Source organism: Sarcophilus harrisii, chromosome X (genome assembly GCF_902635505.1).
Source record: "Sarcophilus harrisii chromosome X, mSarHar1.11, whole genome shotgun sequence".
NCBI lineage: Eukaryota > Metazoa > Chordata > Mammalia > Dasyuromorphia > Dasyuridae > Sarcophilus > Sarcophilus harrisii.
Genome location: NC_045432.1, coordinates 39,169,070 through 39,313,248, shown reverse-complemented (window position 1 = coordinate 39,313,248; position 144,179 = coordinate 39,169,070). Strand labels below are relative to the sequence as shown.

At 40.4% G+C, this 144,179-nt stretch overlaps 3 protein-coding genes, 1 non-coding gene and 1 pseudogene across 6 annotated transcripts; 3 read left to right on the top strand and 2 right to left on the bottom strand.

The window, feature by feature from the left end:
• The first annotated feature begins 26,602 nt into the window (after window positions 1-26,602).
• LOC116420357 (basic proline-rich protein-like) lies at window positions 26,603-27,669 on the top strand. Its single transcript, XM_031945059.1, has one exon. The coding sequence runs from the start codon at window positions 26,603-26,605 to the stop codon at window positions 27,659-27,661; it is 1,059 nt and encodes a 352-aa protein (XP_031800919.1). The 3' UTR covers window positions 27,662-27,669.
• A 57-nt stretch (window positions 27,670-27,726) lies between these two features.
• Window positions 27,727-29,794, top strand: LOC116420208 (skin secretory protein xP2-like). 2 transcript variants are annotated; one of them, XM_031944522.1, is made up of 6 exons: window positions 27,727-27,779; window positions 27,990-28,135; window positions 28,211-28,332; window positions 28,410-28,466; window positions 28,669-28,759; window positions 29,207-29,794. In XM_031944522.1, exons 1-6 carry the CDS (start codon window positions 27,739-27,741, stop codon window positions 29,695-29,697), a joined length of 948 nt encoding a protein of 315 aa, XP_031800382.1. In that variant the 5' UTR covers window positions 27,727-27,738; the 3' UTR covers window positions 29,698-29,794. The 2 variants fall into 2 exon arrangements, with proteins under 2 accessions (XP_031800382.1, XP_031800383.1); XM_031944523.1 differs by lacking the exons at window positions 27,727-27,779; window positions 27,990-28,135; window positions 28,211-28,332; window positions 28,410-28,466 and having other exon boundaries at window positions 28,669-28,824; window positions 29,358-29,794.
• An 11,761-nt stretch (window positions 29,795-41,555) lies between these two features.
• On the bottom strand, window positions 41,556-108,201 carry LOC100918333 (integrator complex subunit 6). Of its 2 annotated transcripts, XM_031944421.1 has the most exons (17): window positions 107,723-108,201; window positions 107,513-107,590; window positions 83,835-83,984; window positions 82,843-82,932; window positions 82,462-82,645; window positions 81,688-81,834; window positions 74,836-74,999; window positions 73,262-73,414; window positions 68,707-68,839; window positions 63,511-63,605; window positions 62,233-62,343; window positions 59,690-59,896; window positions 54,711-54,834; window positions 54,400-54,542; window positions 51,223-52,267; window positions 49,451-49,975; window positions 41,556-43,175 (listed from the first exon to the last, which is right to left on the bottom strand). In XM_031944421.1, the coding sequence occupies exons 1-17, from the start codon at window positions 107,831-107,833 to the stop codon at window positions 43,156-43,158; spliced, it is 3,480 nt and encodes a 1,159-aa protein (XP_031800281.1). In that variant the 5' UTR covers window positions 107,834-108,201; the 3' UTR covers window positions 41,556-43,155. The 2 variants fall into 2 exon arrangements, with proteins under 2 accessions (XP_031800281.1, XP_031800282.1); XM_031944422.1 differs by lacking the exon at window positions 49,451-49,975.
• Window positions 108,202-131,022: 22,821 nt separating this feature from the next.
• On the top strand, window positions 131,023-131,552 carry LOC111721633 (annotated as a pseudogene).
• A 442-nt stretch (window positions 131,553-131,994) lies between these two features.
• On the bottom strand, window positions 131,995-132,098 carry LOC111721635. The gene has a single exon (XR_002770729.1). It is a non-coding gene; the product is annotated as a U6 spliceosomal RNA (small nuclear RNA).
• Between the last annotated feature and the right edge of the window lie 12,081 nt (window positions 132,099-144,179).

Here is a 144,179-nt window from a genome sequence, read left to right as displayed (position 1 = left end):
CAGGGAGCTTACAGACTAGCCAGGCCTTTTATGTCCCAGCTTGGTCTTCCTCATACACATTATACTTTGGAATCAAGTCACTGACTCATGTTTTTTCCCTTTAACAAAGAGTCTATTAAAAATCACTGCAATGAAATTTTGTGTATATGTGAAATCTGAGTTTTCTATTTGTTTGAACAATTTAATACAACAAAATTTCCATGTTAGAAGAAAAAAAATGTCCTCAGGGAACAAGTTCAGGATAGTAGGAAGAAGGGTGGACAGAATAGGAGTTAGGAGCTTCTGCCTTTTAGTGCTGGCACTCCCACTTAGGAACTGTGTGACCAGAAGCAAATAGGTTCACCTTTCTAGGTCTTACTTTCCTCATCTATACAATGGGCATGTTTAAACTTTTTTGCTATGGAAGCTTACTGTATACAATTTGACTGTATGGTCAAGTCTTGTAATCTACAGTTTATTAGGATATATGAATATGTAGGAGAAGAAAAGAAAAGATGCCTCAGCACTACCGACCAGCTTCCAAAACTATCAGGACCCCATGGGGGTAGAAAAAAGCTTTTTCTAAGAAATATGCCCAGGCTAAATTCCTAGTTACATCCATGCCATTTATTACTAAAGATACAGGCTGACTTATAATTGAAGTAGGGGAAGAATTGCTATCTTCTTCCCTTCTTAGCTGTTAATTGTTAAGTGATATTTAAAATAAAATATATATGATGTTATATAGCTTATTGATAGCATGCTGTATGGTTTTCTCATTCACACTCTCCATTCCTGAATGCAAAGATGTGTTTAACCTTATTTCTGTTTTATGGTATAAACTCATTTTATTCCTTAAGAAAACTTGGCCAGATCACTGATCTGATCTTTAGGAAGCTTCTCATAGGCCACTTTTCTCTACCAGAATATCACTTTCACTGTAATTTATAGATCCAACTTAAAAGAGGGTGGCAACCATTGTGTAGTGTTACTCTAAATGATAAATAATAGTATATTTTGAATTGTAGCAAATCACAAAAATGATACCTCTCAAAATGGGTGGCAAGTTTACAGTTTTAGAGTATTTTCTTTTTTATTGAAGTTATTTGTTTTCAAAACATATGCAAGGATAATTTTTTCAATATTGACTTAGAGTATTTTCTTAGGTTTAAAACGATCACCACGAAACCCCAACTTTTCAACTTTGTCTAGGGGCATTGATCTTACTTGGAATATGAATCAGGAGAGAAATGTACTCTCATCTCAACAGAAGGAACTTACATGTGAAGTATGTGAACAAAACTGTGACTTTCAAATTATAGCAAAGAAATCACTTACACAGGTTACCGTGACCACTTCTACTTTCAATCGAGTGTCCTTCATTTTTCCTTGTTCTCATATGTCTGTTTCTCAAAAATGTTTAATGTTATGTGACAAAGAGGGAGAAATAACATCTTGGGGACTATTTTGACAATGAAAATCATGAGTTAGCTGTCAGTACCTTTTGAAAGTGTTCAGATGAGATCACTCCTTTTAGGCCAAAGTCTTGGGAAGATGACGCCCTTTCTCTCAAAATATCTTGTCTATTCTGCATGTTGGATACTTTTAAATTCCTTGTTTAATCAAGAATATCCCCCTAAAGATTTGGCAAAGTAATTGTCACAGACAAAAAGAATCGGAGGCAGGCTTAAGCTCCTGAATTTTTTTTTTATTTCCACAGTTGTGAAAATTAGTGTCTTCCAGAGGCTTGAAAATAGCAGGAGAATGGGGGCAGTGTGTCAAACTGAGTGAATATAAATGTCAATTTGAGGTGATACAAGCTAACCTGCTAATAGAGCTGTCCTAAATAAATAAAGCAATAAGATACAATTTAGAAGAGTAAGACTCCAGTACTATATGATTACTCAAAGAGCTGTAGAATGCCTGAAGGTAGTTAACAATTTCAGTGACATTTGGCAATGTCTATTTATTGTTTTCTCTAGACCTCTCTGGTACAGTATTACTTAACTTTTTTAAGAAAGTGGGGAAACAGTTTGATATACTGGGGGCTCCCAGAAGCCTACCAAATGTTTAAAAAACCCAAAGTACTATTCTAATTGGGGAACCGATATGCTGTCTCATTGGATGGCCTCGGTTTTTAGTTTCAGAACATCTATTTTGAAATATATGCCAACATAATTCTGGCTATATCTGTTCTCTTTGTTGGTATATTGAGCGATCTTCCTTTTGAACAGCCCTGGCTGTAGCACAAAGCTAACTAGGTTTGAGTTTTTTCCCCTTTTGTTAACTTTTCTTGCCATGGCCAATAGGAACTAAAATCCTTAACCTGCTCCAGAGAGTGTTTCCTTATCTCCTTTACAAGGCCCATGTCTTTAGAAACAGTGTAAAATGTTTTTTGTGGCAGTATTTCTTCTCGAGCATTAAAGATGCTTTCACTACATTCTATCCTGTTTCTTTTGCCTGACTTTCAGAATTTTAGAAATCAAGATAAGATAATTTCATGGACTCCCAGTAATATGTGACACAGGGAGGCACAATGGCATAGACAGATGGGTAAAAAGCCTTTATTTAACACTTCCTAGGAGCTAGGCACTGGTTGAGTGCTCTACAAATAAGCCATTTGAATCTTGGGAGGAATTCATCAACAAAAGAAGCAGGGCTGACTGTTGGAAGGATGCTCCACCCTGAGAATGAAGCTCAAGCATGGTCTCCAAGTCAGAAAAGTCAGATGCACTAGCCAGAAGAGGAATAAAGATTGGCTGATGTGGAACCCTCCCCAGTATGGAGGCTCCAGGAGGAACTCAACAGTGGGAGAAGGTGGTCGGCAAGGGGTAAAGATTTTGATGGTGAGACTAGCTGAAGCAAACTGTCTAAGTCCAGCAGCTCAGATGCAGAGCTAGGAGGGAATGTAGATTGACCACCTGGGCCCTTCCCCATAGTGGAGGGCTCCAGAGGAACTCACCAATGGGAAAAGAAGGCTGACATGAAAAAGGGAGGTTCCAAGGTGAGAATGCTATTGAGACAGTGTCCAGGTCCAAGAAGTCAGAAGCAGAACAAAGAAGGAAATGAAAGTTGGCTGGCCTGGGCTCCTTCCAAAATGGAGCACCCTTGACCCTTTTACTCAGTAGCTCACCATGGAGGAAAGGGAGCCTGCATGGGAGAGGGATGTTCCCAAGTGAGACTGCAGCAGAGACATGAAAATATAAAGCAGAGCCAAGAGGCCAATGTAGGTTGCTCAGTAAGTGGAGGCCTCAAAAGGAACTCGCCATTGGGAAGAGGAGAGTGGATCGGTAGAGAAATATTTCTGGGTGAGACTATATTTGAGGCACGATGCCCAAGTCTGGAAAGCAGAAGCAGAGCCAGGAAAATGATGAAGGGTGACTGTCTGGGACCCACCCCCAAAAAGACTCCAAGAAGGATTCACTAAGGAGAAACAGGCTCTGATATGGTGGAACTGAGGGTGCAGCTGAGGCATGGTGTCCAAGTCCAGAAATTCAGAAGCAGAGATGGCAGGGCAATGAATTTTAGTTGGCCTGGGAGTTACTTAAGAATGGAGGTCCTGCTAGGGATGCATCAAGGAGATACAAAGGCTCGAATGGTAGAGGGAAGTTCCCAGGTGAGATTGCTGCTGATTCATGGTCTCCAAATCTGGAAAGTTAAAAGCAGAGCCAGGAAAGGAATGCAGGTAAATAGGTCTGGGCTCCTCCACTAAATGGAGGCCATAAGAGGAACTCACCAATGGAAGCTGAGGACCAGGAGGGTTTCCCTCCTGGGAAGTTTCAGGGTGAGACTGCAGCAGAGGCATGGTGTTCAAATATGGAAAGTTGGAAGCAAAGCCAGGAAGGGAATGAAGGTTAGTAGGTCTGGGCTTCTCACCAAAATAGAGACCCCGAGAGGACTTCACCTCTGGGAGATGGAGGCCATTAGAGTGGAGGGACGTTCCAGAGCACAACAGAGACTGCAGCTGATGCATAGTGTCCAAGTCTAGAAATTCAGAAGTTGAGACAGAAGGACAACAAAAGTTGGCCAGACTGGGAATCTCCTCAAAATTGAGGTCCTGTGAGGAGCTCACCAGTGAAAAGCAAGGGCCAGGGTAGTGGAGAGAAGTTCCAGAGTGGGACTGCAGCCAAGGCATGTTGTCCATGTCCAGAAATTGAAAAGCAGAGCCAGGAAGGGAATGCAGATTGGCCTGTCTGGGCTCCTCCCCATAATGGAGACCCCCGGGGGAATTCACCGATGGGAGATGGTGACCAGCAACATGGAGGAATATTCCAGGGTACAGGTGAGATTGTGGCTGAGGCATGGGGAACAAGTCCGTTAAGGCAGAATCAGAGCCAAGAGAAAAATTATGGTTGACTGGCCTGGGCCCTTCCCTAAAATTGAGGCTCTGAGAGGAACTCACCAATGGAAGCTGAGGGTCAGGAAGGTGAAGGGATGTTCCAGGGTGAGACTGTAGCTGAGGCATGATGTTCAAATTTGGAAAGTCAGAAGCACACCCAGCAAGGGAATGAAGGTCGGTATACCTGGGCCTCTCACTGTAATAGAGGCCTTGAGAGAACTTCACCATTGGGAGATGGAGGCTTTTATGGTGGAGGGACATTCCAGAGCACAACTGAGACTGCAGCCAATGCACAGTGTCCAAGTCTAGAAACTCAGAAGCTGAGAGAGAAGGGCAACAAAAGTTGACTGGACTGGAAATCTCCCCCAAATTGAGGCCCTGTGAGGAACTTACCAGTGGGAGATGAGGGCTGGGGTAGTGAAGAGACGTTCCAGGGTAGGACTGCAGCCACGGCACATTGTCCACATCCAGAAATTGAAAAGCAGAACCAGGAAGGGAATGCAGGTTGACCTGCCTGGGCTCCTCCCCATAATGGAGACCCCTGTAAGGATTTACCAAGGGGAGATGGCAGCTATCATTATGAAGGGGTATCCCAGGGTACAGGTGAGACTGTAGTTAAGGCACAGTATCCAAATCCAGAAATTGAGAAGCAGAGCCAGGAAGGTAATGAAAGTGGGCCTGCCTGCTTCCATTCCCCAAACAGAGGCTCCCAGAGGAACTTGCTAAAAGGAGATGGGGGCTGGTATGATGGAGAGCTGTTCCTGGATGGAACTTCAGCTGAGGCATAGTATCCAAGTCCAGAAAGGCAGGAGCAGGGCCAGGAGGACAGTGGAAGTTGGCCAGCCTTAGTTCCTCCCCAAAATGGAGTTCCTGGCAAGAGCTTACCAATGGTAGAGCTGAAGTAGCATGATGGAAGGATGTTCCAGTATAAAAAGGCAGCTCAGAAATATTATTATCCAAGTCTAAAAGTTGGGATGCAGATCCGGGAATAGAATGAAGGGTAGCTGACCTGATTCCTTCTTGTAACTGGAGGCTCCTGGAGGAACTGGCTGATGGGAGAAGGAGGATGGGATGGGGGAGGAAGGTTCTCGAGTGAGATTGCAGCTGACTGTTCAATCCCAGAAATTCAGAGGAAGAGCCAGGAGGGAAAAAGAGGCTAGAATGGTAAAGGGCTGTTCCAAGGTGGGACTGAGGCATGCTCTCCACATCCAGAAAGTTAGAAACAGAGTCAAGGTTAGAAATAAAGCTGGCCGCTCTGGGACCCTGCTCCAAATGGAGGTCAAAGTGGTACTCACCAATGGGAGAAAGGGGTCAAAGTGGTGGAGGGATGTTCCAGGGTGATAATGCAGCTGAGATGTGATATCCAGGTCTGGAAATTCAGAAATACAGTCAGAAGGGAAATGGTTATCCATTCTGGGCCTCTCCCAAAAATGACAGCCTTGAAAACAACTCACCAGTGGGACAAAGGGGATGGAATGGTGGAGGGATGTTTCAGAGTGGGACTGCATCCGAAGCTTGGTATTCAAGTCCAAAAACTCAGAAGCAGAGACAGGAAGGATGGCCGAGCTGGTCCCCTCCTCAAAATGGAGGCCCTGGGAGGAACTCACCCACGGGAGACAGGGGTCAGCCTGGTAGATGCTGGCTATTCCACTCTGAGACGTCCACGGGGCCATATGATTGTTCCTAGGTGAGGAGGCCCCAGGTACTGAGGAAAATTCCAGGTTGAGACTGAGGCTACCTGGTAGCCCGAGTCCAGAAAGCAAGAAGTGGAGCCGGGAGGGAAGTGAAATCTGGTTGGCTTGAGTTCCCATCCTAAAATGGAGGTCTTGGGAAGACTTCACCGGTGCAAGAAGAGTGTCGGCATGATGGAGGCCGAGATGGAGCTCCAGGCTGAGAAGGCCCCATTCGCTGGTAGAAGTCCCTGGCTCTGTCTACAGCTGTCACATCATCTGCACAATCAGAAACGGAGCCAAGAGGATAATGATACAGGGAGCAGCCTATCTGATTTGAAGTCAGAAGAGCTGGCTTGAAATTTAAATTCTGGTACTATCCATGTGACCTCAGGAAGGGTCTTTCACCTCAGTGAACCTCGGTTCCTCCTCTGCAGAATGAGACGGCTGACAAATGGCCTCAGAGATCAGGCCACTCTATATCTAATCCTGGGATTAAGAATGCATCTCTGAGTAGCAGTGTCTAATTCGTCAATAGACCCATGTTACACAAGCTAATAAGCATGTATTAAGCTTCCATTAAGGTAAGTCGGTGTGCTACCGACTGGGCTACAGAGACAGAAGGAAAAGTTCCTGCATTTTATGAAATTAATGCATTCTGAAATGAAAAACATACTTCAGGGTGATTAGACTTTGCCCTCAATTATACAACAGGAAAAGGATGGTATAAACATGAGCCAGGTAGCCTAGCAACTAGAGCTCTTGAGGTCAGTACATTTGTTGTTACTTCAAACTTATATCGGCCCTGACCAAGCCAATCAAGGACACCCCAATGAAAATGAACAAATCAAGTGTGCTTTAGAAGTGATAGAATACTACAATACAGTGTTTTTCTTCCCTTTCTTGGTCAGGAAGAATCATTTTCCCTGCCATAAAGTATACCGCTTTGGACTTCTGGGAAGGTCAGTAAAATTCCACAAAGAAAAATAAGACCAATACCTTCTGATGTTCCTGAAAGTTAAAAAGATGCAAAAAAGGATGGCTTTACCCATTAGGAGATAAACCGACCTTATTATAGGTGGTTGGAAGTTGTATCTATAAATAAGCCATCTTCAGTATAGGTACATAGGCCTCCCTCGTGCTGGGCTTCTTAATTTGGGGTTCATTGTTCTTTTTGAAAAGATTTTAATTTTATATATTTCAAGTCAGGAAGTATTTCTTGAGTCCCCACAAAGTGCCAGGCACTGTGCTAACCGCTAGGGGAACAATGAAAGACAAAAAATAGTCTCTGACCTCAAAGGATTGAAGGAATCCTCTCTTAATGTAAGGGGGAGGAGAAAGGGGAGAGACAATATGCAAAAGTATACAAATAAGATATATGTGCATATGTATAAAAATTAAAAATATGACAAATTTGAGATATTCTTAGAAAGCAATAACGTTAAGGAATTTTATTTCAAGATACCTACTTTCTTAGGTAATCCCATGTTTTCTATTTTATACATTTTAAAACGTGATTCCAAGAAGGGGTATGTAGGTTTCACTGAATGGAAACCCCCTCAAAAAAAGTTGAAAACCCCTGCTGTAGCATATCTGTTGTTTCCCAAGCAGCCAAAAGCATTTTTAGATCAATTAGATTGACTATATTGACATTAATACTAAGCCTGACAGAGAAGGAGGAGAGTTTCCCAGCCCTCCTCATCCATCTCACCACAGTCACACATGGTCATGCCCTGGATCTTGCCATCACCCACAGATGCACAGCTTCCATGTTCGTGGGTTCTGAAATTGCCTAATGCATATCTTGAAATCGATCCCCCATTGACATTTTCAACTCAACATGTCCAAAACTGAACTCGCTGTCTTTTTCTCCCAAGCCCTCCCCTCTTCCTGCCTTTCTCACTCCTGCCAAGGACACCACCATCCTCACAGTTATATGGGCTAGGTGTCATAGATCACTTCTTACTCTCCCTCCCTCTCCCCTCACCCCTGCATTCCCTACATCCAATCTGTTGTAAAGTTCTATGATGTTTGTCTCTTGCATGTGACCCTTTCTCTCTTCTGACTGTACAACTGCCCAGGTACAGGCCCTCAGCACCTCAGGTCTGGGAGGACTACCACAACATCCTTTTGTTAGTTCTTCATGTCTCAAGTCCTTCTGCACTCCAGTCCACCCTCCACTCAGCCATTGTTGTTCAGTCTTTTTTCACTTGTGTCCAACTCTTCATGACCCCATTTGTGATTTTCTTGGCAGAGATTCTGTAGTGGTTTGCCATTTCCTTCTCCAGTTAATTTTTCAGAAGAGGAAACTGAGGCCAGGTTGAACTCAGGTCTTCTTGACCCCAGGTCTAAAGCTTTCTATCCACTGCAGCACCATCTAGTTGCCCCACTCAGCTACAGTCACAGTTTCTGGGTGGAGAGAAGCTCTTGGGTCATAAGTGATCAGAGGCTCTGAGGAGTAGTATTACTCATGATCCTGAGTGATATAGACAGAAGGATAAGATTCTATAGGCCTCGACCCTCAGTTTCCCTCCATGTCCATGGGGGAATTAGAGTACAATGAACTATTATTCACCCATGTTTTGCAGCTGCTGACTAACCCTGGGAACAAATATATCTTAAAGAACACCATCTGGGGGGATTCTGGCCAAATCCACCAACGACGTGTTTATATACTGGAAGTAGACACTCCAGGAGTAAAACTTCACTCTTGACACTCTGGCAGGACTGGCCTCTTGGATTCGCTCAAGAAAGTGAAGTCAGTATTGCTGGCATTTAGCCACCTTTGTTTCCTGGGCTATTTAAATCATGATACATCAATATCCAAATTGGAAGCTCACCCCAGGGAGAGGATGCTCTGCCTGGGACTCTACTGGTTGGGACTTGCAGGGCTGTAATCCAGGATTCCCCAGCCTGAGGTCTGCAAAGTTGGTGCTTCCCCGAATCAATGATGGATTCTTTCTTCTCTCCCTCTCTAGTCTATGTATCTCTTTGCATTGTACTAGTTATATTAATCATAGGATGCATTAAGTGCTTTTGCTATAAGAACTGCATTGTCAATGTTTTCCTTTTTTTTTTTTAGAATTCATTGTTATTATATTCATTGTTATTAAACATTTACATACAACCCGATATCTTAGGCCTTGTTGTGGGAGCGAGCCATTCTGTAGGAGCAAATCATAAATCTTAATCTAACAGATTCCAAGGAAATAGGGGCCTTACTTGGGTAAGGACCAGAGCATAGATCAGGAGAGCAGTGACCACACCTCTTTCCAGATCATATCACTTTTGAAATATCAAAAACTTATAAATCTCCAGAGCTAGCTCTGAAGATAGCAGTGTTGAAAAAATCTGAAGCTCAGGACAATGTCCTCCCCCTCCCCAGGAATGGAGTCCAACTTTAACATAAAGTTCAAAGTCAAGAAATGAATTGAAAAATAGCAAACAACCAAAAAAACCTGACCATAAAAAGATACCATAGTGACGAGGAAGATCAAACACAAACTTAGAGGAAGGCAACTGCATCAAAACAGCTATAAGCAAAGCCTCAAAGGAATTAAAATGTAAATTGTTCACAAGCCCAATTCCTGGAAAAGCTAAAAAGTGACTTTAAGAATGAAATAAGAGAGAGAGATGAAAAATTGGAAAAATAAATTATAGCAATGCAAGAAAATTATGAAAGGACAATTAACAACTTGGTTTTTTTTTTAGCACAAAAATACTGAAGAAAATAACACCTTAAAAAACAGAATTAGTAAATGATAAAAGAGGTACAACTTCATTGATGAAAATAATTCTTAATTAATATATCAGTTTACTTGCTATCTTGGGGAGAGGGGAGGTGAGGAAGGAAGGGAGAAAAATTTGGAACGCAAAGTTTTATGAAAATGAATATTGAAAACTATTTTACATGCTTTTGGAAAAATAAAATACTATTGAGAAAAAAATATTCTTAAAAATTAGAATTGGACAAGGTGAAGATATTGATTTCACAGGCCATCAAGACACAATAAAATCAAGTAAAAAAAGAAAAGAAAATGTGAAACATTTCAACAGAAAAACAACTGTTCTAAAGAACAAATCAGGGAGAGGCAATTTAAGATTAACGAATAGCCTGAAAGCCATGATCAAAAAAAGAACTCTGGTACCATATTTCAAGACGTTGCAAAAGAAAACTGCCCCGATATCCTAGAACTAGAGGGTGAAATAGAATGGAAAAAAATCTACTTCCTGAAAGAGATCCTAGGGCCGAATTCCAAAGCTCCTAAGTGAAAGAAAAAATATTGCAAGCAGCTAGAAAAAAGCCATTCAAATATTAAAAGACCATAAGCAGGATCACATAAGATTTAGCAGCTTCCACATTAAAGGAGAGGAGGGTTTGGAATATGATATTCTGGAAGACCCAAGAACTAGGATTACAACTAAGAATAAACAACCCAGAAAAACTGAATATAATCCTTCAGAGGGGAAATGGATATTTAATGAAATAGAAGACTTTGAAACCTTCCTGATAAAAAGACCAGGGCTGAATAGAAAATTTGACATTTAAACACAAGACCCAAAAGGAAGCATAAAAAGGTAAAGTTTAAAGAAATATCATAAGGGACTCAATAAGGTTACAGTTTTTACATTCTTACATGGGAAGATGATACATGTAACTCATAAAAATGTTATCATTATCAGGACATTTAGAAGGACTATATATATAGAAGGCATGAGAATGAGTCAATTATGTTGGCATGATCAAAAAAAAAAAAAAAAAGGATGGATGAGGCAGAGGATACACTGGGAGAAGGCAAAAGGAAGAAGAGGAATGGGGAAAATGATCTCACATAAAAGAGATGCACAAGGAAGAACAGAGACAGGGAAAATAGTGAGAAGTAGGCAACCCTGAACCTCGCTGTCATAAGAATAGGTTCAAAGAAGAGAGAATACATATATACACACTCAATTGAGTATTGAAATGTATCTTGCTCAACAGGAAAGTAGGAAGGGAATGAGATTAAGAGAAAGGAAGGAGATAATAAAAAAGAAGGCAGATTAAAGGAAGCAGCAGTCAGAAGCACTGCAGACTCCTGAGGAGGAACAAGGTAAAAAAACAGCGAGAGAAGGATAAATAGAAGAAAATAGGATAGAGAGAAATGCACTTGGTGATCACAAATGTGAATGTGAATGAGATAAATTCATCCAAAGAACAGAAGGGGATAGCATAATGGACTAGAAACCAGAATCTAACAATATATTGTTTACCTGAAACACACTTAAAACAGAGAGGTATATACAGAATTAAAAGGGGCTAAAGCAGAATCTATTGTGCTTGAGCTAGAGTAAAAAAGCAATTATGATCTTAAAACAAAAGCAAAAATAAACCTAATTAAAATAAACGGGGAAACTACATTTTGCTAAAAGGCATCACAATAAAGCAATATCAGTCCTATACATGTATGTATCAAATGGCATAACATCCAAACTTTTGGTCTTATTGTATTATATTTTTTCCAATTATATATAAAGATAGTTTTCAACATTCGTTTTTGTAAGATTTTGAGTTCCGAATTTTTCTCCCTCTCTCTCTTCCCTTCCTCCTCTCCAAGACAGAAAGCAATCTAATACATATGTCCATATTAGTCATATTGTGAAAGAAGAATCAGAGCAAAAGGGAAAAACTACAAGAAAGAGAAAACAAATTTTTTAAAAAGTGAAAATAGTATGCTTAGATCTGCATTCAGATGCCTTAATACTTTTTCTGGAAATGGATCATCCAAATTTTTAAAGGAAAATTTAAATGATGTAGCAGAGGAAATAGACAGTAAAACTATATTAATGGGGGACCTCAATTTTCTTGTCTCAGAGCTAGATAAATCGAGTTATAAAATAAATAAGAAAGAAATTAAGGAAATGAATAGAATTTTAGAAAAGTTAGATGTGATAGACTTATGGAGAAAATTGAATAGGAACAGTTGTAAATAACACCTTCACAAAACTGGCTATGTATTAGGGGCATCAAAACATCACAACTAAATGCTGAAATATTAGGTGAACACTTTTTGGAAAAGAATATAATTTTAGGGGCAGTTAGGTGGCACAGTAGATAGAGCACCAGCCCCGAAGTTAGGAGGACCTGAGTTCAAATCTGGTCTCAGACACTTTACACTGTCCAGCTGTGTGACTCTGGGCAAGTCACTTAACCCTAATTGCCTCAGCAAAAAAAAAAAAATATATATATATATATATATATATATATATATATATATATATATATATAAAATTTTAAAAAATACATTTAAAATAGATCAAGTATGCATAGATTTAATTTCCAATTAATAGGAAACTAAACAGGCTTATCCTAAGAATGAATGGGTCAAAGAACAAATCATAGGAAAAAATAAATAATTTCATTTAAAATAATGACAACAATGAGACATGCCAAAATTTGTAGGATTCAATCAAAGTAGTACTTATGGGGAAATTTATATCTCTAAAGCCATACTTGAATAAAATAAAACAAATCAATGAATTGTGTATGAAACCAAAAAAAAAAAAAAAAAACAAACCTAGAAAAAGAACAAATCAACCATCCTCAATTAAACAGCAAAATGAAAATCTTGAAAATCAAAGGAGAGATGAATAAAACTGAAAGTAAAAAACAATTAATAAAATATATAAACTAATAGTTTAATTAAAAAAAGAAGAAAACCAAATTACAAGTATCAAAAATTAGAGGGTAAATGCCCCACTAATGAAGATGCTATTAAAACAAAATGTAGGAGGTAGGTAGGTACTGGTATTATATACCAGTAAAATTAACAATCTAAGTTAAATGGACAAATATTATAAAAATATAAATTGCCCAGATGAACATAAGAGGAGGTAGAATACTTAAATAATCATATCTTAGAAAAATAAATTGAACAAGCTATAAATGAACTCCTTAAGAAAAAATTCCCCAAGACCATATGGATTTGCAAGTGAATTCTATCAAACATTTAAGTCAAATTAATCCCAGTCCTATATAGATAATTTTAAAAATAGGTAAAGGAGTCCTTTTTTGGTTTTGATATCTAAACCAGGGAGAACAAAAATGGAGAATGAAAACTATAAGCCAAATTCCCTAATGAATATTGTTGCAAAAATCTTGTGTTTTTTTTTTATTTTGTTAAGGATTTCCCAATTACATGTAAATTTTTAATAATTTTCAAAAAATTTGAGTTCCCAGTTATCTTCCTCCTTTGTGCTCATCCCCATCTTTGAGAAGGCGAGGAATTTGCTATGAATTCTACATGTGAAATCACACAAAACATATTTCCATATTAGCCATGTTGCCAAAAAACCCCAGAAACAAAATTAAAAATAAAAATAAGAATAGAAAAAAATAATGCTTTAATTTGCATTCAGAGTTCATTAGTTCTCTCTCCCTGGAAGTGGATAGCATTTTGCATCATGGATTCTTTGTAATTGTCTTGGATCTTTGTCTTGATCAGAGTAATTAAGCCTTTTCCAATTGGTTCTGCTTGCTTCGCTTTTCATTGGTTCATATGTCTTCCCAGGTTCTTCTTAAACTATCCTATTCATCATTTCTAATAACGCAATAGTGTTCCAATCACAATCATACCCCAACTGCTTCAGCTATTCCCCAGTTTTCAATTCTTTGCCACCCCCCAAAAAAGCTGCTATAAATATGTTGTACACATAAAAGTCTTTTCTCCTTTTCTTCAATTTCTTTGGGATACAGACCTAGTAGTGGTAGTGCTGGGTCAAAGGTATGCACAGTTTTATAGACATTAAGGTTAATTCCAAATAGTTCTCCAGAATAGTTAGACTAGTTCACAATTATCGCTCTCTGTAGATGATATGAAGGTATTCTTAGAGAACACTAGAAAATCAACTAAAAACTGGTAGAAACAATGAACAACTTTAACAAGGTTGCAGCATATAAAATAAACCCACATAAATCATCCAGACTTGTATACAGTACCAATAAAATCTAGCAGGAAGATAGAGAAATTCCATTCAAAATAACTGCAAGCATTTTACAATACTACTTGCCAAAGACAAACCCAGGAACTATACAAAAACATTTTTTCAAAAAGCTGTAATGGGCCAGAACTCTGGAGAAAGGTGTTAACTCAGTGGAGTTGATAAGATAATGGTTTTCTCGTTTAGCATGGTGATTAATAGTTCTCTAGTTGAGTATGATTGATTTAATCTTACAACAAATAATGGTTCCCTAGTGATATAATGATTGGCTTATACTCAGTATGAAGAATTGATTTAATTGTAATAGAGTATATAACTGGGGACAAACTCAGCCACAGAGAAGAGAAGACTTGACCAGCCTCTGGTGGCTCTCCTGCCTCCTGCATTCTTCCACTGAGAACAAGACCCATCTGAAGGTCCCCCAGAAAGTTAGCCCGGCCCCAGGTGAAGGAGACAGACTGTGAAGGAGATAACAAAGATTTTGGACTTTATTCCTGACTATTCTCATGATGATTATGCTGCTGAGACCAAGGCTGGTCCTGAGACCTCCGGAAAGCTAACCAGAACATTATACAAAGCAATTTAGATTTAAACAATTAGAAAAAATATTAATTGCTCATCGCTAGGCTGAGCTAACGTAGTAAAAATGACAATTCTACCTAAATTAATTTACTTATTCAGAGCCATATCAATTAAATTATCAAAGAATTATTTTATAAAGTTAGAAAAAAACAACCAAAATTCATCTGGAATAAAAAGAATATCAAGGGAATCAATGAAAATATGTGAACGAAGGCAGATTAATAGTACCAGATTTCCAATATATATTACAAGCTTACAAATGAAAAATTAAAAACAATTTAGTACTGGATAAGAAATAGAGTGATCGATCAATGGAAAAGATACACACAATACACAATAGTAAATAGCCACATTAATGTAGTGTTTGATCAACACAAAGATCCAAGCTCTTGCAGTAGTTATGAGATAAAAATTTCTGGGAAAACTGGAAAACAGTTTGGCAGAGGATAGGAATAGAACAATATCTCTCACCATATACCCAAAATGCAGATGAAATGAGTATATGGTCTAGGCATAAAGGGTGATATCATAAGTAACTTAGAGGAGCATGGATCTAGAATAAAGGAAGAGTTTATGATCAAACAAGAGATCTAGAGGATCACAAGAAGTAAAATGGATAATTCTGAAATTTTAAAAGTTATTACAGAATGTAGTCAAATTTAGAAGGAAAGTAGGAAACTGGTGAAAAATTTTTACATCAAGTTTCTGATAAAAACTCCATTTCTCAAATATAGGGAACTGAGCCAGATTTAAAAAAATAACTTAATTATTTAACTTATAATTAATTTATTTAATAATTTAATTATATATAATAATTAAATTTAATTTATAATTAATTTAATTATTTAAAAATAATTTTAAAAATAAGCGATTTGCAATTGATAAATGGTCAAAGGTTACCAACAGGCAGTTTTCAGAAGAAATTAAAATTCTCAATAGTCACATGAAAAAAAGCTTTAAATCACTACTAATTAGAGAAATGCACATTAAAACTACTTCTGAGATACCAGCTCACACCTACCAGATTGGCAATATGACAGAAAAGGAAACTGACAAATGATTGGGGTGTAAAGCAGGGACTTTTTGTAGAGATGTGAACTAATTTATTTTGTAGAACAATTTGGAATTAATAAGCAAAGGACTATAAAACTGTGCCTACCTTTGACCCAGTAATAGCACCACTAAGTATGTATCCCAATGAGGTTAAAGAAAAGAGAACAGGAATTATACATACAAAACATTTATAGCAGTCCTTTTTGTGGTGGCAAAGACTTGGAAACTGAAGGGATGCCCTTCAATTGTGGAATGGCTGAACAAGTTGGGGTATATGTTTATGATGTAATATTACTGTGCTATAAGAAATGACAAGTAGGATGCTTGTGAAAGGTTTAAGTTACTCTGACCAAGATGATGATTCAAGAAAATTACAAAGGACCCATGATGCAAAATGCTATCCACCGGCAGAGAGAGTACTGATGAACTCTGAGTATAGACTGAAATAGATATTTTTTTCGCTTTCTTTATGTTTCTTGTGAGTGTTTTTGCAACATAGATAATATGGAAATACGTTTTGCATGACTTTACATGTATAATTGACATTATATTTCTTGCCTTCTCAAAGGTGTGTGTGTGGGGGGAATGGGAAAGAGAATTTGGAACTAAAATATTTTTTAAAATTAATGTTAAAAATAAATAATTCATACTGTGAAAGGCATATGATCTGTTTTTCTTTTAATTTTTAAAAATAATTTGCCCTTTAATATTAAGTTCTTGGGGAGGATTCTGGGAAGATGGTAGAGTAGGCTGGTAAATTTCAAGCTCTCCAGATTTCCCCCACAAATAGGATAAATTTACACCTCAGGGTGAACCTAGACTGGTGAAAAAATCAAGAAGACTTGGAGCAGAACAGTCACATGAATGAACCCCCACAGAAATATACTATGGAAATAGGGAAGTCTTCAGAGGAGGACACTGAAGTAAAAAAAAAAAAAGCTTCTACCTCCCCAAAATACTGTGAAATGGCTCCCTGCCCAGAGAGAATTGATAGAACTCAAAAAAGAATTTAAAAATCAAATGAGAAACATTGAGGAAAAACTAAAAGTAAAACTAAAAACCATTCAAGAAAAAGAAGATGATGATATAAAAAAAGTTAACAAACTAGAAAAGGGGATACAGAGTCTCAAAGATGAAAATATCAAAAATTAGAATTGGGCAAGGGGAAGGCAGTGAAGCTATGAGAAACCAAGAAATAACAAAACAGATGATAAAGAATGAGAAAATAGAACAGAATGTGAAACATAAGAAAAATGACAGATCTGGAGAACAGATCAAGAAGAAAAAAAATATAAGAATAATTGGACTGCCTGAAAGTTATGACCAAGAAAAGAACCTTGACACAATAATGCAGGAAACAATCCAAGAAAATTGTCCTGGAGTGACAGAACATGAGGGGAAAGTAGGAAAAGGAAAAAATCCAACGATCATTACCTCAACAAGATCCTTTGTGGAAAACACACAGGAATATTAATGCCAAATTTTGAAAGCCCCACATCAAAGAGAAAATTTTGCAACAAAAAAGAAAAAACAATTCAAATATGCTGAAGATACAATTAGAATTGTACAGGATTTATCAGCAGCTATAATAAAAGACCACAAGTCCTGGAATCATATCTACCAGCAATCAAAAGAACTAGCCCTGTGGCCAAAATTTTCACATCGAGCAAAATTATCCATAATATTGAATGAAAAAAATGGACATTTCAACAAATTTGCAGATTTTCAAAACTTTCTCCCAACCAAACCTGAACTTAATAGAAAATTTAACATATAAGAGTCAATATCAAAGATCAATTTCAAGGAACTCAACATGGACAAATGGGTTTTTTTTGACATGGGAAATGTACACTATATGTTTAATATTCATATCAACAATAGGGTAGCTTAAAAGAAATATTGGCAGAGTTAAGGTAAAAATAGTAATTACATTATACGAATGAAATTCAGAGGAAGAATAGACACAGAAGCATTAGAGGAGGGAGGAGGGCTCATAGTTCTGAAAACCTATTCACATTGGGAATGGGTTTAATAGGCAACATTATATATACCATGAAGGGTATAGCACCCTCCAAAATCTATAAAGAAATAAGGGGGGAGAAATGGGCAGATTGGGGAATTAAAGGGGGTGAGAAGAGCACAAGGGAGGGATCTATGGGTGGGGGAAGGTTAAGTAATAACAAGGCAAACTAAGGAGCAGAATTAAAGCAAAGTCAACAGGGATAGGAAAGATATGTGGTATGTGTGTGTATCTCTATATACATATGTATACATTAAATATATTTTTTTCTTAACTATAGCTTGCTTGGGGATGGTGGGGGGATGAAAAAGGGAAAAAGAATAAAGTAAGTAAGGTGTTCAGCAGAGAACAAAAGAACAATTTACAAGGAAGTAAAGAAAAATAGACATTCATGAATATAATTTCTTCTACTAATATGCTAATATACTTTCTTGATCTGGTAATTTGTCGTTATGTATTTTGAATTCTCCCTGATCTTCTGCTGGGCACATGACAATCTTCTCTTTTGTTTTGTATTCCTTTTCTGTTTTTCTAGGGGGTTTTAAATTCTGTTTATTTTTTAAAATAAAATTTAAAAAAACCTACTGCTCTCCTATTCATTCTGCTGTGTAGCCAGTTTGCCTTAGTCATATCCTCCTCAATCTCCCATTTGCTGAGCATGTGCGCCTAATTATTAATATGATTGTAAATTCCTCTTTTTCCATAGTCTTTAGTATCTTAATGGGAAGCATTCTTATTTTCCATTATATAATATTTCTTTGTAATTGTCTAATTCCATAAAGAATTTATCATTCTTTTAATTAGTATTCATCCTATAGTTTAATTTATGAATTATTGTAGGAACTACTATATTAGCTTGTTCTAACCTGAAAATTCAACATCTCTCTAATTGTTTAACTTTTTAAAACAGTTCTTGCATTCACTTAGAATGTATGATAGAATACGAAGGTATTAGACTAAATCTAATTTCTGCCAGACTACTTTCCAGTTCTTACCAAATAGGGAGTTCTTTCCTAAGTAATTTATGTTTTCCAGTTTATCAAACACTGGGTTATTGACATTGCTTCTGATTCTCCTTTGTTTAGTCTCTTCTACTAATCTATTTCTCTATTTTTAACCAATACCAAATGGTATCATTGGCTGATGCATTATATTTATATTTTAATTTGAGGTCTAGAAGCGCTATTCTATATTCATCATTACCCCATTTCATTATTTTCTTCTATATTCTAGATCTTTTAATTCTGCCAACACTTTATCAAATTATATAAAATATCATTTTGATAGTTTAATTGTGATAGCATTAAAACTGTAAAGTAACCTTGGTAGTACTGTCATTTTTATTACACTGACACAGCCCAGTTTTGAACACTGAATATTCCTTTGGCTAATTGTCATTCTTTATTTCTTCAAGGAGCACTTTGTAATTGACTCTATGAAAGTCTTTCATGTGTTTTGAGAGATTGATACCAAATATTTTGTGCATTTTGTAATTTGGAATGGGATTTTTCTTTCTAGTATTGTCTCTTAGATTTTGTTCTAAATATCTAGAAGTACTGCTTAATTTTGAGAGTTGATTTTGTAATCTGCAATTTGGTTGAAGCTATTGTCTCATTTAATATCTTTGCTGATTCCCTAGGATTTTCTAAGTAAACCACCCTGTCATCAGCAAGTAGGGATAATTTCATTTCCTCTTTATCTATGGCTTTCATTTTTTGTTTTATTGCTATTGCTTAGCATTTGTAGAATTATATAAAAACATTGAGGAGAGTGGTCCTCTGGTATTTATTAGGAAAGGTTCTATCTAGTTTATCCCTATTGTATGTGATGTTTGTTTTTGGTTTTAGATAGATAGTTTTTAATGATATAAAAAATTTTTAAATGATAGTTAACATTCATATGGTATTTACTATGTGTAGCCATGTGCTAAGTGCTTTATAATTATTATCTTATTATGGAAACTGAGGCAGAGAAAAGTGAAATGACTTGCCCAATGTCACACAGCTTGTGTCTTCCTGAACCCAGGCTCAGAACTTTATTCACTGTGCTAACTGTCTCTTTCCCCAAAATACTTTTAGCTGTACTTTGTAGGGCCTTTTGTTTCATTTTGTTAACAGACCTTTTCTGCACTGAGATAATCACATAGTTTGGGATATTTGTTTTAATATATGCTGATTGTTTTTCTAATGTTGAACCATCTTTGCATCCTTGGTGTAAATCCAATCTGATCATAATGAATGATGTCTTAGATGAATTCTCTGTGGGACAGGATTTCATCTAAGTTTTTGAATCAATATTCATTAATACGTCGATATTTATATAGAGCTCCCCTTCTGGGCTTTGATCTTCCCTGATTTAGGCACCAGGATTATATTTATCTCAAAAGGAGTCTGGTATGGTTCTCTTTCCTGTTCTGAGAAAAAAAAATTATGTAGCATTGTTTTTCTAGTTATTTATTCATAAAATTATTAGAATGGAAGGTTCTTGAAAGCAGATTCCCTTGTGATCCAAGCATCCTCTAGGGCTTCCTTCAATTCTGTACCATTTCCTTGTACCCCACTCTCACTTCAGCTTTCAAGCCGCACAAAGCTGTCCCATGCATTCCCACTCCCACACTCCCACACCGGGACAATAAATGAGGCTGAATCCCTATGGACAATCATAACCTACTTGAAGTCCTTCCTCCATGAGAAACCTTCTCCTCTCATTCCCTCAACATCCCAGGGATGCTGCACCCCTGCTGCCATTGTTCAGAACTCTCATGGCCCAAGGACTGTTCCCCTCATCCTCAACTGAAAATTTTCCATTTTAAAAGCTTTCCACTTCTTCTGGGTGCTTCTGAAGGCCTGTTCCATAAGTAATATACTTGCTTTCATCTTAAACCTCTCCCTTTCTTATCCCTTCCATCTCTTCCACTCCCTGAGGCCTGGCTCCCTCCTGATGACACAGCCCTCCTGGCTCCCTTTTCCACTCTTTCACTCACACAGCCCGACTCACTCATGGAGGTGAGGAAATCAGAATGCCCCCCTCTCCCCACTGCCTCTTCCAGGCTCTCCCCGTATGGACCACCATCTCTCAGAAACTTTCCTCCATGAGATTCATTCAATCCATACTGACCAATCAAGATTCTAGGCACTGTTGTCTACTGAATTCTAGGACAATCCCCTTCCTTTGTCAACCATTTTAGTGCCTGACTCACAGTGTCTCTCCTCCTCCAACCCCTGCCCTCACATGAGGGGACTTCAGCATCCATAGTGAGAGTCCCTCCAAAACCCTAAACTCCCAGTTCCTCAACTTGCTCATAGCCCATGACCTCCTCCTCCACCTCACCGCAGTCACACATGGTCATGCCCTGGATCTTGCCATCACCCACAGATGCACGGCTTCCATGTTTGTGGGTTCTGAAATTGCCTTCCCCCATCATAGCTTGTGACCATACCACCTCTCCCTCTGCAGCTGGAACCCCAAACTCTGGTTTTTGTCCTTATGATGACTTCCAATCCCTCCATTCCCCTGCCCTTTGCCAGACCATTACTCCCACAGGGCTTCCGCTCTCCTCCCTTCCCCATTTTGGCCCCTGGGTGAACCGGCTCAGTTCCACACTATCTTCTTCTCGAGTTCCTTGCCTCTTTTTCTTGTCAAAGATCTCGCCCTGACAAGCCCCAACCTTGAATATGTCCACCATCTGCTGCCTTCACTCCTCCTCACATGCTGCTGAACCAAGCTAGAGAAGATCACGAGACCACGCTGGCCAGGTTCACTACAAATTGATGTTACATAAGCTCTACTGGGCCCCCCACTGGTGATCCTTTTATACCTTCCTAATAGATTCATTTGGCAGCGGGGCAGTGCTCCTGTGGATACAGTGTCAGACCTGGAGTCAGGAAGACTCCTCTTCCAGAGTTCAAATCTGGCCTCATTCACTGACTAGCTGGGAGACTCTGAGCAAGTCACTTCACCCTGTTTGCCTCAGTTTCCTCTTCTATAAAATGAGCTGGAGAAGAACATGGCAAACCACTCCACTATCTCTGCCAAGAAGACCCCAAATGGGGTCCCTAGGAACAATAGATTCACCATCCTGCTCACTGCAGCAGCTCTTCCAAACCTTTTCCTCCCTGCCTAAACCTCTGTGGGCTCCCTCTCCACTGTCCCTCTCAGCTGAGAACCTCCCCTTCTAATTCACTGGAAAAGTGAAACCATTTGCTCAGAGCTCCCTCTTCTCCCCTCCTCCTCATCTCCCATGAGTCAGATGTTTTCTGCCACTTTTTCATCCTTCACCTGTCTCACATGAAAAAAGGCCTTTCTCTTTGCCCAAGCAAAACCCTGCCCATGCCCGTGGTGATCCCTTTCTCTAGCAGCTTGGCCCCTCCGTCATCCCCCCTTTCACTTATCTTCAATCTCTCCCTTAAACTGACTGCTTCTCCCTCACCTACCAGTCTGCTCGTGTCACCTCCATCCTCATTAAGACTTGACTTGTTCCATCCATCCCTGTTCTCTATCAGCCTACATCTCTCCTCCCTTTTGTGGTCCAACTTTCTACAATCTCTGCCTCTGCTTCCTCTGCTCTTGCTCTCTTCTTAACGCTCTCCAGAGTGCCTTCTGACCCCACCATTCAACTGAAACTGTCCCTTCCAAAGTTTCCAGTGAGTTCTGAATTGCCCAGTTCAGTGGTCTTTTCTCAAGCTCATCCTCGAGCTTTCTGCACTCTTTGCCACCCCTACTGTCTCTCCCAACTTACAAAACTGAATCTTCACCTACCCATTAGACTGTACTACAAACCAATCATCATTAAAATATTTTGTACTACTTTCTTCTCGGCAGTTGATGGAACCTATACAAAAACTGACCATATATTAGGACATAAAGACCTCAAATTCAAATGCAGAAAGGCAGAAATAGTAAATGCACCCTTCTCAGGTCAGGATGCAATAAAAATTACATTCAATAAAAAGCCAGGGGAAAATAGACCAAAAAATAATTGGAAACTAAATAATCTCATCCTAAAGAATGAATGGGTGAAACAGCAAATCATAGACACCATTAATAATTTCACCCAAGAGAATGACAACAATGAGACAACATACCAAAATTTGTGGGATGCAGCCAAGGTGGTAATAAGGGGAAATTTTATATCTCCAGAGGACCTACTTACATAAAATAGAGAAAGAGAAGGTCAACAAATTGGGCTTGCAACTAAAAAACATATTTTGTACTGATTAAAAAGAAGAGAGGTTGATCAGTGGCTCAGATTAGGTAGACAAAATATAGAAGCAAAAAAAGCAGAGTAGAATAATATTTGATAAACCCAAAGATCCCAGTTACTGAAGGAAGGATTCACTATGTGACAAAAACTTCTGGGTAAACGAGAAAGCGATCTGACAGAAATTAGGATCATCATATCATATCCCAAAATAAGCTACAAATGGACACATGACAAATATCAAAAATAAAAAGTCACATCATAAATAAATTAGAGGTCAAGGAAGAGATTACCTTTTATATCTCTGGATAGATGAAGAGTTCATCAGTAAACCAAATGATAGAATCATACAAGATAAAATGTGCGATTTGGGGTATATAAAGTTCAAAAGGTGAAGTCCTGTATAGCAAAAAGGAGAAGAGAAACAGGCAATTGAGAAATATCTTTGAAGCAATTTTCATTCATGAGAGTCTCATTTCCAAGATTTATAAGGAACTGATTTATGACAAAGAACCATTCCCTAATAGACTAAGGGTCAAAGGCTACCAACAGGCAGTTTTCAATGGATGAAATCCAGGCTGCCAATAAGCATAGGAAAAAATTCTCTAAATCACTAGCAAGTAGGGAAATGCAAATTAAAGTAACCTCCCACCTATCAGATGGGCAAAAATAATACATATTGGAAGGCCAGTGGGAAAACAGGTACACCAATGCAGGGTTGTGAAACTGAATTGGTTCAGCCATTCTGGAAAGCAAGTTACCAAACTGGGAATACTCTTTGATCCAGCTATATATATATTCCAAAGAAATTAAAGAAGATGGAAGAGGATCTACACATACAAAAATACTTAGTGTCTCTTTTTGTGGTGGTCAAGAAATTGGAAATTAAGGCTGTCCTATTAGGGAATAGCTAAACAAACCGTGGGATGGCAATTAAGAAGTGGACAGTTCCAGAGGAAACTGTGAAGACCTCTTGGAACTGACGCAAATTGAAATGACTAGAACCAGGAAAACAATTTATACAATGACCACAGAATTATAGAGAAAAACAACTTTGAAGAATTTTAGAACTCTGATCAATGCAATGATAATTCCCAAGAGGAAGCATTTAATGAATTTAAAAGGAAAGAGAGGGGGAAGGAGCAATTTTTGTCAGAATCAATGGGGGACTTTTATTGTATTGGTTTGTTTTTTATAATTGCTCAATGGAGAGTTGATAGTGTTGTTAAGATATAGTAATTGAAAATACTTGTTACTACCTAGTCTTGGAACGTGTGATTCTCCAAAGAATCTGGGTCTATTACTAAGGAAGAGCCAGTCACTAAATCTGCTTTGGGTTCCCACCACTCACTCCCTAGCATCTACATCAGCAGCCAGTAAGTATCTTGATGGTAAATGAGATCCATGTTACTCTCAATGCTGACAATGACTGGCTTTTTGTTTGAAAAATTATTAAATACCTACTGTGCTGCAGGAAATGTTCCATAAAGACAAAAAAAAAAAAAAGAAACAATTTCTATTCCCTCTGAGCTTCAATTTCTTTTCTTAACTGCATCATCATCATCATCATCATTATTATACTTAATTCTAAAATTAACAATCATTTCCAAACTTAATTTGACCTTCCTGTTATCCCTCTCCCAGCACTAAGTAAAGAGAAATAGAAACCTGAAGAACAAATCCTTTGATAAATATCTATGTAGTCCAGGAAGAAAGATTCCCATATTGGCCCTGACTGAAAATATATTTTGTTTTAAGTTCATCACCAGTCAGAAGGTGTTGTGCATTTCACCTTCGTTCCTTTGCATTTGTGCTTTATCACTGCATTGATCAGAGTCTTTCAAAGTCATTTTTCTGCTTAGAAGTTTTAGAATGTCCTGTATAATGCTGTGATCAGACTGCATGAATTATTCTCCTGATTCTCCTTCCTTCCATTGATATCAGTTCATAGAGGACTTCCCAGTGGTCTCTAAAACTACCCCTTCATCATTTCTTCTGGTACAGTAATATTCCATGACATCCATATGCCGCAGTTTGTTTAATTATTCCCTAATAAGAGGACAGCCCCCTCCTTTCCAATTTCTGGCTACCACAAAAAGAGTTGCTCCAAGTATTTTCATATCTACGGATCCCTTCCCTTTTTTCTTTGATGTCTTTGAGGTCTAGGCCTGGTAATGACATAAATGGGACAAGAGGTACTTACAATTTGGTAACTTTCTGGGCATGGTTTCAAATGGCTTTTTTTTTTTCATTTTAAGAACCCAGTCTTCCCATCTTACTGAGGCTGAAAGTACAGAGAGTAAGGGGGGCTGGGCAGATGGTAATACTGATCAGCATTTCTGATCTCGGCCAGTTTGTCTTCCTCATCTCTCACCATATTGGTGCAAGATTTAGGGCTTTAATGGGGATCCCTTATTGATTTAGCCCTATTGTTTCTTAAATTTTTTCCATTTGCGGCTCCTTTCTCTCCCCTTCTCCACCCCAGAGAAATTTGTATGTGAACCTGGGTACAGAGTTATATAAGAGATATACAAAATAAACATAAAAAATCCTAAAATTTTATTTTAAAACAATTCTTTGGTGTATATATATATGTGGATATATAGAAAATCTTTCCATTTATTAAAGATGAAAGCAAATTTGCATGCTAATGAGATGGATGTGCTTGTTTTATTTTGCATCAAGAATTAAATCTTGGCAGCATGTTTGATCCTTTTTACTGTTACCAAATTGTTTCCAGCCACAGTTGAAGAAATTCTGGCTTAGCTTTACTGAACCTCTCATCTCCCAGGCTCAAGGAATCCATCAACCTCAGCCCCCCCAGACAGCAGGGATTGTAAAGGTGACCCCACCCTAACCAGCTCCAAATTACTTTCCAGAATGGCTGAAGCAAGTCAGTTGCACCAGCACCAAACTACCATACCGGAATTTTTTTCTTTGTAAATTTAGACCATTTTCCCCTTATCAATCTTAATATTTCCCCCCTAAGAACCCCCCTATTTTATCTGCTAATACAGCTTGTTTATACACAGTGATTTGTATGTTATCTCCCTCCTTTCCATTGGGACCCCCTTAATTAAGAGCAGGCTTGGTTTTGGTTTGGGGGTTTGGGTGGGATTGGTTTGGTTTTGCCTTCCTTTGTAACTCTGGTGATTAGCACGGTGCCTGGCACATAATAGGTACTTAATAAATGCTGGTGGACTGGCTGATTGTGGATTCCTTGGCTTTTTTGCCTTTGAAAAATGGCTGGATTTTCAAGACATTTTCAGTGTTCTTGGAGCTGAAGGGAGAACAAACTAATGGTATCAAATGTGCTCAGGTAATGCTGAGAGTAACTCATCCCTTTCTCCCCCTTTCCCATCCTAATGTCATTTTTTCCCTTAAATGTATAGGTTCAGAAAATAATTTCTATAAAGCAAAAGACATCATCCCTAAACGTAGTCATTTTTCCAAGAATCATTGCTCTGCCCCTTTTTTTTTTTTTTTTTTTCCCTCTTTTTGCCGCAGTTCTGTACTACGCAGCTGTAAGGTTTGCTGCAGTCTCTCTCTCTGGTCCCTAGGGACAGCATCTCCAAAATAAACAGGATTGGTCTCTAGAGCTGGCAGCATCCGTCCAGCGCTCTAGCAGGCTAGTCCGATGCTAGGGAAAGCTTAGGATGCGAAAATCTCTGGAGGGATCTTAGAGGGACTTAGGTCCCTTTTTTTCTTTCTAGGTAGGCACCTGTACAGCGCCCACATTGGGGTCGTCTAATTCTTCGCTGCTAGGTTCGTGGGGTCGGAGGATGTGGAGCGGGAACGCCAGCGCGCCGGAGAAGGCCGCCCAGGCCCCAGCCCCCGTCCGGGAGGTGGTCCAGCAGAAGCCGACCCCAGCCTCAGCGATGGAACCGACGGAACCGAAGATGACCCCCAATCCAGTCCGGTATGGGCTTCTGCATAAGGCGGGGTTGCCCCCGGTCCCCAACCGGAGCGGGGCCCCTCACGGGCCCGGCCCGGGCCCGGGCCCGGCCCCCGCCCCGCCCCGCCCAGCCCGGCCCCGCCCCAGCCCGGGAGGTGATGCTGCAGAAGGCAACCCTGGGCCCCGCCCCACCCCAGGATGGGATGCGGCAGAAAGCAATCCCGGGCCCGGCCCTGGGCCAAGCCTCGATCCCAGTCCCAGCCCCCGCACCCGGGGGGGGGCGGCCGAAAGCTACCCTGGGCCTGGCCCCGGCCCCCGCTCTGGCCTCGCCCCCGGCCCAACCCCCCGGGGGGATCCGACAGAAAGCGACCCCGGGCCCCGCCCCAGTCCAGGAGGGGGTTCGGCCGAAAGCAATCCCGGGCTCGGCCCCGGCCCCGCCCCTGGCTCCGGCTCCGGCCCCAGCCCCCGGGGGGGTCTGGCCGAAAACAACCCCGGGCCCGGCCCTGACTCCGGGTCTAGCTCCAGCCCCGGCTCCGGCCCCACCCCCAGGGGGGGTCTGGCTGAAAGCAATCCCGGGCCCGGCTCTGACTCCGGCCCTGGCTCCGCCATCCGCCCCGCATCGGCCCCCGCATCGGCCCCCGCATCGGCCCCGGGGGGGTTCCGGCCGAAAGCGACATCGGCCCCGGCCTTGACTCCGGCCATGGCTCCGCCCCCGGCCCCCGCACCGGCCCCCGGGGGGTTCCGGCCCAAAGCAACCCAGGCCCCCGTCCTGACTCCGGCGATGACTCCGCCCCCGGCCCCGGCACCAGCCCCCGGGGGGTTCCAGCCCAAAGCAACCCAGGCCCCGTCCTGGCTCCGGCGATGGCTCCGCCCCCGGCCCCGGCAGCAGCCCCCGGGGGGTTCCAGCCCAAAGCAACCCAGGCCCCAGTCCTGGCTCCGGCGATGACTCCGCCCCCGGCCCCGGCAGCAGCCCCCGGGGGGTTCCAGCCCAAAGCAACCCAGGCCCCAGTCCTGGCTCCGGCGATGACTCCGCCCCCGGCCCCAGCACCAGCCCCCGGGGGGTTCCGGCCAACCCCGGCCCCGGCCCTGACTCCGGCGATGACTCCGCCCCCGGCCCCGGCACCAGCCCCCGGGGGGTTCCAGCCAAAAGCAACCCCAGGCCGGCTCCGGTGATGACTCCGCCCCCGGCCCCAGTAAACCCCCCGGGGTCTGGAAAGCAGCCCGGCCCGGTCCACTCCGGCGTGACTCCGCCCCGGCCCCAGCACCCCCCGGGGCCGGCCTAAAACAACCCCGGCCCGGCCTGCTCCGGCCATGGTTCCTGCCCCGGCCCTGACTCCGGCCATGGTTCCGACCATGGTTCCGGCCATGGTTCTGGCCCCGGCTATGGCCCCGGCTATGGCTCCAGCCCCGGCCCCAGCACCCCGCTCCCGGGGTTCCCGGCCCGGCCCAGGCCCCGTCCTGGCTCCGGCGATGACTCCGCCCCCGGCCCCAGTACCAGCCCCCGGGGGGTTCCGACCCAAAGCAACCCCAGTCCCTGTTCTGACACCGGCGATGACTCCGCCCTCGGCCCCAGTACCAGCCCCTGGGGGGGTCTGGCCCAAAGCAGCCCCGGCCCCGGCCCCGGCCCCGCTCCGGCGATGACTCCGCCCCGGCCCCAGCACCAAGCGCCCGGGGTCGGCCCCGGCCCGGCCCCGGCCCCGGCCCCGGCCCAGACTCCGGCGATGACTCCGCCCCCGGCCCCAGCACCAGCCCCCGGGGGCCCCAAAGCAGCCCGGCCCGGCCCCGGCTCGGCGTGCTCCGCCCCCGGCCCCAGCACCAGCGCCCGGGGGAGGTTCGGCCCAAAGCAACCCCAGCCCCGGCCCAGACTCTTGGCTCCCCCCCGGCCCACCAGCGCCCGGGGGTCGGCCGCCCCCGGCCCGGCTCGGTTGGCTCCCCCCCGGCCCAGCACCAGCGCCCGGGGGGGTCCGGCCCAAAGCAGCCCCGGCCCCGGCCCAGACTCCGGTCATGGCTCCGCCCCCGGCCCCAGCACCAGCGCCCGGGGGGGGTCCGACCCAAAGCAGTCCCGAACCAGACTCCGGCGATGACTCCGCCCCCGGCCCCAGCACCAGTGCCCGGGGGACCGCGGCCCTCCGGCCCCAGCCCAGACTCCGACTCCGATCATGGCTCCGCCCCCGGCCCCAGCACCAGCGCCCGGGGTGTCCCGGCAGCCCCGGCCCAGACTCCGGTCATGGCTCCGCCCCCGGCCCCAGCACCAGCGCCCGGGGGTGTCCGGCCCAAAGCAGCCCCAGCCCAGACTCCGGTCATGGCTCCGCCCCGGCCCCAGCACCAGCGCCCGGGGGTGTCCGGCCCAGACCAGCCCCGGCCCAGACTCCGGCCATGGCTCCCCCCCGGCCCCAGCACCAGCGCCGGGGGGGTCCGGCCCAAGCAGCCCAAGCACCGGCGGCCAGGCCGCCGGCTCCGCCCCCGGCCCCAGCACCAGCGCCCGGGGGAGTCCGACCCAAAGCAGCCCAAGCACCGGCCCAGACTCAGGCCATGGGACCACCCCCGGCCCCAGCACCAGCGCCCGGGGGAGTCCGACCCAAAGCAGCCCAAGCACCGGCCCAGACTCAGGCCATGGGTCCACCCCCGGCCCCAGCACCAGCGCCCGGGGGGGTCCGGCCCAAAGCAACCCAGGCTATGGCTCCGCCCCCGGCCCCAGCACCAGCGCCCGGGGGGGTCCGGCCCAAAGCAACCCAGGCTATGGCTCCGCCCCCGGCCCCAGCACCAGCCCCAGGTGGGGTCCGGCCCAAAGTAACCCAGGCCCAGGCCCCAGCTCCAGCACCTGCCCCCGGGGGAGGCCGACCAAAGGCAGCCCCGGCCCAGGCCCAGGCCCCGGCCCAGGCCCAGGCCCAGGCCCAGGCCCAGGCCCCTGGGGGGGCCCGGCAGCAACTCCGGGCTCGGTTCCAGCTCCAGCCCCAGTCCCAGCTCGGGAGCCTAATCTAGTCAGGGTGAAGACCGAGCCTTGCCCAGTCCTGGACTTGACCCAGAACAAGGCCGCCCCAGACCCGGCCCAGGAGGAGAGGCGACTGCGTCGGCCAACGACGGCGCCGGCGGCGCGCGCTCGCGCAGCAGCAACGCGCCGCTCAGCGCAACACGCGCCAGCTACAGCGCCAGATGCAGCGTCAGATGCAGCGCCAGCAGCAGCAGCAGCAGCAGCGTCAGCAGCAGCGCCTGCAGCAGCGTCTGCAGCAGCGCCTGCAGCAGCAGCAGCAGCAGCGGCACTATCAGCGGCAGCAGCGGCGATTGCAGCAGCGACTACTTCAACAACAACAGCAGCAGCAGCAGCAGCAGCAGCAGCAGCAGCAGCAACAGCAGCAGCAGCAGCAGCAGCAGCAGCAGCAGCAGCAGCAGGCGGCTCAGCAGTCAGTCCGGCGCTTAACCCAGGGGGTGATTCGAGAGGAGCTGATCCCGGGCCCGAACCCAGTTCGGGTGGTGTTGCGTCGAAAGATAGGCCCGAACCCTCCCCAGGGGGTGGTCTGCTGGCAGAAGAGCGGCCCGACTTGGGTCCTCGAGGTGGTCCGGGAGAGGCCCGTAGTGGTCCCAGTTCCTGGGGTTGCTCCTCCTGCTCCTCCTGCTCCTCCTGCTCCTCCTGCTCCTCCTGCTCCTCCTGCTCTTCCTGCTCAGGCTCGGGAGCAGAGGCTGGAGGAGCAGAGGCTGCCGGGGAGGGCTGCGGGGGCAGGGCTGGCCAGCACACAAGGTCGGGGGCACGGGTCCGGCACGGTGGGGTCCGACCCGGGTGGGGTCCCGGCCGTGGGGTCCCGGCCGGTGGGGTCCCGGCCGGTGGGGTCCCGACCGGGGTCCCGGGGGGCCTTGGGAAGGCAGCAGTGAAAGTGGATACTCGAGCCCTAGACGTGGAGGCCTACCTAGAGAGGAAGGCCAAAAAGGAGAAGAGGAGGAGGGAGAAGGAGAAGAGGAAGAAGGAGAAGAAGGAGATAGAGGTAGTGAACTTGGTGGACGATGATGATGATGTGCAGGTGGTGGAGGTGAAGAAGGATGAGGATGATGATGTGCAGGTGGTGGAGGTGGTGGAGGTGAAAGATGATGATGATGATGTGCAGATAGTGGAGGTGGCGGACAATGAGGCAGTTGAGGTGGTGGATTTGTTGGATGACGATGATGACTTTAACTATGGGGTAGCCGGCCCGGCACCCAGGGACAACGAAGACGAACTGTGGTTCCAGCTTCTTCAGATAGAGGATTTTGGAGGGCCCTTGGGACCCTGCCTGCCTCTGTTTGAGGACTTAGAGGACTGGACCCATACTCGGGTCCGATCCGTCATCGCCGGCTGGGTGATGGATTATTTATGCATGAATATCTGCCACGCCTTCTGTGATGACCTCTTGGAGGAATTCAATCAGAACATCACTGCCATGGAGGCTGTTTCTTGTGGGGTCCACAATCGGTCGCTCCTTCAGCTAAAAACTGTGCATATTTGTCAGTTCTTAAAAAGAATCTGCAAAGGGAAATGCATAGACATGCGCTTTGATGGCAACACAGTCAGTACTCCCTTGGAGTCAGCACTGGCTATGTGGGTTAGATTGGGCTACTCAAAAGATGTGCGTTTTGAAGATATCTATGATTTACTTCGAATCCAGGCTGTAGCAATATGCCTGGAGAAAAAAGGTTTCCGAGAAGCAGAGGCAGTCTTTAGGAGAGTGTTTGGGGAAAATGACAGCAATAGGCCTCTGAAAAAGATCCTGTTCAGAGTAGTGGCTAAGAAAGATCCTAACCATACTTTTTTTAGCTACTTCAGCTATGACTGCCTGATAAGGAAAGTCAAAGCTTTCGTGCACCATGTGATAAATGAAAAATCTTCCAGCTTTCTGATTAAGAAAGCTACCAAAATAGTGAAAAATACTCCCGTGGCAGGTACAGTTGTCAGGGAGGCTGACGCAAATCCTAACCCCGACATCGATGAGGACTCTGCAGATGGCCCAAAATTTCTAGTCAAGTCTGACATGAATTACTTCTCTCTCACACAAATGAAAGGACGAAAAACAAAGCAGAGAGATGACACAGGCAGAGAAACAGGCCCTCAAAGGAAAAAGGCCAAGCAGAAATGCAAAAACATCGTCGTTGACGATGTGGAAACCATCGAAGATGACTACGAAGATGACAATGAAGCAGGCACCTCGGACAGACCCTCTGGTAAGAAAAGGAGATCCTGGACCTGGGAGGAAGACATGAAGCTGAGATCCGGGGTGAAAAAGTATGGAGAGGGCCAGTGGAAGAAAATCCTCTCACGCTATGGGTTCCAAGACCGAACCAACGTGATGTTAAAGGACAGATGGAGAACCATAAAGAAAGCCGAAGTACTCTCTTCAGACAGTGAAGACTGAGGAGTTAAGGTGAAAAAGGTAACTCAAAAGAGACAAAAACATCTCGATCAATGAGTTTCAAACTTAACCAGTCAATGTTGTGTTCTGAAGTTTTAAAAATGTTTCGGTGTGATAGTATATTTTCTCTGAAACTAAGTCATTTGACAGGCTTCTTCTTACTATTTTCTTAAGCCTTATACTCACAGGAAAAGTCAGATTTCTGAATTGTGCCACATACTTTCTTACATACACACATGAAGCCTAAAGAAGAAAACAATTCTGACCATTATTCTGTTCGGTTTACACGAAATAACCTGAAAAAGTCTTTTATCAAACCAAATTTGAATGTTCTGAGCCACTGCAGAATGTTGTCCCCTTAAACTAGGGGACAATGGCCTGGTTTTCTGGTCTTAGTATGTCATTTAAGTTTTAAGGCTCTCTGATAAAATCTCAAGTGTACAATGTTACTTCAGCATTATCTAGCTTCCCACGAGGGAGGTTGACGACATAAACGATATATCTACAACAAAACTTATACTCTTATTAAGTGACACAGCCCTGTCTGGGTTTGTAAATTTCTCTCCAAACAGAGATCCATCTTCTTTCTCTCCTCCCTCCTCCAAGTGAGAAAGCAAAAAAAAAAAAAACAAAAAAAAAAACAAAAAAAAAAACAAAAAAAAATTCAAAAATACAAAAATAAACAAAAAAAAAAAACAAAAAAAACAAGAATAAAATCCTTGTTATAAACATAAATGGTCATTCAAAGAAATTTCTGCTTTTGGCTATGTTTAAAAAAATGAAGTGTCAATCAGCCCTCTGAGTCTGTCATCTTTCTATCAAGAAATGGGTAACCTGTTTCATCATGATCTTCTTAAATTGTGATTGGTTATTGTGATCAGAGTTTCTAAGTCTTTCAAAGTTGATTGTCTTTACAATATTGTTGTTATTGTATAAATTGTTCTCCAACTTTGTTCCAATAGACATTTAACTTAAATGTTAGGCTAGACTTCTGTAGTACATGAAAAAAATGTACACCAAGTTCTATAATTTTGATGTTATTTAACATAACGCCAGCAAAGTGGTTGAATTGTACTGTGAACGCTTGAGACTTGATACCTCAATTAGCAATTTTAATATCACTCTGATTATTACTGCTTAGCTTAAGTGTGTTGTTCACTTCTCCAGGATTTTGTTCTTTACATGTCTTGGTCAAGGAATTATATAGAATGACTTATTAGTAGCTTTGAATGTACCAAATTAGCTAGAATGTGTTTCTTCCTTAAATTAGCAAATAGGAACAAATAACACCTGCCAATTTCATTTATGATAATTCTAGAGTTGCTTGGCCTCTGTTATACGTGGAAGTTTGTATATAGAATTTAAGAAAGTGTGTCTGTGTGTTCCTTCCATTTCCTATCAAATTCAGTCTTTAAAAAATAAACTTTTCTGTTTCAATGTTCCAAATCTTTCTCACGGATTCAATTATTTGTACGGCCGCAGCAGAGCCAAAGTAATTGGCTGTTCCAAATGAAAAGCCCCTGTCTGGCATCTTTTTTGCCTTTAAGAGGGGAGAGGGGGCAACGGGAGCAGAATCACCACGGGTTTTTCCTTTTTTCTTTAGAAATCTTTTGTTTTTAAAGAATCCAGTGGGGAAATAAGGGTTACTGTCATCTTTATGGGAATGTGTCTGTTCTGTAGAATAAGGAACAAACGCCCAGGCTTATCTTGCCAGTCTCCTCTGCTTATAAACCTCCTAAAGTTTCCTGTTGCTCATGCTGGTATTCTCAGTGTCCCACATTTCCCATCTTGATTTCACACTATTCCCTTTCACGAGCAAATTAGCCAGCAAGCTGTTTGCAGATCTCCTACTGCACCCTCCCTACTCCAAACCCCTCTTCTTTGAGGGAAGGTATGCTTTGCTGTAAACCCAGCTGCTAATGCCGATTCACATCAGCGGCCATGCTGATCTGGGCTGGACACGTGGCTGTGCAGAGCTTTGCTGCGATTCTTACAATGTGCCAGTAGAATCAAATGAGAAGACATACAGAAAGCCATTTTCCCACTTTAAGGTGCTATCTAAATGCTAGCTATGTTATGGCTGTTACTAGTAGTATTTTATGAGACAAATATCCTAATAGCCATACCAGCGAAGGCTGAAGCAAAATAAATTACGAAGCAGCATTATTAATGAATAGCAAATACATTTTTAAAATAAAATCCCAGGGGAAAAAACCTGCAGGAATTTGTTTTAAAACTCATTCACTATGATCAAGTTAGATTTATAATGAGGATGCACAGAGGTTCCAATATGACAAGAATAATTAATAAGCATATCCCCAAAAATATAACAAAACCACATTATATATTTAGATGCAGAAAAACCCTGACAGAGTACAGCTCATTTAAGCTAACAATCCTATATAACATAGTCATAGGAAGATCTTTTTAATATGATAAAGAAGTATTTAAAATCCAAAGCTAGCATTATGTGCAATTTTTTTCTTTTGCAATAGATCAGGTAAAGCAAAGATTGTCCCTTTCCCTCACGTTATTTGACATGGTTTAGAAATGTCAGTAATAGCAAAAAAAACCCAGACTTGAGAAATTAAATACATAAAAAGAGACAAAAGAGGAGAGTTATCCCTATTTGCTGGTGATTTACTTATAAAGCCCTGAGGAATCAGCAAAGGAAAAAAAAACAATGAATTGCTTCATTAAAGTAACCGATTTTTTTTTCAAAATATGCTCACAAAATCAATATTATTTCTTTATAGCAATAACAGAATCTAGGAGGAAATACTAGAAAGGGAAACCCTATTCAAAATAACTGGAAAATGAATGCAATATTTAGGAATCAATCTACCAAAGCACATTCAATAACTGTATAGATCCAGTTGCAAAATGATCCTTTAAGAAATAAAGAGGGCTATTCAATGCTTATGGCTAGTTCCAACGTGATAAAGATGACAATGCTGTCAAAATTAGCTTTATACCGACAGTGCCGTACTGCCGAACTACCAAAGGGGTACTTTACAAAGGGAGATAAAAATCAAAATAATTTGGAGGGGAAAAAAAATCTAGAATAAGGAAATAATGAAGGGAAAAAAAAGAACAAGGAAAGAATTAACAGTTCTAGACTTGACATTATTTTACAAAACAATACTCATCAAGTCTATTTGGCATGGGTTAAAAATTAGAAAAATAGATCAGTGGAAGAGACTAGACAAGAGAGAATCATAAATAACCGAACTTAGTAGCACAGCATTTGATAACTCTGAAAACATAAATTAATAAGGAAAGGACTCTCTACTTGACAAAAACTGCTGGAAAAATAGAAAGCAGTCTGTCAGAAGCTAGGTCAACATCTTACACTATACTCCCCCCCCAAATTTGAAAAGGGATATGCAAATTGAATGTTAAAAATACAATTTACAAGGGTGGGAGATCATATACCTTTCACAGCTGTGGGAGGCAGTGGATATTTTTTTTCTTTTTTTCACTTAATAGTATTTTTTTATTTTTTTCCAATTACATGGAAAGATAGTTTTCCAACATTCAGTTGTGAGATTTTGAGCTCCAGATTTTTTCCCTCCCTTTCCTCGTCCCCCCCAAGACAGTAAGCGATCCGATAGAAGTTATACATATACAATCCTGTTAAACACACTTTCATATAAGCCAAGTTGTCAAAGAATCAGAAAAAAGGAAAAAAAAAAACACATGAGAAAGAAAAATAAATTTAAAAAATGAAAATAGTATGCTTCAGTACATATTCAGTCTCCATAATTCTTTTTCTGGGTGTGGATGGCTCTTTCACGCCCAAGTCTTTTGAAATTGTCTTGGATCACTATATTGCTGAGAAGAGCTAAGTCTATCATAGTTCTACTGGTTCTACTCACTTTCCTCAGTGTCAGTTCATGGAAATATTTTCCATGTTTTTCCAAAATCTGCCTGATCATCATTTCTTATAGAGCAAGGATATTTCATTACATTCATATATCACATGTTATTCAGCTATTCCCCAATTTATGGGCATCTCCTTAACTTCCAATTCTTTTGGTGGCAGTGAGTTCTTAATTTTATCTATAAGATAAAACATCATTTTCATTAAATAAAATTGAAAATCTTTTGCATGGACATGTTGACGGGGAAAAAATCTCCGATAAAGGTTTAATAGTCAAGATATGCATGTAACTGGCAAACATATAAGACCAAAAGGCAATTCCTTGATAAGTAGACAAAGGATATGATCAGTTATCTAAAGAAAATTGCAAACTATTAACAGCCATGTAAAAGAATGTATCAAATCACTAATGACATGAGACATGAAAATCATAACGCTGAGGTTTTACTTCACATCCAGAAAATTGGCAAAGGAGACGAAAGATGGAACTAGAGGTGGTGGGACTGTAGAAAGATAGGTACACGAATGCACTGTTGGAAGAGTTGTGAATTGTTCCAACTACTTTGGAAAACACTTTAGAATTAGATGAATAAAATGCTTAAAATGTCCATTGTCTTTGATCCAGAGAATCTGCTGCATGGAACATACCCCACGGGGAGCAAAAACAAAAAAGAAAGGCCCCATGTACACCATATTATTTTTCAGAGACTTCACTCCTATAGGCAGCATGCAGCATGCAGCCTGTAACGCTCCCCAGTACGGCCCAAACCAGATTAAAATGTAATTGGGAAATATCTAATAAGATAAAAAATATAGTGAAGCACAGATAATATTACATTTTCAAACTATGTCAATATATGGCCTACAGGACCCTCATTAATAGTTTAGTGGCCCCCCCCCTTTTTTTGAGTTTGCCAGCACTGATTTATAATAGCACTTTTTGCAGTAACAAAAGCCAAAAACCAAAGTAGATGTCCGCAGATTGAGGATTGGCTAACCAAAGTGTGGTATATGAATGTCATGGGATATTATGACGCTATAAGAGAGAAAATGTGACTGGAGAAGCCATAGGTGGGTCAAAACGTATTTATTAAGAGCTGCTGTGTGCCAGACACTGGGCTAAGCACTGGTGATTCAAAAAGAAGGCAAAAAATACAATCCCTGCCCTGGAGAAGCTCACAGTCTAACAGGAAGACAAGAAAACAAGCTGTGGGGGGAGAGGGAGGGAAGGAACTAATAAAGAAAAGGAAGGCATTAGAATTAAAAGGTGTTGAGACAGGCTTCCTGGAGAAGATGAGAAGTCAATAGACAGAAAGGAGGAGGGAGGACATCTTAGATATGAGGGACAGCCAGAGAAAACGCCCAGAGCCAAGAGATGGGTGTTTTGTTCCTGGAACATCCAAGAAGTCAGTGTCTCTAGATGGAAGAGTAAGAAGACTGGAAAGGGCTATGAGAGGTTCAGGTTGGGAAGGGCTTTGCATGCCAAAGCATTCTGTATTTGCTTTTAGAGGTAATGGGGAGCCACTGGAGTTTATGGAGTAGGAGAGTAACGTGGTTGGACCTATGCTTTAAAGATCACTTGGGCGGCTGAATGAAGAATGGATCGGAAGTTGAGAGAGGCTTGGGGCAGGCAGACTTTCCAGCAGCTGCTGCGATAGTCCAGGTGGGAGGTGATGAAGGCCTGCACTAAAAGTGGTGACAGTTTCAGAGGAGAGAAGAGGGCATATTTAAGAGATGTTGCCAAGGTGAAACCAACGGGTCTTAGGTATGGGCGGGAAGGGAGAGAGGAAAGAGTCCAGCTTGCGAGCCTGAGGGATTGGGAGGATGGTGTTACTGTCAACAGTAAGAAGGGAGGTAGGAGTGGGGAGGGTTTACAGGGAAAGAGAATGTTCTGTTTGGGCCACAGTGAGTTTAAGACATCTATGGAACATCTCTCTTGTACAAGATTCTGAAAGGGCAGTTGGAGATTCGAGATTGAAGGTCGGCAGAGAGATTGGGGCAGGATATAGGGAGATTTGAGAGCTCTCAGTATGAGCTGACCAAGTAGTGTGTGTATGGAGAAGAGAAAAGGGCCTAGGACGGGACCCTGTGATACACCTATAGTTGGAGGATGTGATCTGGATGAGGTCCTAGAGATGGGGAAGGAACTATTGGCTAGGCAGGAGGAAAACGAGGAGAGATGGTGGCGTGGAAACCTAGAAAGAAGACAGTATGAAGGAGAAGAAGGTGCTCGAGTGTCAAAAGTTGCAGAGGTGGAGGCGAGGATTGAGAAAGAGCTGTTAGATTTGGCAAAGAAGTGAATACTGGTAACTTTGGAGAGAGCTAGTTCTTTCTCAATAGTGTTTTATTTTTCCAACTACAGTCTTTGACATTCATTTTTGGAAGATTTTGACTTCCAAATTTTTCTCCCTCCCTCCTTTCCTTACCCCCTCCCTAAGTCAGCAAGCAATCCAATCCAAATTAAACACGTGCTATCCTTCTGAACGTATTTCCATTATTTGTCCGATTTAGTGAGAAAAATCAGCCAAAAGGGAAAAGAAACATGAGAAAGAAAAAGCAAACAAACAAAAAAGGTGAAAATACAATGCTTTGATCTACATTCAGTCTCCATAGTTCTGAATGAGCAGCTTCAATGAAATGATGAGGTTGGAAGCCAGATTTTAAGGGGTTAAGAAGTGAAAGAAGAACCTATGGTACAGGGCCTTCAAAGAGCAGAGGAGATAAAAGGACAAGAGGAGGGGCGGGGGGGTTCTCGAAGATCGGAGAGATGTGAGCATTTTTGTGGACAATACAAACAAGGTGCTGGTACATAGGGAGAGATATAAATGATGGAGTGCAGTTGACAGAGAGGGCAATCTGGTGGAGGAGACGAGGTGGAAAAGGATCACTTGAGTACATCAAAGCTTCAGAGAGAGAGAAGGCAGTTAGGTGGTGCTGCAGGGCACAAAGTGCCCACCGAGTCAGGAACGCTCACCTTCCTGAGTTCCAAGCTGGCTTCAGACACTTACTAGCCGTGTGACCCTGGACAGGTCACTTTACCTGTCTTCCTCAGTTTCCTTATCTGTCAAATGAGCTGGAGTAGGAAATGGTGAATCGCTCCAGTATCTCTGCCGGGATATCCTTAATGGAGGTCACAGAGTCAGACAAAACTGAAAAACTACTGGACAACAAAGGATTAGGAAGCAAGGGAAGATATGTGAAATGATGCAAAGAGAAGAAGAACCAGGAAGACCATCCATATAGCACAAGTATAAAAAACAAAGAACAATCGAAACCAAATCCTGTGAAATCATAACAATCTAGCTCGAACCCAAAGAAATGAGAGGTACCTCTGCTTCACAGATGTGGAGGTCTATGGGTACAGAACACGGCATTTGCTTCTGACTTCCACTTCCCTTAATCAGCCCCTTTCATCTTCTCCTTCTGCCCTCCCTTCTCTCAATCTTCCCTCTTCCTTTTTCTTTCCCTTTACCCCATTTCCCTAGAGAGTAAAGATAAATTTCCATACCTATCAATGTCTATGTTATTCCCACTTTGAACCAAATCCAAAGAGATTAATCTTCAAACAACACTCACCCCTTCCCTTTCTCTCTACTGTAATAGGTCTTTTGTGGCTCTTCATGTGATGTAATTTGCCTCATTTTACCTCCCCTTCCTCTTCTCCCAGTACAATTCTTTTTCCAGCCCTTAATTTCTTTTTTACATCATCATATCAAAGTCAACTTCTACCCACTCCTTCTCCGTATACCCCTTCTAGCTTCCCCAACAAAGATACAATTCTTAAGAGTTCTAACTATCATATTTCCATGTAAGGATGTAAACAATTTAACCTTTAAATAATATATTTTTTCTCTCCTGGTTACCTTTTTGTGCTTCTCTTCAGTCTTGCATTTGAAGTCTTGCATCAAATTTTCTGTCCGGCTCTGATCTTTTCATCAGGAATGATTGAAAGTCCCCTCTTTTACTGAATGGCCACCTTCAGAATACTGCATTTAATGGCAAACTTTTTTTGATATGTTAAGTGTTGATGAACTTTTTCCTTCTTTTCAAAAAGTTTTTAATAAATGGCATTCCAGGAGCAGAGAGAGGGAGCATTACACTGGGAGATACTGTCATGCCACAAGTCTCCTTGAACTGCTCTACCTCAGTCATTCTGCCCCAAACCTCAAGCTATCATACCACCCTTCCCTCTTGATCATCAGAATAATTGATAAAGATAAAAGATCTTATATTTTAGAATATCAGATGCTTCTCCCCATCCCAATCTATCAGAATATCAGATACCTTTCCCCATCAGAATATCAGATAACCTTCCCATCTCCGGTGCTTCCCCATTATGTCATCCCTATCCGCTCCCCATTATGTCTTTGTTTCTGTCTCCCTATAAAGAATCTCTATACCCCACATTTGGGACTGGGTACTTGGAGACGAGAGTCTGATCCAGTCAATTGATTTACTCTCCAATAAATTAAATTATTATAACTCTCTAACCTCTATCTCACCTCGGTTTCTCTGGCATTACAATATAGGTATTATAAAAACAAAAGATCAAATACTTACTTAAAAGAAAGAAATGTGTATAAATTAAATATAATATAAATATACAATATATAAAAATATAAATAAATAAAATAAATGTAATATAAATATAATAAATAAATAAAAATAAATATAAATTAAAATAGTATTGAAAGTTTTCAGATGCCAGCTATGGACCTCTTGTCAGGGTCTCTACTCGATGTCTTCTCCATCATTCATCCCCCTCATTTTTACAACTGTTTGCTTTTGATCTACTCCTACTGAAACAGCTTCCTCAAAGGTCACTTTCTCAATCCTTACTTCACTCATGTCAACAAGCCCCTATTACACACCCACAATTGTACCAAGTATTGAGGATACCGAAAATTGGTTCCTCAAGTTCACACTCTCGGGGGAGACAACAACTATCTTTAAACGAGATTAATAGATATGAGAGACTCTCAGCAGGGAGGCTAGTACCAGGGTTGTGGGAGACCAGGAAAGGCTTGGTTCATATGATAGGGTAGCTGAAACCTGAGGGAAATCGGGGAACCCAGGAAATAAATGATTCCAGGCATAGGGGACAGCCAGGGAAAATGCCAAAGTCGGGAAGTGTAAGGAACAACCAACAGGTCGGTGTCACTGGATCACAAAGTGGTAGGTAGGTAGGGTATAAGACTAGAAAGGTGGGAGGGGGCCAGATTTGTAAAGGGTTTTAAAAGCTATTTGATCCTGAGGGCAAAAGGGAGGCAATGGAGTTTACTTAGTGGGAGGGGGAGGCCATGGTCAGTTGTTTTTTTTTTTTTTTTTTGCTTTCCTTTTCCCCCTTACCCTCTTTGGTAACTCTCTAGATAGTTGGCTGTTGGTTTCCTGAATACTCTCTTCTCCCTTGGCTTACCGGTCCATCTTTCTCTCCCGGTTTTACTTTGACTTGACCATTTCTTCTCCCGATTCATCGTTCAACCCTCCCCTCCCCATGGGATGTTCTGAGACTCATCTAGATTCATCAGCTCCCATTGTTTCAATTAGCACATAGGTAGAATAAGTAGGCACTTTTAGGAATAAGAAAATGAGTTGAGTCCAAAGTTTATTTGTAAACAGATACAATTGTCACAGAATTAATGACTTTTAACAGTACTGCTCAAAAATAATTTCTTGTAGAACATGAAAAACTTTTAGCATTTATAAAGCACAGTGAATACATGTCTGCCTTGAGAAGCGTCATCCTCAAAGGATGAAAAGAAAGCTGAAGTCAGGGATCTGGGAAATTTCAAATCTATTTTTCACAAAATCTGTAAACGAAGCAAAACAGAGTTTGAGAGAGAATATTCAAGGGATTGGCAGGGGGGGATTGATCCAGATACATGTATTAAGCACATGTGTGTCAGATATTGTTCTAAGCACTGGGAATACAAAGAAATAGGGAAAATTCTCCCTGTTCTCAAAGAGTTTACATTCTAAAGGGACAGACAAAATGTACACATATAGGCATATACAAGATCCATAGAGAATAGGTACAAGATAACCTGAGCAGCAAAGACACTGGCGGCTGGAGTTGAGGAGAGAGTGGATTTGGCAGACTTGGAGGAGGGAGGGGAAAAGGACAGGGGCCTTGGTGGGCTGGGGGCGGGGGGGGGGGCGCGGAAAAAGGTCTCCTGAAGCCAAATTTGTTTGGGCCGTATATCTTGAAGGATTCTAAGTGGGGGAAGTGAAGGAAACATTCTGAGCATGGCGATAAGCCAGCACAAAGTACTAAGATGACTAAAATGGGGCATTGCATGGGAGAAAATCAAGAAATAGGCTAGTACAGCTGGACTACAGTAGAGTCCAGGAGGAGAGAAGTAAGGTGTCAGCAAGTATGAGAGAAGGTGCAACCAGTGCTAAGAAAAAGGACTAGGGCTGCCTTGTTTTTTCATTAATACCCAATTAGCAGGTTGATTTACTCTCCAGGTCAGTCTACCCAGAAACCTGCATCATTTAAAAGGCACGGCTGAACTAAACTTCTCTCTTTCCATTGGTAAAATGAGGAATTAGGGGTCTGGTGGAATGTTGCATAAATTGTCCAACTCAGTTGGTTTTGTTTAAATGATCTTTTTCCTAAGGGAAGGTGAATTGGGTGGGGAGAGGAACAAATAGATCTAGTAAAAACAACCAACATCGAAGTAGGACTTTAAAAGCACAACAAATAATATTTCATGATATTAGGTCTGTGGCAATGTCAATGACTTTTGAATACATGGTGGCTGAGAGTGGGGTAGACGCTCTTTCAAAAGAAAGGCCATGGGTCTGTTCAGGCGGCACCCGCTTTGTGCAAAGGTACTTGTTAGCCTTCCAAAGGGGGCTTTCACCCTTCACAGGAAAAAAATGCCACCCCACTCCCTAGGAGGAAATTACTATGGCTACACATGCCAGCTTCTGCTGGCCAAGAGTCGTCAAATTAGAATGCCATGATAGCTGAACTCAGACTCTTGTGTTATCAAGTTGCCTTACAGGCAAAGGCAGAAATAAACTGGATTTGATCATTATAAGAAGAGAGAGGCAAGTCTGTCATTTCTTAGTTGTTACTCTGGAAATTCAGTTGTTAACTTCTTCTTGGTCATCATTAATGGTATAGGTTGGGAATCTGTTGAATGTAGTCTTCTAGCGGTGTCTCAAGGCGCTGGATTAGAATTCATTTTTTAAACCTGAAAGGAGTTATAAAAAAAAGATTTAGTCAACCAGCCATATATTCAGTCAACCAGCATATACTGTTCAAGTACCTTCCACATGCTAAATGCTGAGGGGGATGTGAAGTTGACTTAAGATGCGTTGGGTATACTACAGTCTCATGTTGTTGAATCAACTGGGGGCTTTGCTGTTGCACGTCAGTCCTTTTCTTCTTCCCGAGTTGATTCATACTCTTAAGATGTGTTGGGTACACTACAGTCTCATGTTGTTGAATCAACTGGGGCCTTCGCCGTTGTACGTCAGTTCTTTTCTTCTTTCCGAGTTGATTCATACTCCCTGAAGTGTCTATTCTAAATTTATATCCTAATCCTTCCCACTGATGACATCTCTTGCTTTACGGAGAAAATCAAGGTCAGTAGAAGTCTGTCCTTACCTCTGCCTATCCAAATCCTTCTCCTTCAAGACTACACCTACACTTCAACAACAATACTATACGATGATCAGTTCTGATGGATGTGGCTATCTTCAACAACGAGAGGATCCAAATCAGTTCAGTGATGAAGATAACCAGCTACACCCAGAGAAAAAACACCAGGAAATGAGTGTGGACCACAATATAGCATTTGCACTCTCTTTCTGTTATTGTTTGCTTGCATTTTTGTTTCTCTTCCCAGGTTATTTTTACCTTCTTTCTAGATCCAATCTTTCTTGTGCAGCAAGACAACTATATAAATATGTAAACATATATTGTATTTAACATGTACTTTAACATATTTAACATGTATGGGACTACCTGCCATCTAGGGGAGGGCAAGGGTCAATGCTGAAAAATTACAATACCTTGTAAATAAAAAGCTATAATTTAAAAAAAGACTACCAAGAAGTCTTCTCCAATATCCCTATTTATTGTTGTTCTCTCCTTTTTCGACTCTGTATTTATTTAGATGTCTATAAGACAATGACATCTTGTATACAGATGTAATAGTTTCCAAACTGATGCTACTATAATCTCAAATAAGGAAAAGGGGTGTGTGTTCAGGTCAGGTAGTCCAAGTTACCATATAGACTATGTTTGGAGATTGAACTGAATGTGCATCATCTGGCAGTCAAATTCTGGAATCCACTCTTCTGAATCCTCATCTGCTGTGCTTTGTCCATATGCCAGAAAATCCTACTTAATCTGGTTGGCTGAAAATAAGAATATCTTATACTCATCATACTGTAGAAATAGACCCTGGAGTTCTCCCCCACCAAATATGGCTTGTATAAATAAAGCTTGAATCCAAGTGGGTTCTTTTTCAGAGTAATCAACCAATCAACAAGCATTTATTAAGCATATACCATGTACCAAGCCCTGGAGATACAAAAAACACAAGTCTCTACCCTCAAGGAGTCTCTTTGCACAGAACTACAAAAAGCTCTTCTTTTAAGGATGTAGACTATAGTCCAAGAAGCACATCTTAACACCTCCAATATAAATCAACCTTCTTGTTAGGAACTCCATAGGCTTTCCCAGTGCTCTTTCAAAAGGGAGCTTAAGGAAATAGAAAGAAGAGTGGACTTAAAAGACTTGAGTCTGAAGCCTGGCTTTGCCACCCCCTCCTCCACCCAGATTTTTAACCATCATTAATCATGGGACCCTAGGCAAATGACAAAGCTTCTCTGACTTACCCAGATGTACAACAGTGACACCAGGATCCTTATTATATTGTTTGCCTTCTCAAGGGGTTGGGGAAGGCCAGGAGAGAGGGAAAGAACTTGAAAGTAAAATTTTTTTGAAAATGAATGTTTAAAAATTAAATGCAATTGGGAAATATTTAATGAAATAAATAAAAATGTATTTAAATAAACAACAACAATAATAAGAATAGTAGTCTTTATATCAGCTGCCTTACAGGGCTGCTGAGAAGAAAAATACTTTATGAAACTGCAAGAATAAGTTTTGATGAGTCTGCTTATAACAATGGAAAATAAAGCTTGCAAAGGAATTTGTTAATAATTTGGATTTCTAAGGAGGTGGGCTAGGGATTCAGTGGATAGAGCCTAAAGTTAGGAAGACCCTAGTTTAGATGTAACCTCAGATGCTTACTAGTTGTGTGTCCCTGGGCAAATCACTTCACCCTGTTTGCCTCAGTTTCTTCATCTATAAAGTGAGCTGGAGAAGGAAATGGCAAACCACTCCAGCATCTTCACCAAAAATATCCAAATGGGGTCACAAAGTTGGAAGAGACTGAACTACAACAGCACTGACATGGCACTTTTCAAGTTTGCAAAACTTTACATAATGTTATTTCATTCGACTTTCCGAGTCATCACTCTACATACGAGGAGGAGGAATTATCAGATCACTCTGATACTTTTCCCCTAGGGTCACCCCCAATGGTCACCATAGTACTTTAAGAGAGACTTTTATAGTCAAAGGTGTTTTCTAGAGGCAGTTTGCCTCATGCTTCTGAAATCTTGGCCAATGACTCTGGTACCAACTCTGCCTCTAATCCCCTCCTTTTCACTCTTTTCATTATCTCTGCCCCATGATTTCCCCGTGGATCTTGGCGAGTACAGAGAATTCCTGGATAGCTCTAGGAAATTTACCCCATCAGACAGCACCACCCAACTGTAGTGCTGGATAACAGAACTGGGGCTCTCAAGGGGCCCGCAACCGTCCTCTAGTCAAATGGCCTCATTGCAGAGGCTAAGACAGAGGCCTAAAGAAGGGAAAGGGCTTGCCCAGAGTCACACAGGCAGTAAGGGATAGAGATAGAATCTGAACTCCAAATCTAGTTCTCTTTGCATGAGATGCAGGCTTCCTCTCATCCACATGGTGGTAAAGGGGATAAAGGTGGAGTTCAAAGCCCATCAACCCTCCTTGCCCCAACTGCCCCAACCTTGTCCTTGGCCTGTAAAGCCTGAACATCTCTGCTCAATGCAAACCTTGCTGCCTGCTTGAGTGCAATAAAAATCAAACATTTCTGGGTTTCCACAGATCCATGTAGTTTTTCAACCAGAGTGAAGATCTTTTCATAATCTGAAGGTATTAAAAACACTGTTTTCTGCATGTGTTTTTTTTTATTAGAGCACTAAATTGTTGTTGAATTCAAGAAAACCAGAGATAAGGAAAAATTGTGAGTTAAGTTAGCAAGCAGCAAGCACAGTATCTGGGCAAACCTCTTTTTGTTTGCATTCAAGCTGAAGAGCTTTCACATAGCAGGAGCACCTTCCCCCCATCCCCGGGCTCCAGTGAGAATCGACTGAGATAACATTTGCAAAGGGCTTTGCACATGTCAAATTGAAAATTTGAAAAATTAAAAAATTCTGAAAATCAAAACCAAAAAAGCTCTATCAAAGCCAGCTTGGTACAGCTACTTGTTGTTAGGGTTCTTTTTCTTGTTATGGGCTGTAAGGTGGTATAGTGAAGAGAGTGCTGGGCCTAGGGTGGATCTGTGTTCAAGACCTCATATCTCATATTAGCTGTGTGATTCTGGGCCAGTCACTTCACCTATCTGCCTCAGTTTCTTCATTTGTAAAATGAAAATTATGATAGCAGCTACCTCCCAGGACTGCTTTGAGGATCAGATGAAAAAATAAAGTGCTTTTTGCATACTGCTTGGCACATAGGAAGCACTATGTCAACATTTGCTCTTAATATTACCACTACATACTGTTTTGCTTCTGATAGTATACAGCATTATTACATAAATGTTCACTCTTATTATTACATAGTTTTTCATTTGATAGTATGCTCTGTCTTGATAAACAACATTATTACAGAATGCTCTGATTTCAAACCCAGATTTGGCATAGTCAACACACATGACTTCCCCAGAGTAGAGCTTTCCCTCTCTCCCAACACAGATTGCAGCATAGTTAGTAAGAAGTCCAAGAAAGTTTGCTTGACATGCACCTAGAAGCACAGAGATGGTTAAAGTTCAGAAGCCCAATTTGGATGCAGGGCGTCCTGCGTCCAAGCCGTCTTCCCACTATACCTAGCTTTGGCCATACTTTCTACTTACTTTAAAGAGATACACACCATTATTGATCAGGACACATACTTTCCCAGAGTAGGGCTTTCTCTCCCCCAACACATTAAGAAGTCCAAAGGAGTCTGCCATTTATGATGGGTACATCTTCAGAAATTCCCTTCCCTACTTGCCATTAAAGAATGCATTATTGTCATTATTGCTATTTACAACTGATGAAGAGCCTGGGCCTATGGTTTGAGGTCTCATCTGGGGATTTCTACAATCAAGAACTTAGAGTGAAGAAAAGACAGTACAACTTATCAAAGGAGATGAACAGTTTTCAAAAGAGATATAAACCATCAATAATGATGTAAAAATGACCCACATCGCTAAGATAAATGCCAATTAAAACTCTGACAATTGCCCTCATATCTAGCAAATTGGCAAAGCTGACAAAAGATAGAAATAGTCACTGAGAGGGGCAGTGGGAAAACAGGCACCCAGATACTCTATTGATGAGACCATGGACCGGTGCACCTATTCTGAAGAACAATATGAAATTAAGCCAGAAAAGCTATCAGCTGAATCATAAAAATGATTCGTATCCTCTGATTCAAGTAACTTCACTAGTAGGCATATGGTCTCCCTGGAGGGCAAATGGCAAAGCACTCACAGATACCAAAATATGTAGAGTATCTCTATTTTTTGTAGTAGCAAAGAACTAGAAATAAAGCAGGCACCCACCAGCTGGGGAATGGCTGAAGTGATCAGGGAACGTGAAGGGAACGGATCCTATTGTTCTACAAGATATCGTGACAACGAAGAATTCAGAGAAATGTAAGAAGGTATGGAGAAAGTAAAATCTACTGAAGAAAGCAGAACTAGAAGAAGGCTATATACAATAACTCCAGTGATATAAAGGAAAACAACAGGCATCCAAATTCAGATTAAATGCAATGACCAACCTTGGTTCCAGAGGGTAGATGATGAAACACACTTCCCTCTCCTTTTGACAGAGTGATGGGGGGCTACAGCTGCAGAATGTCACACAGGCTGTCAGACGTGGTCATTGTGTTGGTTTTGTTTACCTGTTTTGCTTTTTTACAAGGGAGGTTTCTATTGGAAGGGTGGGAGTGGAATATATGGGGAAGTGACTGATGTTTTTAAAAAAGGCATCAATAAAACTGGGAAAAAAAAGGACTCCGGGAGGGGAACTCAGTGCTATTAAGTGACCATGCCTTGGCAAAGGATATGAACAGTTATTAAGAGAAGAAATGTAAACTATCGACAATCCTATGAAAAAATTATCTAAACGATAAATTGTTCTTTGGTCCTGTCTGGCTCTTCGAGACTCGGTGGACCACAACATGCCAATGCTAGCATGGAGTTTTCTTGGCTTGCCATTTTTTCTCCAGGAGAATAAGGCAAACGGGGTTAAATGATTAGCCCAGGGTTCCACGGTTAGCTTGTATCTAAGGTCACATTTGAATTCAGGTCTTCCTGCTTCTGGACCCAGGGCTCTATAGCTTGAGTCACAAAATGCAAACTCAAACAATTCTGTGGTATATCATCTCATACCAATCAAATTGGCAAATTCAATAAAAGTTGGGAATAATCAGTGTTGGAGAGGCTATGGTAAGAAAGGCACACTAATATGGTTGGGGGGGGGGGCTATGAATTGAATCAGCTCTTCTAGAAAATAATTTGGAATTATGTGAGAAAAGTGACTAAAGCTGTTCATACCCTTTGATCCAGTACTCCCATGTGTATCCCAAGGAGATCAATGACAGAAATATCCTTTATGTACCAAAGTATTCAAGGCAGCCCTTTTGAAGTAGCAAAAAGCTGGAAACAAATCACGTGCTCACCAATTGGTGGAATAGTTGAACAAACTATGGTACATGAATCTGATAGAATATTACTGTGCTATAAGAAATGATGACTATGAAGAATTCATAGAAGCATGGGAAGACTTGTAAGAAGTGATGCAAAATGAAGTAAGCAGAGCCAGGAGAACAAAATACAATGACAAAGGAAAAACAACACAATTCAGATCAAATACAATGACCAACGTTGACTCCAGAAGACTGATGTTAAAACACACTTCCTTCCTCTCTCTTAAGGAATGGCAAGCTGCAAAGTAGAATGTTATATGTTTTGTCAGTCATAGTTGCTGTATCAGATGGTTTTGCTTTACAGAGATATAAGCAGTGCAAAGAAGAACCACCCAAAGATGGGTTAAAACCTGACTATAACAAATGACAGTTTTTTTCCCCTTGTGGCAGCTACAGGCCCTCCATCAGTGATTGTGCTGACAGACTTTTAATACTTACTTCTTCCGGGCTTTTGCACTTCCTTCAGTATTTGAACTCTGAAACTAGCTTCGCTTTCTTCTTGTGGGTTGTCCAATGAACTAGCCCCAGATGCTGAAGTTGACTGTGTTGTGGCTGTTGATGTCGATGCCGTTGCTGTTGGTGTTGCCGTTGCCGTTGCCGTTGGTGTTGCCGTTGGTGTCGCTGTTGCCGTTGCCGTAGCCACCGTTGCTGTAGCCGCCGTTGCCGTTGCCGTTGCCGCTGCCGCTGCCGCCGTTGCCGTCGCCGTCGCCGATGCCGCCGGTGCTGCTGTTGCTCTTTGGCCATGTGGGGAGTGACTGAAACTTCCGGATCCTCTACCAACTGTGTTACCAGCTCTGTAGACCAACCCACCACTTAAGCTATTCAACTCGTTGAGCAGAGCATCCAAATCACTTCTCAGAACGCTAGCTTCATCCATAGTTTCAACTGACTGTGATGATGAACTAACTGGAAATTGATCATCTTCCAACTTTTCTTCGCTTTCATCTGGACCTATACTTGCATCTGGAAATCACATTAAGATATGGAATTGAGAGAGGCCTCATTGGGTCACAAAGTTTGGTTCCTCATTTAGGGGCAAATTACCACCAGGTATTACTGTCTTCAAATTCAAGAGGATAAAAGGAAACCAGGCAATTAACTCAAGTGACTATGGTGCAAAAACCTCCTGACAGATGTAATTCAAATCCAAGAAGATGACCCTAAGCACCTTTTCCCTTTGTATGATGAATACCTACAGGAAATGGTAGGATTAAAACAAAGTACCCATTCTGTTGGCTTGGAACTGCACTAGTTTGCCTCAGGATGTTTTGACTTCTCCACTGCAAACATAAATTGTCAGAATCTTGTTGCTTATGTTGAAGGATTATACTAGAAATTAGTAAAAAGGAGAAAACCATAGTTATCTACAGGACATGTGGCCTCAGGGCTGGGTTGCAAGAGAACCCAGCTCACATCTGATTTGGTGAGGGCTGACAAATCACAGAAAAGCTTTAAGGAAGACTTGCTAATGATTTTTACACACTCTAAGAAATGATAGTTGTTGATTTGTACGGATTAGGAAAGGGAAGAAAAACGAGGTGATTATGAAGAAGAATCATCACTAATACCAAGATATAAAAGGGTGAACAGCACTTGGAAGAGATCAGCAAGGGCAATGTTGACTATTGTGAATGGCTATTTAATGAGTGAACAATAACTAAAGCAGGACCAATGACTGAATGATATATGATGGAAAGGCAACATCATGGGGATGACATTGGGCCCCTAGATTTCAAGGCCCTAGATCTAGATCTGGGAGGGACCTTAGAGACCATTAGGCCACTCTTCTCATTTACAGACAAGGAAACTGATGCCCCAAGCAGGTGAAGGATTACAAAAGTTAATAAGTGGCAGAGTGAGAACTGTGTGTATATGTAAGCACATACATATCCTTATGTTACATATATCTTTGTGTATGTACATACATATGTGTATACACACATAAATGCATATATGTGTAAAGCCTTGTGTACAGACCAGCACCAGCAAGTACCCTAAATAAAGGGAATTAATAAATGCTTATTGAATGCAAGGCTGAACTCAAACCAGAGCTATGTGAACAGGATACTCAGCCATCTTGGTCACTCTACAGAGTAGGAAGACCAAAATGAGGAGAATCCTAGAGCAACAACACTTCATTTAAAAAAAAAAAAAAGGCTAATTGTTTTGGAAAATGGTGGGGGAAAAAAGTGTAGAACGATGAACCGTACCTTTGTATAATGGGACGGGTCTTTTGAGACCGGCAGACGATGATGATGATGATGTCGATGCAGATGGTGCCTCCGATGCTGATGCTCCTGATGTCGATGCCAATGCCATTGATGTTGATGCCTCTGATGTTGATGCCATCGATGCCATTGATGCCACCGATGCCATCGATGCCAATGCCATCGATGCTGATGCCTCTGATGCTGTTGGGGCCACCGATGCCAATGCCACTGATGCTGATGCCTCTGATGCCGATACTGTCGATACCACTGATGCCATCGATGCCAATGCTACTGATGCTGATGCCTCTGATGCCGATACTGTCGATGCCATTGATGCCATTGAAGCCATCGATGCCAATGCCACTGACGCTGATGCCTCTGATGCCAATACTGTTGATGCCACTGATGCCATTGATGCCAATGCCACTGATGCTGATGCCTCTGATGCCGATACTGTCGATGCCACTGATGCCATTGATGCCAATGTGACCGACGCTGATGCCTCTGATGCCGATACTGTCGATGCCATTGATGCAACCGATGCCATTGATGCCAATGTCACCGATGCTGATGCCTGTGATGCTGATGCCATTGATGCCGATGATATCACCGATGGGAATGCCCTTGATGAGTATGCCCTCGATAGCAATGCCCTCGATGAGAATGGCCTCGTCGGGGATGTTGGTGACCTCGATGGGGGTCCCAATGACCTCGATGGGGATCCCGATGACCTCGATGAGGATCCCGATGGCCTCGATGAGGATCCCGATGACCTTGACGAGGATGACGATGACCTCGAAGGGGATGCTGATGACCTTGATAGGGATGATGATGACCTCGATGGGGATGCTGATGACCTTGATAGGTTTGCAAATGACCTCGATGCCAATGCTGCCTTTCCACTGGAGGTGTGTGACTTCTTTGATGTAGATGGGGACAAGCTTCGCCGCTTCCTCGAGGATCCCATAGAGTGATGGTCTCCAGAACGCTTCATTTTGTGCTGAGGCCTTGTCATAAACTCATCAGCTTCATCAATCATCATCCCCTAAAAGGCATCAATTAATGAATTTCAATAGGAAACAAAAAATAAAACATGCAGGTTTAATTCTTCAAAGATTATGGTATGCTGACTCAGTCATCTAATGTCATTAGAAGAATATTGATGACAAAAAGCCTCATTAAAAGCACTTTCCAAAAGATCAAACAGCCTATTCTCCTCATGTTTATTTCTGGGCCTAGCCCGTAGTCCATCTATAGTGTCTGTCTCAAAATATGTATGCTGACAGACAAGATTTGTAGGTTGTCCATCCAACTGTATAGCATAACCTGGTCTCAGACATTCTTCACCCATCTGATTTTTCTTGTATCATGTTAGATCAAGTTGCTCTAACTCTTGTTAAGACTTTGAAATGTATCAGAGGAGCATCCTTAGGCTATTGCCTTGTGCTTCTGAATCTAACTTTTAAAGTCAACAAACACAGGAATATTTTGCATTCTCTAAACCTTTCAGTTAATATGTAAAGACATGGTAAGCTATAGAATATCCTTCAAGAACACACAGTCTTCTTGCCTCCAAAAACCAAAAAATTATTCTAAGGGACAGCTGGGTAGCACTTCTGTGCATAGAGCATTGTTCTGGGAGTCAAATCCAGTCTTAGATACTTACTAGCTTTGTAATCCTGGACAAGTCACTTCACATCCTGATTACCACCCACTGCCACCTCCTCAAAAGAATAAACCTTCCTCTCCTTCTGGCCTTCTCTCTCATATTTGCTACTCCAGCCAAACTTGTCCACCCTGTACCTAAAGTGAATTATTTACTTTCCTGTTTAGCCTTCTCAAAGAAGGGTTCTGAAGCCTACATGGGGGCAGCAACAACTTTTCACAGAGCCTTCATACAACTTCGTGGAGCAACTCTCTGAAACCCCAAGTAATAGCTTATTTGTTCACCTGCATTTCAGGAAGAGATTTTTCATCCCAGAATTCCCTACCCCACCAGACCTCAAGCATAGTGCTGTGTACATAAAAATCACTCAGTGTATGTTGAGTGCATAGTGAAGGATAGTCAGATGGACCGTCAAGTTATTTTAAGGGGTCCAGGAATCTATTATATGAGTTCATAAATAACCTTCTTTTGACTGCCTATCTCACAAATAAATATGTACTACTATTTTAGAAATGCATGTAGGTGCAGTCGTGACTGAATAAACAAAAATTCATCTAAAAGAATTAGTAATGTCATGGTAGTCTTCTGTATATTCTGAAGCAGCAGATCCTGATGGTAAAATAGTACCATGGATGAAATAGGTACCAGTGTCAGAGAACCACGATGTGGACTTTATATTGTGTTTTACCATTCACACTTGAAAAAATTGGGAACAACTGGGATAACAGACGGGCTGAAACTGTACTAACCTCTAGACAAACTTAAGATTGCTTTGGGGAATAAATTCCCATTTTAAGTATTTTTCTTTGACATTTTCTCTTTCATAAAAGTTGGATGCAAGAACAGGGTGGAAATGCCAATTGAGAGTTTTGAATACTTGGAGTCCAATTAATTGGGGTTTTGTTACAGAATAGAGCTATTAGTTTTCGGGGATTATTCACACCACAGGTATACTCCATTAGCATTGATAAAAGAGTATGACAGCCAACTGGAACGATAATAAACAAATTCAGCACCTTGTATGCCTTTTCCTTCTTTCTTCTCTATTCTCTTTCTCCACTGCAAAAACTGTAACAGGACTATTCATTCCCTATAGCAATTCATGTTTAAGAACCCTGTTTCCTTAAGGCCACTCAGCAAACACCAAGAGAAATGACAATGTTTTTTAGCTGATGGCAGTGGCAATGATCAGGATACAATAGGATCCTCCCATCCCCAATTAGGGGCTTCTTTCAGCAGGAAACTGATGGCAGTTCAGAGGTCTTTTCTAGTTCTCCAAAGTAAGATGAGCAATTTTGGACCATAAGGAACTCATCAAGAAAAATAATATGGAGAGATAACTATATGGTGCAATGGATAGAGCACTGGCCCTGGAGTCAGGAGGACCTGAATTCAAATTTGGCTTCAGGCACTTACTAGCTATTCACCCCAATTTTCCCACCCCCCCCTCAAAAAAAAGTAAAGATAATATGGAGCATCTGTTTGGGCAAAAATGGGACCACATGTCTCACCTTCTTATCCTGCTTGAAAGGATTTCCAAAACCATGAAGTCTCTTTGGTTGTTCTGAATCAATCTCCCGAAGTGGAGGAGGTGCCGTCTTTAAATATTCTTGGTAGTTGCCCATTTGCATAATTGGAATACTGTGAGAGGAATCTGTGAGGATATGGAAAAAGCCAAGACCATCAGCAGCAGTGGTGGCAAAAGTACCAGCACAGAATGGGTTTAAAAGGATGACCGATGTCATCTAGGTCATCCCTGAACAATCCCATCCATTCTAATAATGTAGAAATTGTCCAAATCTTGTTCTTGCAATCCACTTACCTTCATTTTGCCCGACAACATTTGTAAATGTGTTCAGCAGATTGGCTCTCATTCTAGTTAGCTGGTCTAAAAGACAGCTCCGAGGAATATCAAAAGGATTCTTGTACAGGTGAGGCTTTACACCCTGTTTTAACAAAAGTGTGAGGAACCTCGATTAGAGTGGAACCTTTGATGCAAAACATAAACACAATTTTGTTTAAATGATTAAGAGTGATTTAATAGAGGAGGACTCTGGGATGATGGTGAAATAGGTCAGAAAATTCCAAGCTCTCCAGATTTCCCCCACAAACAAAACAAAACTGCACTTCAGGGTGAATACAGACCAGTGAAAAACAAGACTTGGGGCAGAAAAGGGGTCCCTGGATAACCCCAAAAAACTGGAAGACCCTAGGACCTAGGTTTAACCTAGGTGGGAAGTGTAAACACCTCCAAGCTACTCAGCAGAACCAGCTGGTAGCCTCATTTAGAACCCCAGGAACTTTCACCTTATGAACAGCCCGGGGAGTCTAGGGTCTGAGTTGGGCAGACTGAGGGAACCTCGATTGATTAGGAATGCCAGACCCATCTGTGCTGCAGAGCCACAGCCGTGGACAAGAAAGAACCAGCACACCAGGAGTACAGAGGTAATGGGGCAGGGACACTGTTGGCTGCTGGCACTTGCAGGAGGGGGATCGCTTGATTTGGGGTTCTAGGTCAGAAAGCTGAAATGAAGTGAGATACACCATTCCCCCCCCCCACCACAGAATTAGATGTGGTTACAATAATAAGTTCTCATTTAAAAAATGAGCAAAGGAGAAAGAATCCAAACTTAGAAATTTCCTATGGGAATAAGGAAGACTGGAGTTCATCTTCAGAGGAAGATAGTAAAGTTAAAAAAAACAAAAACTAAAAACAAAACAAAACAAAAAAAACCTCTTCTACTCCCAAGAGTAACTTTAAATAACTCCCTGCACAGACAGAATTTATAGAAAAACCCTAGAGAAAATTTTACAAGAAACAAATCAAAAAAAGCTCCCAATTCAAATATGCTGGAGCTACAATTAGAATTGTATAGGATTTTATTAGCAGCTACAATAAAACACTGCAGGTCTTGGAATATATATCAGCAATCAAAAGAACTAGGCCTGCAGAAAAAATATATCCAACAAAATTATAATACTGAATGAAAAAATATGGATATTCATCAAACTCAGATTTTCAGGATTTGGTCTCAAACAAACCAGAACTCAACAGAAAATTTAACTTAAAAGAGCCAAAATGAAAGATTAATTTCAAGGGATTCAATAAGGACAAACTTTGTGTTTTATTTGTGGAAATGTAAACTGTACGTCTAAGATTTACATCAATAATTGGGTAGTCCAAAAGAAAGATTGGGGCAGAGCTAAGATCTGACTCTAAAAAGCCAAACTATCTAGGAAAAGGTAAAAATAGCAATCATGCTATACAAATGAAGTGCAGAGGAAGAACCGACACAGTGGCATTGAGTAGGGGCCAATACATACACATACCACGAAGAGTATAGCGCCCCATAATCGATAAAAAATAAGCGGGGAGGGAACAGAATAAGGTGGGGTATAGAAGGGTATTTAGATTAACAGGAGTGAATATTGGATTGCTTGCTATCTAGGAGAAGGTAGTGAGAAAGATTTGGAACACAAGGTTTTGCAAAGCTGAATGTTGAAAATTATCTTTGCTTGTATTTGGAAAAATAAAAAGCTAGTTAAAAAAGAAAAAAAGTAGATTAATAAAAGAAACTTGATGAGCAAAAAACCAAAACAACAACAAAAAAGAATAATGGGAGTGGGATGATGAGAATGGGTTAAAGTGGGAGGGAAGGCAAATTAAAGAGTAGAACTAAAGTGGAAGAATTAGGAGGGACAGGAAATAAAGAGATATCTATAAACAAAATACCAATTATCAGGAGTAGAATTTATTAGGGAAAAAAGTAGGGCTTAGTTATCATTGATTTCAATGGCCACCTTAAAGATTCAAGAAATTTACATTATATGTGAGCCATATTAATATTGTTTTAGATGTCTATGTATCCATATATGCATATGTGTATGTGTATTATGTAGGCATATGTATGTGTATATAGATATAAGTATGTGTGTGCAGGGATATACATAAATATATCTGTGCTTAGCAATAGCCTGCTTGAGAGAGGTGGGGGGTGGGAAATAAGGAAAAAAGAATAAAGTAAAATAAATGCACAGCAGAGAACAAAAGAATAATCTACGTGGAAGCAAAAATGGACATTCATGAATATGCCTTCTATTATTATATCTGATTTCTTGAAATAGAAATTTGTCATTACATATTTCAAATCCTCCCTGATGTTATGCTGGGCACATGACAATTTTTAAAAATTGTTCCATCTTTCTTTTTCTATTTTATTTTTTCTTATTTTGTATTTAAGTTTAAATAAATAAGAGGAGGCAAAGCATGATTCCATACAGGGGAGGAAATTCCTGATCCCTAGCCTTTACTCTGAAACTTCTCATGCAGTCTTAACTACTATATGAAAAGGGATTCAGAGAAGTATAGAAAGGCTGAGTGAACTGATGCAGAGTGAAATCACTGGGAGCAGAACATATTGAATGGTGTATAGCAATAAAAATGAAAATAACAATTAAAAGCAATTCAAACTCTGAGGAACTGAAACATACTATTGATCTAGGAGAACAGGTAACTAGTTGAAAGAATGCCTAACTTGGTATGTTTCAATCTTAGGTTTGAGCCTCAGTTTTATCCTCTTAAAAAGGAGGAGACTGAGCTAGAAGATTTCAATGGTTCCTTCTAGCTCTGGAGTAATGATCCCATTTCCCTCTTTTAGGCAGAATGTGCAATTTTGTATACACATTGCCACACAAGATCATTGCATAGCTTTATCTTCTTGTTCAGATACAGTTTTTCTTTGTGACAAGGGAGGGCTCAATTCCAGGGAATTGGAGGAGAGGGTATATTTCCAGAAAAGACTACGAAAAAAGGCATCTATAAAACTTTTTTAAACAAAGTCCAATTGTTGGGAAAATATCCTTTTCCAAAAAAGTCAGCAAGAAATCAATATCTAGATTTATTCCAGTTTCTAATTAAGGCTATCCAAGTAGATGCCAAAAAGTTCCCTGTAAAGCAGGATTCTTATTATTCTAAATCTCAGGTTCTATAGAAAATATCCAGCCAATTCTTAAAGCTGCCCCTCCTTCTAAGCTTTCCTGTTTCAGAGACATTGTCATCTTTTCAGTGTCTCAGCATTTTCCCCTTTGTTCCTCCCCCCAAAGTGCTTACTTTTTCTACCTCCACACCATCTCTCTGATCTAACCCCTTCTATCCAATTCAGCCACCACTTTAGTTCAGGCCTCATTACCAATGTTGTAAATTATCACAACAGCCTCCACACTGGTCTTCCTGCCTCAAGTCTCTCTCCATTTAGTTTATCCTCCAGACCCTGGCAGAGTTAAATACAGATCTGAACATGTCACAATCCTGCTTGACCAACTCCACTGCTTCCCTGTTGGATCTAGGATCAAATATAAAGTGTTCCATAAACTGGTCCCTTCTTATCATTCCAGCCTCAGTAGACACTACTATCTCTCTCCCATTCTGCAATCTAGTCCTTGCAGCCTCCTCTTTGCTGCTCACAAGTGACAAGACACCCTCTATTTCCTATCTAGATGTCTTTTCTCTGACCAGTCTTTCCCTCCAACTTCAAAAGCCTCTTCCTTGAAGATGCAGCTCAGCCGCTGTCTGTTGCATGAAGCTTTTTAGGGAAAGCATGAAGCTTTTCCTGATCGTTCCCAAAATGGCTAGTCCCCCTCCATCCCAAATTATCTGGCCTACAACCACTTTGGGTAGATTTGTATGTATTCATTGTACATTTTTGCTCTAAATATTTCAGTTCTTATACCCAAAAGACTATCAAACTGTCCATACCCTTTGATCTAGCAATGTCTCTACTGGGTCTGTATCCCAAAGAGATCACAAAAGAGGGGAAAGGGCCTATGTGTGCAAAAATGTTTGTGGCGGTCCTCTTTGTAGTGGCAAGGAACTGGAAAGTGTGTGGATATCCATCAGCTGGGGAATGGCTGAATAAGTTCTGGTATATGGATGTTATGGATTATTGTTCTATAAGAAACAAACAGCAGGATGATTTCAGAAAGGCCTGGAGAGACTTACAGGAACTGATGCTGAGTGAAATGAGCAGAACCAGGAGATCATTTATAACGGTAACAACAAGATTATATGATGATCAATCCTGATCAATGTGACTCTTTTCAACAATGATATGATTCAGGCCAGTTCCAATGATCTTGTAATGATGAGAGCTATCTACACTCAAAGAGAGGACTGTGGGGACTGAGTGTGGACCACAACATAGTTTTTTCACCTTTTTGTTGCTGTTTGCTTGTTTTTTCCTCTTTGATTTGATTTTTCTTGTGATTAATGTAGAAATATGTATAGAAGAATTGTACATGTTTTAAACTATATTGGATTACTTGCTGTCTAAGGGAGGGGGTGGGGAGGAAGGTGAGAGAAAGATTTGGAATACGAGGTTTTGCAAGGGTGAATGTTAACTATCTTTGCATGGATTTTGAAAATCAAAATCTATTATTAAAAAATTTACTAGAAGAGCCTAAAGGAGCAAAAGCAAGAGGAAGAGAGAGAGCTAGAGTATAAACCTTCCCACAACTGCTGCTTCAGTCTAGGCTAATTACAAAACCATGGGAATCAAGTTATGCTTGGATATCATAGCTGATCAGCTTAATTAGGGATGGACTGATCTATTCAAACTAATAACTCTGTCAGCATGAAAATAACCCATCTGAGCCAAGATTAAAAAAATATTTCAGTTCTTATTATCTACCCCATTAGAATGTAAGCCCCTTAAAAGTAGGATTGTTTTCTTCTCTGTACTTGTATCCTTAGTGCCTGGCAAATAGGAGGTATTTATAAATGGTAAATGATTTCCTATTCTTTACCTTCTTTGGGATTGCTAATTCAAAAGTAGGCTCTTCTTTTCCATTCAATTCTATCAGGCTAATGTGAGCACTGCCTGAGGTCAAAGGCTTAAGATGTGAGTGAAAGTCAGCATTAGAAATTATGGAGAAAGTTTTCAATTTGATTCCAGTCTCAGTCGGAGGTTTCTTCCCCACCAGTGCATTTCTTTTCTCAGCCTCAACTTTGCTCTAAAAGAGAAGCACATAGGATGTGAAAACAGACTCAGTATCTTTGTTTAGTCAACAATATTGAAGAGAATTCTTTTGGAGGTCCCCAACAACCTTTCCCCTACCATATCATTATTATCCAAAATGGCTGAAACAATTGGACAATCCTGTGTTTCTCTTAAGACGACCATTCATTTACCTGAGGTCAACAAACAAAACTAGTGAGTGGGAATGATGTTGCCCAGTTGGGTGAAGAAAGACAAATATCTTCAGTAATAACTGCTTTACTTTCCAATTTGAGAGTCTTATGGTCATCGACTCCAGAGAACTTTGAGGTCATTTTGGTCAGCTTACAGAGTAGGAAACCAAGGCCCAGGGGAGCTGAATTACTTGCCCATCTTGTAGGGAGCAGAGCTGGGATGCCCACCCTGCTCCTCTGACTCCAAGGCCAATGATCTTTCCAAAGCACTCAAACTGGGAAAATATTATGATTTAATCATAAGAAGAAAAAACAAATCCCAGAGGAAAAATCTGGTTCACACAAACTTTGTTTGACTGATTCTCCATGACCTCATTTGGGGGTTTCTTGGCAGAGATAATGAAGTGGTTTGCAGTCTCCTTCTCCAGCTCACTTGGGAGACACTGGCACTGGACCACTCAGCACGACATGCCCTAATCAGAGAAAGTACTGTGCCACTGTAACTTGGCTCTATCGTGGTAATTCATTTTGGTCCTCTTCAAGAATGAAGGACAACCACCACCACCACCATTTCAGATGAAGAGACTGAGGCAAACAGTAAAGTGACTAGCTCAGGGTCACACAGCTAGGAAGTAACTGCATTTGAATTCAGGTAAATGAAAAGGCTAAGCTTTCTCAGCTAGTATTTACTAAGAAATCAAAAAGAATACACTTAGGGTTCTCTTAGCAATTCCTTTTAAAAAATCTAAATGTGTGACCTCCTCAGTATAGGACCAGGCAGGTACATCCTGTCAGTGCAAGTCAGCCCCTTTTCTCTAACATCTATAGCTATGGAAAACTGACTGAGAGATGACTGACTGCTCACAGTGACGTGACCAGTGGAAGTTAGGGGGAGAAAGTTGTAGATTTCAACTTTTCAACCAAACTTTTGTTTGAGAACAAAAGGTTATAGAAAAGCATAGTCACTCACTAATCCTCTATCACTGGACACACTCTATGTCTTCTAGAAATCTAAGCTAAGTGGTGCCCGGATACTCTGGTACACAGCATTGGGCCTGGTATCCAAAAAATGAGTTCAAAATCATATACCTACTACTAGCTGTGTGATCCTGGGCCACTTACTTATGCCTGTTTGCCTTGGCTGCTTCATCTGCAAAATTGAGAAGATAACAGCACCTACATCAAAGGATCAAATGAGACTATATTTGTAAAACACTTAGAATAGTGCTTGCCACATAGTAGGCACTTAATAAATGCTAATTCCCTTCTCCTTTCCTGTCATGTTTAATGGTCCCAAGGAATGTTGAAGACTTTGCAGCTTAGCAAGTGCATTCTGGGTAATAGTGAGCAATAGTCTTTAATGAAATTTAGTACATCCCCAGGCTGCCCTCTTGATTCTTTGGGACTTTTTCTACGAGGCAATGAATCATCTTCACTTTGGAAGTTCACCGAGCTCTTGAACTTCCCCCAAAGCACCCATTGCCTCTTCACCCTCTTCTTCTGTTGTCTGGTTCTCCCCTGAATCTACATTTTCAGAAGGTTTGTTGAGTCTGTGCCTCCATTTCCTGACATAAAATAGGAATGACATCAAATTTCCTAAAAAAGGGGTATGTGAAGCAATGAGCCATCTTTGGAGTTAGAAAGATAGTCTCTAAGACTGTGACTGAAGGAAAAGCCATTTAACTCGGCAGCATCCCAGGAGGGGACTAAGCTAGTAAGTGACACATGAGCATTGGGGGAGGGAGTTTCTACACCAAACCTAGAGGTCTAGAATCAACCAAAAGAAAACTGAACGAGGGATGCTTTAAGCCAGAGCTCAGAAACTAGATTTAAAGTGAGGAGAAAACATGGCCTGCCAGACAGGATCTACCAAGTCTCTGATCCTCTCAGAGCTACCTGTCTGCTACAAACTGGCAGTGGAAAGGAGGAAGAGATGTTAGCACACCTTACTAACAAATTGCTAATTGTACTTCAAGGGACAGTGATCTTCTCATTGTCAATAATCCAGAAAATATAAACATATACATATTTTTACATACATTTTATACATTTATACCAATTTATAAAATCTCATAGTGAAATACACTTCAAAGGGCAAAGCCTTTTTTAGTTTACACTTATAATTTTTTACAATGAACATTAAAGTTAAAAATATTACCTGTTGGTTGAGTTTTTTAAGGTAGGCGATGACGCTGTAACTAAGTCCAGATTCTACACTTTCTATTACCACATTGGAAGCACCCATACTCCTTAGTGCTTTCTTTAATGGCTATAAGGAAACAAAATATACCACAGTGTGAACAGAACAAAATTTAAAACATTTCAAAATTCAGTTCAAGGACATGGTTCATTACTCAGAATTAAAAAAAATACTGATGCCTAGAGCTACATGTGAGACATTAAGGAGTTATTGAAAAAAAAAAGAGGAGTATTAAAAAAATAAAGCAGGGGAAGGTACAGGGAAGTAAAAACACCAGGAGAGGGGAAAGCAACTTAGAATAATAAACTGCTGCTTCTCCATCTCTAGACACTGGTCCCTAAAGTTATTCCAGAACAAGTCAAAGGTCATGATGTTTATTTTCTTTTTGCATGTAAACCAATGAATGGACGGAGGGGCCTAAGTTTCAGGTTTCTCCAGTCAAGCTTGGAAATTAATTAAAGGATGGAATTAGTGTGACCTGTCTAGCCCCAGTTACAATATGAGAAGTGACCAAATTCTCTTAACTGGTTTCTTGCATTGAGGCTTCAATTTGTAAAAATGAAAATGGGATAAACTAGGCAGCTTCTTGGTGATCCTTGTCCTCCCCTGTTGAGCATCTAACAAAGCATCTCTATTTTGTTTGTTTTCCTGAGGCAATTGGGGTTAAGTGACTTGCTCAGGGTCACACAGCTAGGATGTGTTTAATATCTCAGGCCAGATTTGAACTCAGGTCCTCCTGACTTCAGGGCTGGTGTTCTATCCACTGTACCACTTTTCATAGTATTTTAAAAACAATTAAGCACTAATGGTTATGTCAAAAGAGCAGTAAGACCCAATGACATGCACACAGTATATGGTCATAACTAAGCTTATTCTTGTAATCCAAAGGAGATGGTGCCAGTTCCAGTCCCAGAATGTAAATTTTACAAATTAAATTGAGGAGAGCCATCTTAGAATCTTTATGGCATCAGAAGTCAAATTAAGAAGGAAAAAAAGGCAAAAATCCCATATAGTCCAAGGATTGAAATGCTGCATTTTGTTCATGACGTTACAAATTACTGCATATCCCTCTAGTTGCTATGGTAAGTAACAAGGAGAAGAATCACACTGCCAGTCAAGAGCTTATGCGTCACTGCTCTCTGGAACCAGTAACCATCTCTTTGAATTCTACATACACACGTATGTACATACATATATGTATATATGCGCATATATAAAAAAATATATATTACATACTGATAGGAAGTACGAAGGCATGTATTTTAAGTACTCATCAAAGTCCTGTTGCCACTTTGGGCTTGGATTAAGCTTGTGAACCTTGAACAATTCATCTATTATGGGAAACAAAATGAGAAAAGATTGCATTATTCCCAACTGTGAGTTTCAACATCTATTCAAATGAGCAAATCCGCATTGTCGTCGTGTTCAGAGCTGTGACTGGGAATTCTTGTATCTGGGCAAATTGAATTGGGGGAAGGGTGAGCCCAGAGAGAGAGAGAGAGAGAGAGAGAGAGAGAGGGGTACCATGGCAACAGGAGGCTGGGAGTGCCGGTGACACTAGCGCTGGTAGAGGACTGAGAGAAAAAGGGATGGATGGTGGGGCAGTGAAGCTCTGCTCTAATTGTTTTTGATCAGAACTGAAATTCAGCCATGACTTTCCATAATAAGGCATTTCTCTCATTAATACCCCAAATTTAAAGGTTAAAAAATAAAAATTATATTCTCTGCTAGTGTGTAAAAAAGCAAATGCTTGCAGACTAAATGAATCTATGGATTCTTCTCAATCAATTTGTGCCATTACAAAAATCATTACCCATTCTTCCTCCTTTTTTAACTTGAATTTTATAATGATAATATAAATTTGGTGCAAAATGACGACATAAGGAATTGTGTCAAGGATCTATTTAAGGGATCACCAGTTCTGAGGAGGAAGGGCCCTTCTGAGTTCGTGCAGTGCCACTATTTCATCTTATAGATGAGGAAACTGAGCCCCCAAAAATTTTGCCCTAGGCCACATAGCTAATAAGGGACACGGCTGGGACTTGAAGCCTGGTTCTCTGGCTACAAATCCCCTCTCCTTCAGCCATTTTCCCATATTCCACCCGAGAACTCAGATCTGGACAAATCAAGGTATGGTTCCCTTGGAATAACACTGAGGCCCTGGTCAGTGAGGGTTGGATCTCAAAAATAAATGACGACAACAAGAAATAAACCAAGCAACTATCTCCTCCTTCCCCTCCTCCCCCTTCAGTTCAGTCTGATCTCCCACCAGATCTATAATGGATAAATCGGTAGTTTAGTCAGTCTTCTGCATCTTTACGCTGGCTATTTTAATTGGCTTGATAAATCTGCTATTTTTACACAAATGTCCTTTCTTGTTTTTGCTGATTTGAGAGCTGAAAGACACCTCTGAGGTCACTGAGTCTTAAGGCCTCTTTTTAAAGAGGAGGAAACAGTCTCTGCCCACACAGTACCTCTCACATCCATATCTATCTCCTTTCCTCTTCACTCCCATGGCAACCACTCCAGCACAGGGCCTCATTCCCATTAGCCTGACAATTGTGAGAGCTTCCTGACACAACGCCCAGCCTCTAATCTCTTCTCTCACAAATCCATTCTATACTCCATCATAAAAGTAATCGGAATGCACAGGTCTAATCATGAACCCCCCTTTACTACAAAATCTCTAATGGCTCCCCACTGCCTACCCAATTAAGTTTATACTTCTCTGCCTAATATTTAATGCCCTGCCTTATTTTGCAGTGTCAGAGCTGAAAAGAATCCTTCAATCCAAAATCAGGCTCAATTATCAACAATCAATTAATCCACAGTATTGATACAAATGTTATTGACAATTTATTCACAGTACTGATCCGAAGGATGTTACTTAAATTATATGTAATTAATCAACTGCAATTAACACAACTGAAATAGCTATTAGAAAATCAACAATTGTTATGCTTAAAGTTATATCATTCTCTTTTTATATCACCAGGTAGGCACTGAATATCAACAACAGGGAGGGGGCTTGCGAGCCTTTTGGTAAAGCATCAGTCACAGCTTTTGAAAAAAGCTACTGATAAAAATTCTGGAAGCCAGAAGGAACAAGGGTGTGCATACTAGAAGGGTAGGGGGCACCCCCCCCCACCCTAGCAGATTGCTAATTGCATTTAGTTTTCAGAAACAGGCTGCTACTTGTCCACAGGATTAACAAGGAAATGGCTAAGGCACTTAGACAACAGGCATTTCTTAAGTGCCTACTATGTGCCAAGCACCCTACTGAGCATCGGAGACACAAAAAAAGGCAAAACCTTGGTCCCTGCCCTAGAGAAACTCTTGTTGCAATGGCAGAAACAGGATGTAAATAACGTTGCATGTCATACGAGAGCAGAGATTTAGGAGGAAGGAAATCTGGGAGGGATGGCATTCACTGGGCAGGGAGGTGGGGAGAGGAACAGCCTCCTGTAGAAGAGGGGATCTATGATGCAATAAAAACTACATTCAACCAAAATCTTAGGGGTAAATAGACCAAAAAGTAATTGGAAACTAAATAATATCATCTTAAAGAATGATTGGGGAAAAAAAGAATTATTGGGTGAAACAGCAAATCATAGATTCAATTAATAATGTCACCCAAGAGAATGACAACGATGAGACGTCATACCAAAATTTGTGGGATGCAGCCAAAATGGTAATAAGGGGAAATTTTATATCCTTAGGGGCCTACTTGAATAAAATAGAGAAAGAGAAGATCAATGAATTGGGCTTGCAACTAAAAAAGCTAGAAAAAGACCAAATTAAAACCCCCCAATCAAATACTAAATTTGAAATTCTGAAATTAAAAGGAGAAATTAATAATGTTGAAAGTAAAAAACTATTGAACTAATAAATAAAACTAAGAGTTGATTTTATGAAAAAAAAACAAAATAAAATAGGTAAACCTTTGGTAAATCTGATTAGAAAAAGGAGAGAGGAAAATCAAATTAGTAGTCTTAAAAATAAAAAGGGAGAACTTTCCACCAATGAAGAGGAAATTAGAGAAATAATAAGGGGTTACTTTGCCCAACTTTATGCCAATAAATTTGATAACCTAAGGGAAATGGATGACTACCTCCAAAAAATAGGCTTCCCAGATTAACAGAGGAGGAAGTAAATTGCTTGAATAGTCCCATTTCAGAAAAAGAAATAGAACAAACTATTAATCAACGCCCTAAGAAAAAATCCCCAGGACTAGATGGATTTACATGTGAATTCTACCAAACATTTAAAGAACAATTAACTCCAATGCTATATAAACTATTTGAAAAAATAGGGAATGAAGGAGTCCTACCAAATTCCTTTTATGACACAGACATGATACTGATACCTAAACCAAGTAGGTTGAAAACAGAGAAAGAAAATTATAGCCCAATCTCCCTAATGAATATTATTGATGCTAAAATCTTAAATAAGATATTAGTAAAAAGACTACAGAAAATCATCCCCAGTATAATACACTATGACCAAGTAGGATTTATACCAGGAATGCAGGGCTGGTTCAATATTAGGAAAACTATTAGCATAATCAACTATATCAATAACTAAATGAACAAACACCATATGATCATCTCAATAGATGCAGAAAAAGCATTTGATAAAATCCAACATCCATTCCTATTAAAAACACTTGAGAGTATAGAAATAAATGGACTTTTCCTTAAAATAATTAGCAGTATCTGTTTAAAACCATCAGTAAGCATCATATGTAATGGGAACAAATTGCAACCATTCCCAATAAGATCAGGAGTGAAACAAGGTTGCCCACTATCACCATTCCTATTCAATACTGTATTAGAAATGCTAGCTTTGGCAATAAGAGTTTAGAAAGAGATTAAAGGAATTAAGAGTAAGTAATGAGGAAACCAAATTATCACTCTTTGTAGATGATATGATGGTATACTTAGAGAACCCCAGAGATTCTACTAAAAAGTTATTAAAAATAATCTACACCTTTAGCAAAGTTGCAGGATACAAAATAAACCCACATAAGTCATCAGCATTCTTATATATCACTAAAAAAATCCAACAGTCAGAGTTACAAAGGGAAATTCCATTTAAAGTAACTACTAATAGTATAAAATATTTAGGAATCTATCTGCCAAGGGAAAATCAGAAACTTTATGAGCAAAACTACAAAACACTTTCCACACAAATTAAGTCTCATCTAAGCAATTGGAAAAATATTAAATGCTCTTGGATAGGGTGAGCTAGTAATAAAGATGACAATAGTACTAAACTAATCTATTTATTTAGCGCTATACCAATCAGACTCCCAAAAAACTATTTTAATGACCTAGAAAAAATAACAACAAAGTTCATATGTACAAGAGGGGATCTGAGCCAAAAATGAAAGGAGCCCAGGGAATCTGGGAGGTAGAGGTGAGGGGCCAAGCATTCTACACATGGGGGTGAAATGTCACCTACTGGAGGACAGCAAGGCGACTTGGGTAGTTGAACTGTACATAGTAAGACAGGTCAGAAGGGGCTAGACTGTGAAAAGCATCACGTGCCAGAGAGGCTTTTTATGTGATCCTAGAAGTAATAAAGGGGTCCACTTCACTTTACTGAGTAGGGGTTAAAATGGTCAGGAAATCAATGACATCCAATAAAATCATGCAGGTGTTCCACTGAGAAGGCAGTCTCTCCATATTTTTTCCTTTAAAGTGCTGATTGTCCCCAAAAGAAATTTCCTAGTCTGAAGGCTTCCCTTTTTCTTTAGGAAGCCAAAGTAAGCCGGTAGTTTATTTTTTGCCAGTCTGATGAGACACCATAATACAGCAGTCAGAAGAAGGCTTCAGCTAAAATTGTCATGTTAGGCCAATGAGGAACAAGATAGCTTGAGCTTTCCATCATGGAAGATGGGACATATGTCAAAGGCGCTGCTGGGGGGAGCACCACTTCTTGTAAGCATCTGGCCATGAGAAGAGGTTGTAAGCCTGAAGCTCCTATGGGCACTCCTGTCTTGGACAAAAAAAGCCATAGAAGATACACAGGCACAGAAGGAGGATCTGAATCCTACCTAATCCAAAAAGCTACCTCAGTGGCTCCCTGTGTATTGAAGTGAAGGAGGCTGCCTCTGGAGGCAATGGGCTCCCCTCTTTCCCTGCTACCCCACCTTTCATGAAAGTCTGGATGTCCACTTTCTGGGTATAGAACAGAAGGCATTCTTGATCAGATATAAGTTGGAATAGACAGGTCAGAGAAGCAATGAGTCATTAACAGAGTTATTGGATCCTCTAAGAGATGGCATTACTAACAGCCTGAGTTTAAATCAGGGTTAGGTCCTTATTATGCCAATCTCAAGAAATTGAGCATTTCAAACATACACACAAGGATGTCTCTTTTTTGTCCTTCATTTCCAAGGCAGTTCAAAAAAACCCACATTTTACCTACCTAAAAGTGGGAGCAAGACAGGGTAGTTGTAAGGCAGGACAAAGAGATTGACGCATGTTAAAGAGGTGCTCGCCTTCAGGTACCCAAAGGGGTGCTGCATGTCACTGTGCTTCCCGCTGTTAGCCACAAATACCTAATGAGAAGAGAAAGGAAATCATGAGTGAGAAGACCTTCCTGGTTATGAAGAGCCCAGGGCCCAGAAAGAGCACACATTTTGGAGATCACATATGGAACAAAAGCAGAGCATCATGCTGAAAAATCCAAGACCAGTCCTCAGCTGGCAACAGAGCGCCTTCCCCAGAACCAGTCTTAGGATAAAGGGAGTCTCAAGATGAGCACTCCCATTTACAGTTTAAGAAACTGGGTTTCCCAAGAGGTAACATGACTTTGTCTAAAGTTGGAGCCCAGGCTCTCAGACTCCAAACTCAATACCTCTTGTACCCCTCCACGGTATCTCCTCCCAAACCCAATGAAAGCCAAGATGTTATGCTACTGAGGGCAGGGCACATATATTGGCCATTAAAACACTCTATTCCCTCTCCTCCTCACAAAAAGAACTTGACTCCCAGGGAGGAGGGGACAAGAAGAAGGCATTTGTTTGGATCAAGAGGAATTCCTTTTCCCTTTTAGGCTGTGAAAATCAGCAAGTGTGGGCACTGGGCAGACTAATGGGTTCAGAGACTCAGCTACACCTGTGGCCTTGGGAAAGTCCCTTTATTTCTCTGAGTCTGTTTTTCCCATCAACCAACCAATGGATCAACAAAGCATTTATTGAGCTCCTACCATATATAATACAGTGTATATACTGTATTAGGACTTAGGGATTGCTATAGTGGTAGTTTGTCCTTTGTTCTTGAATAGAACCATGACATCAGGGAGGAGATGCCATTACATGCAAGTGAAATGGATTCGAGTGGGGGGGAGCACACAAAGACATCAGTCCCTTCCAAAAGGCACTTAAATTCTCATCTGTACAATTAAGGGGTGGACTAGGTGCCCTCTGAGGTCTCTTCCAGCTCAGAATTTCTGATCTTAACACTACCATTCTATTACTACCCCATGATCCAGAATAGCTAACTTTTCTAATAAAGAGCTCCTCCTATTACCCTCACAAACACACCTGCTGTCAGATATTTCTTGGACTCCTCCCTCTCCCCCCACATCTGTTCATGGTCATAGGACAATAATCTGCTACTACTGCTGCTGCTGCTGGAAGGGACTGGAGAGATCAACAAGTCATCCTCCTCAATTTATAGAGAGAGTGAGTGGTTCTCTTGCATAAGGCCACACCCTCCTGACTGTTTTCCCAGTCTCTAGTTCCCACTCTCACTGATCCATCCTACATGACACTAGCAAAGTAATCCACCTAATACACAAATCTCATGTCATTTCCCTCCCATTTCCTCTAAAATCCTTGCTTTCAATGGTTTCGTCCTCCCCCTATTTAATCCATACTCCTTCATTTGATATTTGAATTCCTTCACAATTGCACAGAATCCAAGTTGGAAGGGAATACCTAACCCGGAGCTGAGTCAAAATCCCCCCCCCAGCACCCCTGGCCAAGTGAGCACCCAGCTTTTGCTTGAAGACTTCCAGGAAAGGGAAGGTCTTTGAGCCAAGACTAGATGCATAAACTCACTACCTTCTGAAGTAGCCCATCCCACTTCTGCCCAACTCTAATCACTGGAAGTTTTCCTTTCTGTTGAGCTTCCCCCACACTGGTCCTAGCTCTACTCTCTATGGCCAAGCAGCTAATCCTCCTTTTGACCATAGCAGCCCTACAACAACTTGGAGCTGGCCAGTACGTCCCCCTCCCCAACCCTTGCCTTCAAGCTAAGATTCTCAGCTCCTTCAACCATTCTAGGTATGACAGAGTCCCCGGTCTCCTCACCATTCTGGTTGCCCTCCTCTGGGCACTCTCCAGCTCGTCCCTCCTAAAATGTGGCGTCCAGAATTGAACACAACACTCCAGATGTTGTCTGACCAGGGCAGAGGGCAGCGCAACCATCACCTCCCACCTTCTGGACGCTAGGGAATACCAAAATCTCCAAAGAATCAAAATTGCAGGTCACCCAAAGGGGGATGGAAAGACTTAAGATGGACTTGATTTGACAAGCATATTGCCAACAATCAAGAGGATGAATGGCATGGCTGCAGGGCTAGCAAAGGAGGTAGATTGGTCATATAATGAGGCTGAGAGCTAAGTGAATGACAATCATTGGGCTAGCCTGATGCCCCTGTAATATTAGAGGAAGGGCCCCAGCACTTTCCACAGGATGAACCCTCTGGGATATGCAGAACATGGGCCAAACAAAAGGGAAAGGAATGGCGGGGCTGTGATTCATAACACTGGAAGGGAGATTGAGATTGCAGGGTTAAGTATTTCAACCATATCCATCACATTACAAGAAAAATGGAGGCATGTAGCAACTTAATTAGAAGACTGAAGCAGAATTTAGTCTCATGATTGTCATGAGGAGGCAGTGAGATGGCCCATATAAGACTCAATCCAATGATTCTGTGAAAGGGAAATCAATTTTGGGGGTTATCGGAATTGATCGAAGCATACCATAAATGGATTACACCAATTCAGTTTCTTCAAAATTTTAACCCCTCATTCATCTCTTTTTTAGCCTTGCCAAATTTCCTTGCTTTTTACTCATTTTCCTATTTCCCTTTCTCTTCAGTACACATAGAGTCAATTCGAAAAACCCTCTTCCCATAGTCAAAACCAAAATAATGTATGATAGAAAAGATGGTTGTCAGCACAGGGCTTTGCAAATCTCTAAGTGTCACATAAGATGGGAGCTATCATCAGCATTATGATGATGATTATACAAAGGAACAAAATTTCTTAGGTTAATCTGGAAAGGACACATTATGGGAAAAAATTACAGGAAAAGATTAAATTTAAATTTGGGGAGGGACAAAAGGAGAGAGGGTTCAGAACACCTGGAGCTGTAATCCCATTCCCAGGGTGGGGAATTTCCCTCCGTTGAAGTGTATCTGCAACTCAGCTCTTAAGTTATAGTCTTAAAGGGAGTTGACTGGAATATGAAAAATATTAAATAACATACCTATGTGGTCATATAGGTAGCAGGATCAAAGGCTGACCCTCTATCCTATATATTCATTTACTAGGTAATTAAGTGCTTGGTGATTCATTCCATTAAGCTGCCTCTCTGTGCTTCAGTACATACATTTAGGACAGGTATTTTGCTTTTAAATTAGCCTGACTCTACTCCCTCTAAATTTCTAGCCCCCTTCTCTCCTGTTTTTGAACTCTTTTCCTCTGGCTAATAGGTTTTAGTTTCCCAGGGGAATTTTTGACAGTTTCTCAATCCCCAATCTAGATGAAGGAGCTGTCCACTTGCAAGTCTTTTCTTGGAAAAGTAGAGAGAGCCTCATCATCCCTGATCACTCAATAGTCTTACAGTGTAGAAAGAGAGGATAATTGGCCAATTACGATTCAGAGCTGAATTAATGTACTCATCATTAAGTTTTCTAAGTGAGGAGGTGACGTTACAGGGCAGATGTTACTTCAACTCTTCACTTTTGCTGTTCACAAGCGCTACCTGAAACACACGGATATATGAGAGGCAATGTTATATTGGCTATAGCACTAGATCTAGAGTCAGGAAAACCTGAGTTTGAATCTTGATTCAGACACTAACTGTGTGACCCCAAGCAAGGTACTTATCTCTTTATGCCTCAATCTCCTCATCTGTGAAAGGAGGATAATAATGGCACCTACCCCCAGGGTGACTATGGAAACTAAATGAGATAATATGTAATTATTGTACATAAATAGAAATTAATGTAAAATTGCATTATGTAATGAATGATGTAAAAAATGCAAAGAAATGTAAAATTCTTTGCAAACCTTTATGCACTACAGAAATGTGAACCAGCTACCCCACAAGCAAGGATCCCACCACAGCCCCAGCAAGTCTCTGGGCTGGGAGATCTTTGATGAGAAAATCCAGCTTCTTTAGCTAGTGTTTTTCCTGAAAGCTTAGAATCACTCTAGAAAATCAGGACTGCTGAGGTCAGAGATCACTGGCTCTGGAGGCTACCTCATCCATCGAACACATGAGAGGTGAAGGGATTTGCCTGTGGTCACAAAGGAAGTGAGTAGCAAAGGCAGGTTTCAAATCTGGATCCTTTGGATCGGCCTTTTCATTGGATCATACTGCCTAAAAACAGTACTCCCACTCCTAAAGTAGCACAGACAGTGAGCATCAGAGGGGAGGTTTGTACCCAAACGTTCCCAACTCCAAGGCCAGCTACTCTGCCTCTGCTTGGACAAGTTGCCTAATGATACACACGGAGGCCTAAAACTATATGCTTGGTTATGGAAGCCCTTTGTTAGAATTTGCAAGACATCTCTCTATATATAGATAGATAGATAGATAGGTAGGTAGGTAGATAGATCTATATATCTTCTTTTCCCTTCTAGGCCCTGAGGAATTTGTTCCACTCTAACCAAGGAAACTGAACAGAAGAACAATGAGCTAATCCTAGATGCATTTGTTACTAGATGAAGGTCAAGTACCTGCCAACAAGTCACAGGCGATTTGCGCTCCAAGATGTGCTGAGTTAATGGAGAATCTTCAAGTTCATATTTGTCGAAAGGCAGTTTGTCTATGACCATGGGCTCACAGTCTACACAGAGGAATCGAATGGTAGGGTGAGCTGTCCGAGGAGGCTGAAAGGAAGAGGAACAAGACCACCCGTTATCACCAAGCAAACTCCACCATGATCTTTGGCCAAACAACCCAACAACACTTTGTGTTTTTAATAGTGCTCCCACAGTGTTCGAGGAAGTCTAGATGTGAGCAATGACTTCCACAGGGGTCACCCAGACTGTTCACCTCCATCACCAACTGCCACATTAAGGCAAATCAAGCCAAAATGATAACCTTTCTAATTGGAAGTATAGTGAAGGCAAAAGGTACCCTGACCACGTGATTTTGTTCTAATTCAAGGGAGTGAGCCTTTACAAAAATTCCCTCAAAAATCCAAGCCAAGCTTGGTCTCATTCTTTAGCATTGTGAGGTTAGAGGTTGTCCAAGCAGTGTCTCAGCACCAAGTGAATAGTCAGGGAGGAAAAGGTCAGTGGGGATTCTGGTGAGAGCTAACAGCTGGCCTGCAGGCACTGACAAAGAAAAATAAAACAAACAAACAAATTCGACCTTGGGCTGCATTAAGAGGGACATAACTTCCAGGAATAAGGAAGGAGGGGCTAGTTCCACTGTATTTTCTGCCCACTTCAAATCTCATTTAGTTTCAGTTCTGAGCACAATTCAGGAAGGTCACTGATGAGCTGAAGAGTGGCCAGGAAGGAGAAAAAAAGGAAACTCATGGTCAAGAACAGCTAATCAGAGTACTTTTGTCAAAGGAACCAACCAGTTGATATTACGTATAAAGCAGGATCGTCCATTGAGTTGACACAGAAAACAGAATTCTCTCTATTCTAGAGGCTAAAACAGTTAGTTACCCTTATCCAACTAGGTATCCAATTAGGAGGCCCATCACTGTTTTTTTTTAAAATGTTTTGGGTACGATAATTCAACATAATTGATTTCCTTTGTAGAAAGGCTTCTCTGGGTTTTATTTTACGCCTTTAAAAGCATTATGCTGAGAAGAAGCCTAGGTTTCACCAGCTTGCCTGCCAGGAGCCCAGGACACACAAGAAAGGGAAGAAACCCAACTTAATGGGAACTCTGCATTTGCATTCAGAGTAGCAGGGACAAAAGGCAGGCCTGTGATTCACTTGGCACCCTCTGCTGGCCAGAAGGAGTTACTGCGTCTTTTGTATACACAAAAAGGAGCCTGCTACAAAAGAAAAAAAGCTGGCCTGGAAATCAGAAGAGGCCGGCTAAGACTTTGTAACATCTCCGGGCCTCAGTTTCCTTTTCTGTAAACTGGAGATAATAATTCTGGTACTGTCCGTCTCAGGGCCGTTCTAAGGAAAGCGCGTGTTATTGGAAACAAATATGGCCTGCTAGCAGTCTCAGCTGTATGCTGTAATCCCTATTTCCCAGAATTCCCTTAGAAAGGTGTTCATTTAAACTAACAAATCAAAACTGCAGAAGACAGGTTCCCCTTTGAATTAAAGATACTTACCAGTGTGGGTGAGTTTTGGTCAGGCCAAAAAGATTCAGGAATTGGCCAGTGCCCAACAGGAACCCCAGTTTTAGGGTTAGCACGCACATAAATGAGCTTTCGGCTACTGTGCCACTGCTGTTGGTCAGAGGACGTTAGTGACTTTGGGGTGTCGCAGGGTGTATCTAAGAGGATACAATATAAAGAATCAGTTAGGAATATAGGCTTTTAGAACTTGGTCAGGATAGATTTCATGATGCCAGTTTAACTTGAAAAGTGGTCATACGTGGGGTTGGATGAGCTTCCTGTTAAGACGTGGTGGCTCCACTCCATGTGTGTCAAGTTAAAAAAAAAAAAACAATCAGCAAAAATTATCCAAATGATTTGGTAACGATTAAGAAACAGCAGAAATAATGAGGCATGCATTAATACCAAAGCAAATGAATACAGTAGCTTGAATGTCTGATAAAAACTTAAGACTCCAGCTTACTGGAGTACAAAACTCACTATTTGACAAAAACTGCTATGAAACTATGACAGAAACTCTAGTACAATGTCTTATACCATATACCAAGATAAGATCCAAATGGATGTATGACTTTAGATATAAAGAATGATATCTTAAAACAAATCAGAAAAGGATGGACAAAAATTACCTTTGGGATCTATGGACAGGAAACGAGCTGATGACCAGAACAGAGAAGATTTAGTGAAGATAAAATGGACAATTTTGATCACATAAAATTCAAAAGTTTCTGAACAAAGAAAACCAATGCAGTCAAAATTAGAAGGAAAACAGAATAAGGAGAAAAACCTCTGCAATAGGTTTCTCTGTTGAAGGTCTCATATCTAAGATATGTAAATAACTGATCCAAATATATAGGAACATGAGCTATTACTCAATTAAAAGGGGATTAAAAAAAAGAGGCAATTTTCAAAGGAAAAAGTTCCATCTATCAACTTATATATGAAGAAATACTCAAAACTACTAAAATGAGAGAAATGCAAATTAAAGCACCATTTAAGTTCCTCTATATACTGGTCTAATGGATAGTAATTTTGAAAAAGGAAAATAACAAATGGTTAAGAGACCTCTACCACTGGTGGATCTATGAATGGTCCGGCCGGAAAGGAAGGCATTTTGAAACTGTGCCTCCAAAGTGATGAAATTGTATATACTCTTTGACCCAAGCAACATCACCACAAGTCTATAACACCAAAGATATCAAAAGAGGAAAATAGCTCATATATACCAAAACATTTAGAGCAACTCTTTTTTATGGTGGGTGGCAAAGAAGTGAAAATTATGAGGGTGGTTTACATCAATTGGGGAATTGTTGGACAAATTACGGTAAACGAATCAATGTGTTAGAACACTATTATACTATAAGAAACCGGTTCAGAGAAGCCTGGAAACTGATGAAGAAAGAAGTGAGCAGAACTGGGAGAACAATTTCTACAATAACAGCCATAAAGACAAACAACTATGAAAGAATTAAGAATACAATGACTAACCACACTTCCAAGCTATCATGTTTCATCGGACAGAAAGATGATGGACTTGGTGTACAGAGACACATATTTGTTGGACATGGACAATGTAGAAATTTGTTTTGCTTGACTAGACTTGTTTATTACAAGGGTTTTTTCTTTCTTTTTCAATCTGAATGGAGGGGAGAAGGTGGATTTTCATTAACTGAAAAAAAATAAATGAAAAATAAAGCAATCATATTTGACAGTCATTCTCAATTTAAATGGAAACACACCAGCAATATGTAATCCAGACAAACTTAAAGGTGATTTCTTCCTTTTAGTATAAACAAATATGTCCCATACAAAAAGTTATTTCATAGTTAAAAAGCATTCTGCTTGTCTTAATTATTAAGTCACAGCATTAGTTTGATCGCAGCAATATGAAATTCAATCAAAAATCTATAGATCTTTTCTTTCCTTTGCCAGAAACAAAGGAGTCCTAACAATATACTCTAGAGAAGGTTATTTCATAGTAAAGAATAAGCATTCTGCTTGTCTTGATGATTAGATCAGAGAATTAGTTTGAAACCTAGCACAGGGTCACAGCCCACCTAATGTTTTAAACTGTGAAAACATAACTTTAAGAAAATGAACATATTAAGGTGGCCAACTACACAGGGAAAAGGTGAGAAATGGAGGATCAGTCAAGTGATGTAATGTAGCTGGTTTGGTTATAGCCTGTTAACAAAGCTCATGAAACAAAGCTGTCTTCCTTGGGAAAGAGAAATCTTTGTCACAAAATTTAATTCCTTTTGATCCCTTTCCCTGTGTATTTGATATCTGAGATTTTATCTCTATAAAGAAATCCCAACGTGAAAACTCCCTCTGTGACTAGAGTGTGGCAACTTGGGATCAGCCACCCTTGCACTTAAGGGTCTAGCCAATCAGCAACTTTGTCTCCATGGTACCTTTAGTAGGGCACAACTGAGACAATCTGCTCTCAATCCCCAGAAAAAAAAAGTCATTTCAAATGATACCACTGGACCCAAGAACAGGATAACTAGTTAAAATGAGAAAACTTACCCTGACTACATTAAAGACCTTCAATTTCACCCTAGCTCCAACAACAGTGCTGGGTTATTATTGCCTGAGGCTTACAGAATCACATGCCTAGTTAGTGTCCCAGAACACCATTTGAACTCAGGTCTTCCCAACTCTAAATCTAGGTCTGTTCATTAGGCTACATTGCCTTGCAAATTCCTAATGGTCCCAAAGAAATGCAAAATAGACCTGAAACTGTCTATACTTTCCTTATAGGTCAAATGTCACTATTGTAAATAGAAAGAAAGCACACATCTCCTTTCCTCCAATCCCTCTGTATTGAATACTGCTAAAAGATTATGGAAGGGGTCCTCAAACTTTTTAAATAGAGGGCCAGTTCACTGTTCCTCAGACTGTTGGAGGGCCGGACTATAGTAAAAACAAAAACTTTGTTTTGTGGGCCTTTAAATAAAGAAACTTCATAGCCCTGGGTGAGGGGGATAAATGTCCTCAGCTGTTGCATCTGGCCTGCAGGCCGTAGTTTGAGGACTCCTGGATTATGGGCTTGGGAATCATTTTATAATGCATGTTATCATAATATGCTATCATTCTAATCTTATTTGACTTACAGTTTGCAAATCTCAAGATGAAATATTTTAAAAGAGTAAAAGAAAACCACATTTTGCGTCATTTGGTTCCAGAGAACAGATAATGAAACACACACACACACACACACACACACACACACCCCTCTGGTGTCTCAGTAGAAAAGTGGAGGCTACAGGGCAGAATGCTACAAACATGCTGCCCAATAAAGTTCAATTAGAGCTCAAGTAACTTGAACTTAAAAACAAAAGGCATCCCACACTTATTTGAATCCAAATGAGATTTTGGAGGCAGCTAGGTGGCACTGCAGTGAGTGCAGATCTGACACTTATTACCTGTGTGATCCTGGACAACTCATTTAATTCCAAGTGCCTGGCTAAAAAAAAAGAGGAGAGAGAGAGAGACAGAGAGAGAGGGGAGGGAGGGAGGAAGAAATGGGAGAAGTGAGAGAAGAAGGGGAGTTTTTGACCTAGTGATCTTTTACGACAGAGTTTACTCTTTTCTTCCCAAGTCACAAGTGAAAATTCTACAATGCATGCTGCCAATCTGTGATTTTAACCTTATAAAAAAGCATCCGACTAGAAAGGACTTGACCAGGTCTAACAGAAATCCTCAAAGGCCAAGCTGTGGCATAAGAACTGCTCAGAGAAGCTGATAAAAACATTTAGTCAGAAGCTATATCAAAGTGTTTTGTCTAGTGATGAGGGCTACTGGATGAGCCTCTAACTTCACTGAAAGAGTACTCATACTTAGGAGTGTTTCTCGAACCCTGTAACAAAAGGGACAGTGCAAATGCTGTTGTGGATGCAGGCAGTAGGGTACAGTGAAAAAAAAGCCTAGAGTTGGAGTTGGGGATCTGAGTTCAAATCTTGATTTTGCTACCCACTATGTTATTGAGAGGACGGTGACAGTGGCTAGAGTGCGGGCTTTAGAGATGGAAAAATCTGGGTCAGCTTTTATTAAGCATCTTCTCTATCCCAGGCACTGTGCTAACCACTTTACAGATATTATCTCGTTTGATTCTCCCAACAACCTGTTAAGGTAGGTGCTATTATTATTTCCCCCCTCACAGTTGAGGAAACTGAGGCAGGCAGCATTAAAGTGACTTGTGCAGGGTTACACAGGTAAGAAAGTGATCTGAGATTGGATATGAACTTAAGTCTTCCTGTCTGCAGATACAGCACTCTACCCACCGCACCATCCAGCTAACGTGCCATAGGCATGAGATTCAGTTTCCTCATCTGCAAAGGGGGATATTACTACCTGCAGTGTTCTCATGGGGCTCCAATGAGAATTTCTGTGATGCTCTTTGCAAATCTGGAAGTGTGCTAAAAATGACTTGTGATGATTACTTGTGTGACCTTGAACACCAGTCCCTAGTCTCATCTCCTGTCAAAGGGGAAGGGAGACAGGGCCAGTGTTGGCTAGCTGACCTCTGACATGCTATGGAATCTGTGGTCCTATAGACCAGTCCCAAACTGTCTTTAATCCCTGGAATAAATGGGAAAGTGAAGGAGATCTTACTTGGGCCATTTAACAATGACTGGGTGCAATTGGCAGCATCAAATTTGAACGGGGACACCGCTAAAGCTGGAAAGGCATAGAGAGGAAGGCTGCTGGGATAGGGCAGGCCCCCAACAGCAGGCCAGTCAGCTGAGGACACTGGCCATGTCTGGCCTGGAGAAGGAAAGACCTGAGGGCCACAGGACAGTTCTCCTCAAGTACCCAAAGACCTTCTGCTTGGGCCTTTAGGTGAAAATTACAGGGAGACTGATGAAAAATGGCTAGAGATACTCAGCAAATGGATTATAAAGCATTTCCTCCCCAACAAGCTTGAGAATTAAGTAGTGGGAGAGTATCATCCCCATTTTAATAGATGAGGAAACCGAGGCACAGATGAAATGAAGTGATGTGCCAAGGTGACCCAGTTAGAAACTGTCAAAGCCAGGACTGGAATCAGACCAGGGATTTTACCGCTCTATGGGTTGGGTCTGTTCTTCCAGCCAGACAGGACTTTGGCAAAACTACCAGCCAAGGGGCTGCATTGGAAAGACAAACAGAACAAGTCTTCTTACCTTCAAGAGGCTTATGGTCTTGACTATGATCTCCCTTCAGGCCTTTATGGGGACATCCCAGGAGGCCTTGGGAAAAGCAATGCTCTAGCCCAGTGCCCTCAGCCACCCTCCTGGGAAGGAGGTACGGCTAGCCCACTGCCCCTGCCGCGCTACGGACAGCCACAGCTACTGGAGGCCCTGAAAAGAAAGTTCTTCCACCAAGGTCCTTGGCCCCTCAAACGGTTCACCATCATCATGGGATCATACCAGCAGAAATGACAGAAAGAGGCCTTAGCATTTGCACTCTAAGAACTGTGGGACCCTATCTGACGGGCAAATGAAATCTCCCCACCCTATTAGAGTGTGAGCTTTGTGAGGGCAGAGCCTGTCTGACTCTTCTGTTTCTATCCTCAGCTTAGCACAGTGCTTTGTACATGGTAAGTACTTGATATATACTGAATTATTCATTTGTTCATTCATATATGATGATTTAGGGAATAGGAAGAAACCGATGCTCATTGTCCACTAAAGGGATCCTGAAAGGCTTCCTGGAGGTGATAAGATCCAAACTGAGCTTTGAAGGATGCTAAGAACTGAAAGATGTAGCACTAAAGACAGTATTCCTGGCACAAGGACAAGATGGCAGGAGTGGGGTTCATGAACACAATACCTGGAAAGCTAGCCCTGGAGTGAGGGCTTTTAAATGCCCATGTCAGGAGCACCATTTATCATAGAGTCTCATAATGAAGAGCAGCTGGGGGGTGGGAGCAATGGTGGAGGAAACACTGTAGTGGATAGAGCACCAGAATTGTATTTAGGAAGACTCCTCTTCCTGAATTCAAATCAGTCTTAAGCGATTTAGTGTCTTAAGACACTGACTAGCGGACCCTGAGCAAGTCACTTCACCCGGTTTGCCTCAGTTTCCACATCTGTAAAATGAGCCAGAGAAGGAAATGGCAAACCACACCAGTATCTTTGCCAAAAGAACTCCAAATGGAGTCACAAAGAGTTGGCTGTGACTAAACAACCCCAATAACACAGAATGAAGGCCCTCAAATGAAATGTTTTAGAAAGATTCTTTTGGACACCTCTGTCCTTCCTGCCCAGTAGGATGGAAGTTCCTTGAGGGCAGAGCCTTTGTGAGTTGACTCTGTATTTGCAGAAAACACTCAGAGGAAGGCCTGGGACATCTAGAGATGCATAAAGACAGGGAGATATATAGATGGACCGATCAAGCTCACTAGATCTCTAGAGGAGACACTTTAAGGAGGTCCTCGGGCTGACTGGGGATTTGCTTTTTTTTTTTTTTCAAAGACAACCCCAAAGCCGTGGAGCCAGGTGCAGCAGAGCTGTGAGCACACTGTGGCTTATGTATCCTTGAGGCTTTTTTCAATGATTGAAAATTGGATTTTCCACGTGACTTATTTCTCCTGCCCGAAAGAGCACTAGGCAAAACTTGTCTCCCTCTACCCTGCCATGCATCAGCTGACTCTCAAGAAAATGGCAGTGCAGTGAAGAGGCAAGGATGGGACTGTGATGAGCCTGCATGGACCGTACAACAACGGCTTGCCAATTTCTCAGCAGAGAGCCTGCAAAGGGTGGGGAGCAAAGGGTGGGGATGCAGGTGGGGATTGCTTTCGGCAGCAGGGAAAAAGCCAACACAGCCTCCTAGAGCCCAGCCTCCCTCCCTCCCACTTACCTTTCTTTCTTTTTATGTCTTCAGTAAGCAAAACAGGCTCTGCTTCTGCTTTTTCAAAGTTAACAACAACACCAATCTGAACTTTCTGAACTAAAGATTCTAAGCACTGGCTCAACATTTTGGGGCTCCTAACACAATAGGAACGTCCTGGATGAAAAAGAAAGAATACGAGAATGAGCCTTTTGCTTTCTAACAGATAATTCAACAAGACAAAATATGTCTGAAAACCTTACCATATTACAGGGGATAATCTGCTTTTGAATTTGATTCCATTAAAATATTTATTAAGCACTTACTATGTGCCTGACATAATAGGCACTTGATAAATGTTCCTTTGATTGATCAGAACTAGGGATACAAAGATAAAAATTTTTTAAAAGCCTCATCTTTAAGGAGCTTAAGTTCGGTGGGGGCTGCCAACATTAGCTAGGTGGGGAGCAGGGAGAGAGGGAAATCAGGGAAGGATGCATAGAGGAAGTGGCACCTAAGGTGAATAACACATACCCAGATGCATAAGATACAAAATAACTGAGAAGGGAGTGAGAGCTCTAAGGACTGGGATGAGGAGGGAGAATCAGGAAAGGCTTTCTCAGTTATGGGAGGGTTCCTGAGCTGAGTCTTAATAGGAGACATTTTGGGGATAACCCTCCTGGGATGAGCAGCAGATAGACTATCTGTAAATACTCAGTGTCGAAAACAGAGCTGACATAGCTGTTCAGACCTCAACCTAACCTCCCCTCCTGTCACTTCAAGACCATAAGTTATGCCTGATACCTCCTGTAATTTCACACAGTTGTGTAATAACAGAGTCATCCATTGGTATGCTCCCTAGCGGCTCTGGGTCAGGCGAGTACGTCCCAGGAATACGCAACACCAGGGCAAATAACCTCTGGTCCCAGCGGAAAGGTTCTTTGGTTAGCTCACTTCCAGGCAGAGGAGAAGTCAAAGGGAGATGAAGCTGATGAGGCAAGATCAAGCAAAGTTCATCTTAAAATGTAGCACTTAAAGCCCCCACTCCTCCCCTGCCTTTCGGGGATAGTCAACGTGGAAGGTTTGATCAAAACCTGTTGCTCATAGAAACAAATCTACCTCCCCCAGAACTAACTGCAGATTCCCTGCCATTGAGTTAAAGTTCTATGAAAAAGGCAGTCTTACCTCATCTAGAACACCAGTTGGACATGTTAACTTATTTCCATCTGTTATGGCAATTAAAAGAGCCGGTTCCAGAAAGAATGGATTCCTCCCCTAAAATTATATTTGAAAAAAAAAAAAGATCAGTGTATGAAACAATAACCTTTTATTAATAAATTTTCATTCAGCAGATAGTTCTCAAAATGCTGATGGAGAGAGTAATTTCCCCCTCTTGATTAAAGAATGACATAAATGATCAGGGTATAAAAGTTGATTTCAAAGGAGACTGAAGTCCAAGTTATCATGATCTAGCAGCAAGTTCAGAAATGGTATTCAATTTTACCCTGGTCCTCTTAGATACCATAATAATCTACCTCAATGCTAGAGTTGAAAGAATCATGAGATGAATGTATTTGGAAATAGATAATATGAGTCATCACAAGATCAAATAAACCACTTAACAGGCTTCAGCACCGGCACAGGTGAGAGAAGGGGAGGAGAGTCTTGGCAGCCATTAAGTTGGTTCTAGACACAGTGCCTGCGCCACTGACCCCTTGGTGGGCAAGGCAGGGAATGGGGGTGGGGAGGGGCATAGTGAGTACTTCTTGACCTTTCCTTCTTTTTCAAACCTTTCAGTTGACAGTTCTGAAAAAGGTATGCACTTTGACTATACACTCCACATATCTACTCTGGCACAACAATATTCGTCCAACCTGTAACTGGAGGCTTGGCCTCCATTGGGGCAAGATCCATGCCAGACCAATAGACTTTTTTTTCCTATGAGAATAAAAAATGGGATGCACAGAAACACCAATACATAGTTTGGAACAAGCTAAAGCCATCAATACCGAGAAAACCTTATTCATTTTGTATAAAAGAGTTTAGGGTTGTATCAGCTTTCCAGAGTCCATGCAAAGAAATTGAAAAACTTCACAAAGCCCAAGTATAAATCCATAGTCACACCAAAAAGCAAAAGCAAAAACAGTTAGCCATAATCACTTAAATGTAATCGTTACCTGTCCATAATTGTCTATTCCAGACACCAATCTATTCAGATTTAACAAATCGAATGCAGATTTCAGAGCCTGGCCAAGAGTAGTCAGTCCAGAAGCATGAAGGTTTTTCAGTTCAGTCATGAATGTGGCATGACTCTCTTTCCAACCAGCCTGTAAGATCAAATAACATTTAAGTTTCAAAACGGAATACCCACTTAGGCAACACGTAAGATGCGCAAAGCATCTGGAACCATTTGGAGCTTAGACATTCTCTTTCTGGACTCGTGTCAGACAGTCTTCTTTCTTTGTCACTCCTTGGGTCTCCGCTGGCCACTGCTAGTTCTTCGCTATTTCTCTGATCTCTGAAAAGAAATTCTTCCCCTTCTCAAGTAATAATCCTTTGAAATGCTCATTCTGAGAAGCACCTTCTTTGGGTAGGACCCTCGACGTTGGCCAGAAAGGTAAATGAACCTGACCAAGTCAGAACTCGCAAAGAGGCAGACGTAGCTTCCTAATATACATCTGAAAGGGGAGCAGACTACCTTGGGAGATAGCGGGTTCCTCGCTGCTGAGGTCTTTCAGGAGGCTAACTGACCATGTATCAGGGAGATGGGAGAAATGATTCTTGCTCAAGCCTTCATTTGACTAGGTGGCCTCTTAGATCTCTCCCTATTCCCTGAGACTCTATGGAATATCACCCTGACAAATAAGGAAAAAGCACCTCTGTCCTATTCCAACCTTTTGAGCTTCTAGGAGGGGAGACCAATGCATGGGTGAAGACTTTCAGATCTGTTCCTAAAAATCAGTGTAGTCCCAAGTAAGCAGATAGCATATCAAGTGTGCTTGTTATGCATGCTTACAGGAGAAGCGATAACAGACACAAAACTGGATGCAGAAAAGACCACAGAAGTGCTTTATCTTAAAAGCAGTAACCAAATCTGTCAAGATGAGGTAAAGTCTCACAGAGACGTAATGGAAAGAGCACTAGACTTAGGGTTGGAATATCTGGGTTTGAATCTGAGTTCTGCTATTTATTAGCTAGGTAACTTTTGATCATTTACTTCTTCTTTCAGGCCTCAGTTTCCTGCTCTACCCAATGACAGGATTGGACTAAAACTTCAAAGATCTTTCCAGCTCTGACCCCATGATCCTATGTGGCCATACCCGCTGCCATTCAGGCTCAATGGAAACAAGAGAGCAGGCTGACTAGGTGGCCCTATTAATGAAAAGTCAGCCTTTTCCGTAGGAAACTGAGATGGGACTGGGCTGAAACTAGAGCAGAGGTTCTTAACACTTTTTGTGTCATAGAATCCTTAAGTAGTCTGGGGAAACCTCTGAACTTCTCAGAATCAGGTTTTTAAATACATGAAAGAAAAGGCACAAAATTACAAAGGAAACTAGTTATGATGCAGTATGTCCACAAGAAAAAAAAATTTTAAGCCAGTTTCCAAACTCCAGGTTATAAAACTTCTAGACTAGAGGGACTCAAGAGCAGCTGGAAAGTAGGAGGTGCAGGCGGTAGGGTTGAGAGCAGCGCACAGCCTGAGGTGGGATTCAGCAGACAGCCAGTAGTCACCTGCACACAGAAAGCTCTTGAGGACAGGACACAGGAAACCGGACTCACTGTACTGAAGGAGGCTGGATGGTGGAGGGCACACAGCTGCTGGTGGGCAGGCAGGCAAGAGAGGAGCTGGGGCCCTTCATTTTTATTTCAGCCTCAGCCAAGTCCTTTCCCTCTCTGAGTTTTGTTTTAGTCCTTTGCAAAACCGGGGTGGGGGGCTGACTCCAGAGAAATCATAATGGAACCGACTCTGTACCTCTTGGCAGAGAGGTGATGGATTCAGGAGGCAGATGAAGACAGTCATTTTGTGGCCACAACCAGAATGGGAATTTGTTTCTATATACATATTTGTTACAAAGACTTTGTTTTTCTTTTTTCACTTGGGGAGATGGGAAAAGTGGGAGAGAGGGAAGGTGGATTTCAGTCAATTAAAGGAAATTTTAAATTAATTTTTAAAAAAGAAAACAGGGTGATAGGGTGGTGGATATAGTTTTCTAGCCTCGCAATCAGCATGTAACCCAGGACACTCACTGTCCAGTTTATCTGACTAAGGGAGGAGATGGAGGAATCTGCTATATTCTCTTACATTGACAAACCAAACAGGACCAGGAAAACACTAAAGCCCATAGGCCTGTGTGGCCACTCAATAAATCAACAAGCGTTTCCCAATTTGGCTATGAGATTCCTGACACTGCCCAAGCGGCAAGGGATCCAAAAACAATGAATGAAACATTCCCGACTCACAAGAAGCTTTCATTTGGATGGAAAACGAGGAGCTTCTTCTGACTGCACTAAGACTTTGGGGACGGCCAGCCCAGGCACATACAGAATGAAAAAGCAGCAGAAGAGTATCCTAACTATATTTTAGAAATCATCGTGAATCACAGATTCTAAAAGTCCTCAAGTAAGAGGCAAAAAGGCCAAGTACGGGCTTATATCCCAAAGAGATCATAAAGAAGGGAAAGGGGCCTGTATGTGCACAAATGTTTGTGGCAGCCCTCTTTGTAGTGGCCAGAAACTGGAAACTGAATGGAAGCCCATCAATTGGAGAATGGCTGAATAAATTGTGGTATATGAATATTATGGAATATTATTATTCGGTAAGAAATTACCAACAGGAGGATTTCGGAGAGGCTTGGAGAGACTTACACGAACTGATGCTGAATGAAACGAGCAGGGCCAGGAGATCATTATATACTTCAACAACAATACTATATTGATGACCAATTCTGATGGACCTGGCCATCCTCAGCAATGAGATGAACCAAATCAGTTCCAATGGAGCAGTAATGAACTGAACCAGCTATGCCCAGTGAAAGAACTCTGGGAGATGACTATGAACCATTACATAGAATTCCCAATCCTTCTATTTTTGCCCACCTGCATTTTGGATTTCCTTCACAAGCTAATTGTACAATATTTCAGAGTTCGATTCTTTTTGTACAGCAAAATAACACCTTGGTCATGTATACTTATTGTGTATCTAATTTATATTTTAATATATTTAACATCTACTGGTCATCCTGCCATTTGGGGGAGGGGGGGAAAGGAAGGAGGGGAAAAATTGGAACAAGAGGTTTGGCAATTGTCAATGGTGTAAAGTTACATACATATAATCTGTAAATAAAAGGCTATTAAAATTAAAAAAAAAATGCCAAGTACAAGACAGCTGTCCCAATGTTGAAGGAGAAAATGGCCAACCACACATGACTTTGAAAAAGGTGATGATAGGAAAATGTCGGTAAATCAGCATGGCATTGCCCTGTACCATCAGCTATGATATCAAGGCTCAGAGAGGGCAGCTGCTGAAATTCTTTGGAGCACTTAAAGCTGCTTGGCACATGGTGACATTAGAGCACCAACCCAGGTTTTATTTAAGTGATTCTCCCAGACAAAGAGCAGAGAGTTCCCTACTCCCATCTTGAGAGAGAAGGCTCATGAACAAGGCAGAAAGGGTTTTGTGAACTCAAAATTCTGTGAAATGAAAGATCCCATTGGAAAGAATTTAGGCAACTTGTCCAACAGATAGAAGAATATAAAGACAAAACCAGGAAGAACATCATGACTCAGTCAGGCTCCAGGTACTGAAGAGTCAGCACCATCCCCAAATGAGAAATATGTGTAATCCTTTGTATCCCAATCCCAATCCTATCGGCCACTTGTATGGCAGACTAGTTGAACTGGGGGACAAAGGAGGGGTTACTATTTATTTCGTTCTTATCAGCTAACAGAATATGTTATGAGGGGGTAAGAGAGAAGAGGCCTGGTGGGAATGAAGTCCACCAGCTATGGAGTTCCTACAGGACTAGACCTCCAACAGAAGTCAGTTTTCTTCCCAATTACTGTGCCCAAGTGTGCACTTGGCCACACTGAACAAGAGAGGGTGGTCCCTCCTTTCTTGGCAGAAGTGAGGGAGCAAAGGTAGGCAACATTCATTACATATACTGTCAAACTCAGATGTCTTGGCTACCTTTTTGTTTCCCTCTTTTAAAATCTTATAATGGATGATTCCCTGAGCAGGGGAGAAGGGAGAGATTCAGCAATGAAAGTGATGCTTTAAAAAAAAGTTTACTGATAGGAATTTTTTAAAAATGAGAGGTCAACTGAAAATATATCACTGTTTGGTAGGAAAGACTGTAGGATATTTGGCTTAACAATGCCCTGGGAGCTATTGGGTCCCACCTAGGTAATCCACCTCACAGGTATATAAAATATGGGGCTCAGATTTTGTGGATGCCTATGGATCAATCTGTAAGTAGTATAGTATAGTGGGAAGACAGTCGGACCCATTCTCAGGAAAGCATTAGATTTGGAATCACAACCTGGGTCTGAATTCCATCTCTATCAAGTCACTTGTCCTCCCTGAGCCTCAGTTTCTTTATCTCTAAGATGAAGATGTTAGGAAAAAAGAATGTACAATATTAAGATATTCTGAAGTGCAAAGACTGAACAAATGCTTAGTCACCACAGAATACTATCAAGGGGAAATAAAGAACCAGAAGAAGCCCAGAATCAGAGCTTTATATCTCTTGAGACATCATCTGGTTCAATCCTCTCATTCCAGGCGGATCAAAATCAATTAACAAGTAGTTGTCAAGCTTTTAATAGGTCCCTGGAGATATAGCAGTGGAAATAGTAGTCTTTAATTTCAAGGAAGGAAGAGATATCATGAGGAAGGCATAGACAGGTAAATGAGCAGAGTCTGTACGGAGACAGCAAGCAAGCCAAGAGCCTAGTTAGAAAGAGAAGGGATTGGCTGAGGACTGGGAAATAAGGTATGATATGATGTCATTTGAAGCCAGATTCTAGAGAACTTGAAAGGCCAGGGCCAAGAGTTTATACTTCATGGGGCTGTTAATTAGGAACTCTCACTATAGATGCTTGGTATCAAGGTGGTGACATGATAAAAAACAATATTTTAGAAAGACAGAGCTGGCAAAAGAATTGGAACTTGATTGTGCGGGCAATATGAACCATTGCAGGTTTTTGGGCAGGAAGGAATAACATGATGAAAAGAGATTTTGGGAAAGATTAAGCTAGTAGTAGTAGAGAGACTAGATAGATCTGGAATGGGGTAAAACAGGAAAAGAAGATCAAGGAGCCTACTGCAAGAATCTAGGCATGAAGAAATAAGGATAACGGTGGCAAGACGAACAAATCAGAGTCACTACAAAGGAAGAAAGGAAGGGAGAGCTTGCTAAATTCTTTTCATTCTTTCAAAACATTCTAGAAATACTATGGATGGTAATAATAATTGGCATTATCATTGCACACCAAACCTAGGTGATGCAGAGCCATAGAATCACGCAAATCTAGCTTCAAACACCTCCTCGCTGTGTGAACCAGAGCAAGTCACTTAATGGCTATCTACCTTAGTTTCCGCAGTTGTAAAATAGGGACAATTTTACAGGGCTGTTGTAAGGATCAAAGGAGATAAGAGTTGTCAAATGTTTAGCACGGTGCCCAGCACACAGAAATTGCTTAATAAAGCTTGTTTTCTTCCTTCCTTCCTTCCTTCTAACTATACATTTCACCTGATTTGAGCCTCCCAGCCACCCCAGGAGGCAGGTGGTATGGGGGCATTATTATCCTTATTACATATGTGAGGAAGCTGAGGTCCAGAGGGATGATGGGATGGCCCACAATCCCAGACCTGATACTAGAGGCAGAATATGACTGCAGGGCTTTTTGCCTTGAAGTCCAGCACTGAGTTTGGCTACTTCTCGGTAAGTAATGTTAACATTAGTGTAGTAAACCCCAAACTTCCAGCTGTACTCAGACTGCACTCTCTTTTCCAATCAGAATTATTCCCTTGGTGATCGAAAGGTGAACTTCACAAGTGGATGGATGAATAGCTTTGGGCATCTGACTACACTCTGAATCTCAGTATTGCAGATGGCAACAAGAAAAAGGACAGAAAATGATCACAATCCTCCTATCCTCTTTAATACAAATGCACATAGCAGATATCATTACTGTTACAACTCTTCTTTTTCAATGGTGGGAATGAATACAGAACTGGTTTTTTAAAAGTGTTTCTCTCTCTCTCTCTTTTATCATCTGTGTGCCCTTACAAACACTTCTTTCTTCTCTATAGAAACAAGTTAGATAGCTATGCAGAGCATGACAGCAATTAAGCACCTTCTTCAAAGACCAGATTAACTTACAGTGGAAAAAAGGAAGGAGGAAAGGGAGGTGAAAACACACACAGAACTGGATGCTGTCAAGTCTTGGTCTAGGTATTTATAAACTGACCTTGCATGGTTTGGCTCAATAGTGTTTACTTCTGGTCCAGAATTGTTAATGCATCTAATCTATCTCCATACCAACCGAGAGGAAGAAGAGTCAAGTCTGTGCTTGAATAAGTTGAGTTCTGTCCTTTTCAAGGAAGGAAAAAGCAGAGTGTTCTTTAGAAAAGTCCTGCCACTACATTCACGTAGCTCTTTCTCTAATCCTTCCCACCATTCCCATACATCCACCTCGGACAGATGACAAAGTCATCTGTGCCACTTGGAAATGACTATAGCTTTTAGGATGCTTCTGGGACTTAGCAAATGGCAAAGTGGTCAAAAGTGGGGTGCAGGGTATCCAGAATCCCAGAATCCTGAGACCATCCGAGCACATTTGCATCACTCATCCACAGGCAACACTGAATATCATGGGAAATGTGGGCACGAGAAACATCATCACAGCTTCTGATAACAATGACTTTGAAGATCTCCTCCTACCTTGCTTCTCTGCAGTCTTGGGGCCTGCTGTACAAAGTTGCCTTGCCATCATTCTCCATGCTCTACACTTATTCCACTACCTCCTTTTTGGGCATCGGGGCCATAGCCACTGGTGTTCTCTAAGCACCAAGTCATCTCTGGACATCCCAGCCTCTTCTCCCCCAACCTGATGATACCTCTTGGCCTGCTTATGGGAAATGGAAAGGCTGACAGCTCAAAGAGCAAGTGAAACATCACAACCCATGCAAAATTGGCCAACCAGAACTATGTTGTTATTCCCCACCACCACCATGTTCAAGGTCATGCAGAATCTCAGATCTTAGATCACAGATCCAGCCATCAGCAGAAATTATGACCCACCCAAGAAGAAATCACAGCATCTCTCAGTCAGAAGGGACCTAAAGAGGCCATCCGGTCTAACTTCTACACAAGTAGAAATACCCCCTGGACAACAAAGTCAGAGATATTCAAGATCTAATTCCTAAGTTTCAAAATGGAATCCTGCTACATAACTGAGACCAAAGTGAAAAGAAGCCCCTGAATCAAATAAGACTGTAGATAGTCAATAACACTAGAAGGACTTAATACAGGGCTACTGTACTGGCTGGAGTAAGAAGGTTATCTATAGCAGGCTGAAATTTCTGGCTCAGAGGCTATGACACCAAGGCATATATCATCATGAGCAAATACCAATGAGAAGCTACCAAAAGGAATTCTGGGAATCATCTACTGTCATATGCTAGAAACAAAACTGCTAATTTAGCCTTGGCTCTACTCCTCTGAACCCCCAGTAAAATGGAAAGGAGGGACGGTTTTTGTGTGTTTGTCTACTTCCAGTGCCTAACACAAAACATTTACTCAATAAATGGAATCGAATCCTATGAGGATTCCCGATAATTTAGATATACCATGAGTCACAAACAGATCAACAGGTCTAATTTGAAGTGGAAATTTGAAAAAATCGATGTCCTCTCAGGGTCTGGAATGGGGGCAGTAAGAGGTCTCTTGGCCAACGTCAGAATAAGACCACATTGAAACCCTGCTGTTTATTAATTCAGAGCACCACAGTGTAAGCAGGAAAGTGTCCAGCAAAGGATGATCAGGATGGCGGGAGGCCTGGTTGCTATAATAAAAGACTAGCAGCATGGTTCTGTAGAAATTGGGCTCAATGTGAAATCTGAGAAAGTGGGTTCAAATCTTTGTTTTGTCACTTACCACTTGTGTGATCTGAGGTGAGAAACTTCATTTCTCGATAGGCTGGAAGTAGGACTACGTGAAGGTGAACTCCTTTTTAGTTCTAGATTGACAGCCCTGTGAACTGGGTATGTTTAGAAAAGGCAATGTAGGTGGGGGGAGGTAGGAGAGAAGACACACAACATGGTTGTTTTCAGTGGCATGAAGGGCTTTCACATGAAAGGGGAACTAACTGTTTAAGAGAGTGAAATTAGGAGCAATAGATAGAAGGGTCAGGAAAGCAGATTTTAGCTCAACACAAGGAAAAGCAGCCTAGGAATGGAGCCGCACAAAAGGGGAGCGAGCTGCCTTGGGAAGAAGTGGGTCTGCTGTCCCTGGAGGTCTGTGTGCAGCACTGGGTGGGGAGGCTGTAGGGGTGTCCCTAAGCTACAGACTAGGATACCTAGCTCCTGAAGCCTCTGGGTTCTACCAGGCTGCAATAAGTTCTAAAATATAAGCTCAGGTTTTACTACAGAATGGTCTCTGTTTAATTTAATGAAAGAAGCATTTATTAAATGCCTACTACATGCCAGGCAGGAACAAAGCTGCTAGTACTCTTCCACGTCTCACTTTTTAGGTTTCCACTGATTTGTACAGTATCTGGCAGCATCTGTACCTGCCTCGACAGGAAAAGGCGCGATCCTTAAATGGGCAGAATTGTGGTCACAACCAGTGCCAGAGCTGGCTCTGGGGAGACAGTGTTCGGGATAGGGGGTCAGCAGGGAGGAACCAGCCTGCATCATTCTTAATAATCAGGAGGGGGACAGAGAAAGAGATAAAGAGAACCAGAAAGGGAAAGACAGAAACACACACAGACAGAAGAGAAGAAACAAAGGAGAGAGGAAGGAAGAGAGTGAAGGAGAATGAGACACACAGACCAAAAAGGAGGGAGGCAAAAGAGGGGAAGAGAAAGACAGAGGCAGATGGGGGAAGAGATAGAGAGATACAGGGGGAGAGAGAGAGGTAGGAGGAAGAGAGAGACAGAGAAGGGGAAATGGAGAGAAAGAAGGGGAATAGAGAAAGGAGAGAGAAGGATGAAGGGAGAGAGATAGGGGAGAGGAGGAAATAAGCTATTATCTATCTATCTAGAGAGAGGGGAAAACTAGTTAATGCAGTGGGCAGAATGCACCAGGTCTGGAGTTAGGAAGACTTGAATTCAAATTTGAACTCAAATACTCATTAGGTGTGTGACCCTGTCTGCCTAAAATGAGCTGGAAAGGCAAATAGCAAAGCACTCTGTTATCTTTGCCAAGAGAACTCAAAATGGGGTCATAGAATCAAGACATGACTGAAATAGATGAACGCCTATGAGAGTGTCAGAGACATGGGGAGGGAGGGGGATGATAAAGACAGAGGAGGGAAGGACAGAGGGAAAGCAGGGAGAGAGAAGAGAAACTGACAGAGTGAAAGGGAGAGATGGGGGGAGAAAGGGAGAGAGACAAGAAAGGTAAGAGAGCAGAAAGAAGGGAGGGAGGGAAAGTAGTAGGGTAGAAAAAGAAAGATTAATTGAAAGAGAGACAGACAGAGACAAAGATAGAGATATAGACAGAGAAGGGGAGGAGACAAATAGAGAAAGTGAAATTTGAGACACACAGACACAGAAAGAGAAATAAACACAGCGAAAGGGGAGGAGGAGAAGGAGGGAAATAAACAGAAGGAAAAAAATAGAATGGAAGGGGAATAGTTAATTTTAATTGTGAATGTGAACAGGAGAAACTCACCCATAAAACAGAAGTGGATAGAAGAGTGAATTAAAAACCAGAATCCAACAATATGTCATTTATAAGAAAAACACTTGAAACAGAAAGACACACAAAGTAAAAATAAGGGACCAAAGCAGAATCTGTTATGCTTCAGCTAAGGGTTTGTATTTGTTTTGTTTTTTAAAAAGCAGAGTTAGAGAGGAAAAAGCAGAGTTAATGATCATGATTTCAGAAAAAGCAAAAGTAGCTTTAATAAGAAGAGATAAGCAGAGAAATTACTTTTTACTAAAGTATCACAGATAATGAAATAATATCAACTCTAAACCTATACACACTAAATGGCATTGCATCCAAATTCTTAAACAAAAAGTTAAATGATGTGTAGGATAAAATAGACAGTAAAACTATACTAATGGGAAGACTTAAAACTTTCCTCTCTCAGAAATAGAAAAAATCTACTCATAAAATAATCAATTAAGAAGTTAAGGATAGAATTTTAGAAAAGTTAGATATAATAAACCTATGGAGAAACTGAAACTTTTTTTACTTGTAAATAGCAACTTCACAAAAACTGACAGATTAAAAATCAATTGGAAATTAAATAATCTAATCTGAAAGAATGAATGGGTCAAAGACAACAATGAGACAATATACAAAAATTTATAAGATGCGTCCAAAGTAGTATTTAGGGGAATATTTGTATCTCTAATGCTTACATCAATAAAATAGAGAAAGAAGAGACTGGTCATCCAACTAAAAAAACCCCAAACAAATTAAAAATTCCCAATTAATGTCAAATTGGAAATCCTTAAAATCAAAAGAACATTCATAAAATTGAAAGTTAGAAAACTAATAAATAAAAACAAGGAGCTGGTTTTAGGGAAAATACATAGAAAAACCATTGGTTAATTTGATTTTTAAAATGGAAAGAAAACCAAATTACCAGTACCAAGAATAAAAAGGGTGAATTAATTACAAATGAAGACAAAACTAAAACATTTATTAGAAGCTATTTTGCCCAATTATATGCCAATAAATCCAACAATCTAAGTGAAATCGATGAATATTTACAAAAATATAAATTGCCCAGATTAACAGAAGAGAAAATAGAATATCTAAACATGCCTATTTTAGGGGGAAAAACTGAACAGTCCATAAATGAGCTTCCTAACAAAAAAGCATCAGGACCAGATGGATTTACAAGTGAATTCTGCCAAACACTGAAAGAAAATTAATTCCAATACTATATATTCTATTTGGAAAAAACAGGCAAAGGAGTCCTGCCAAATTCCTTTTACATCACAAATATGGTCTTGATACCTAAACCAGGAAGAGCAAAAACAGAGAAAGAAAACTATAGACTAATTTCCCTAATGAATATTGTTGCAAAAATTTTAAATAAAATGCTGACAAGAAAATTATAGCAATATGTCACAAAGATCATAAACCATGACCAGGGAGGATTTATATCAGTAATTCAGGGCTGGTTCAGGGCTGGTTCAATATTAGGAAAACTATCAGTATAATTGATAACATCAATAACAAAACTAACAGAAAATAATCACATGATTATTTCAATAGAGGTAGAAAAGGCTTTTAGCAAAATACAACAGTATTCCTATTAAAAACACTAGAAAGCACAGGAATAAATGGAGCTTTCCTGAAAATCATAATAAGTAGTATCTATCAAAAACCATCAGCAAATATTATCTGTAATGGGGACAAGCTAGAAGCCTTACTGGAAAATAAGATCAGCTTCTGTGAAGCAAGGATGCCCATTATTACCACTATTATTCAAATATTCTAGAAATGCTAGCTATAGCAATAGGACCAAAAAAACCTGAAGTTATTAGAACAGGTAAAAAAGAAAACAAAACTATCACTCTTTGCAGATGATATAATGGTATACATTGAAAATCCTGGAAAACCTAAAAAACGAATTGAAAAACTTAACAACCAGTAAAGCTGCAGGATATAAAATAAACCCATATAAATCATCAGCATTTCTATCTATTACCAACAAGGTCCAGCAGGAAGAAACAGAAAGCGAAATTCCCATTAAAATAACTGAGGACAATATAGAATGTTTAGGAGTCTACCTGCCATGATAAACCCAAAAGCTATATGAACATAACTATAAAATTTTTCATATAAATAGATCTAAACAACTGAAGAAATATTAATTGCTCAGGGGTAGACCTAAGTTACTTTACTTATTTAGTACTCTACTAATCAAATTAATGAAAAATTATTTTATAGAGCTAGAAATAATAGAAACAAATATATCTGGAAGAAAAAAAGGTCAACAGTATCAGGGGAATCAATTGAAAACAAGCAAAGAAAGGTAGCTTAGCAGTACCAGATCTCAAAGTGTATTACAAAGTGGTAAATATCAAGGCTGTATTACAAAATGGTTAAGAGATAAAATGGTGGACCATTGGAATGGATTAAGTGCACAATATGTAGAAGTAAATGACTATAGTAATCTAAAGTTTGACAAACCCTAAATTACAAGATTTTAGGATAAGAAGTCATTATTTGACAAAAGTTGCTGGGAAAGACAGAAATTACTTTAGCAGAAACTTTAGCCCAATATCTTGCATGCATTCCAATATAAGGTCAAAATGGGTACATGATTTAGACATAAAGGGTGATATCTTAAGCAAATTAGGAGACCGTGGAATATTTTCCCTGTCAGATTTATGGAAAAATGAATAATTTATGGCCACCCAAAAGAGAAAGCATTCCAGGATGCATAATGGATTATTTTGATTATATTAAATTTAAAAGTTTTTGCACAAATAAAACAAATGAAGTCAAGATTAGAAGGGAAACAGAAAATAGGAAAAAAAAATTATAGGAAGTTTCTCTAACCAAGGCCTCATTTTTTAACTATATAGAGAACTGAGTTAAATTTATAAGGCAGGGACTGCCTCACTTTTCTCTTAGTATCTAGCAAAGATGCTGGTACATAGTGAGAACTTAAATTTTTTTTTCTTCTTATAGGAAAATGTATTTAAAATTCCAAACACGCTTTTGAAAGGGAGCCTCTTCATCAAGGGGACAATGCCCATTAGTTTGGACATTTATACATTCCAAAAGAGTACAAAAGGCCACGTTTGCATAATGTTTTTCACTTGTGTACTATATTAAGTTTTGATTCTCTTATCTAGAACATCATGTAACTTCTTCTCCAAACCCTGTATTTTTTCTGATTTTTAGAATGCATTTCTTAACCTTGAATAGATATTTGAACCTTCTCCCAAATGCCTCTTGTTCTGCCTTCTGGGGCCAATCAGGACAAGGCTAATCATCCTTCCCTAGGGTACTCCTTCATCTACCAGCAGACAATTCCATCCCTCCCCTAATCGTCTCTTCTCCAGGTTCCTAATTCCTTCAGCCATGTCTCATATGAGATACACTCAAGAGCCTTCACCATTCTGGTGGCCCTCCTCTGGATATTCTCAAACTTAGCAGTGCTGCTCCTCATCTCTGGCACTGAAAACTGAACCTAAGATTCCAGATGAGATCTGCAGAAGGCAAATTGTAAAGACTGTCACTTCCTTCTCCCTGGAATCTAGTCCTCTCTTTGTGCTAAGATCAAATTAGCTTTCTGGGCCTGCTCTGCCACACTGCTGGGTCCTCCTGAACTAGCAATGTACTAAAACTCCAGATCTCAGTCAAAGTGCCTTTTCCCCAGACTTCTGAAGTTGATTTTTTGACTCCAAATCCAAGACAACACATTTGTCCCTATTAAATTACATCACAGTAGATTCAGCATAGTGATGTAGCCTGGAAATGTTTTGGGATCCTGACTTTGGATTCCAACTTTGTATCACTGGTAAATCTGACAAATGTGCCTTCTGTACCTCTCACTTATATACTGGTAACCCTGGGGCTCAGATGATAATTTGGTCAGTGATAAAGCCAAAAACACTGGTATGATCCAAAGATCATACCAATTACCAACTATATTCTATTTAGGTTGGCAGCTTTGCATATAGTAAGTGCTTAATAAATGTTTCATTCATTCATCCTATGCCTTTGTTCAAGCAATAAACGGCAATGGGTTATTTGCCTCAGTATCAGGATCTGGAACCAAAAGCCCTCTAACTTAGGAAGTTAAGTTAATTCAGGCAAGGATGGATTGACAGTTGACTTTTACCCTCTCTCTGAAAAAAGGATTTGCTGATCAGGTCAGCATAAATGGGATTGAATCTCTTACTTACATGAAAAGCTGTTTGCACACATTTTGGACACATGTTTGCTTATCAAATATGGATAAGCAGAACCTTCCGGAGCTCTGATTAATGCTTTGGTGTGCTACCTCTCAATCATTCTGATGGATTGGTTGGAGCTGGGCCTCTATGACTAGTAAGTCCAATAGGTAACATTTATGTAGTGCTTTAAGGTTTCAATCCATACCAAAGCTTACTACAAATAAGTGGTCTAAAGAGACTGGTTGTTCTGAAAAACCACATTCTCCCTGCATGACAGGGCATGTGGCAAAATATGACCCAGCCCTTCAGAGAACCCAGACATTTCATGTACTCAGAACTACCTGCATCCAGCAAAAGTCCAGTTGCACTCACAAGGACTCTTCCCATGAAGAATTACTGTGGTGCTGTATCATGTAGCTATTTCACTCCATAGATGCTGGGGGAGTGCTTATTAAAAAAAAAATCTATCTTCTACAACGTTTATACCTACTCCAATGCCAACAAATATTCTTCTAGGAGGGGGACAATTGAACAAAGAAAATGCCTTTTTCAATGTCTAGAGCTGGCTATATAAATTGAGACCTGAGAAATGTTAAGGTGTGTTTTTTGATGGATAAAGAATATTGCTCAGGACCTAGAATAAATGAATAGAAAACCATACTGCACATTACTTTGCCAAGACTGGACTACAGATTCTATTAAACCTGCTAAGAGAATATGGCTGAAGAGATCTCAGGTTTGAATGAGCAGTGAAATTTAGAGCAGAAACAATACATCTGTTGCCAACCTGAGAAGGGCCTACATTCTGGAATCAGTCTGACCAAAAGCCAATATTTGTGGCTTGGAGTTATCATCAAGTAAAAGACTTTTATTCAGCTTGGAGCAAGAAAAATCCACCAGATGTTCTCAAACATCAGCCCTTTCAGACTGAAAACCTTCAGAATGGCCATGAAGCATCCCGGGGAAAGATTTTTCAACAAAACTGACAAACAGGAAGCTATCATGGCCTGTGGCAAGGAGAGCTGAAGTACAATTTTTAAAAGTTCAAAAAGAACTCAAAGCTTATTTCCTTAAATTAATGAGCCTCATAGAGGTTGATCTGAGGGACTCTTGTCAAGGGCTTGGATTTCATAACCTCATTTATAACTTAATGTTTTATTTAAGAGGAGACTCGCCCAACATGTGTCAATAATAAGTGGCAAAGGTGGGATCTGACCTCAAATTTTCCTGAATATAGGCCCACTGCCCTCTAACCACCAAAGCACACTGCCAGTCTTGGACATTTCATATGAGAAAGAACACTGACTCAATACTAGAAAAACTTGGGGAACTATAAAGAATAAGCAATGAAAATGACCAGTTCTTAATTGTGAAATTAACATCAGTATGTTCTGCTAGCCATGCCTCAAATATACACATGAGATGGGCAACCAATTAAATGATTTGGGTACAAGTGTAAAGTCAAACTCTAGTGAACTTCTGCCTGGGCCATCACAATGGTGACTTAAGGTTGAAGTTTACATTTTTTTTCCTACCAAAAATTCCACCACCCTTTTAGAACTATAAAAATACTATCTGGGATACTTTTAAAGTCGATTTTTAGACTCAGATATGCACAAGATAACTATAAAGCAGTTCTTTCAAAAATATTGCTTCTTCAGTATCCAATTGTAATATCAAGAAAGAGATCATTTGAACATTCACTGTGCTAGGTACTAGGGGCTTCCTTCCCCAGAAGACTTGCCAAAGTAGGTAGTATAGTGAAGTGATGAGAACACTTAGGTTTGAATCCTGACCCTGATACTCCTCTCTGTACAGATTCTAGTTTCCTCCTCTGTAAAATGAGGAGGATGGATGGGTCATTTTCTAAAATCCCTCCCCCAATGCTAACCATTGATCAATTTTGCCTTACAAAAGATTCAACACAGTAGGGCCGTGGTAGAAGTCATTTGATAGTATATGACTGGTATCAAAACAAAACAAAATTAATCAAATTGATTTTGGAAAAAAAATCCAGAGCACAACTAAAAGAACACAACAAGGCTCTAATAGCTTAAAATGTCATTTGGATTTGGAGAATACCCTGTTTTAGAGGAGAACTGTTTTAGTAAGGGGGAGGGGGCCAGAAAAGACAAGGGAATGCAGAAGGGGGTGTCTCTAAAGGACAGATAAAGAGTCAAACAGAATATAGGTTGGGATCAGGACCTTGTATCAGAATGGAAGGGAACTCAGAAGCCACTTAAACCCACCTCCTTATTTTAGAGATGAGGGAACTGAAGCCAAGAGAGATGAAGTGATGATGAAACAGGGATTAAGTAGCAGAGCCTAAATTCACACTCAGAGCCTGTGATCCCCAAGTTCAGCTCTTTCCACTGTCATTGTCCCTCTGTATGATGTACATATATGAATTTTTTTCTAGTTAGTGTTTAAATGAACTCATATGCCCCCCCCCATTAAAATGGCCCAAGTATATCTAACTAGTAATAAGTAAAGGATGTTGAGGTAGTTAAGAAATCTCAAACTAATTTTTGGGTCCTGTGACCAACAAGTTAGAGGACTCAGCATTTTCTTTAATTCTCCCAAATTCTCAAAATACTCCAAAATAAGATTGTGCAAAAAATCAAATAATTGCAACTAACCTGGCACCAAAAAGTCTAATAAAGTAACAATCTGATGAATTAATACCAAAGAAGGCTAATCCCAGTCCCTAAAGACTAACTCAGTACCTCTCTCCCTCCCAGCCCCTAACGAGAAACCTGACTCATAGGCTTGTGCTCAATAATTTTCTTGTTTCTCCATGGTCTAAAGAGGACATTTGCTCTGCCTGGAGTTATGGTATATCGCTGTAGCCTCACTTAGCCAGAAAACTAAAGAATAAAAAGAACTAGAGAAAGGGACAAAGTATGCATGGAAGACTATCCTAGGTCTGAAGAAAAGGGACTGCCACCCAGCTGAGCTACTTCTCTACCTCCAGGAGTCACAAAACAGGAACTGAGGCTGGTGGAAAGTGTAGAAAACAGAAAGCTTTGAGGTCCAGCCCTGAGGGGATCTGCCATCAAAAGGGAAGGAGTCAAAAAGTGAGTGATAAGAGAAAATCGGGGGGAAAGTCTGAAATTACCCAAGATTTTGAGGAAAAAATTCAGAAACCTTTATTGCAAGCATTTAAATCATCAGGAAAGATATTAAAAGAGAAGATGGCCACTAAGGCATCTAATCAAGTTTAAACATCTCTGAATAAAAAATGCAAGGCAAATGAAATTGAATCAACATCACAGATATGCACAAAAATAAAAACAAAAAAATTCAAGATCAATCTCAGCCGGATAGTACATGCCTATGATCCTTCTTCTAGAGAAGCTGAAAGCTGGTAGATCATTGGAGCTCATGAAGTTGAGCTTCAGCAGGACTGAAACTGAATAGAGTGGAATGGGAGATTTAACACAAATACAATGAATCCATGAGGTGGGGAGGAATGGAAGAACCACGAGACTGTCTAAAGAGGGGCAGAGTTAGAGTTCCAGGTCAGAATGGGAACAGATCTATGTCCCCATAGATATTCATAAGTAGTGGGATCCAGGCCCATGAGTAGAGTAGCTTCTCTACTTCCAGCTTAGGTAAGTCGGGGAAATTCAGTTCACAAGAAAAATATAAGTTATAACACCTAAGTTCTAATTCTCAGTGTGTCATAGTACCTAATCAAGAGGGAAAAGTGATGTTGCATCTAAAGAGAACTAAGCAACTTAAAAAAAAAAAGATTCTGCAAGAATCTTACAAGTGGGAGGGAAGGAAAAGAGTATTCATGTAGCACTCACTTTGCATCAAAGGCACTGTACTGTCCTAAATTACTTTTTACAAATATCATCTCAATTTATCTTTTTAATAACCCTAGGAGATGATTATTATTATTATCCCCATTTTACAGATGTGAAAACTGAGGCAGACTTGCCCAGTTAAGGTTAAGAGGCTTGCCCAGGACTTCATATACAACCAGTAAGCATCTGAGGTTTTATTTAAACTCATATCTTTCTGATTCCAGACTATCTCCCAAGGATCTCCAGTGCTTCAAAGACCTTTAGTGTGGGTACTCACTCCCTGACTGAAAGGGTTTTTGAATTGTTCAAACTAAAAATTTATCCTCCCAAGTAAGCTTAGTGATGAGTGTCTCTGAATTTAGGCAGGCTGGTTCTCAGAAGCAGACATATAGTTCATCACTAGATCCAGATTCAAACCCTTTCCTGTTTGGTAGATATAAACTGATTCCTGCCTGATACAAAACTCTTAGGGCATTTGCTCTGCCATATTATTAAAACCAAGTTTTGTTGTTTGTCAGGGGGACTGTGGGAAGACAAGCACACTAGTGTATTGTTGGTAGAACTGTGAATCAGTAGAACCATTTTGGGAAACAATTTGAAATAATGCAAAAAAATGTCCATATTCTTTATTCCAAAATTTCCACCCCTAGTGTTATACCCCAAGAAGACCACTAATAAGAAGAAATTTTCAATTGTTCTAAAAACCAAAATAGCACTTTTGTAATGTTGGAAACAAAGTAGAGACATACATACATACATATATAAATATATATGTGTGTACATGTATATATATATATATATATATGTATATATATACACATATATAATAAATAAATTGTGGTATGTTCATGTAATTAAATATTACTGTGCTATAAGGAATGTTGAATATGATGAATACAGAGAAGCAAGGGGAGATCTACCAAACTGATAGAGAATGAAGTAAGCAGAGTCAAAAAACTACAACAATGTAAATGGAAAGAACCACATACAATAAAATTAAGTGAATATTGTAAAATTACAAAGAATAAGCATAGCTCAAAAGAGCAAATATGAGAGAAAACCCTTACTCATCATTTCAGAGTGGTAGGATGTTCACAACCATTATACACTGTACATATATTCTGATTTTTTTCTGATGTTCTGATCAATTATGCTGATTTTTCCCCTTTTTTGGGGGGTGGTGGTACAGATCCTTTTTTGTTTTTTTTTCTTTTGTAAACATTGTTTATTACAGGGATAACTCTGTGAAGGACTAAGAGAAAGAATGCTAGGGGAAATTTTGATATTAAAAGATATTAATAAAAACTTAGTTTAAAACATTTAAAATAAACAGTGACTTAATAAGCAGCAGTATAATCACAAGATCATAAATGTTTAGCTGAAAGAATCTAGTCCAAACCCCTATTATTTTATTAAAAGATAGCATAATATGTTTAATCTGTATTGGATTGCTTGCTGTCTTGGGGGAAGGGGAGAAAGGGAGAAAAATTTGGAACACAAGGTTTTGCAGGGGTGAACACTGAAAGCTGTCTTTGCATGTATTTTGAAAAATAAAATGCTATTAAAATGGAGAGACAGAAAAAGAGAGAGGGGGGAGGGAGAGGAAGAGAGAAAGGGAGGGAGAGGGAATGGGAGCACAGAATAAGAGTCAACAGGTGACACAGGGGCCCGAGTGCCTGGTCTGAAGTTGGACAACTCCTCTTTCTGAATTCAAATCTGGCCTTAGACACTTACTATCTGTGGGACCTCAGGCATGTCACTTTACCCTGTTTACCTCAACTTCTTCATCTGTTAAATGGGCTAGAGGAAATGGCAAACCACTCCAGTATCTTTGCCAAGAAAACTCCCCAATGGGATCATGAAGAATCAGACACAATTGAAAATAACTGAATTGACAACAAAGTGTAGAAAAATGGATAGGAAACTGGGCTTGGACTTGGGGAAAAAATGGATTAAAATCCTACCACATACACTTGCTAGCTCTGTGATCTTGGACAAGTTACTTAATAAATATATAACTCAATGTTCTCATGTGTAAAATAAGGTACTTGAACTCAGTGACCTTCTCAGCGACTGTTCTAGCTCTAAATCTACAATCCTACTGATAAGAGCTAAAGATCAGAGAGATTAAGAAACCTGCCCAGTCACCAGGCAGTCACATCCTTTCATTGGCATATAGCAATGTTTGGCACATAGTAGGTGCTTAAGAAATGCTTCTTGACTGCCTGAGTCGAGGAGGCTGACCTAGGTTACCAGTCCTTTGACCTGCCTATCAACTACAAGCTGGTGACCCTAGTTAAGTCACTTAATTCAATCCAATATAGTCATTTAGTTAAATCTCTACTGTATAAGAGGCACTGAAAATGCAAAGACAAAAACAAAAATACTCCTTTCCCTCAATTAATTTTACATTCTAATGGAGGAAGGTGAAGAGATATAGGAAACAACCATGTACACATAAACATGGGCAAAGTCATTTGAAAGAGAGGGTCCTAGCAAACTGGGGGAAGGAAGAATTAGGGAAGATTTCCTGTAGAAGATATCTCAACTAAGGACGGAAAGAAGCTGGGCACTCTAGGAGATAGGGGTAAGGAGGAAATGCCTTCCAAACATGAAAAGTACTGATATAAAGCAAATGGGAGATGGAACATTAAATATGAAGAACAATTTAATAGGCCAATTTGACTATAACAAAGAATATGTGAAAGGGGTAATATGGCATAAGCCTGGACAGGAAGACTAGAAGAAAACTGTGATAGCTTTTAACTAGCAAACTGAGAAGTTAATACTTGATCCTAGAGGCAAGAGTGAGCTACTGCAAGTTTCTGAACAGGGGAGTATCATGTTCAGACTTGTGATTTCAGATTACTTTGGCACCTGTGGAGAGAATTGAAGAGAAAGGACAGTCCAAGTGATAGGGTCTAAATTAGGGGAATTGTCGTATAGAGATATGGGTACAAAAAATAAGGCATTGGGGAAGTATAAGACTTGGCAACTAGCAGGAGAAATAAAGGATGAGAGAAAGGTAAGAGGCAAGGATAACTCCAAGATTGTGAACCTGAACAAAAAGAAGGTAGTACCTTCAGGAAAACAGGGAAACTGGGAGGAATGATGGTTTTAAGGAAGAAAATTAAAATGAATTTGACTTTGGATATAATTTTTCAGATTCTAATGGTTCCATCAAGGGAGATATCCAGCAAGCAGCTTGTGATGTGAGGCTGGAGTGGGGAAGAGGCGCTGGAGATAGATACGTGGTTAAATACACAGGATGAGGAGATCACTAAGACAGAGAAAAGAGGAGAGGAACTAGGACTGAGCCCTGTGGGACACCCCTACTGAATGGACAGATGGAAGATGTAGAAGTAGTGAGATGAGAACACAGAAAACAGCAGCAAGCAACTTAGGGGAGGAAAGAGTATCCAAAAGTTGATGGTCAACACTGTCATAAACTGCAAGGGAGGTCAAGGAGAATGAGAAGTGAGAACAAGGAGACAAGGGATCGAAGAGTAGAGGATAATTTACATTGAACTGGTCAACTTTGAGAGTGGTGGCACACTCCCATCAGCCTGCCTAGTACTAGACTGGGGAATCTGAATGCTGGGGATGCAGTGGGTTAAGTCAATCAGATCAAGTTCAGATCAAGTTCTCAATGAATGTGGTAACCCCTGAGAGCTGTGTATGTGTGTGTGTGTGTGTGTCTGTGTGTCTGTGTGTGTGTGTGCCTGTAAAGAGTTAAACCAGCCCAGATTGTAACTGGAGCAAATCAAAGCTCCCAAGTCAATTTGAGTGAGATCTGGTGCACAAGTAAAATAGTCCCTGCATCTCTAGCCTCACCAGGATGGGAATACCCAGTGTTTAAAACAAAACAAAAAAGCAAAATTAAGATTGTGAAGGGAGGAAAGAAAGAAAGCTTGGAATAGGGATGAAAGAATGGGATGGTGAAGATGGGAAAATAGGTTTAGGAATGAGGTAAAGGGAGAGATGAAAAGATAGATCAGGACAGAATTTCAAAGTTCTTAATCATGTCAACAGAACAGATATGGATGTTGGTGAGCCCAAGAGTATGACCAGCCCTGTGTGGCCAAGGTGAAGTGAAGAGTATGGGGAGTTTAAAGGGAGCTTGATTAACTGGGACACGGGAGGATATCTGAAGGGACACCACCATGTATTTGAAAATCCTGAAGTTTGAGGGGTTTGAGGAGTGCCTCACCTCATACTGACCCTGAGCATCTTGGGGAAATGAGGAGCACTCCATCAATGGAGTGTATTGCCAGGGAGAGAATAGCTTCAGAAGGAAGCCATATTTCTGTTCTGAAATGTGGAAAGAGCATAAGATAAAGAAATCTAAGAGAAAAGGGAGTTGGTTGAAAACAGTGGGGGTTCCAAAAGACAGAATGGATCAGAAGGGAAGAGAAGAATATAAACCTTGGATTCAGATTGGGTGAGGTAGAGGGAGATGAGAGACTACAAGAGAAAGGATTTCAGCTGAAGCAATGACTATACCATAGGTTTTAAAGAGAAGAGACTTGAGTGTCTGCCCACATATGGATGGGAAAAGAACTATATGCCCAGGGCCCCCACACTTTAAGGTTGTCCTCTGACCAGTGAGTTCACAGAAACCCATCACTCCTAACTCAGGAGAGCTGGGGGTGGAGGTAGGTAGATAGAACAGAATGTTCTGGACTGAATTACTGTAGATTCTATCCCTGCCATCTCATCCTAAGATTCTAAGGGCACAGCATTTTAGAGCACATCCTTATCAATGTAAGCTATTACTGCTAGTAGCATTTCTGGTCTCTCTCTCTCTCTCTCTCTCTCTCTCTCTCTCTCTCTCTCTCTCTCTCTCTCTCTCTCTCTCTCTCTTCTGAAAAGGGCCCTTAATAATAATTGCTGACACTTATATAATACTTTCTGTACAGTCTCATTTGGTTCTCACAAAAACCCTATGGGGGAAGGGGAGGTCCTAAAGGAATTATTATCTCTATTTTAAAAGAAGAAATTGAAACAGAAAAGTAACATTCACGGTGTCAGAGTCAAGGTTCAAATTAATATGTCTCTAGACTACAAGGTCATGCCACTTTGGTGTACTTAGGTTACCCCTGCATTCCAGTCTTTTCCCCCGCAGTGACCTAATGCTTCACATTACAGTTCATCTGTTGCAAAATGTTGCCCATTCTTGGGCTCTGTGCATGTGCTCTGCTCGATGCCGCCGCGGAGAATACAGACCTGTATCTGGAGAATGATCCCGCCCATTGCTCCGCATGTAACTTGGAGGAATTACTTTTGGGTGCACTGAATATCTGGAAGTTCCAAAGACCCACAGTCTTGGAAACATCCTAGCTATGGGATGAGTGGTGGGATCTTAGCTAAAATATCTAAGTTAAAAGTTAAGGCACAAGGCATGGAGGTTAAAAGAATTGGGAAGAGTTCCTTTAGCAAGAACTGGCCCTCCAATGCCCAAGGAGGCGGTATGGAAGCACCAGCAATTGCCAACTGCAAGAAGGAAAAATTGGGTGGGGGGGGGAGGAAAGGGGGAGAGAGAAACTGCGAATCTGGTCTCCAAGTATTTGGGCTGGGGCCTCCCCCAACTCAACTTTTCTTCACCCCAACCCTTAGTTGCACCCATCCTAACCTAAGACAAATATCTGCTATTTCCCAGGAAGGGGTCTGGTTCAAACCGAGGATGGGCCCTTACCCTCCATTCCCCTCCCTCTTAGGCACTCAGGGTATGACCTCAAAAGCAGCATCGACCCACCTCGTGGCCCCTTCACCCTCCACCTTGGTTTCTTCCGTCTTTTCATCTCAGCCCGGACTGTGGGGAACTGACCCAGGGCACAGGTGCCTCAGGGTGGTTCAGGGTTAGACAGGCCGAAGGGAGGGGTGGGGAGCGGGGTTGGCACGAGGGCCCGGCCCAGACGCCCCCCTCCCTCATCCTGGCTCACCTTGATGCAGTAGGGCGGATCTTCGGAGGTGACCAGCATGTACCTGTCTGCCCGGCTGCTGGGGTCCCGCGAGCGGAGCTGAGGAGAACGGAGTGCGAGAGCGCACGGGGTTAGCCCGGGCTCGACCACACCCCTCTCCGGGTCTCCCCAGCCGCCGACCCGCGCCTCCTCACCGCGTCCCCCCCACCCCCAAGCTCCGGCCCCTCTCACCTTCAAAAAAACCTCCACGGCATTTTTTGCTACGTCCAGATAGGTGGTCCCCATCTCCGTGCGCTGGTTCATGGAAGCGGACGTGTCCAGGAGGAAGAGCATGATCGGCATCTTGGCGGCTGAGACCCCGAGCCCTGCCTGCCTGGCTACGTGTGGAGCCTGGGAAGGGGTTCCTCAGGCTAAAGGGGGCACGCGTGGCACGGGACGGGACAGAGGCGACCAGGTCTAGCCCTGAGCCTCTTGTCACGGCACCGTCCACGTCTCCCCAAGCCGCCTTCTCTCCCGTTTGCAGGGAGTGCGGACACCCCCTTCGCTCCTTCCTCTCGGCCGGCTCTCGGGCGTCCTCTCAGCCGCCGCCGCCGCCGCCACTCCCCCTTCGGCAGCCTCGCAGCCGCTGCCTCCGGGCGCTCAGACTGCTCTCGGGAGCGCTGCCTCCCGACTGCGAGCAGCCCAACTTCTTACGGGCTCACCTCGGAGGGGCTGGGCGTCACGTGACCAGGGCCCTTTCCATTGGCTCGCTCGGCTTCCAAATTTGCGTATTCAATTATGGGTAGGACGGAGGGGTGGGACCGAGGCTTTCCAGCCATTCGAAGGGCAGAACGGGCCGGGCCAGCTAAGGAACCCTCGGCCGGGGCAGAGCACATGCTCGCCGCTTTCCCTCCTGCCCCGGCTGCGAGTCGAAGGGAGGGAGAGGGAGGGGGCGGTTTGGGGGTTCGCTTCCTACTTTCTTCTCCTTTTCTGACCCGAGTTTTCTAAAGGAAGAGTTGGAGGGAGCGAACAGCAATCGGCCCCAAGCAAACGTGCCCGGCGCGGGGTTAAGAGGGTGGGGGCCGTAGTCTCATAGGAGACAAAACTTTGCCGAGGGCCAAGCGGGTCACTAGTTAACGTGGGGAAACGTAAGCCCTTCCCTAAGCGAGAGCTTTCTACCAAGAAACTAACGAGGGGGCTTTTGAATTTCTCTCCCCTTTGTGGGGTGGCTGGCAGGGAGCTGCTGTCAACACAGCAGGCAAATTGTACTTTAAAAACGCACTCTGAGCACCTCCTCCCCTCACACCCCCAAAAAGAGACTGCTTCCCCTTGGTCCCGCCTGATTCCTTCTAGGAATTGTGCTTTCGGCAGCAAGGGCACTCCCCAGGCCGAGCTTCAGAGAAGGCCTTCCAGTGGCCTGGGGTAAGTGGGGACAATGGGGCCGGTCCTCCAAAGCAGTTAGGCAGTTAGGGGGTGGACACACCGTGAAGAACCCCGGGACATACTGGAAACCTTGCCAGTTTGGGAGATCCTGCCACGGCTTCATTTCCAATGTGCCGGCTTTTTCTGGGACGATGAGTCTCTCTCACACACACTCTCTCTGTCTCTGTCTCTGTCTCTCTCTCACACACACAGACACACACAGACAGACACAGACACACACACACACACACACACACACACACACACAAATCACAGTGAGATAAAGGAGGGAGCTACTGAACGACTAGCTAGGAGAATCCCTCCTAAAAAGTACATTGAAATGGCCCCACGCACACTTTCCCAGGACCTCAATATGAGTTTCAAGTACTGGTAGACGACTGTAGCATTGCATTTCGACCCGACCGGACCCTCCTCCCCCGAGCAGACATCGAGTCACCCTGCCCCTCCCCCCCCATATGTAATCTGTTGCCAAATTCGGTCGATCCTCCCTTCCTAAAATCTCTCTGGCTCAACTCTTCCTCTCCTCTAGACACCTCTGCAAACACCTCACCCTCGGACCACGACCTTATGGCCTGCCTCAATTATCTCCCCACTTTAGTCAATCTTTCATTTGGCTATTCCAGTGATCTTCCTAAAGTGCAGATCTTGCCTTGTTACTCCTATTCCATAAACTCCTGGGGCTCCCTATTGCCATCAGGACCAAATACAAAATCCTCGGCTTGGCTTTAAAAAAAAAAAAACAACAAAATTTCATTCCTCGACTCCTTCCTAATTTTGCACTCTTCATATATCCCTCCCCTCCACACTGGCACACTGGCCTCCTTGCACAAAACATTCCATCTCCCGACTCCAGGCATTTATGCTGCCTGGGTCCCCTGCCTGGAATATTGCCCTTCCGCATCTCTACCTCCCGGCTTTCCTGGCTTTAAGTCTCACCTAAAATCCCACCTTCTGCACAAAGCCTTTCCGAGCTGCCTGAGCCAAAGAAAATCAAGTAATTTGTGTAGGAGGAAGAATTTGAACCTAGCACTTTTACCCAGCAGGCGTACTCCCTCTCAGCTACTGTAATATTAACTTTAGCTTTACAGCTCAAAAAACAAGCTTTGAGATACAGTGGCTGGCCCAAGACCACCCAATTAATTTAAGTATTATGGAAAATATCCTTAGAAACCTCGTGCCTCCAAATGGTCTGAAATATCAAGTGCTAACTGTGCACCTAAAGTCAATATGAATCCTGAACTAGCTGCTATGGACATTGCAAAAAGGCAGAACACATGCTCCATTTTGTAAAGTGTGCTAACTTGAGTATCTGCCCTCAGTGAGGATACAGCCAGAGACAAAACCAGAAAATCTTCAGAATTGTAAAGGATCTCAGAGACAATTCAAACCATACCAGAATGAGAATCCCAACAGAATCACCATCATCATCATCATAGTTCACATCTATATAGCATTTATATGCCGGGCTCTGTACTAAGCACTTAACAATTATCATTGTCATTCTCATTTTATACATGAGGAAATGGAAGCAAACATCATTTCAGTCCCAGCTTCTTAAAATGTGGTTCACAACCCCATATGGGGTCTCGTGACTGACTTGGGGGAGGGGTAAAATTAGGATTTATTATTAGTAAATGTTTGATTGGTATACCTATTTTATATACCTGTGTACCAGGAGTCATGTAAAAATTTCTCTAGTGAGAAAAGTTTAAGAAACCCTGAGTTAAGTGACTTAGCCAATGTCATACTTCAGTATCTGAGAGTTTAGGTTTGAGCTCAAGTCTTCAGGATTCTAAGCTGAGTGCTCTAAGGCAACAAATGTACATCCATATTCTGTTTAAAGTCCTCTTTGTGAGGGAAAAGATACCTCATGGCAATCCATTCCCCTCAAGAATAGCTCTAATTGTTAGGAAGCTTTTCCTGGTATGGAGGAGAGCCTCTGAATTGTACCCCTCCACACCCCTACCCTCAACCCCTATAGCTATTGGTTCTGCCCTCTGGAGCCAAAGAGAGCAACTCTGACCCATCTTCTACATGAAGGCCATTATAATACCTGAAGATGGCTGCCCTATTCCCCCTAAGCCTTCTCTCCTCTAGCTTATCCCCAGTCTCTTCAACAAATCCTATGTCGTGACTTTATCACTCTTCACCATCCTGCTCAGTCTCCTCTGGATGCTTTCCAGCTTATTAATATTTCCTAAAATGTGGCATCCAGAGCTAATTCCCAAGGTGATCTCTCAATTAGACTGTGAGCTCACTGAGGGAAGGAACTTTCTTTTACCTCTATTTATATCTTCTGCATTTAGCACAGAGCTTGGCACATAGGAGGAGCTTAATAAATGTTTATTAATTGATTGACCAGGACAGAGGACAGCAGGACTGTTGCTTCTTGACTCCTGGAAGCTAACCCTCTCTTAGCAAAGCCCAAGATCATAAAGGTTTTTTTTTAATAATTTTCCTATGTAAGAAAAATGAAAATCGCTTTGGAGTTGCCAAAGACAGTCTATATTGCATGATAGTCTGTATCCAAAAGAGGGGAAAATCACTATGAGCTGGAAAGATCAGGAAAGGCCTCATAGAGACTGTCAATCAATCAATGAAGATTTATTATGCATTTACTATGTGCACATAGTATATTTCTATGTATGATAAAAGAAGGGACATGAAAGAGGCCTGAAAGGAAGGCTAGGATTATGATTGACACAGAAAAAGGGAGGAAGGACTTCCCAGGTATGAGGAAGTCATACAAGCAAAAGCACTGAGGTGGGAATTGATGTAGTTTGTTTCAGAAAGTGTAGGGGTAATGAGAGACTAAGTGGGAAAGGTATAAAGTTGCCAAATCTGGAATAGAAGGAACTCTGGTCTCATAGGATTATAGATTTATTTCACACTCTCTGTATGACTTTAGCAAAATCACTTGACTTTAATTTCACATTTAATTTAATTTCTGTAAAATAAAGGGATGGGGGTAGATGACCTCCGAGACCTTTGCCAGCCTGAAATCAGTGATCCCATGATCCTCTGATTCCATATCCATTGTGCCTGACTACCTGGTATAATATGAGATGTACTAATAATACAGTATAACTACCTTCCTTCCATTCTAGTAACCTTCCTATTGCTGTTTTCATTCTTTTCCTTGAAATTCTTGGCCTTCTGTTCTTCCATGTGGGTTTTCTTATCATCTTGTCTGGTTCCACAAAATAGCCCACTGGTACTGAGTGAAATTTGTGGGTTTGAGTAGGATCATCATTTCCTCTATATTCCCATGCTTCAGCCCTGAACATGGAATACATCACCATTTATACCCATAAAAACTGTTTCATAGTTATCTTTACAAAAATCCTATGTGGACGCTAACTTCCAGATATTTAATACATTTTGTTATTTTAAATGGCAATTTTTTTCTCGCTATCATTTTTTCCTGGGTTGTATAAGTAACAGAAATGCAGATTATTTTGTGGGTTGATTTGGGTTTCTGTTATTTGGCAGGAGCTCTTTACTATCTCAATTTCAGAGATAGTTGATTATCTTGGATGTAAGTAACAAACAAATATACTTTAGCCCTTTTTTGCTGCTGTTTCTGATTTCTTTGGCTTTTTGTTTCTTGTTGCTAAAACTGACATTTTACACCTATGCCAAATGATACTGCTGACCCTGGGCATCCTTGCTTTATCCAGTTTTCAAGGGGAGCATCTGAAATTTCTCCATTACAAAGAATGTTAGCTCTTGGTTTCAGACAAATACTTTTCACTATGTTAAAGGAAAAACAATCATCATTCTTGTGCTTTTCAGTGCTCTTGACGAATGAATGTTTTATTCCATTGAAGTCTCTTTTTTTCCATCTATTCATATAATCACATGATTTTTGTTGTTTTACTAATATGGTTTATTAGGCTAATTGTCTTCATAATATTGAAACATCACTGCATTGCTGGAATAAATACAACTTGGTAATAATACATTTTTCCAGGGGGGGGGGGGTTATATTGCTATGATGTTTTCCTAATCTTTTTTTTTCAGAATCTTTTGCATCACTATTCATTAACACTATAGGCCTACAACAGGTGTATAGGTCTCTTTCTCTGCTCTTTACCCTTTCTAGAAAGACCATGTTTGTCTCATAGAAAGAAAGTGGGGAAGAATGAATATTTTCCTTGTATCCCAGAACTCAAACCCTGAGTTTATATCCAATGGGTTCGATTTTTTTATTATCAAAGCTTTTTATTTTCAAAACAAATGCATAATTTTCAACATTCATCCTTGCAAAATCTTGTGTGCCAAATTTTTCCCTCCCTTCCCTTCACCTCCCTCTCCTAAACAGCAAGTAATCCAATACATGTAAAACATGAGCAATTCTTCTATACATGTTTCTATATTTATCGTGCAGCACAAGAAAAACCAGATCAAAAAGAAAAAAAAAAATGAGAAAGAAAACAAAATGCAAGCAAACAACCAAAAAAAATGAAAATGCTATATTGTGATCCACACTCAGTCCCCATAGTCTCTCTCTGGGTGCAGATGCTCTCTTCATCACAGGTCTATTGGAATTGGCCTGAATCATCTCACTGTTGAAAAGAGCCACGTCCATCAGACTTGATTATTGTATAATCTTGTTGTTGCTGTGTACCATGATCTCCTGGTTATGCTCATTTCACTCAGCATCAGTTCGTGTAAGTCTCTCCAGGCCTCTCTGAAATCATCCCGCTGGTCATTTCTTACAGAACAATAATATTACATAACATTCTTATACTATAATTCATTCAGCCATTCTCCAACTGATGGGCATCCACTCAGTTTCCAGTTTCTGGCCACTACAAAAAGGACTGCCACAAACATTTTTGCACATACAGGTCCTTTTCCCTACTTTAAGACCTCTGTAAAAAAGTTATTAAAAAAAAAGACCTCTGTGAGATATAGATCAAGTAGAGACCCTGCTGGATCAAAGTGTATGCAGAGTTTTTTGGGGCATAGTTCCCAATTGCTCTCCAGCATGGTTGAATCAGTTCACAACTCCACCAACAATATATTAGTGGATTCAATCTTAAGATTTCTTACAAATTACTCTTTAGTTCATGTCCCCCAGACAAGGTTTCCTTTTTAGAATATGACCTGTGTCTTAAGTTGTTACACAAAAAGGTCAAAAGGACTCACAATGCATTTGATACAGGACAGGCTTGATTTTACATGGATCAAGAAGCAAAATACAAAGGATTTTGATCCAGAAACAGTGAAAACAACTTTGTCCTCTAGTGAGACATCCTCTTCCTCCTCCTTCTCCATCTTACAAAGTCTTCCCAACTCATGATACTTCCCTAAGGCTGAGGTTCCCCAAAAAAGACAAAGAATGGCCCCTCTTTCCAGGGCTCCACATGGTCCTCTAGAATTATTCTCTTATCTCTGTGGTTGACGGTCCCCCCAAAGGGAAAATAACTAGGGATCAACAATCAACTACTTTGCAACTCACAGTACTACTGGAAGACAAGGCCCATGTTTACTCCTCCATATGATGACTCTGTCCCTTCCTGGTACTTGGCTTCAACTCTTTTTGGTTCTGAAGCTAAGGGGTTACGGAGATAACTGGATTCCCTCAGCTTTATCCCAAACTCATCTTCTTGTCTCTAGGAAGCGTCCAGCTAAAGGTATATTTTCCTCCAACAAGTGGTCTGATGTCTTGTTGCTGCCTATCTATCATTTCAGGGGCCATGTGTAGTAGAGAAGTAATGAATGGGATAGGTGGGGGTAATGACTATATCAAGTGGATAAACAAACTTTGCTCCCTCTTACCTTGATGCCCCAAGGACACAAATCTGTTCCCCCCATCCATCTCTCTTTCTGTCTCCCTCTCCTCCCTCTCTCTGTCTTTCTCTGTCTCTGTGTCTCTCTGCTTCTCTGTTTCTGTCTCTATCTCTGTCTCTCTGAGTCTGTCTGTTTCTGTCTCTGTTTCTCTTTGTGTCTGTCTCTCTCTTTCTGTCTTTGTTTTTCTGTCTCTGTCTCTCTTTGACTTTGACTTTCTATCTCTCTCTCCTCTTGTTTCTGTCTTTTCATCAGCAAATCAGAGTATGCTCTCTTTTAAAAGCAGAGTCTGAGGAGAAGAGGGATAGCTATGTTTAAATACTTGGAGGCTTGTCCTTTAGAAGGATTACACTTGTTTCTTGGCCCAAAGGGCAGAACCAGGAGCAATGGGAAGTGGGGAGGGCAGTGGAGTGGATGGTAATTACAGGGAGGTAAATTTAGACTCATCATAAAGAAAAATTTCTGGCCAATTATAACCATCCTGAGAAGGAAACAGCTGTCTCAGGAGACACTGGATTCATCCTTATTGGAGGTCTTCAGGCAAAGACTAGATAACCATTCATGAAGTATGTTATAGAGCAGGAGTTTTTAACCTGAAGTCTGTGAACTTTTAATATGTTTATCACTATATTCCCAAGCAATTGGCTTCCTTTTTCACTCTATATGTTTTATGTTATACATTTAAAAACACGATTGTGACAAGGGGTCCATAGGTTTTCCTGGATTGCCAAAGGGGTCTGCGGCACCCAAAAGATTAAAATCCCCTGGACTAGAGGTAATTTTTAAGGGTTGGGCTAGACTAGAACTTCTTAAACTTTTTCCATTCGCTTACCCCTTTGTGCCTGAGAAATTTTTACAAGACCCTGGGTATATAGGTACATAAAATAGGTATACAAATCAAACTTTTACTGATAATAAACCATAATTTTGCAACCTCTCCCCCACATTCAGTTATAAAATATCAAAAGGAGTCACAAACCACAATTGAAGAACCTGCTCTTCCATGATTCTGTGACACTCAGGACAAGAGAATTAATATTTCATTCCCTATCAAGTGGTATCAATGAAGATGCATGTATCCAGTATAGGGAGATATTTGTCATAAAAGCCTCATGCTTCAGCCTTGTCGGTGCTGAATAGGTTCCTTGGTCCAATCCTCACTTCTCTGTCCCCAAACCAGATTTTCTCTCCTGTGGTTCTGCAAGACAGTTATCTTTTCCACCTGAGCCTCAAGTCTACCCCTTAGTGTTAAGCTGAACCACCACTTGTCAAAGTAATCTAAAGCACAACTGTAGTGCCCTCTTGGATATTTCCCAACACAACTAGACCGATTTTTTCTTTGCCCACAGTGTTTTTTTGGTGTTCTGGGACAAATCCCCCAAGGCACTATTTACCATTTAATAGTCCTTTCTAGAAATGTGTCTCGGTCAGTGTTCCTTTCCATGTAGGTCTAGGACTTGGCTCAATCATCCTGTCACTTGTCCAGTTTTCTCATCAATTTTGACTTCCAAGTTTCTCCAAAAGAGATTCTTCCTCACACTTCATATCTCTGCTCCGAAATTGTCCCCTTAATGCCTTATGTGGTCTCCTTTGCCTTTACATGCCCAACTTTGTCCACCTTGGAAAAACACCCCAAAACCATTACTTGATCCTATCTCTAGGCCCATAGTGGTGCAGAAAATATTAGATTTGGAATCAGATCCTGGCTCTGTCACTATCTGTGCATCCTTAGGCAAGAATTCCCTCTCTGGGCTTCAATTCCCTCCTTTGTAAAATGAAGGGGTTGGCATTTTATATCCTTTCCAACTTGATATCTAGGATCCTATGATCCTTTCAACACAACTTTTCATGGCTCAAATGGGCCCACAAAGACAAAATGAAACAGTCCCTGCCCTCAAGGAACTTACTTTTACATGCAGATCATTTAGAGTTGGCAGATCTCAAAATTCAAACTTAGGTGATCATGGTCTAGCATATGTATAGCTGTTATCTCCATATATTGGGAGCTAGGCAGCTGGCTTCTGGGAGGGGAGGCCATCATGAGGACATGGCATAAAAATGACTTGGAGAGACCAATGAGGTCCTGGGTAACCAGGTGGGGTTGACAGAGAAATGCCTGACGTAATAATAAGAATTTATGATGAAAAATCCTATTCATACCCAGACAAGGAACTGATTGTGTCTAAATACAGATTGAAACATTCTCTCTTTCTCTCTCTCTTTTTTCTTGAGGGTTTTTATTTTCATTAGGATGGGAGACCTGTTTTTTCTTTCACATTCGACTTTTATGGAAATGTTTTGCACAATCTCACATGTTGTTTCTTATTTGTGGATGGGGATAAGGGAAAAGAACCTAGAACTCAAAAATCTTAAAAAACAAATGTAAAAAAAAATTTTTTTGTTGTGGATGTAACTGGGGAAAATATTAAATAAAATAAACAATTTTTTAAAAGAAAGATTATTCCCTGAGACAAGCGGGGAAGGGCACAGATAGGGATCAGCTCAACCTTACAGGCCTACCCCCTCTGGATGTCTTCTATAACCCCCCTTTACTGTATCCACTGAGAAGGCCAAGTTATATCAAGCCCTCCAAGTTAAATTTCTCCTATAAATCTGTCCATGGTCTGTGCCATCTTTGCTGAATCCCCTTTGGGTCAGTCTGACACAGTGTTCTGCCTCATGGTATCTTTCTCCTCCCCTCTTCCCCATGCCTCATGGTATGTTTCCTCTCACCCTTTCTCCCCCATGTCTCTTCTTGTAGCTAATTACCTCTTTTAAGGTGCTAAACTCTCTATGGATTTAGCCTGTCAGTTAAGGGCATACTCCAACTTCATAGAATATTCCCTTTCTCCTGATTAATTGTGAAGTCCACTAGGGAACCTGTCTTTTCCATTGTTAACTATCTGCTTTCCCAAACCTATTTCCCATTTACCACTCCTGGTGTCTATTTTACCTCTTCGTTTTGCTTGTAACCTCTTCTCATAAATAAAAATAGCTTCTGCCAAAGAGAAAGGCCATTGTGAATTCTTCATGTGACCAAACCCCAATATTTGGTGCCAATTACTCTCCTAAACATCCTCATTTGGTGCTGAACCTCAAACACATCAGGGACTATAGAACACGCATGGACATTCTGTAATTGGCTCCAGTCCACTAACTCCTCCATTAGCACTAGAAGCATTCTTTAGCCAAAACTTCCTTATCTCATTTGGTGAGTCAATGATCTACAGAGAAAAGCAAGTGAGGCTTCCCCTCCTCTGAAGTCATATGGCCCTAGGAAGGTATCCCTATATTTGTTCTTTTCCATTTTAGTTGAAGGATTTTGGAATTTCTAACTTCATGAATTCAAAAAGTATCCCAATATCCCAGAATCTGGATTCAAGAAACAGTGTTCCAGGAAAAACTAAGTAACTCCTGGGGGTGACCTTCAGGACCCCAGGCCAGCAGAAGCTAAGGCAAGGACTAATCTGTTCCTTTGGCCAGAAACTTGGTGAGATAAATTCTATGAGAAAACTAAGCTAAATTACAAGTCCAGTTTCTTCAAGTTATACAAAATGTTTATACTTCATTCTTGCCATATCTTCAAAGTAAATATCCTTTTGTAACAGCCAGATGATATCAAGAAGTTACGGAACTAGGGTGCTAGTCCTTGACTCCCAAGAGTGGGCAAAAGAGAACTAGTGGGCCTCAAGCTGATAGTGAGGGAGAAGAGATACTGAAACCCTTCAGTTTTTCAATGTGAAGGCCAGGGAGGAAGGGATGGGGTACTAACCAAGTCTATTAAATCATACCCAGAAAAAAGAGGATCAGAATCATCATAAATGTAGCACGTGCAACACATTCCTGTACCCGGGGTAAATTCATTTGATTGGGGATAGGGCACATGTGATAGTCAGCCTTGGTTAGGCTCAGTAGAATGGGCACAGGGGAAGCCTGTACCCTAGGGAGTCTTATCCCAAATTCCCAGGCAAAGAACACACTCTTCTCAAACTCTTAGAGGAAGGAAGCAGCAAAATGGGAGAGTAACAATGGGAGAATACAACCCCAGGACTTTCTGAACTGGCAAAAGACCTAGAGGTGAGGGGACTATGGACCAGAGTATTGTACTGGGGAAGAAGTACATACCCTTTGGTGTTGGCATCCTGACATGAAATAACAGACAAAATACCACCCCAGTTATGGCTTTGCATAAGATGATTTGTATAGAACAGAGCTTCTTAAACTTTTCCTCCCCACAATCTCTTTTTGCAATTTGAGATTTTTTTAATTTAAATTTGAAAATTAAATTGAAATTTAAAAATTTGAGAAATTTTTATACAACCCCAGGTGGAAAGGCATATAAAATAGGTCTACAAATCAAACATTTACTGATAATAGATCATAATTTTGTAACCCCCCACATTCAGTTATAGGACCCCCTATATGGAATCATAACCCACAGTTTAAGAAGCTTTGGCATGGAGCCTTACTAACCAATCATAGCTTAGTGGAGATAAGGGGCAGAATCGATTTGATAAAAAGGGAAGTAAGTTTTGCACAGTAGAATTTAAAAGGAGGTGGTCTGTCTGGAGACTGACTTACGCTGACCTATGCTGACTTTTTTCATCACAAACTATATCTTCAGCCTCCATTGCCTCTTTGAATACAATTTATCACTCACTGTTTAGCCTGAAGAAGACAAGACTCAGGGGGGACATGAGGGGTCTCTTCTAAAAAGTATTTGAAAGGCTGCCGAGTGTTAAAAGAGGAATCAGGTCTGTTCTGTTTGTCTTTAGAGGACAGAGGAAGGAACAGGGAGGGAAGGGTGCAAAGAAACCCATAAGGCAGAAAAGATTTCCTAAGTCTGTCTCCAGAGGAGCAGGTACCCTCTATTGTAGGTCTTCAACCTGTAGAGAGGCAAGCATTTATTGGATGCTGCGCCATGAGTTCCTCTTCAAATCTGGGTAGACTAGACAACATCTGAGTCAGGAGGCCCTGAGTTCAAGTCTCACCTCTAATACATACTGGCTGGCTGTGCAATCCTGGGCCAATCACTTAAACCTCTCAGTGTCCCAGGAAGCTCTTTCAGTCAAGTTGGGGGACAGGAGCTAATCTATATGGATGGAAAGAAATTCCTCATCAGAACTGCCCTATTCTAATGAAACCAGAGATGCACTTTTGTACTCCACCAGCCCCACACCATTCCTCCCTCCCCAGACCTAGATAATTTGGATTCCTCTACCTTCCTTCAAAGCGCCTTTCTGTCCAGTGAGGATTTCTTCAGAATAAACTGCTTTCATATCCACCTAAAATGAATGTAGTCACAAGACTTCTCACAGCTTCCCTCTGGTTTTCTATTCTTTCCTTGTTGGTCAAATCAAGTCTCTACTAGATTTTTTACAATCCAAATTCGCTGGTGTTACAGATGAGGAAACTGAGACCCAGAGGACACAGACTCATAGATGGAGACCTTGGGGGCCAGTATTTCCATAGATATGGGAAATGAAGCAGTAGTACAGTGAGTTTCCCCAGGAGGTCATAAATCTAGTAAGCAACCATGCCTAGTTTTCATGCCTCCAAGTCCAGTCCCGTCTCCAACGCCATGCCGCCTCGAGAAAGGCTGAATGACTTGGCCAAGCTCATGTAAGCAGTGAGGGGCATAGGCCTGGGATTCAAACTTTTGTCCTCTGACTCCAAAGCCAACATTTTTTCCCTCCCCAGAGAACAGGTGCCTCTATCAATTTCTATCTACTTAAAAAGCCCCTATCATTAGAGCTTTGGAATTTGTTTTTTAAGTTTCCTGGGGTGGAACTATTCCAACCCCTTTGAAATTAGTAAATAGTAGAATTTCAGTTATACTTTAACAACCTCCTTGGAGCTGGGATAGCAAAAATCCTCTTCTAATGTAAGGAACAGAAAAGGTTTCTTTGGGTTTTCAGAGCCGAGCGTGTGCCATGGGTGGAAAATGCTGATCCCAAAACACTACTAGCCAGCCTACCCAGATGGGCCAATGTGACTGCCTACACAAAGAAGCCCCACGTGAATAATCCAATGGCCAGGTGCGATAACAGTACCCTCACAGAACACAAGTGGATGATCAGCTAATGGGCATTTTTCAGGAGCCTCTTAGCAGGAGATTAGTTCCAAGACACAGGGGGTAACTGGTCTAAGAAAGGAGAGAGATCAGGAAGAGCCATATAGGCCTCGTCTGGGAACCCTCAGACATTTCCACAAGTTGGCTTCAGGCCAAGCCCAACCAAGGTGGTGAGGGAAACCAGACAGACTGAGAACAGAAGAGGCATTGATGTCAGGGGGTAATCACACCAGAAATTAGCAACCGGGTGGAAAAAATTTCAGAAAACCAGAGGCTCGGAGAGCCAAGCTCTGGAAGGAGCTTAGAGACTATCTAGTCCACTAATCCTTCATCTTAAATCACTGGGAAACATGGACCTAGAGAGGGGCAAAGTGCTAAAGTGGCAAAGTCAGGATTCAAATCCAGGTCCCCTAACATGAAACCCTATGTACTTTCCAGACTAAAAGGAACCTTAGAGATGGTATTATTCAGTCTTCTCATTTGACAACTGAAGGGTTTTAGTCCCACAGGAGTGAAGTGATTTGACTAAAGCTCCAACCATAGTAAATGTCGGAGTCCAAAGCCATCATCACTCTTTCTATCATGCCTTCAAGAAGAGTCACAGGAGGCTCGAGGCAAAGTGATCAAAGGGTCAGGGAAGCATTGAAAGCCAAAGAACCAGATGCAAGCCAAGAAGGAAGAGACTTAATCTCAGTAATACTTCTTGAGACATACCTTCCAGTTTTCAAAATACAGCTCCCGAATGTACTAATCCACAGCAGTCCAACTGAGCTTAACCTACCCCAATCCTACCCGAAAGATGGGCCAGAAGCAATAGGTATTCACAGTGGGGAGGCTGAGGCAGTCACCAGGACTTGGAGATAATGGAATGAAACTGAGGCAAAGAAACCATGAGCCCCAAGAAGTAGGGTGGTTGATCCACAGGATGGGAAAACAGGAGGAGGAGATTGGGAAAAGAAGGTTAAAAGGCAAGAAAGAAAGGAGAAGAATCTGTGCTAAAGAGAAGCTGAGGAGCAAAGAGAGGTTAGAAGTACAACTGAATAGGATAGAAGGAAATACACAATCAGCTATCATAATTGTGGATGGGATGAACTCAGGGTTAAAACAAAAGTGGCCAAAAGAATGGATTAGAATGCAGAATCCAACATGTTGTTTATAAGAAATACACTTCCATTCGATTCAATTCAATAAATATTTATTAAATCCCTACTATGTTCTAGGTCAGGGGTGCTCAAACTACGGCCTGCGGCCAGATGCAGCAGCTGAGGACGTTTATCCCCCTCACCCAGGGCTATGAAGTTTCTTTATTTAAAGGCCCACAAAACAAAGTTTTTGTTTTTACTATAGTCCGGCCCTCCAACAAGTCTGAGGGACAGTGAACTGGCCCCATATTTAAAAAGTTTGAGGACCCCTGTTCTAGGCACTGTGCTAAGCGCTGGGGATACAAAAAAGAGGCAAAAAGACAGCCTGTTCTCAAAGAACTCATAATCTAAAGGGAGAGACAAGATGTCACCAAATATATACAAAACAAGCCATATACAGGACAAATTATTGTTGTTGATTTTTTGTCCTTTGTTCTTGAAGAGGACCATGATAGCAGAGATGTGATACCATGACATGCAGTGAATTGGACTGAAATGAGGGAAGGCTGTGCAAAGTCACCAGCATCACTCCCTACTCCAGATCCAGTGGTCAGATATAGATCAGGATGACTGGAGATAGCCTTGGATGCGTTGGGAAACCTTGGCCTTTTAAAGCTAAGGTCTCTAAGAAGTCTCAGTTTGACTGAGGCAATGCACAGGATAAATAAGAAATAATTAAAAGAGGGAAAGCACTGGAATTAAGAGGGAATGGGAAAGGCTTCCTGAAGAAGGCAGGATTTTAGTTGAGACTTAAGGGAAACCACAGAGGTCAGCAGAACAGAAAGATGAATACTATTAAAATGGGTGTTAAAGCAAAAATTTCATGCTGTCTGTGAACTCAGAAAAGGCAGGAGCAACAATTACGCTCTCAAGATAACAACGAAAATAGGTTGGATGAAAAGATAAACAAGGAAACTATATTTTGCTGAAAGGTATCACAAGCAATGAATAATATTTCTGTAGAAAATGGGGGCAGGGAAAGTTTCAGAGAAACCTCATTAAGACTTGTATGAACTGACATAAAGTGAGTAGAACCAGGTAAATAATTTATATCATAGAAATAACACTGTCAAGGCAAACAATCTTGATCAATGTAATCTGTGATGTGATGGTACATACTTCCCACATCTTGATGGAATGGTGATGGACCGGATGTAGAAGAGAAACATACATTTTTGGGCTTGGTCAAGGTAGCCATATATTTTACATGAACATGAATATTTGTTACAAAGATTTTGTTTATTCTTTTCTTTTTTTTTCAATGCGGGGGAGGGAGAGAAAACAAATGTTAGTTAATTGAAAAAATTAAGTAGGGAATTATAGAGACTGGCCTGCATATCAGAATTTTTTTTTTAGAATCTGCTCATAATGTCTAGGAAGAAACATTTTGATGAAAAATCAAAATTGATTCCTATGTTTAAAATGTATAAATCTCACAACTGCAAGAAAAAGGGGGGGGGGAGGATCACAGGAAATAGAATATCTTTCTATTAATTGCATGAACAACTCATAAGGAAGGAATAAAGGTGGACCTAGTTGTCCTTGAAGAAGTTAAGCTCCCATAACCAGATGAATTACATCCTTGGGTAATAATAACAGTAAGCATTTATATGTATAATGGGGTTTGGAGTTTGCCCAACTTGCCTAACATGAGGACACAGTGTAATGTGCATTCTCCTACCACACGGGTGGGGGGGAGAACCTTCTTCAACTAGACGTGTCTTTCAAAACTGCCACACTGAGACGATCTCTCTCTTTCCTGTAAGTTCTTTCCTGCTACATCCCAAGGATGAACGAAGCTCACGTTTAATTCACCCACAGTATGGATGCTATGAACTAAACCAAGAAGGGGGAAATCCATTTACCCTCTTTCCATTTGGACTCCATAATTTAGGGCGTTCCTGTTTTTGTCCTGTTTTGTTTCTCCTTCTCAATTTCATGTGCAAGAGATAATCCCCACCAGACCAGCCTCGGTGACCTGGGAGCCAGGATTCCAAATGGGATGTTGTAACCAGAAGGAAAGCCCAGAGAAAGCCAAGGTGCCTGGGACTTGATCCTGAGAAAGGTTTTGGACTTGATACTTAGGAGTGTGCTCTATAGGAACCAAGCTAAACTGTGAAACTAATCCCCTTCTTTATCCAGAGGCTGAGGTGGTTACTGGGGGGATTATGCCTCCCACATGTTGTATATTAGCATATTTGTTATATACTTTTGAAGTAAATATTCCTTGGTGAAGGCTAATCTGATTGCTAGTGGCTAAATGGAACTGGGGTACAGGGGACCAACCTCCCTATACTCAAGGGTATAGTAATAGGGTATGACAGGTAGGGATTAGAGCCACTGGCAGAGAGCCTAGATCCCCTCCTCTCCATTTCCCCTTAAGGGTACTGGTGAATCCTGGGGGAAGGATGAAATGTAACATGTCTGGCCTTCAGACAGAGGGCACCAAGTGAAACACTGCATTTTACACGGGGTCTCATTTGATCCTCACAACAACACTGGGAGTTTGTTATTAACCCCACTTTGCAGATAAAGAAACTGAGACTGAGAGGAGTTCAGTGACTTCCCCAGGGTTACCAATCTAGTATGCGTCTGAGGCTGGGTTTGAACTCAGTTGTCCCCTGACACCAAGTTCTCTCTCCAATATGATATTTAATTTCCACTGAAGCTGCCAGGGAACTATATTTCCAGCTGTGATTATTAGATCACTGTCGGTAATCATGAAGACCAGTAAAAATGATGAAGATAAGTAAAGATAATAGAGACTAGTAAAGATCATAAATATCAGTAAAGATGATAAAGACCAGTAAAGATTATAAATGTCAGTAAAAATCATAAAGATCAGTAAAGATCATAAATATCAGTAAAGATCATAAAGACCAGTAAAGATCATAAATATCAGTAAAAATCATAAAGACCAGTAAGAATCATAAAAGATCATAAAGATCAGTAAAGCTACTACAGGAGTAGAGTCTATTTTCCTCACTAGAAAATGGAGATTGTAAAATAGATTCCCGATAAGTTTGACTTTGATTTCAGTGAGAGCTCACTCACTATTTTAAGGAAGCTAGGTGGCACTGTAGCTAGAAAGCTAAGGAAATCAGAGTTTCAATACTATCACAAGCTTACTTGGTTGAATAACTCTGGACAGTAACTAAAATCTCAGTCACAGTTTTCCCATCTGTAAAAGGGGGATAATAGCATCTACCTCGTAGGGTTGTTGTTGTGAATCTCAAAGAGATTTGCAAATCTTAAAGTGTTATATAAATGTAAACTCTTACTATTAAAGAATTGTGGGCTGGAATCCATTTGCAAGAAAAAAAAAACAAACAGAGATCAATGTCAGAAGAAAAGGAGCCATAGGAGTACTGTTTGTTGCAGCAAGAAGTAGAAACAAAATTGGTGACAATCAGGAAATGGATAAACCGATTATATAGTATGGGAATATAATGGAATTTAGTCTATTATAATAAATCTGACAGATTTAGAGAAATATGAAAAAACTTGTATGAACTGATATAGAATGAAATCAACACAATATACAATGCAATAATTGACCACAATAATCACATGAAAGGAAAACAAATTTGAAAAACCCCAGAATTCTGACTAAAATAACAAACAGATCTTGGAAAGTCTAGGGTTAAAACTTACATCCCCAGTTTTTGGTAGAGAGGTAGGTGATACCTACAGGTGATACCTGCAGGTACAGAATCAGACATGCCTAATTTTGCCTAAATTTATATATTTCTGGCAAAGTAGTGATTCTACTGTGTGTTGACTAGATAGAAGGAGAGATGGATTAGTGAGGAGTGATAATTATGTAAGAAAGAGCATTAATAAATTATTTTAAAATACGAGATAAAAAAGTACAGAATACAGAAAGAACAATTTTGTTACTCCCTAATTAAGCTTAATATATAGTTTTTTTTCAAAAAAAAAAAAAAAAGAAAAACGAAAAAAAACATTTAAAGTCAGCCAGTAGCACCAATAAGCATTTTTTAAAAATGGATCTTCTAAGAAAATATAGCAAGAAAAGTTGGTATAAAACATATCCCCAAGACCCATTTCAAGCTCCTACAAATACACACCGTCTTTGGGGATAGTGTCCATAAAGTTGAGGTACTGTTGACTAGTCTACCCCTCTGATGTATTATTTTGCTGCAAGTGGTACTCTCAACCCTTTCTGCTCAGGTTCTGGGGTGGGGGGAAGGAAAATACCTGCTATTAACTATGTTACTACTTAGTGACCTCCTAACTCTTGTGGTTAGGGCCAGACTCAGAAAGTTTGCTTTGCTTAGAACTATTTCCTCTCCAGTATTACTCTCCCTATTATCTCCACCTCTCTGTGTCCCTGTCTGTTGGGATCCCCTGGATCGGATGTAATTCTACAACAAATTGTAAACTCAACTTTTCTTGGTCTATTTTGACAAGAGTAAGGTTGATTTGATGTCCGCTGCCCCTCCCCAGACCTTCATTCATGTTGGTATTTCTAATATTCCCAAATAATAAGAAATAGTAAGTTCTATCCCCTTCTTTTTACACCAGTGAATTCTCTTTCTCTCTCCTTTTCTTTCTCTTCTGAAAACCCTCAGAACAAAATAAGCCACTACCAGGTCCTCCATTTTTCTTAAATAACTCCCTGGATGTCCTTTGAAGACATTAGGTGTCTGAAAGGATGCTGGTTTCTTCTCCCACTACTGGAATGTTAGCAATAAGCTATATGAGCACATGTATGTGCAAGCACATGTCAATAGCTCTAATAAACTTAGTTTTCTGTCTCTAGACTTTTGTGCTTGCATTTCAAAGTTGCTACTCATCTCTAGCCTTTTTATCAGAAATGCTTAAAACTCTTCTATTCCACTGAGGATCTCTCCCTACAATCTTCCTGCTCCCCATCACCCTAAGATTATACTCAGTTTTGCAGGTTAGGTTATTCTTCATTATAAGCCTACTTTTGCCTGATATGGGCCATGATATTCCTGGGACTTTCTCTTTGGGGTTTCTATCAGGAGACCTTTCTTTACTTTGCCCTCTGGTACTGACAAATCTGGATTGTTTTCCTTTATGATTTCTTGGAATATCATATCCAAGCTTTTAAAATTGTATTTTTCAAGGAATGCAATGATTCTTTTTTGAAAATTAAAATGTTTGTTATCACACATTTATCCTTTCATCCTGACACCTCCTCCCCTCTCTCACCGGAAAAAAAAAAGAAAAGAAAAACAAAATTCTTGTAACATAAATGGAATAGTCAAGCAAAACAAAAGCCCTTTTGGGTAATGTCCAAAATCTCATGTCACCTTCTATATATTCGTCCATCATTTCTCTGTCAGGAAGTATACAGCATTCAGCATCATAAGTCCTCCGGAATCATGAATGATCATTGTATTGATCAGAATTATCACATCTCTCAAAATTATAGTGATCTCAGTGGGTACTAGGGGAGGGTTCCCAGGAAGGAAACAGAAGTTACAAATTCAGCATTCCCTGATTATTGTTGACTGTCCTGAATTAGTTGTACTGCCAACATGAGATAAAGTGAAATGGCTGAGTACTTGTAGCAAATGGAGACAGAGACCCTATCTAGGCTTTCAGGGCCATGCAATAAAAGCCTTTTTTTAGGTGGCTGAAATGAGGCTATTTATACCACATCCCAAAAAGATGAATTCCCATTGGAGCCAGTTCCCCAAGTGGATCTGCAATGGAGCAGTAAGTTCTTAAAGGACGTGTCAAGAATACGGCCCTCCAGTCCCACCTAAGCCTAAAGCATCCACCAAAACCCACTATCATTTAATAATAATCATTTAAATTTATTTTTTGATTGATTTAAATTTATTTTAAAATGATTTAAATAATCAATTTAAATTAAATTTTGTAAGGATTAATAAATAAAAATTAAATTTAATAAAAATCATTTATGTGGTATCATGGGCACTTTCTCAGGAGTTAATATCTGTGTAGGTCCTTTCAGTGTCCTCTACATATGTGGGTAGGGATAAATGGAAACCCTTAGAGTTACCCAAACAATACTGACTCTCTAGGGGTGAGATGGAAAAATGTTCCTTCTCTAGTGATGAAGATGAAGGAATTTGAGGTACTTTGTTATACCAGGTCCCATTACAATAACACTGTGTTGCCAATGAGGAAGGCAGATGGTACCTGGAAGTTTATGATCAACTACAGGGAGCTAAACAAACTCATCAGCTCATCAATACAGCTGTTCCTAACTTCATGAACGCCACAGTAGGCCACGTAACACGGAACCAACATGAATGCTATGTGGTTACTGACCTCACTAATGCTTCTTTTCTCTATTTCTATGGCTGAGATGATAATAATGACACAACATATCAAAACTTATGGGATACAGCAAAATCAGTAAACAGGAGAAAATTTATATCTAGATCCTTACATCAACAAAAATAGAGAGTGAGCAGATCAAAAAATTGGGTAAACAATTTAAAAATCTAAAAAGAAAACCAATTTAAAATCCTTAATTAAATACTGAATTGGAAATTCTGAAAACTAAGGAAGAGAGTAATAAAACTGAATGCAAGAAAACTATTGAATTAATAAATAAAACTAGGAGTTGGTTTATAAAAAATTAATGAAATAAAGCATTGGTTAATATGACTTCTTAAAAAGACCAAATCACTAGTATCAACAATGAAAAGGTTAAATATACCACTAATGAAAATGAAATTAAAGTAATTATTAGGAGATATTTTGTCCAACTATATGCCAATAAATTTAACAATTTAAATGAAATGGAAGAATGCTTACAGAAATATAAACTACTCAGATTAACAGAAGAGGAAACAGAATATCTCAATGCACCTATTTTAGAAAAAAGAAATTGAACAGGACATGTGAGCTTCCTAAAAGAAAAACATCAAGGCCGGATGGATTCACAAATGAATTCTATCAAACATTTAAGGATAAACTAATTCCAATATTAAACAAATTATATGGAATAATAGGCAAAGAAAGAGTCCTACCAAATTCCTTTTATGAAACAAATATGATGCTGATACCTAAATAGCAAAGAGTCAAAACAGAGAAATACAATTATAGAACAATTTCTTTAGTTAATATTGATGCAAAAATCCCAAATAAAATACTAGTTAAGTGATTACAACAATATATCACAACAATTATATATCATGACCAAGTGGGATTTATACCAGGAATGCAGGGCTAGTTAATTATATCAATTACATCAATAATAAAAAGTAACCCCCCAAATCATAAAAAGTTGTTGACAAAATACAGCACTCATTCTTATTAAAAACACTTGAAAGCATAGGTATAATAGATTTTTCCTTTAAATGACAAGAAGCATCTACCCCAAAGCAACAGTAAGCATTATCCATAACAGAGGTAAGGTAGAAGCCTTCCCAACAAGATCAAGAATGAAACAAGAATGTCTATAATATTATTATATTATTCAATATTGTACTAGAAATTCTAGCAAGAGCAATAAGAGAAGAAAAAACTAAAGGAATCAGAATGTGTGATGAAATAAAACTATCTTTTTTTTTTTACAGATAATATGATGTTATTTGCTTGCATTCTGTTTTCTTTCTCAGTTTTTCTTTTTCTTCCTTCTTGATCTGATTTTTCTTGTGCAACAAGATAACTGTATAAATATGTATACATATATTGGATTTAACATGTATTTCAACATATTTAACATATATTAGACTCCCTGCCAGCTAGGGGAGGGGATGGGGGGAAGGAGGAGAAAATTTGGAACAGAAAGTTTTGCAATGGTCAATATTGGAAAAATTACCCACGGATATGCTTTGTAAATAAAAAGCTTTAATAATAAAAAATGTTAAAAAACACATAAGATGAGGATATTCTTAAGAAAACCTAGAGATTCATCCTATACCAAGATAAGATTGAAATAGGTTTATGATTTAAACAGAATGGGTGACAGTATAAACAAATCAGAAGAGCAAGGGATAATCTATCTGTCAGATCTTTGGAGAAGGGAGGAATTTATGGTCAAAGAAAAACTAGAGAACACTATGAAATGCAAAGTAGATAATTTTGCTTATACTAAATTAAAAAGATTTTGCAAAAACAAAACTAATAACAGGGAAGCAGAAAACTGGCAAACAATTTTTACAGTCAATGATTCCAAGAGAACTGAGTCAAGTTTATAAGAATACAAAGCCATTCTCCAATTGAAAATTGTCAAAGGATATGAATAGACAATTTTCAGATGAAAAAATAAAAGTCATCTACAATCATAAGAAAAAATGCTCTAAATCCCTATTGATTAGAGAAATGCAAATTAAGACAACTCTGAGGTACCACTTCACACCTATCCAATTGGCTAAGATGACGGGAAAAGACAGTGAAAAATGTTGGAGGGGATGTGAGAAAACTGGGACAATAATGCATTATTAGTGGAGTTGTGAAATGATCCAATCATTCTACAGAACAATCTGGAACTATGCCCAAAGGGCTATAAAACTGTGCAGACCCTTTTAATCCAGCACTATCTCTACTTGGTCTATATCCCAAAGAGATCATAAAAGAGGGAAAGGGACACACATGTGCAAAAACGTTTGTACACAGTAACAGCAAGATTATGTGATGATCAACTACGATAGACTTCTCTCTTCTCAGCAATGCAGTGATCCAAGACAAATCCAATAGACTTGTGATGGCAAATGTTATCTGCATCTAGAGAGAAAACTATGAAGACTGAATGTGGATTGAAGCAGAGTATTTTCATCTTTTTTTGTTTGTTTGCTTTTTCATTCTAGTGGTTTTCTTTTCCTTTTGGGTCTGATTTTTCTTGCACAACATGACAAATAAGAAGATATGTTTAGAAATGTTGTACATGTATAGCCTAAATCAGAGTGCTTTCTGTCTTGGGGAAGGATGAGGTAAGAGAGGGAGAGAGAAAAAAATTTGAATACAAAAATGAATGTTGAACTATCTATGTATTTGGAAAAATAAAATACTTCTGAGAAAAAAGGAAAATTTTAGAAATTCAACTAAAAGGCTAATTGAAACAATAATTTTGGCAAAGCACCAGGATGTAAAATAAACCCACATTAATCAGCATTTCTATACTGGCTTCAAAAAAAATTATAGGAAAAAGTGAAGATGTGACACAGGCCCATTACCTGGAAAGGTAATTTTGCTAGCATAGCCATGCTGTATGGTACAATTCAGTGAGTATGTATCCAGATCCAGACTCGCCACTCTGCTCCTCTAGATCAGTGGTATAAATGTAATCATTTTTGCTTGGCCAGTGGTCTGATGCCATTACCTAGAGGACGGGGTGATCATTCTTTTCTATCCCTAGCCAGTGACTGCCTTACCTTGTCCCACCATCTTGAATATGATACAGCCCTAGTATGTCACATGTACTGCTGTGCTATACATATGTACCACCAACATAAAGATTCTCTTTCTGCCACATATAGCGGCCTATTTTTGATATCTTGTATGTTTTTTTTTTATCCATAACCTAGGTGACTGGCTTACTCAGTGACTTTTCTTCAAGGAAATGGATGGACACTTCTGGAATAAAATTTGTAATATCATGCAGTTCCACTTTGCATTTTTGTTCTTGATACATTTCAGTAGTCTTCAAAGATGAGGAGGACGTTCAGGAATTCCTCAGATGTTGAGGAAAAGAACATTTGAGTGGGCTAAAATGCTTTTGAAATGTTTTAGTTAATATATACATTTGAAAAACAGTTTTCCAGCCAAGTATCCATATTTATGCACAATTTATTTCCCCTGTTTTTCTTGTTTCCCTTGTTCATGGTTTTCATGGCTATTAAAATAAAATTTAATTTAAAAAAAGAAGAGATAATAAGAGAAAGGGCGTTTAAGATAACTATAGACAACATAAGATACCTGGGAGCATAACTGCCAAGATAAACCCAGGGAATATATGCAGATAATTATAAAGTACTTTTTTAATACAAATAAAGTCATTCACATAATTGGGGAAATATTAATTGTTCATCAGTAGGCCAAGTCAATATAATAAAAATGACAATTCTGCCTAAATGAATCTATTTATTCAATGCCATCCCAATTAAATTGCCTTCACGAATTTGTGTGTCATCCTGGCACAGAGGCCATTGCTAATCTTCTCTGCATTGTTCCAATTTTAGTATATGTGCTGCCGAAGCAAGTGCCCAATTAAATTACCAAAAAATTACTTTATTGAGCTAGAAAAAGTAATGACAAAATTCATTTGGAAGAACAAAAGGTCAGGAATATCAAAGGAATTAATGAAAAACAGTAGAGGAAGGAGGTCTAGCAGTGCTAAATTTTAAATTTTATTATAAGATAGTAATTATCAAAACTATCTAGTGCTGGTTAAGAAACAAAATGAATCAGTAGAACTATATATATATATATATATATATATATATATATATATATGAAATACACAGTAGTAAATTATTGTAGTAATTTTGTGTTTGATAAATAGAAAGTTTAACATTTTTAGTGTAAGAACTCATTCTGGTAAAAAGTTGTTGAAACAACAGAAAAGCAAACTGGCAGAAATAAGGTGTAGACCAATATCTTACAATATTTGCCAAGATATGGTCAAAATGGAAACATGATCTAGACCTAAAGGTGGATATCATAAGTAAATGAGAACATGGAACACATTACCTATCAGATTTAGTGATAGAAGAAGAATTTATGAGTAAGTAAGAGATAGAGAGCATTGTGAGGTATGAAATGGATAATTTTGATTACCTTCAATTAAAAAGGCTTTGTACAACTATTACCAATGTAGGCAAGATTAGAAGGAAAGCAGAAAAGTGGGTAAAAATTTTAGATAGTGTTTCAGATAAATGCCTCAAATTTCAAACATATAGAAAATTGTCAAATTTATAAGCATATGAGTCATTCTCCAGCTGATAAATGATCTACAGATATGAACAGGCAGTTTTTGCAAGAAGAAATCAAAGCTATATGTAGTCATATGGAAAAAATGTTCTAAATCATTACTGATTAGAGCAATGCACATAAAAAACTTTGAATACCATCTTATACTTATTAAATTGGCTAAAGTGATAGAAGGGAAAAATAAATGCTGGAGAGGATGTAGAAAGATTGGGATCATAATTCACTGTTGGTTGAACTATGAACTGATCCAGTCTTTTTGGAGAACAATCTGGATTTATGTCCAAAGAGTTATGATACTGGATATCACCTCTGACCCAGAAATAGGACTATTAGGTATGCTTCCCAAGGTTTTCAGGGGAAAAGGAAAAGAATCTATATGTTCTAAAATATTTATAGCAGTTGTCTTTGTGGTGGCAAAGAATTGGAAGCTGAGGGGATACCCATCAATTGGGAAATGGCTGAATAACTTGTGGGATATGGTTGTGATGGAATATTCCTGTGCTGAAAGAAATGAGTAGGTTGATTTGAAAAAAATATGGAAAGACATGTAAGAATGAAGAGTGAAATGAGCAGAACCAAGAAAATATTATATATAATAATAACAATATTGTTCAAAGAGTAATATGAATGACTAAGTTATTCTGAGTTACATGAATATTCCAATCAATTATAAAGGAGCTATGAAGGAAGATGCCATCTCCAGAGAAAGAACTGATATGTGGAACTACCAATTATACAATTTCACAAGTGTGCACATACACACATGTCAAATTTTGGCCTTCTCTAATGCAGGGTTAGGAAAAAGGAAGGGAAATAGCTTGGAATTCAAATGTAATAAAAATAATTTAAAAAATAACACTGAAAAGACAAACAACTTTGATAGACTTAAAAACTCTGATCAATGTAATGACCAAACAAAATTCTGATGAGGGAATATTCTACCCAACTAATGACAAAGTGTTTGGACAATAAATAATTAAACCTGAATGCTAAAACATTATAAAGAAAAGGCCCAAGGAAAAGCTATGAGAAAGTATATCCTTCTCCATCTTTGTTAAAACATTTTTGTTTTTCTTCTTAACTAGTGTTTATTCTGTCTCCATGACACAGGTCTGTGCAAAAAGAAAAACAAAAAAATTGTAACAGATATATGTAACAAGGAAAAGGAACCCCCACAGTGGAAATTTCCAAAAATATGTTTATATTCTACATCTTAGGTCCATCAACTGACTGTCAACAGGTGGGTAGCATGTTTTGTAACCAAACTTGTAAACATGGTAGTTGGTAAACTACACAATCAAGAGTTAAGTATTTAAAAGATGTTTGTCTTTCCAATGTTGTTCTTACTGTATAAAATGTTCTCTGCATAAATTCATTCAATTCTTGCAAGGTTTCCCTGAAACCATTCCTTTTATCATTTTTGTGGCATAATAATATTTTTATATTTATATTTTAAAACTGAGGAATATACTCCTCAGTTAATGGGCACTCCCTTACTTTCGATTTCTTTGACATAATAAAAGTTCTTTGCAGTATAGGCTGGGAAGGGTACATACAATTTAGTAACTTTGGGGGTAAAGTTTCAAATTGCTTATCAGAATGCATAAAATAATCGATTACTGGATCAACACTGAAATAATGTCTGTTTTTCAGAAGCCTTTCTAACATCTGTCATTTTCATTTTTTCTCAACTTTGCCAATTTCATTAATATAAGCTGGAAGCTCAGTTGTTTTAATTTGCATTTCCTGAATTGTTAAGGATTTGGAGCATTTTTTTCACATGGCTGTTAATAGCTTGGATTTCTTCCCTTGAGAACAGCCTGTTGGTATCCTTTGTTATTTATCAACTGAGAAATGGCTCTTATTTTTATAAATTTGAATCAGTTCCTCATATACCTTGGAAATTAGTACTTTCTGGAAGAAACCTGCAGAAATCTTTTTACAATTCAATATTTTCCTTCTAATTTTAGCAGCATTGGATTTGTGCAAAAACTTTTTATTTTTATGAATAATAATTATTCATTTTTACCATCTATAATCTTATCACTTACTTGCTAGTGAAAAGTTTCTTCCTTGTACATTAATTAATGATCAACATTTTATACCTAAATCATGTATTGATTTTGAGCTTGGTATATGACATAGGGTGTTAGTTTAACCCCAATTTCTGCCAGATCTCTGTTCAATCTTTCCTAGCAATTTTGGTCAAATAGTAAGTCTTTATTCTAGTAGTTAGGATCTTTGAGTTTCTCAAACACTAGATTCATTTGTTTCATTAGTGTTGTGTACCTAATCTATTCTACTGTTTGACTTCTCTATTTTTTAATCAATACCAAATCATTTTGATGATTATTGCTTTACAGTATAATTTGAGATTTGGTACTGCTATAATGATTTCTACTTTTTTTCATATTTCCCTCAAGATTTTTGACCTTTTGTTCCTCTAAATGAATTTCATTATTTTTTAGACAGACCTATAAAATAGTCATTTGGCAATTGATTGGTATAGCAGTAAATAGTATTATACTTTGACCCATAAGCCCATAAGCAAGTTGTGTTGCTATCATTTTTGGTCTGTCTTTATTTCCATACAGAGTGCTTAGTGAATGTATTCCTATAACTTCAGTGTATAAAAGACAAAGATCTAAGTTACTTGGAGTTTATCTTCCTAAATGGTATGAGGTGAAGATCTGAATCTCGTATCTGCCTTGGTACTTTCCAGTTTTCCTAGCAGTTTCTGTCAAAGTGAGTTTTTATTCTGCTCACTGGAGAATCTTTGGGTTTAGAATATTTATAAGATTCTTTTTCTTCTGTATATTGTGTAACTAGTCTGTTTCCCTGTCCTACCTCTTTTTTGTTAACTTATAACAAATCTTCATGATATTTACTGTTTTGTAATATAACTTGAGATCTGATCCTGGTAGACCATCTATCTTTACCATATTTTTTTTCATACTTCCCTTAAAAATCTTGACATTTGTTTCCTACAGATAAATTCTGTTGTAATTTTTTCTAGCTCTATAAAAGCAATCCTTTCATAGTTTGATTGGTATGGCACTGAAAAAAATGATTTAAGTAAGATTATCATTTTTATTTTATTGGCTATGTCTACTTATAAGTAATTCATATTAATCCAATTTTTCAGAATTATCTTTATTAATTTCAAGACTATTTCATGGTTGCATGCCTTTAGTTTCTGAGCATTTCTTGACAGGCAGAATATTAAGTATCTTATATATTCTGAAATCATTTAAAAGGGAATTTATCTTTCTAATGTGTGCTTTTTTTCTTGGTATCATACAGAAATGCTGACGATTTATGTGCACTTATTTTATATCTTTCAACTATGCTAAAGTTACTAAGTGTTTCAGTTAAATTTTCAGTTGACTATATAGGGTTCTCTAATTAAACCATCATAATATCTTCCAAAGCATATTTATTGCCTTTTTGTCAATGCTTATTCCATCAATTTCTTGTTCTTACTATTATATCCAGCAATTCTAGCATTACATCAAATCACTGTAGTACAGTAGGAATACTGGCCTTACCCCTGAGTTTATTGGAAATACAACTAGTCTATCCCAAATGCAAATAATCTTGACTCTTAAGTTTCAATAGATATCCTTATCATTTAATAGAATGGCTCATTTATTTTTATGCTTTTTCAAAAAGTAGAAATGAGTGTTATATTTATGAGAAAAGTATTTTCTGAATTTATTAATATAACCGCATGATTTCTACTGTTCTTCTTATTAAAATGGTTTCTTATAATTTTAGTTTTTCTAATACTGGACTAGCCCTAAACATCTCCAATAAATACAACCTGGTCATAGTATGTGATTCATTTGTTATATTGCTGCAGCCCCTTTGCTGACATTTTATTTAATTTTTTCGCTTTTATGTCTGTTAGGGATATTGTTCTATAATTTTTGTTCTCTGTTGAGGCTTTGTGATTTGAATATCAAGATAATACTTGCAGCACATGAAAAACTAGAAAGTTTTCTAACTTTTTTCTATTTTTGCAAATGGTAAAGGTAATATTGAAATTAATTTTTGGATGTTTCAAAGGATTCATTGTTTAATGTTTCTGGTGCTGAGGGGTTTTGCTTTAAGAATTCATTTAAGGTCTGTTCAATTTCATTTTCTGAGTTCAGTTGTGTAAATTCTCTAAATGCTATCTTGTGAATCTGCACATTTTATACTTTTACAAACATATTATAAATTATAGATATACCATATATTATATTAAATAATAATATCTTAACATAATTCCATTACAAATATGAGTGTGATAAAAATAACTATGTTACATAAATATATTTTATAAACATTTAAAATAAGTTGTTCATTTTGTTGGCATAGAGTTGGGCAAAAAAGTTTCTAATAACTCTTTTATTTCTTCATTTGCTTTGAATTCTCCTTTTTTCATTTTTGATACTGATAACTTGGTTTTCCTCTTTCAAATCAATCAATGAGTATTTATTAAGTACCTACTATATGCCAGACACTATGCCAAGCAGAGAGGAAATAAATAAAGGCAAGAAAACATTTCTAGCTCTCAAATAGCTCACAGTCTATATTATATATATATATATATATATATATATATATATATATATATATATGAAGGCACTTATTTTAAGGGAGATCATGAATCGCTTCATATAGAAGGTGATTTTTTTATCTGAGATCTGAAGAAAGTCAGGGAAGCCAGGATACAGAAATGAAGAGGGAGGGATTTCCAAGTATGGGAGACAAACAATGAAACTAAAATGATCACAATTGGGAAATGAAATGTGTTTTCTGAGGAACAAGGTTGATAATAACAGATCATAGTATACTTGGTTTGGAGTAAGGTACAAAAAGACTGAAAAAGTAGGAAAGAGACAGATTATAAAGGGCTCTAAAAGTCAGACTTTTATATTTGATCATGGAGTTTGAAGACTAAGGGAATGACATGCTCAGGCCTAAGCTTTAGGAAGATCAATTGGACAGCTGAATGGAGTAAGGAGAGACTTGAGGCAGGGAGACCAAAAATAAGGCTATTATAATAGTCCAGATGTGAAGTGATAAGGGCATTTGTCAGGTTGATGGCAGTATCAGTAAAAAAAAAACAGGTCACATGTGAGAAATGTTGTGAAGGTAAAAGTGACAGAACTTGACAATGACTGGATATGGGGAGAGAGTGAAGACTTGAGAGTGACATCCAGATTTCAAGACCTGAGGATTAGGCAGAGTCTTCAACAGCAACAGGAAAGTTAGGAAGACGGCAGGGTTTGGGGAAAAACATAACGTGTCTTTTTGGACGTGTTTAATTTAAGATGTCTGAGATATCCAATTTGAACTAACAGGCAGCTAAATATGGAGACCTGGAGATCAGAAGAGAGATTAAGGTTGGATAAGTAGATTTGACACTCATCAGCATAGAGAACACAACTGAATCCATGGGAGCTGATGAGGTCAACAAACAAAATAGTATATAGAGAGAAGAGGTCCCAGGACAAAGGCTTGGGAACACCACTGATTAGCTGGCATGGCCTAAATTAGCAGTCTCTGGTAAAGGAGATTGAGAAGAAGTGGTCAGACAGGTAGGAGAAACAGGTGACAGCTTGTTGTTTAGTCATTTCAGTCGTGACCAACTCTCTGTGACCCCATTTGAGGTTTTCTTGGCAGAGATACTGGAGGGGTTTGCCACTTCCTTCTCCAGCTCATGCTACATATGAGGAATTTGAGATAGACAGGGTAAAGTGACTTGCCCAAGTTCACATAGTTACTCAGTGTCTGAGGCCACATTGGAACTCAGGGTGAAGAGTTTGTGTGTCTCCAGGCTGACCCACCTTGCTGCCCAGGTGAGAGTAGCACCATGAAAATCTAAAGAGAAGACAGCAGCAAGGAACAGAGAGTGACAAAAGTTAAAGGCTGAAGAAAAGTCAGGAAAGATGAAGCTTGAGAAAAGATGATTAGGTTTGACAATTAAGAAGCCACTGATAACTTTGGAAAAAGTGATTTCAGTTGAATAATGAAGTCAGAGGCTAGACTAAAGAGAGAGGAAAAAGGTAGGGACACTAATCACAATCTTTTCTTTCCTTTAAAAATTCAAAACAGTCAATAAATTCTCTGTTTTATTTGTTCCCTGCACCTCAAATCAGTTTACTTGTATTAGATCAATGTTTTCTTTTTCTTTCACTTTTTAATAGCTCTTTTTTAATCTTCACTATTTCTATTTTGGTATTTTATGGGATCAGATTTTCTAGTGTTTTTAATTACTTGTCCACTTCAGTGATCTATTACTTCTTTTGATTATAGACAGAAGTATTTAAAGATATAAATTTTCCACTAAGGACAGTTTGGGCTATATTCCACAACTTTTGATAGGTTGATTTATTGTTATCATTTTCTTTGATGAAAGAATCTTGTCATTTACATTTCTTCTCAGCCTATCAATTATTTAGAATTCAGTCACCAATCTACTCTAATTCTTTCTTCAATGGCCCTTTTTTGAATATGGTTTTTATTGCACTGTGGTCAGTAAAGGTCTTAATATTTTTGCTTTCCTGCATTTGTTTGTTAGGGTTTTATGCCTTAATACATGGCAAATTTTTGTAATATCATATACTATTCCCATTCTGTTATCATCAGAGACCTATCATGTCAATATATTTTTTGATTATTGTATATTTAACTTGAGCTGGTCTCCAAGGAACTCAAATGTTTTACAAACATTATATCTAATTAATCCCCACAACAACCCTGTGAGGTAGGTAAATAGGGATAGGCATTGCTCCCATTTTACAAATAAGAAGAGTGAAACACAGGGAGGTTAAGTGATTTGCCCAAAGTCACACAACTTAATTTGCTGAAGAGCAGGATAATTCAGAGTCTGTTTTCCAGCCCAATATTCTTTTCAAATTTCCTCATGAAGTCTTTCGCAAAAAGTGTCATTAAACAAAGTTTCAAGAGTACTTGGAGGCAGCTAGATGGTGCAGTGGGTGGAGCACTGTCCCTGGAGTCAAGAGGAGCTGAGGCAGGGATACTCACTAGCTATGTGACCCTGGGCAAGTCACTTAACCCCAATTGCCTCAAAAGAGAAAAAAAAAAGAATAGGACATTATGAAAGTGAGGGCTTTGTACTGCTGCATCACTGATGGTCAGAGGCAACAAGGCCCTTAGACATACAGCTACTCTGTCCCCTTCTCCTAAGCCCATAGCTATGCATGTCTATATTTTCAAATATAGAAAGATTACATCATTTAAAAAAATGATAAGGGACAGCTAGATGGTGCAGTGGATAGAGTATCAGCCCTAAGTCAGGAGGACCTGAGTTTAAATCTGGCCTCAGACACCTAACACTTCCTAGATGTGTGTGACCCTAAACAAGTCACTTAAGACCAATTGTCTCAGGAAAAAAAAAAGACCCAAACAGATTAAAGACATGTTCTTAATGAAATAAGGAATAGAAACAATTACAAAAGATAAAACTGATAACCGATTTCATGAAATGAAAATTTTTCTAGGAAAACAAAATCAATACATCTAGAATTAAGAAGGGAGGTGGTAAAATGATAAATGTTCCTATCAGGTTTCAAATGTAAGAGTTTAACATTTAAGATATATGGACTTGTAATATTTATTTGTATATACATATACGTATATACGTATATAATGCAATATTTAAAGACAATATATATGGCCAAAGGTCATTCCTCAATAGATAAGTGGTAAAGGTTATGAACAAAGAATTCTCAAAAGAAGAAACGCAAATTTGAGAGCACACAAACATGTACCAAATAACTAATAATCAGATAAAGACAAATGAAAACAACCCTGAGATTTCACCTCATGTTCTGCAAATTGGCAAATATGACAAAAGATAGGAATTGTCAATGTTGGAAGAGTTGTGGAAATATAGGCACACTGTCGAATCATATAAAATATTTGGGAATCTATCTGCCAAGGGAAAGTCAGGAAGTATGTGAGAAATATAGTAGAACTGTGAATTAGTACAACCATTTTGGAAAGCAATTTGGAGTTATGTAAATAAAGCAACTAAAATATCAACACCATTTGTCCCAGAATTTCCACTATTTAGTATATATTTAAAGGATGTCTCTAATAAAAAAAAGTTCATATATAAATTAAAATGTGTATAAAATAACTTTTTTGTAGTAGGAAAGCAAAGCAGATGCCCATCAACTCGGGCACAGATAAACAAACTGTGGTACATGAATGTAATTGCCTATCGCTGTGCTATAAGAACTGGTAAATACGATAAACATGGAGGAACCTGAAAAGATATGAATTGACAAGGTATAATGAAGTACACAGAGCCAAGAAAACAATATCCATGACTATGACATTAACAAAAAGGACCATAAAACAATCAAAAGTGAATATTGCAATATTACAAAGAATATAGCTTCAAAGAATAGATATAAGACAATACTCACAACTCACTCTTATGGAGTGAGATGATCTTGAGTGTGGGGAAATGAATATTATTTTCAGATTTTAAAAATTTATTGTTTGGTTTTGCTTGTTTTTTTCTCTTTTTTCTTTAAAAATTGTCTCATATGGGAGAGGTCTTTGGGAGGTTGAGGGGAAAGGACACAAAGGAAAATTTGGGTGATTGTAGAATATCTCCTCAAGGAATTCACCCCCAAAATGGAGGAAAGATAGAGGCTGATAGCTAGCAAGGATGGACAGATCAGTAAGTTTGTGGGGGATTTTTTGGTTTTTTAGGATAAAAGAAACATTGGCAGATCTGTAAGCAGTAGAGAAGTAGTAAAAAAAGTCAAGATGTGTGTGGGGGGAAATTTTGCAAGAGAACACAGGATGGGTTAGGATTACTTGTACATATATGAGGGTTTGCATTGGCAAGGAGAAAGGCCACATCTTCACAGGAGACAAGGAGTAGATGGTGGCAGAAGGTATCTGACTGATGTGAGATGGGTAGAAGAGGGAGCTCTTGGCAAATGGTCTCAATTTTGTTAGTGAAATGAGACAAAGATCTCAGTTTAGATGGGAGAGGGAGGGGAAACCCTGGGAAGCTTAAAGAAGGATGACAAGGTTTGAAAGAACTACTGCGGTGAGTGGGATAGTGAATCTAATAGGGAAATATAAAAGAAATGCCTTGCCACAGTGGGAGCCTAGTTGAGATTATGTAACATAAACTGTAGTAAGCATGATCTCGTGGTTTTCTCCAGCTTGGTTCAGCAGCATGTGAGTAGGAGTGAAGGCAGTAGATGCTGGAAGTATCCAAAGCCAAGGCTTGGCAAGGCGATATCTTTGATAAGAAAAGGGGCAAGAGAAGAAGACAGTGTAGAAGTGAACTGGTTCACTGAGCAGTCAAGATTATGAAGTGAGTAGAGTATATTCAGTAGAGTGGTGATGGTCTGGGAAAGAAAAGGAATTGAAGGTCATAGTGAGGACAGAGAACAGTTTGTGATTGTAAGGCAGAGGGAGATGTTGACAACCGATTATGATCAGATAAAGGAATTTCAGTTTGTGAACATGGAAATGGAATTCATGTGGGAGATGGCGAGATCAAGGACATTACCATCACTATGTGTAGCTGAGGGGGGATGGAGGAGTAAATCACAAAATATGAGTAAAATGAAGAACTGAGAGAGGTTAGGGTTCAAGGGGGACTATCTGATCTGGAAGCTGAAGTTCTCTAGTATGAAAATAGGTGGGGGTAGGGAGAGGCAAAGTGAGCTAGGCACTGAACTTACTGAGGAAAAGAGCATGTCCTAGAGAATGGTATATACTAGCTATCAGGGTCTTGATTGGTTGATCAAAGTGGTCTGAACAAATCTCAAATGAAAAGTTACTGAATAATAGGACTAGAAGGGAGAACTTGGAAGTGGCAATGGGAAGCAAAAAATATTCCAACTCTAATCCCCACCAGTGAGGCAGTGGTATGGGTGAAAATGCAACCAGTGTTGGAAAGAATGGCCAAGGATGCCATGTCATCAAGGAAATTGGCGGGTTGTTTCCTTCCATAACTTGCTAGATATTTTGTTGAGAGATATCATGGGCCAAAACTCTGCTCACCTTGCAACCAAGGAAAACAGGTCTCAGTGAAAACCAGAAAGCAGAGGGAGTTGAAGAGGAAATAGTTTAACATGAAATCATGGAGCAGTTCCAGGAAACACAGTGATAGAGGAGATATAACTAGATGATCCTGCTAGTTCTATATCATTCTACAGCCTCCAAGAAGCTATTTGATAGAGAAGAAAGAATGCTAAAGTCAGAACTGAGTTCTGTTGCTAACTAAAACAGTACCTAACTCAAGAGGGTTAATGTGAGGATCAAACAAGCTAATATATGGAAAGTGCTAATATATGGAAAGTGGCTAGCAAACCTTAAAATATGATATAAATTTAATGTAGCATTATTATTAAGGACCAGAAGGCCTGTGGAGATTAGTAGTTAGTCTGACTCATTCATAGGCTCAGAGAATGCCAGAAGTGCCAGATCTATTTGGCTAATAATCAAGCATACTTGGGAAGCTTAAAGAAAGATGGAAGAAACTGATAAATGGTCAAAGGATATGTATGAATAGACCATTTTCAGATGCAAAAATTGAAACCATTTCTAACCATATGAAAAGGTGTTCCAAATCACTATTGATCAGAGAAATGCAAATTATGATGACTCTGAGATACACCACCTCTCAGATTGGCTAAGATGACAGGAAAAAATAATGATGAATGTTGGAGGGGATGTGGAAAAACTGGGACACTTAGGGTTCAAGAGGGACTATCTGATCTGGATGCTAAAGTTCTGTGGTAGAACTGTGAATGGATTCAGCCATTCTGGAGAGCAGTTTGGAACTATGCTGAAAAAGTTATCAAACTGCATACCCTTTGACCCAGCAGTGTTACTACTAGGCTTATATCCCAAAGAGATCTTAAAGAAGGGAAAGGGACCTGTATGTGCAAGAATGGCAGCTCTTTTGTAGTGGCCAGAAACTGGAAACTAAGTGGATGCCAATCAATTGGATAATGGCTGAATAAATTGTGGTATATGAATATAATTGTTCTGTAAGAAATGACCGGAAGGAGGATTTCAGAGAGGCCTGGAGAGACTTAAATGAACTGATGCTAAGTAACCAGGAGATCATTATACACTTCAACAACAATACTACATGATGATCAATTATGATGGACGTGACCCTCTTCAACAATGAGGTGATTCAGGCCAGTTCTAATGATCTTGTCATGGAGAGAGCCATCCACACCCAGAGAGAGAACTTGTGGGAACCCAGTGTGGTTCACAATATAGCATTTTCACTCTTTTTGTTGTGGTTTGCTTGAATTTTATTTTCTTTTTCATTTTTTTCCCTTTT

Coding starts and splice junctions, on each gene's coding strand:
- LOC116420357 (XM_031945059.1), top strand. CDS start 26,603: ATGTGGAGCGGGAACGCCAGCGCGCCGGAGAAGGCCGCCCAGGCCCCA.
- LOC116420208 (XM_031944522.1), top strand. CDS start 27,739: ATGACTCCGCCCCCGGCCCCAGCACCAGCCCCCGGGGGGTT. Junction 28,136..28,210: donor TCCAGCCCCGGCCCCAGCAC/CCCGCTCCCGGG, acceptor CGGCCCCAGTAC/CAGCCCCCGGGGGGTTCCGA. Junction 28,467..28,668: donor CCCCGGCCCCAGCACCAGCC/CCCGGGGGCCCC, acceptor CCAGCACCAGCG/CCCGGGGGGGTCCGGCCCAA.
- LOC100918333 (XM_031944421.1), bottom strand. CDS start 107,833: ATGCCGATCATGCTCTTCCTCCTGGACACGTCCGCTTCCATGAACCAG. Junction 82,933..83,834: donor GAATAGACAATTATGGACAG/GTAACGATTACA, acceptor ATATAATTTTAG/GGGAGGAATCCATTCTTTCT. Junction 68,840..73,261: donor CGCCTGTGACTTGTTGGCAG/GTACTTGACCTT, acceptor TCTTCTCATTAG/GTATTTGTGGCTAACAGCGG.